General features: G+C 44.9%; 2 protein-coding genes across 4 annotated transcripts; one reads left to right on the top strand and one right to left on the bottom strand.

Annotated features, from left to right (window-relative positions):
- Positions 1 to 11,141: 11,141 nt before the first annotated feature.
- On the bottom strand, positions 11,142 to 14,908 carry TMEM185B (transmembrane protein 185B). Of its 2 annotated transcripts, XM_036023602.1 has the most exons (2): positions 14,078 to 14,908; positions 11,142 to 13,987 (listed from the first exon to the last, which is right to left on the bottom strand). In XM_036023602.1, the coding sequence occupies exons 1-2, from the start codon at positions 14,578 to 14,580 to the stop codon at positions 13,528 to 13,530; spliced, it is 963 nt and encodes a 320-aa protein (XP_035879495.1). In that variant the 5' UTR covers positions 14,581 to 14,908; the 3' UTR covers positions 11,142 to 13,527. The 2 variants fall into 2 exon arrangements, with proteins under 2 accessions (XP_035879495.1, XP_028389292.1); XM_028533491.2 differs by having other exon boundaries at positions 11,142 to 14,908.
- A 31,408-nt stretch (positions 14,909 to 46,316) lies between these two features.
- Positions 46,317 to 102,825, top strand: RALB (RAS like proto-oncogene B). 2 transcript variants are annotated; one of them, XM_028533513.2, is made up of 5 exons: positions 46,317 to 46,548; positions 82,433 to 82,598; positions 90,585 to 90,793; positions 96,102 to 96,279; positions 101,292 to 102,825. In XM_028533513.2, the coding sequence occupies exons 2-5, from the start codon at positions 82,485 to 82,487 to the stop codon at positions 101,409 to 101,411; spliced, it is 621 nt and encodes a 206-aa protein (XP_028389314.1). In that variant the 5' UTR covers positions 46,317 to 46,548; positions 82,433 to 82,484; the 3' UTR covers positions 101,412 to 102,825. The 2 variants fall into 2 exon arrangements, with proteins under 2 accessions (XP_028389314.1, XP_035879494.1); XM_036023601.1 differs by lacking the exon at positions 46,317 to 46,548 and adding an exon at positions 46,763 to 46,904.
- The last annotated feature ends 40,646 nt before the right edge of the window (positions 102,826 to 143,471 follow it).

Raw genomic sequence — 143,471 nt, 5'->3', positions numbered from 1 at the left:
TGGATGGGATCTGCAAAAAGACCTCCTGACCCAACATAGTTCCACCAGAGGGCAACTCGGGAGCCTGAGGCTCCCAATTAGAATGTCCCTCAGGTGAAGGTGTCCTACCTGCAGGGCCCTCAGGTGAAATGTAAACTGTCTGTGAAGGGGATGGGCATTGTTTAGGGCCAGCAGTGAGCCCTCTGACAGGCAGGTGCTCCCCACTCAGCGTGCTGTGAGCAGGTGCTGTTTGGGGACTTGAGGGAGCTGAAGGTAGCAGAGAAGCCCAGCTTGCTCACCCTATTGCTGCCCCGGCAGCAGGAGAAAGGTGGCTCTTCCAGTAGAGATGGTCTCCCCAAACTGACAGAAATCCTGCTGCTTACTCATCCCTGAAGATGGGGCCACTTACTGTGACCCTTCCTGTTGGGGTTGAATTGTGTCCTCCAAACAGATCTGTTCAAGTCCCAAACCTCAGGCCTGGGATTACAGTGTTATTTGGAGTGGGGTCCTTGCAGGTGTAACCCAGTTAAGGTGAAGTCCTGATGGATTCAGGGTCTTTGTAAGAGAAGGGAGATGGAGGTTTGGACATGGAGATACAGACACACAGAGAAACCCATGTGATGATGGAGGCAGAGACTGGAGAAATGCATCTCTAAGCCAAAGAATGCCAACAATTGCCGGAAGCCACCTGAAGTTAGGAGAGAGGTGAGGAAAATTCTTCTCTAGAGCCTTCAGAGGAAGCACGGCTGACACCTTGACTTTGGACTTCTAGCCTCCAGAACTGTGTCTGAAAGAATAAGTGTCTGTTTTTAGTCACCTAGTTTGGGTACTTTGTTATGGCCACCACAAAAAAATAATACACATCTAAAGTGAGCTGCCTTTGGCTGTGCTTCTGTCCCTTGTCCTGGTAGCCAGCTTTGGGGGTCTGTCTGTCAGTGAGTCACCTGGCTCCCCAGGGTGGGACTCACACCAAAAGTTCCCTTCTCCCACTCAAGAATTTTTTGTTGCCCAACTACTGGACTCTAGGCACAGTGGGGTGCAGACATGAACAGAGGCAGGGCCAGGCAACACTCTGAGAGGGGGCGGAGGGGGGAGGGGGGCAGTGAGGGAAACCCTGGGAGGTCATGACCGAGGCCAGAGCCAGGCACATGGGTGCTGTAAGCAAGTGCAGGAGTGCTCCACCTGGGGAGGGGCCCTGGACTGGCAGGCGGAGGTTCAGCCCACTGGAGGTGATGCCCAGGGCCTGCTGGTGGGAGTGCCTGGTGGGGAGCTCACCGGGCTTCCCCACACCCCTACCCACCCCACCCCCACACAGAGCCACCTGGCTCACTGCTCATGGAGGTGACCACTGGGGTGATCTTACAAAGTTGATCCCTGAATGAGAAAAGGGCTATGTAACAGAGCTGGTGAGCTCAGGGCGGGCACATGGCAGGCCTGACACGCTCCGTGACTGGAAGAAACCATATGGGATGGGCTGATCTCAAATTCCTAACTGGGCAGGTCATGGTGGGTAGTCAGGTCCCAGACCTACAGCTTCCTTAGCAAAGGTCAGTTTTTCCCTTAAGTGAGCCCAGCACATTGTTTTTGCACTTCTGGGATAACATACTTTTGAAAGGTCAGAGTAGTTTCCTTTGTTAGACCCCTGGCAGGCACAAGCACTGGCGTCAGAGCACAGGAACAGCAGAGCATTAGACCACAGAACCCCTCGTTTTTATCTTGTTAGCCTGTGCGCTATAAATGTTCATTATAAACTGTCCTGTACCCACCCATCTCCATTTTGCTTTTTCTCCCATCTCACAGATCGCTCTGCTTTGTTTCTCCCAATTCCTCAATCTATCACCAATGGATAGATTAATCCATTAAATAATTTATGAAATGTGTAAAATAAACTACAAAAATGCCATTCCCTGGCACATTTCTTCAGTCCACTGAGCTCTTACAACCAGTCATGTTCTCAAAATTTTGGCTCAAATTAATTCTCATAAAACTTTTCCATAGGTGGGTGCTCTTTTATCTACTCCCCAAGGCTCAGGAAAGTCAGTGGCCGGTCCTGGGTCAGCAGATCTCAGGGGGGATCCAAACCCTGTCCTCCTGCCTCTGACCAGAGCTCTTTCTGTCTTGAAAGACTTTTGTGTGGCCCTGCAGTGGTGGAGGTGAGTTCTGACGGCTGCACCTGTGTGGCCTCTGAATACCTAAGTTAACGGTGGGGGGGGCGGGGCACAAGTCAGTGCGCGCTGGACTCCACTCCCTGACTCTCACAAGTGCGGATAACCGTGTGGGCCACACTCTCCAGAGCCAAAACAAACTGCTTCAAGGACTCGGAAGCAGTGTTTTGGTGTGGGGCCACGTCAGCAGGACTTGTGAGGATCTGGAGCTTTCAGGCTGGGCTCGGGGTCCTAGACGTGAGGGGGTGAAGAGGAGACCCTCTCTGAGGTACTGAATGCAGGCTGCACCAGAGGCTGGCCGTTTCAGGTGACTCGGTGGCTTTTTTTTTTTTTAAACCAGAGGAAGGAAGGCCAGTAGGGGAGCAGAAGGGGAAGCCTGAGACAGGGACCCAGAGTTGGGGGTCCCTGTGGGGGCTGCTGCTGCCCTCAGCCCTCCACACGGTGGTCCCTGACTGTAAACACCTTCACTTTCCCCGCCAGAAAGTATTCCTGAATTGTCTGTCCCCCACCTCACGCCTTGGGTCACATCTCAAACTCAGCCTGCCCTAAATTCCTTACTTTTTCTTCCACCTCCCAAGATCTTTTCAGATCTCCACATAAATGTCTTTCATACCTTTCCCTGTCTCCTTTACTCACCATCCCCAGGAAAATCGGACTTTGTCAAGACTCTAAATTACTCACTTTTCTGAATAATCAAGTTAGATGCACTCACTGTACAGAAAAGTAGGACAATAAAGCGCCTGGACCAGAGCTTTATTTCCTTCCAGCATTTTTCCTGTGAATATTTTAAACATTGTTTGTATGCGGCATTTCCTTCCCTGCCTACCTCCAATTTAGTATCATATTGAATTTTCTTAAACACTGACAATTCTTTGTAAAACATCTTTTTAAGAAATAGCATAATATTCCAGCCTCTGTATGTATAATGTACTTATAACTAATCCTCAATTCTTGGGCATTTAGGTTCTTTCCAATTTTTTTGCTATGACAGGATGATCTTTTAAAACATAAATCTGCTTAAATTCTTTGGCAGTTTCCACAGCCTTTTGGGTATTCAACATTCCACTCCCGAGGCCGGTCTTGACTTGCCCACCTGCTTCCTTCCCTCTGCTTGCTCCCTGTGCCAGCCTTGGGTCCCTCCCAAGGGCCGTGGAAGGACCTTGAGCGCCCCTCTGCCTGCCTGCTGGCCCAGTCCTCTCCTGTCCCCAACTTCACCTCAAGGCTCAGGGGCCTGGCAGACTGGTCCGTGCCCTCACCAGGGCAGTGCACCCTTGCCAGGGCTTCAGTCTGTGTCCCATGCCCGGCCTAGCAGAATGACAGAGGAGCCCCTAGGAAAGCTTTTCTTGGTAAAAAGAGACACACAGAGGAACTACTGCTCCCCTCCATGGGCCACCACCTGGTCTGTCTGTGATACCTGCAGCTGTGTCTGGGGACCCTGGGGGCAGATCTCACCACAGCTGAGGGTGAGGACATCACAGCAGAACCACCAAAGGCTGCCTTCCTTGGTGAATTGTTGATCAGGGAACGCTGTTCAATGATCATTCTACCTCTGGATTTCTGAGGACATAACTCACTGTTTAACACTACTAATTATTGCCAAGACTTTCTGACAGATCTTTCCTCTCTCTTCATGGCCCTGGACCACCCATGCTGAGACACCTCTGTGTCTTCACCAGGCTGGCCCGCTCACACTTGAGCACTGCCCCACTCCTGCCTCCTGGGGCTGCCCTCCAAGGCCTGCTGGGTTTCAGGTCATCCCTTTCTGCTCCCCTAGTAGCTGCGTCACTATATCTGTGTCAGCTCTCCAACCTGGGTGCCCTGTGGGTGGCTGGGAATCTCTCCAGGGCAGCGGCCATATCTCATCTGTGGCGAGCCCACCACTCGTAACAGAAAAACTCACCTCAGTCTGCCCTTGTCTTTCTGTGAGTCTCCTTTACTACTCACACAGAACACTTTGCTCTGATACTTCTGGTCACAAAACAGAAGGTTTTTCCCCACATTAAGCAATTTTCTGCATCACCAGCTGGATGTCCTACAATTCAACTCAATTCTGACACCATCTACACAGAGACAGCACCTGATCCCACTGGGTAAGGACTCAGTCTCGCCTCAGATGCCACTTGCAATTCTATGTTATCACCTGTGCTTCTGGTGAATCAGCTATAGATAGCAGGTTCTAGTGACCCTCTCCTTGGGTTCAATTAATTTACTAGAGCGGCTTACAGAACTCAGGGAAACACACTTACCAGTCATTAAAGAATGTGATGAAGGATGCACATGAAGATCCAGATGAAGAGATGCAGTGGGGGGCCTGGGAGGGCCCTGATTGCTGGAACTTCTGTCCCTGTGGAGCTGGGGTGCACCACTGTCCTGTGGTAGGTGTGCTAACTAGCCTGGCAGCTCTCTGAACCCCATGCTACTGGGTTTTCACAGAGCCTTCTTCAGGTAGGCATGATCAATAATAAACTCCATTTCTAGCCTCTCTTCTCTCTTGAGAGGGTGGGAGCAGGGGCTGAAAATTCTAAGCTTTTAACCATAGTTTGGTCTTTCTGGTGATGAGCCCCCATCCCGTGTCCCACTCAGGGCCACTTCATTGAACAAGAAATGTACTCTTATCACTTAGGAATCTATAAGAGATTTAGCCCTGTGCCAGGAGCTTGAAGCAGAGACCAATCTTTTCTGTTATATCACATCTGAGTACCACCACTGCCCTTGGTACACAGTCGGTGGTCAGGACATGTGAGCTGAATGAATGTGAGGCTTGGTTCCCTTTCTTTGGGCCTTCCGTGCTTCATGCGTGCAGTGGATTGAATTGTGTCCCCATTCCCCAAAGTAATAATTGAAGCCCTGCCTCCCAATGTGATCGAGGTTGGAAAGGGGTCTTTGGAAGGTAGGGAATCAGTTTTAGTGAGGCTGTGAAGGTGGGGCCCTGTGGTGGAGTTAGTGCTCTTATAAGAAGAGACACAATGCCATAGGACATCTGGCCAAGATGGAGGCATAGGTAGACACATTGTGCCTCCTCACACCACCAAAATAAGGACAACAACAGTTTAGAAACAAAAAAAACAACCAGAACTGACAGAAAATTTAACTGTATGGAAGTCTGACAACCAAGGAGTTAAAATAGACACATTCATCCAGACTGGTAGGAGGGGCGGAGTCGGGTGGCCTGGCAGAGAGGGGTCGTGGCAAAAAAAAAAAGAAAAAAGTGGTGGCTTGCGGACCCTGGGCATGCAAGATGATGGCAGTGGGCAGACCCTGGGCACCAGGTAACAATGGGCAGACCCAGTGAGGCGTGCTAGGCAGCTGGCTGGCTGAGTGGTCACACATTTGCGCACAGATAAAACAGGTGAAACTGGGGAGCAAGACAGACCTTGCCACCCAGGGCTCCAGCGTGAGGAAATAAATCCTCAAACCTCTGATTGAAAACACCTGTGGGGGTTGAGGTGCCAGGAGAAACTCCCAGCCTCACAGGAGAGTTTGTTGGAGAGACCCACAGGGTCCCAGGACATACACAAACCCACCCACAAGGAATTAGCACCAGAAGGGCCCAGTTTGGTTGGGGAAAGCAGTGAAAGGGACTGAAATCTGACACAGAGCAGAGCAAGAACCACTGTTCTCTGTCTGACCCCTGCCCCACATACAGTGCCACAACCCAGGGACTGGGTTGAACCACTCTGGTGAACACCTAGGGCTCCGCCCCTCACTAAATAACAGGTGCATCAAGACAAAAAAAAATAGCCCAAATGGAAGAACAGATCAAAGCTCCAGAAAAAATACAACTAAGCAACGAAGAGATAGCCGACCTATCAGATGCACAGTTCAAAGCACTGGTGATCAGGATCCTCACAGAATTGGTTGAATTTGGTTGCAAATTAGATGAAAAAATGAAGGCTATGTTAAGTGAAATAAAGGATAATGTACAGGGAACCGATAGTGATAGGAAGGAAACTGGGACTCAGATCAATGGAGTAGACCAGAAGGAAGAAAGAAACAACCAAACAGAAAAGAATGAAGAAACAAGAATTCAAAAAAAATAATGAGGAGAGGCTTGGGAACCTCCAGAACATCTTGAAATGTTCCAATATCCAAATTATAGGGGTACCAGAAGGAGAAGAGGAAGAGCAACAAGTGGAAAAGTTACTTGAACAAATAATAAAGGAGAATGTCCCCAATCTGGCAAAAGGAAATAGGAAGTCCAGGAAGCTCAGAAAGTCCCAAAGAAGTTGGACCCAAGGAAGAGCACACCAAGGCACATCATAATTACATTAGCCAAGATTAAAAAGAAGGAGAGAATCCTACAAGCAGCAAGAGATAAGGAGACAGTCACCTACAAAGGAGTTCCCATCAGACTGTCAGCTGATTTCTCAAAAGAGATCTTGCAGGCAAGAAGGGGCTGGAAATAAGTACACCAAGTCATGAAAGGCAAGGACCTACTTCCCAGATTGCTCTATCCAGCAAAGCTTTCATTTAGAATGGAAGGGCAGATAAAGTGCTTCTCAGATAAGGTCAAGTTAAAGGAGTTCATCATCACCAAGCCCTTATGATTTGAAATGTTAAAGGGACTTATCTAAGAAAAAGAAGATAAAAATCATGTACAGTAAAATGACAGCAAATTCACAATTATTAACAACCACACCTAAAACAAAAACAAAAACAAAGCAAATAACTAGAAGAGGAACAGAACCACAGAAATGGAGATCACATGGAGGGTTAGCAACAGGGGAGTGGGAGGAGGAGAGAGGGGGAAAAGGTACAGAGAATAAGTAGCATAGAAGGTAGGTAGAAAATAGACAGGGGGAGGGTAAGAGGAGTATGGGAAATGTAGAAGCTAAAGAACTTATGACACATGGACATGAACTGAAGGGGGGGAATATAGGTGGGAGAGGGTGTGCAGGCTGGAGGGGAGAGAAGGGGGGAAAATGGGACCACTGTAATAGCATAATCAATAAAATATATTTTTTAAAAAATAAGATACACTAGAGAGCTTGCTTCATCTCTCTTTGCCTGTGAGGACAGAGTGAGAGGTGGCCTTCTGCAAGACTGAAGAAAGATCTCGCCAGAATCTAACTATGCTGTCACCCTCGTCTCATCCTTCCAACCCCCTGAACTGTGAGAAATAAATTTGTATGGTAACAAAAATACCACACCCAGTTTATGGTATTTTGTTATGGCAGCCAAAGCTGACAGTGTGTTTTTGCCACATGGCTGACTGTCACTTGACCTTGTGGTGCAGGGGCATGCTGTCCTCCTGAGGAAGGGGCCGACATCCTCTCTTCTGGGCCTGTTCTCCAGATCCCCAGGGCTGGCCCAGGCCAGCAGTAGAGCACTGGGCAGCTGGTTTTGAAATGCCCTCTTCTTACCTGCTAAGGCTCCTTAAGCACAGTCTGGCTCGGTGGGGCCTCAGGGACATGCCAGGCAAGGCCCTGCCTCCCACTCATGACTTCTGCCCAAAGCTTCTTGGGAGGATGGTAGCCATTGGAGATGATCCCAGACTGGATATTCCAACCCTGTTGGGCCTCCTAAGGCTGGGGCTTGGGCCAAGGCAGCCATGGCCTTGATCTGCCAGCTCTTGGGAGGGCACCTGACTTATATAGAGCCCTCATGAGTCACAGTGTGCACCCCTGGGTAGGGCAGAGTCCAGCATGATCTGCAGGGTAATCAGGAGACCAGGATCAGGTGTGCTGCTCCAGGGGACAAGAGCTGGTCTAGGACCAAGGATGAAGTGGGAGACTAAGCAGAGTTGGAATGGAGAGAAGGGCAAGCCAGGCCTTGAGTAGAGAAAGGACCTTATATGATGTTCAAAATATTTAACAATCAGAAGAGCACCACCCTGCAACCAGACAGTCCTGTCATTAAACTTGCTGGAAAAGTGGAAGTCAGGTTTTGGGGTGACAGGTCAGGGCAGCCCTGTCTGGGAATCAGCCCTGGACTGGGGCTATTGCCACAAACAGGAGGGAGGAACCAGGCCTTGTTCTCACTGGTGGCTGGTTATCCAGCATGTGTGGGGGGGGCGGCGGGGGCGGGGGGGGGGGGAGGGTTTGGGAGGAGTGGGGCAGGGATGGGGAACTGGCTTCCTGGAAAGGTTTCCCTTGAGTCTTTGAACTTCCCACACTACTCACTACCTTTAGTTAAAGCCTATTAAGACCTGGTCGAAATGCCAGAGTGGCCAAGAGGAGAGGGACTTTGGCCATGTATGACCCCTAGAGAGCTGCTCAGGCTGAGGGGAGGCCTGAGGAGGTGGGCTGGTGACACTGGGGGGTATGGGCTGGCCCTCGACCAGGAGGGCAGGCTCCTAAGACAGGGCTTTAAGGGGACCAGCAAGCTTGGGGTGGGACAAGGGACATGAGGGCCCACGTGACCTCAGATTCTGCATGAGTGTTGCTGATGTCCCAAGGAGGAAGTGTCTGGCTGTGGGTGAGGCCTGGGTGCAGAGTGAGAGGACAGTGACACATGCTGAGGAGCAGAGCAGAGGGCCTGGGGGTGGGCCAACAGAGAACTCTGAGCTGCTGTTATGGAAAGGTTTCAAAACCACTTCCCTTCCCCTGCTCTGCCCTGCCCTTTTGTGAAACTATTTAGCAAACAGGACATCCTGAAAATACAGTGAGGGTGGCCTGTGAGCCCTGGCAGGGAGTGATTGTCTATCCCTATTTCTTCTTGGTAGTCAGGGTCAATCACCCAACCAGCACCAGCACCCCTTTCAAAGGGCTGTCTAGGGAAAATAGTGTTGCTGCCACAAAATGGAGGGAGGCTTGTGGCCAGAATCCAGAAGGCCCTAGGGCTCCTCTTAGTTCTAGGTGAAATTAAGTGACAGACACCACAAGACCAGCGAAGGGCTTCTGGCACCAGGAAAGAAGGTATGACTTACTCCACTGGGTTAAATAACCCACCCAACAAAGGTGCTGGTGGGGGGCCATGGAGTGTCACCTTCTCTGAGGACAAAACCATTCTCTGATCTCTTGCAGAAAGGATGGTGGCCTCTTATTTTCTCCTTCCCTGGTATGTCATATGGATTTTAATATATTTCACCCCATTTTAATTTCCTTTCCTCTATCTTTCCCCCACTTTAATACAGGGCAGCAGGAGCCCTTCAACTCTCTTAAAAATTGCTGAGGACCTCAATGAGCTTCTATATACATGAGTTACAGCAACATTTACCATGGTAGAAATGAAAGCCAATAGCTTTAAAAATGTATTAATTCACTAAAAAACCCCCATAAATCCATTACATATTCACTTTGTATACAATTAAAAATATCCATGTTTTCCAAAAATAAATTGGTGAGTAGAAGAGTGGCATCTGTTTTGCATCTGTGCAAAGCTTTAATGTTGCTTAATAGACAGCAGTTGCATTCTCTTATCTGCTTGTGCATTCAATCTGCTGCAGTCTGTGGTCTTGGTTAAAGAAGATGAAGAGAGCTGGCTCTGCCACAAGTGTAGCTGGGAGAGGACTTCAAGGACTCCAGGGGTTTGTGGCCCACATTGTGGAGAGATGCTGTAGTAGTCAGCTTTAAGCACACATTCTAGAATATATGGAGAGGACCATGACAAAAACAAAAGAGGAAGAGACAACTCCAAATGTCCTAGATTGAGTTGGATGAAGTAGTTGATGAAACAGCTCAGGACTATTTCCCTTCTCCCTCATGGAAGGGGCAAGCCCCGGTTCAGTGGTGAGACCAGTCACTGCATGCTAGACGGGAGAGTATTTTGGATGTAGAATACGGGAAGGATGTGTGTCAGGCAGCCAAGGGACTCAGTGTAACACACCTCTGTCATTTTCTTTGGTTTCCCAACATCTGGACACCCTTGCTTTTTGTGTAAATCTCCCGCTGAGTGTGTTCTGGCAGAGTCTGCCTCCTCCTTGAGCTAAAGCAGCCAGACAATCTCTCTTCCTGTTCCGGGAGCTGTAGAATGAATGCATTCCTGAGGTGTCCTAATCATATCCTCCTTCCTGGTAATATTTTAATCTTGGGCTCACATGGCAGAGACAATTGAGGAATAACTGTGACAGTGGGGGTGACACTGGTGGCACTGTTTAGGTGGCAGTGTCACATGGCCAATGGTGGGGCACCAGCTGCAGCATCCCCACCAGTGGTCCCCGAGGTTCAACCTTACTGGGGTTTCTGGCTGCATAACTCTCAATTCCTGTGTGCTTGCTGAGCTAGAGCCCAGCCTTCCTGTGAGGCTGTAAGCCACCTCTATCTTCCTGACAGTTTACTAAATTGGGCATGTCATGTGCCATGCAGGCTGCTGAGGAGGACTGGCTGGGAAAGCCTGCCTCCTCCCTCATCTAGTGTGCTGCCCAGGCCTGTCTAGACTGCTTCTTCCTTAAGTCCCAGGGCCTCCTGCCCAGCTGGTCTGCCTGTGCCCAGGCTTGACCTTTCCAAGGCATCCTGCAGCCCTGGAGATGGTACTATCAGAAAACTCTCCTGTACAGTACCTATGCCTTTCCGATCTACAAGGGGTCTGAATGCAGAGTCTTCCTCATCTTGCCTCCAATTTCCTAACCCCCACCCCTCTCTGATTCCCTTCTAACAATTACAGTAATAAACAATTAACTTCCAACAATTACAGTATGTTTGTAAACCAGAAAAGAAAATCATTCATGACCTACCACAAATTTTGTGATTCCTTTCCTGTCTTTAAAATGATCTTGCAATGCCTGTGCAGACTGTACTACTGTTTCTTAGGTGGATACTGGCCCACCCCACAGAGATTACTTGGCCTTGTGCTTTGGCCAGCAGAACGAGTACACTTGACACACATCACATGTAAGCAGGGGCTATATTTGTGCTTAGAGGGTGTGGCTTGGCCTCTTGTGCTTCTGCTATGAGAAAGAACATGCCGCAGGGAGTGCTACTCCTTCACCAGGAACTCAGAATAGAATAGGGATGATGTAGTTTACACTACAGACCTACTGCTTGAAGTGTAACCACTGTAGCCAACTTGTAGACCCAAGAGTGAGAGTTTGTAATTGTGGACCACTGAGATTTCTGAGGTTATCTTGCAGCAAAATCTGACTAATACAGCATCATATAGGAAAAACTAGTTACAGAATTGACACATGCTAAATACTGTGAATACTCAGAGGTGCATGGCAATCAGGTAGATCCCCAGGCACAGCTGAAACTGCACTAATTTGCAGACTGAATAATTTTCTTGAGACAGGAAAGGGGTCTGACAGGGGATGACCTACCTGGGTGAGAAAGCTTGTAATTACACTCAACCATGGGCTCTCCAACAGTAGGCTGCTTTGGGGCAGAGCAGGTCAGGTTAGGAGACTGTTCCAGGCCCAGTGAACCCCTAGCATGACACTGGTAATCCCATGCTGCCCCCAAATCTGCCCATCGATTCTTCCAGCAACCTCCTCTTCTACTCCTAAACCTCACTGAAGAGTAAGTACATGTTTGATATGATTTGTGGATGGAGGGGTGATCAGGGACCCTGGGCTCCTGAAAACAAAGATGGGTCTGAAGGTCACCCTGAGGCCAGTAGCATCCTTCCATGCATTTTGCATATCCTGCTCTTGGCTCACCTTCCACAGGTAGACTGCTGTGATTGGCCCAATCTTCTTGCCACTTTTAATTGTACACTTTGTGCACGTGGGCAGCCACATGTGGATTGCTCTCCAACGTATCTGGACTTCCTAGCACTATGTCTGGCTCTCTGTGTCTGTTGAGAGTGGGTAGGTTCTCAACAAATATTTGAGAAAATGAATGAATGAATCTCTGCTTACAAAATGTTATATCCACTGCAGTTCAGGCCTGCTTCCCACATTCTGGTGTAAACTGACAGTGTGTGCAGGTATGTAACCTTGGCTCAGTCCTAGCTGACTACACTGAGCTGCAGCACCCTCAGGCTTTCAGGTACCCAGGTTCCCATGGTTGGCTGTTATTGCTAGCATTTGTTGCTAGCATGCCCTCTCACCTGTAACTTATTTACATAATTCATATGGAGCTCAATTTAGATCACTTTTACTAGGTTGCTAATAAAAATGAATTCTCTTCAGGCTTCTCCCCCATAACAATATCAATATTCCTTTTTATTTTAATCACCTTTTGAAAGTATTTATTTGTTCTCAGTCAGAAGAACATTACTCTCGCAGGATCTGGTTTTTGACTTTCTGATTCCCTGGGTATCACCAGTACTTACAGAAACATTAAACTTACTAAACACACACACACACACACACAGCCCCCAGAAAACAAAAACCTCAAACTTATTTTCCTGTTGCTGACAGTTCAAAAAGTTTGGACCTTAAAATAATACCTGACCCTGTTGGCCATGTCTGGTTAAGGCCATTATCTTGAGTTGTCCGATAACAAGTAACACTTTATGTTACGGCCAATTAATACTGTAATATCCTTAGAAATGCACAAACCACTTGTTGCTTACTTCAGTTGTCTCTGAACAGATGTTACCACCTGTGTGGGAAAATTCAAGGTGCTGATTTCAGTGTCCCTTTAGGGTCTGGCACCACACTGGAGTATGTCATCTGTTCCCAAAAGATGGTGGTCTCTCTTCTTCTAAGAGGGAACTTAAAACTGTGCAGACTGAGTCATCTCACACCTGACTATTAAGATCCTGGGGATTTTCAATCTCTGTATTCATGCCTAATACTCTAATAGACCCTACATGGGATACACATGAGTGGTTTAAACGACCTTTAAGAACATCTGCAATAGACATATATTTTCACATATAAACTTAAAAAAATACTTCAACATAATATAGTGTGCTGCATAGAACTATAATTCGACATATATATTACATTACTAAAATATTCATATAAATATCATATGTATGGATTCACTGCATTAGAAAAATTCTCCTACTAGGCTATCAAAGACCAGTATCAGTAAAGCCCAAAGAAAAATTATTTTAACAGTAGGAACACTAAAAATAACAACTATGAGGTTTATACACAAGAAAGGAAGAGAGAATTCTTTACATTTGCTATCAATTATGTCACAACAGGCACAATCTGAAATACAATTTTAGGCTAGCAGTGTACAAAAATACTTTTTATAACAACTTTCGATAGTTGTAATACAACTTAAAAAAAAAACCCCAAAAAACAAAATCCTAGCTGTTACTCAAACAATTCAATTTACTGCTCCCAGCCAGCTCTTTAAGCACCCACCCAGACAGTGAATTCTCTCACATGTCACACACACTGCTGTATCTTCATATAACCCCCTACATCTATGGCGAATACTGATGAGTCACCGTGAGGCATCAAACTCCAACAAGGCATGAGATGACGGTGTTTGGAGCCTGGTTTCAGTTCTAGGTTTGGGATGGATTAAAAGGCAAAAGTAAGGTGGATTTTGGGCACGTGTGTCTGATTTCTAAATACTTAAGGGCACTCTCGAAGTCGAGTTTAATCTGGCATATCAATATTTAACTTGGGTGGTGGGGGAACATATTTTCCTGGGCTCTGGGTTATAACTACCCTGGCCTTCTTTCCAAACATTGGAGCGATTTTAGGAGCATCTGGAATGGATGTTTCTTCAGCATCTTCACTATCTTCATGATGTAGATCATATGAAATGTTCCCGTATTCTCTTAAAAATGGGAAAATTTCAAGCAGAAACTGACAGAAATCTCTGCGAATACCAAACCACCAATGGTTGCCCCCTTTTCGTCTAAATGTAGTGGCCATTAAAGTTATTAATGAAAGCCAAAGAGGGACAAATATGGAGATGTAAGAAAATGTATTGTGGCCATCCAATCTGTGAACCAGCAGAACCTCAAAAGTGAGCAGGGGCACGACAATAGTGATCCAGCTGATGGCCATGGTCACGTGTGTTCTCCGCTGTTCTGCCACGACATCCAGAGACCTAAGGAACAGGAGGGACCAGACAATGTAATAGAGGACGACCAGGCAGAGGAATGACATGAGGATCCAGAGGGGCACGAACACCACCAACCACGGCCAGTGGATAATCCTGTCCAGCCTGAGGGCAATGAAGATGAACTGCAGGATGTTGACAGAGCACAGTATCTCCAGCTCGAGTGACCTATCATGTCGAAACCCCCACACGCAGGCAGCCACCGACACGGGAGATACGAAGAAGAGTGGCATGAAGACCAGCAACCAGAAGTGGGTCCCTCTCTCTACCCTATCGCAGACCAGGACTTCGAACATAAGCAGCAGCAAATGGATGCCCACAGCGATCAACATGGCTTTGAACTCCACGCAAGTCTCCCCCTCGGTGCGGTAGCGAGGGTTTCGGGCCCAAACGCCCGCACCCACCGAGGCGCCTGCGATGACAAGAAGCTTCCACAGCCATATGGGAGCGAAGACGGCCCAGTAGCTCCACTGGATGATGCCATCCAGGCGGAGGGGCAGCAGCACGGAGAAGAGCAGGAGGCAGGCGTAGATGAGGAACTTACTCGGGTTGAAGTCTTGGAACAGGCCCCTGGGGTTCATGGCAAAGCCGCCGCTTGCCCACCCTTGCGTGCTGCTTAGTCCTGATTGGCGGGCGCTGAGTCTCCAACGCTTCCCAGGCCTGCTGCCTTCCCCGCCGGGCCTGCGACGCCTCTAGGTGGGCAGCAGCAGGGGGTAGCCAGGCCGAATTTCCTACCCGCGGGGCCGAGCAACTGGAGCACGTGCGCACGCGGTCACGTGGACCGGCTGGAAGCGCGGTGGGGCGTGGCATGCACGCCCTCACCCTTCCAGCTACCCACCGGCCCCTGACGGCGCGGTGTCTAAGAGTGGGTTCCCGCTTCTGCCCGGCTGCTGTCCGCCTTCACTCCACACCTACTTTGAAGGCCGTTACTGCGTGCGGTGCTGGCAGGAACCGGGCGGGCGCTTCGGCTCGGGGCGTGGCGCGCTGCTGACTCCCCCGGCTGGCCAGTAGGCAGCGAGTGGGCCGCGATTCCCGTGGACGCTTCCTGGCGGTGCCGCGAGCACCCGGGCGGGAGTGAGCTCACATCCTCCCAGCCGTCCGAGGGGTGGCGCCCAGGCGGGGGCGGGGCCCAGGAGGACCGGAAGCCGGTGGGGGCGCGGCCCGCCTCCGGAGCCCTGCCCTATGCGGCTGCAGACCCGGGGGCTCTGTGTCCCGCGGTGAGGCTCCAACGCCGGTTTTGCGGAGGGGAACGGCGTGGGCACGAGTCTTCACTCGTTGGTGGGAGGCGTGTGGGAGTTTGTGAGCGAGGCAGTGGGTACGGGTAACCAGGAATGCATAGGGCGGTGTACCTGTGTGAAGGTGTGTGCAAGTCAGGCGGTGGGTTTGCCCCTGAGCCTAGGAGAGAGGCCAGAGTGGGGAATCAATGCACGGGGGAAGGTGAGGGGCTTTGCCTGCAATAGATGGCTCCCAGGGCTGGACTGAGTTTGGTGGGTCAGCAGACTTCTCATGCTGCCTACGAAATGGCTTAGGCAGAGCGTCTAGGCTGCAGCTCTGCTTATTACCAGCCCCTTTCACCTCAGAGGTGGAAGCGGGTGTTGCAGGGGCGGGGCGGGGAGGCAGCGTTAGACCCCGAAGAGCCCCTAGGCAAGGTTTGGGGAAGCAGTTGAGAAAACTACCGAAAGAGGAGGTCCTTCCTGCCCCAGGTGACCTAGCAGATTAGGACTCAAATTCAGGGCTTTTGACTTTATGCCCCTAATACTCCTTTTGGTTTATTTGGCCCTGCCCCAGTCTGATTCTAGCAGAACAAGGTTGGGAAAAGGGCACTGGACCAGAGGTTAAGAAATTTGGGTTCTAGTCCAGGTCTCGTCATTCAACCAACTAAGAAACCTGAGCAAATTCCCCCCCTTCTGTCTTGGCCTCAGATTCCTGGGTGGTTAAGTTAGGGGCTGGCCTGAGTGGCTTCCAAGGGCCAGCAGTGCTGCTGCAGGTTTGTGATGTGGAGCACCACCCTACTGGCCAGCAGGGCAGGCCCTAGAGAACTCCTCCCTCTCTTCTCCACTCTTCCCCTGCTCAGGGGAGCCCTGGTTGTTCTCCTTCCTGCCTTTCAGCCCTGACCTGTCCCATGTAGTCCCATTCCCTGCAGTGGGTGTGGAATGCCAACAATAGTGGGCTCGGATTGGGGAGGCCATCAGAGGAACACATCTGGTGTCAGGGGCTCTTTGGGGTAACGAGGAAGGGCTTCCTGAGATAGAAATGGGGGCCTTGGTCCAGATCCAGGAGCTGGCTTTCCCTTGACCAGTGTCAGCAAGATGTTCAGGTAGTGTGGTGTGGGGTGGACAGTCCCAGCCCTCATGGATCTCCCCACAACTTCTCCATCTTCCACCTTAGCTTGGGGCAGTTGGATAGTCCTGGGGAAGGGACTTCCAGCTCAGTGAGCCCTGCTGGTTCTCAGGGTTCAGATCTTGTGGATGTGTCTTAAGGGCCCCTGATTCCAAAGAACCCCTTGGGAGTCATTGGGGGGAGACTGTCAGCCAAGTGAGGCGCTAACTTTCCTCCCTCTGCCCCTCCAGAGTTGCTGTAGTCTGTTTCCTGTATGGATTTTTCTTTTAGTATTTCAAGTAGGGATTTGTCTGCTAAAAATAATTTAAAATTAAAAACTCCTGTTCCAGCCCAACTATGAAAATGGTTAATAAAAGGACATAGGATTGTTCTGAGGCTGAGATGAATCAATACACAGAAAGTACTTTGTATTTCCAGAAGTCGGAGCTGTGAATATGACCACACTGGGCAAAGTAGAGCCTGAGGAGGGTGGGGGCCTGCTGAGGCTCCACAGGAAGGCTGCTGCAGAGCCAGGCCCTCTGTTGGAACAGTCAGAAATCCTGTCTCCTTTCTGCAGTCAGACAACCTCAGGGCCTCTGCTGCCAGCTTCGTGCCAGACGGGTTTAGGGTGTGTTTTCTTATCCCACAATCTCCACTTAAAACAAATGTCTGGTTCTCCTCATCCAGGAAGGGGGGTTGTAAGGTGGCCCATCAAATGTGATGTACCTCTGCTGCCCTACTCCTGTGGGAGGTCAGAGCCTGCTTCTGGATTTGTGCCAAAGCCATAGGTAGAGAGGGGCTTCTGTCTGTCATTCCCTCAGCTGGCTTTCCTGTGCCCACAGGCTGGACCCAGTTTTCTACACTGGATACTCTTCTTTGCTGTTGTCCCTGGTGTGGTCAGTTTCTCAGGGACCTGCCTTTGTCTTTATATTTACTTTTAAAGCTCACATGGACTGTTTGCTATGTACCAGGTGCTGACACAGCTGCCCACGAGGCTGTACACAAACCACAATGCTGATTCCTTCATTTACAGAGGGGTTGTAGGGGTGTTGGTGCTTCAGTCCACCAGCACAGGTCTGCCTGTATCCAGAGTCAGGGTGCATGGGCTCCTGGGATGTCTCCCCAGTGCTTAGCATCCTCAGTCCGAACTTCCCTTTCTAACCTGGGAGGTTCTCCTGAGCTGGCCCTTGTCCACCTGCTGCCTAAGTCCCTTTCCTGCCAGTCTGCTAACCTTCCTCGGAATGTTTCAGGCATGGCTCTGCTGTTTGCTCAGAAGTGGCCTGTCCACCTAGCCTCTCTCCTTTCTGGACCACCAAGACCCAAGACAGGGCCTCAGGCTCTGGGAAACCTGCTGGACATCTGGTGGACTGGTGACCCTTCACTGACCTCCCACGAGACTACTTTTAGTGGGCTGAGTCTGTTTGGCCATCTTTCTCCCCCTGAGACTTGAGTTCTAGACATCCAACCAGAGTTCACCATAGCAAGTGCTTGAGAAATGTTGCTGGAGGGAATGTGTGAGTTAATTTGACCCTAATACCTGTGGTACTCCTGTTCCAGACCCCAGATCCAGTGGTTCTCTTCCTTCCTCACTCTGAACAGTGCGGGACCAACAACCAGATCCAGTCTGTTCACTGCCAGCATCCCAGGCCCTGTATCATCCACACCATGACCAGGGTGATCTGTCTGCTCACGAATTAGTTACCAGTTTCCGATCACTGCTGTGACAAATTGCCACAAAAACAATGCCCACTTATTACCTTGCAGTCTGTGTAAGTCTGAGAGTCTGAGCACAGGGTGGTTCAGCTGGTTCTCAGCTTGAGTCTCAGTTCCTTGGAGTCATAGGTCCGAGCTTCCCATTTCCCTCCTATCAGCTGAGGGTCAGTCTCAGCCACCCACATTTCCTGGCCCTCTTGAAAGCCACAATGGGGGATTGTGCTCGCCACTGTGACCTCATGCTTTTGAACCACTCCAGCTGACCCTTCTGCTGCATCTTCTGCATTTTCTGTTTTTAAGGGCTCATGTGAGTACTTGGGCCCAGACAGATAATCCAGGCTAATCTATTTTCAGATCAGTTTATTGGTAACCACAATCCCATCTGCAAAGTCCTGTCACAGCAGTACCTCTATTAGTGTTGGACTGACTAACCTGGGGAGGTGGGTGGAATTGCTGGGGCAGTATTGGCATTCTGCTCAGCAGCCACTGTTAGGCCCCACACAGCTCTTCCTACCCTGAGCTTGGAGACAGCCTGCTTCAGGAGGGGTCACTTCTCTGGGAGAACCTGGCTTTCCAGAAGGAGCTCTTGCCAAGTGCCCTCCATACAGACCAAGGTGATAGCACTGGGTTCCCTGGTTGCCCTTGGTGACATCTGGGCACGCTTCTGGTCAGACCAGGCCCACTGCCCTGAGCAGCTGGAACCTGGGCTGGAGTCAGGATTCAGTCATGATCCCCTGGCCCTGGAGACCGGATTGGTTTGCTGGATGTCCTCCAGGTGCATGGCATGGGCAGGGGGATGACCTATATAGAAAGCCCAGGGAGCCCTGGCTGGGCAACTCTGAGCATTGTCCCATGCACCAAAAGGTAGGTTTGATCCCCAGCTGGGGCACATTCGGGAGGCAACCCATCAATGTTTTTCTCCCCTTCCTCTCTAAAATCAATAAAAACATACTTGGGTGAGGATTAAAAAAAAAAAGAAAAAGAAAGCCCAGAAACATCTTCCCTTCCAGACCTTGTTGCAAGCTTGTTTCCATGAGCTTCTTTACAAGGAAGCCACAGCTTGCTTGGCCCTTTGTGTCAGCCTTAGCCCCCACTGTCACCCTTGGTTTCTAGTCCATAAATGCAGCAGGCTTTTGCCTCTGCCTGCAAGAGCCTCCTTCCCACTCTTACCTCTGTCCCCCACCTCCCCGCCCACTCCTCAGTATGGTACTGTGCCAGGGTCAAGGTCTTCAAGTCCTCAAGGCCAAGGTGCAAGTGTGGGTGCTATCTCCAAGCTCTGTGACCTTGGCAAGCACAGAGCCTCAAGTCCCCTCAGTGAGAAGGAGATAACCTCACAGAACTGTGAGGGTGAAATGAAACAATATATAAAAACCCAGAATACGCACAATTATCCCACTGGCAGTGGCTGTTGTTACTGTCTTGGCAGTAGATTAGGCGTCCTTCTTTTGGAAAGCCTGTCCTCTCTCAGGGTGTCGTGATCTTCTGTCTGCTACTCTGGCTGTCCCAGGCACATGGTGGCTCTGGCAAGGACAGGGCCTCATCTTTCATTTCTGCATCTGCGGGTTCTGGCACACGCTCATTAGTAGTAAACTTATCTGGGAAAGCACAGGCGGGCAGGAAGGTTGGAGCTGATGTGGAATCTCCCTCGTGGTGAGCAGTGGAGCAAGGTCAACTTCTGGAGACAGAATAGTCTGCCTAAAGGCAGTAGAGCTTGGGTTTGCAGGGAGGTGTTGCTAGGCTTGAAAGGAGACCTCCTAGAGCACACCAGCCATTCCTACTGCACTGGGCTCCATGTTTCACAGCACTGAATTCTGAAGCTAACTTTGAGGGAGTGTGGTGACAAAGGCATTAACCTCACCAATAAGGAAAACAGATGAAATGAGACCTAATACTATGATCATGCTCTCTGCTAAACTCACAGCCGTATACATGTTCAGCTGAGCCCTACTTTTGGTTTATCTGGTCCCTGGGCCCTGTTCCCCAGCTCACTGCAGTGAGAATGGCCCCCTTGAAGAGCCAGACTCTGGTTGGGGCCCCTTGAGATTTAGCAGCTTTTTCTTAACTCACGTATTCATTTAGCAAATGTGTTTCAATTATCTGCCCTGTGACCTAGGCCCATTGTTAGCAGTGAACAGTTCCTATAGCTTCTCCCATGCTGGTCCCTTCTGAGGTCCAGTGTCATCTCCTCCAAGATGCCTTCCTAGATCACCTCACCTAAAGTCCCTGTCCCTACTTATATCACCCTGTTTTATTTCTCCTGTTTCTTATATGGTCATTAAATACATGCTCACTATAGGAAAATCTGGTAAATGCAGAGTCATTTAAGGAAAAATTAAATCTTTAGTCTTACCACCTACAGAAAATCACTGTTAACAGTTTAATATAGTTTCTTCCAGTTGATCACCTCTGTAAAGACATGTCATTGCCTGCATATTTTATTCCATTTTTTGCTTAACATTAATCTTAAGATTTGCTTATTTTCATATTTAGATCTTGCACTGCATGACTAGTGTTTCACAGGTGCTGCCAGCCTGTTTTGAAACTCAGCTCTTTCAAAGAAGATTCCTGTCTGCTTCTGATGGTCACGTGGGGTATTGCTACCTTGAGAAGACTTTACATTAAATTTAAATTAAATTCAGCCCTGGCTGGATGGCTCACTAAGTTGGAGCATCATCCAATACACCAGAATGTTATGGGTTCCATTCCTGGTCAGGGCACATACCTAAATTACAGGTTAGATCCCCAGTCAGAGTGCATGCAGGAGGCAATCGATGGATGTTTCTCTCTCTCTCTACTTCTCTCTCCCTTCCTTCCTTCCTTTCTCTCTCTACAAATCAATAAACATATCCTTGGGTGAGGATTAAAATAATAATGATAAATTCAGTTATAGCACTTACTTGAGGTATTTTCAGACCATGTCTGTAATGCAAATTCAGACTCTAGCCTCTGTGAGTACAGATTTGTGCACATTCTCGGGTGATTTTGTTTCTGCCCTGCACGAGGGCCAAGGATGGGACATGATTATTGCTTGATGGCTGCTTGTCATTCACCGTACATGGAGGGATTGGCCCTTTGGGGTCCCAGCTTTACTTAGATGCCTTGTGTTAGATAACCCACCCTGGGCCCATGACATAGTGGCATGTCTAGTAGGTGTCTGAAATGTGATAAAGTACCATAACTAGAAACATTTAATGGCCACACGGTATTACATCACAGAGTTGCCCAGTACTTTGCTTACCCATTCCCTCGCTGTGTATGGCGGTTCTTTCTGGGTTTTTCTGAGAGAAGGAGCACTGTGGGCTTTCTCCCTACACATGGCTTCTTTATCATTTAGATGAGTCCTTCAGCGTAATTCCCAGAGATTGAATTACCAGGTTGAAGTAATGAATATTCTAAAGACTCTTGATATATAAAAGCCTACTGTTTTTAGAGGTTGATTTTTTTCCCCTTTCTTGTGTGTTGTTTTTGCAGAAATGGAGTTTGTGCCACAAATTGTGGGTGTGAATCTGCCTCTACTGACAGCACCTGGTGGTGCTTTTTGGTCTGGAAACCTCCACAAAGGTGAACAATTAACATGACCCAGGGTAAAAAGGCTGCATGAGATTCAACATCAGCTAAAACCTAGGGCTTGTTTTGATGCGTGTGGGTGCACCTGTGGAGTTGGTGGCTGGTTTGTTGTCGATCACGATAACCTCCAAATATTATGGACCCATAAAGAGAGCAGTGGGAAAACTTAATTTAGGCATTCAAATACAGTTAAGTATTAGTAATTTAAACTGACTTTTTGTGGGTATGGGTGGGAAGCTTCTTGAATTGTGGAATATTGTTAAACAAATGGTAGGCATTCAGGTATCAATTGTTTGTGTTCAAATTGGCACTACTAAAATATTTTGAGCAGTTTGCATGTGGAATTTAAGTTTTCTCCCCATTCTTGCTTGTACTGTTAGTTAATTCAGCAAAAGGCTTTTTATTGTACAAAGATAATCCTCAGTCCGGCTTTCTCTGGATTTGCTGTGAATTTCGAGATAGTGTGCTATAGATGAATGATGAGTTTACTGGGGCAGAAAGAAACACTTGTAAAATTTTAATCCTAATTTCACTCTGAGTTGCCTTTTATGCTTTTATTGACTGTACAAAGTGGCATACAGAAATAAATAAATAAACATAAATTAAACACCTCTGCACATCATTCTGAGCCAAGCCCTGGAGTTTCCCAATGAACAGCATGGGACTTTTGCCTTTAAGGGGCTGTCAGGCTAGCAGTGCATGACACAGCACAACATGTCAGCGACACTCCCTGTGTGAAATATTCAGTGGCTTCTCATTTCTTACAACAAAATCCAGATACCTTCCCTTGCCCTCCAACGCCCTGCTTGACTGGCCTCAGCCCACCTTTTTGGCCTTATCTCACCATCTACTGGGCTTCTAGGGCCACACCAGCTGCTTTCTTTTCTTCACACCCTCAGACCCATTGCTGCTCCTGATCTGTGAGCCTGGGCAGATGCTTTTATTGGAGAGATATTAACTTAGAGAGCCTCAGGGCCCCAGCCGTGCTTCAGGACATTCATTCATCGCTTACCTGCTGTAGTCAGACTGTCTACTAGGACACAGCATGTGCGAGGCCCTTGGCCCCGATTCCCGAGGACTGGTTACACCAGTACACAGCATACAGCCAAAGGGCACAAACATGAAACACTGAACAACTGTGAAAGAGCAAGAGAACACACCAGAGGTCACTGGGCTGAAACCAATGAAAAGTCAACTAAAAACTAGAAAAAAGCAGTATTGGAAATGAGCTCTAGAGTGAAGGTTGGGCCATGTGGGTGATTGGGGAGAAGGCTGTGCTATTGGCTGTAACAGACTCTAGGCTAGACCAGTGTTGAGAAGTCCCTTGGTGTGTTTAAGCACGATCCAAAGAAGGGACCACCTGGATTTAAATCCTAGCACTGTCATTTCATCAGCTTTGTGTCCTGGGCCAAATGACTCAGCCTCTCTGAGCTAGGTTTTCTCATCAGTAAAATGGGATTAATAATACTCTTCACAGGGTAGAGATGAGGTAATAGAGATGTAGGGCCTGGCATATTTCTTCTTGCTCTCACTCCCTCACCCTGCTCGGCTTCGGAAGAGAAGAGTGCCTGGCAGGGAAGGAAGTGGAGTCACCCTCAGGTCTGCATCAGTATCTGATGGGTTGTGACTAAAGGACAACTTAAATTACATAACTAAAATAAATGCCCCAGGTGAAGGGCACTTTTTTGCCCTGGGCCCAGTTCTGCTTTATAAATTAAGGAGGCTGGTGGGTCAGGGGTCTCCAAGTGCAGGTCCAAATGCAGCACTGCTGGCAAAATCCCGGGCCTCAACCCAGACTTCGAAATCACAGTCCCTGAGGTTGGGACCTGGAATCCAAACATTTTTAAAGCTCCTTGGGTAATTCCAGTGTGTAGCCAGGCTTCAGAACCCTCAGTCTGATGGCCCCTGAAAAGCCTGTAGCCCTCTTCTGTCTGCTGTGGCTCAGTGGATTGAGCGCTGGCCTGTGAGCCAAAGGGTCGCCAGTTCAATTCCCAGTCAGGGCACATGCCTAGGTTGCAGGCCTGGTCCCCGGTTGGGGGCTGCAAGAGGCAACCACACACTGATGTTTCTCTCTCTCTCTTTAAATAAAAAGAAGAGGGGAAAAAAGTCTGTAGCCCTGACAGTCTGTGTTTCTCTCCCCATCAAACACCTCATGCCTCCATAGGGTGTCTTACTGAGCGCATCTGGTCTGGAGCTCACCTCCTGCTTTCATCACAGCTAGGAGGTTCCCCTGGTGCTGACTCATGATGAAACCAGAAACCACAAGCTGGGACTTGGGCTGGGACTTGGTCTAGAATAAACCTTGAGCACCTGTTCAGTGCCCTGCTCTGGAGGAAACTTGAGACCTGGGATGCACATCAACTAAACGCACATCATTTGCTCTCAATGCATATCAGCTAAATGTAAACTGAAAAGAAATCTTTGAGACCAAAGATACAGTATAGAATTAAAACCTAAACCAAGAAATCCTTTCCTTCTTATGTAGCAGCTTCTTACCCAAGAAAGAAAGTGAAATTCTGTGGGGTTCCTGCTAGGCTTAGATTTTTCTCTCATAAGAACATGAGAGTTATTTACTATTGCTGAGGTTCTTTCCTAATTGCCTGAAACAGTAATAACTTCACAGCCTGTCTAGGGAGCCTTTAGAGTGGTGAGTTACTGTTCACATACTGAATTCCTGTTGCAAACCCAGCATTCCCAGATTTCCCTGTGAAGATGGGTAATTTCTTAACTCCAAGTGCTTTTACAGAGCAGAGGGATTGAAGAAAGAGATTTGACTTTGCATTTTCTAAGTGGGTGATTAAAAAACTCATTAAAAGTTGTTTGCGACCATTAGTACCAAAACAACAGATGAATCAGCAAAAGACAGCATCATAAATTATATGCTGAGGGTAGGGGGTTTGGTGAGGATGTATGGGGCAGAGGTACAAAGAATACCTAGGATTTAAAAAAATTAACAGCAACAACAACAAAAATAGGGCCACATTTAGAAATAAATATAAGCCACAATTTTCCACCTTTGGGCTGAAAGGGACTTCGCAAGTGGGAGGCAAGAAAACAGTTTTCAGTGTGCACTAGAGCAATGATGGCAATGGTGTGATACAGGAAGAAGAGCACCGCGTATTCAGCATGGTGTGTGCGGTGGGAGGTTTGGCCATGTTACAGGGAGGACACGGAGGCTCAGAGAGGCCAAGTGCCTGACCAAGGTCACAGAGCCGGGATTGGAGCCCAGGTGTCCCTGCACTGCGCCGCTGTGTCCCCACAGTAGTGCAGGGATGAGAGGGGATAACATCTACTTGGACGTACATTTAGGAAGAACTCTGGAGGGTTTCTGCCAGACAGCCAGTTAGAAGTTGTTTTTAAAGAATTATTTCTGAAGTCACCCATTCCTAGCCATTACAGAAATGTGTGTGTGGACCTTGGGTGAATAGAGAAGTGGATGGATAAGAACCCCCTTTATGATTTAATAATTTAGGCAGTTCCTGGGAGTAGGGTTTTGGAAAGGTGGCTGGAGGGGACTTTGCCCTATCCCTCAGCATGTGGCCCCTAAACATGAGGCTGCTCAGTGGCCTTGCTCACTCATCACAGCCACCAGGAGTGGCAAGTTGGGTGGGGCCATTGGCTAGGCGACAGGGCAGTGAGGGGGTGACGCACTCCTGGGCAGCTGGTTTTTCTCCTTTTCTTGTGATCTTGGTCAGAGCATTGAAATCATGGATAGCACAAATCTAACAAGCAGATTTTGCATACTTTCTGTGAGCTAGGCTTTGTAGTAGCTCCTGTGTTGTCCTAATCTTTCAGTGTAGAAATCTGGACGTAATCCCCCGGTCATTTCTTCCCTCCATCCCCCCCACCTGAACATGCGGACCAAACAAGACATGCTGGAGAAAGGAGGACATTCATCTGGGGTCACGTCTGCTCCCTGAGTGTACACAGTAGGCGCTGGCACCAGGCTTTGAGTTCTTCTCTGTAAAAGTGAGACAGGATGGTGAGAAGCTAGGAAAATTTCTTGGCAAGTGGAATAGGGACACTGAGACAGATAGCTGAACACAGTGGCTGAGCAATTTACAGCCAGGTGCAGATGGTCACCAGGGCAGAAGGCCCCAGTGCCTGGCAGGGGGCAACACTGGGGAAATAAGAACCTCACCCCCAGGGTAACCTTTTCTTCCCTGGCCTTTCCTCCCTGGAGATAACATCTAGGCCTCAGTTGTATTTCAGCTCCAGGGCCAGAAAATCTGCAAAACCAGGTAGGTGATGCCAGGGCCAATTGCACTGACCAAAGGCCGCCCCCCTCCCCGCCCCCGCCCTGTCACTGACCAATCAGCAAGTCCATGACACTTAAAGGGCACAACTGGAAGACTGGTGAATATTCTGCTGAAACTCTCCCCTGAGGCCTCCCCTAAGCCTCCTGCCTGCAAGGCAAGAGAGATAAAGGCCTCAAGACACTCGGGAGGCACGGTCTCCTAAACTCTAAGGCAAGGGGCAGCTGGCAGCTTGTACCAGGCTAATCCCCTGAACCTGTCCTCAAGGGCCCCTTTTGTCTGACTTCCCAGTGAGCTAAGGCAGCTCAGCCTGGGCTCTCCTGTTGCTTCTTCTATGTGAAGCCTGTCCTTGTCTTACTGGCCCCAGCTTTAATAAGTGTAGCCTCATAGTCACCTTGACTCATGTTGTGATATCTTTCCTACACAAGGTCAAGAACCCACATGCTATAGCTAGCTTGAGGCAGACCTGCTCAGGGCCAAGCCCCAACCGGTAACAAAAGCAGATGCCCTCAGCAGAGCTGGCAGGGCATAGTTTTAGGTCATGTGGTTGTATCCCCAGTTTTCTTGTCCTGCCCTCTGTCTGCTGGCAAGGCTGCTTCCTGGCCTAGTGTCCTTGGGAGTGGCTTCTTGCCTGTGTTTGCAACTCACAATGTAGAGCTGTGAGTTAAAGCCTCGGTGTTCTGCAGGGCAGCCCTGGTCTGATCCCACCCCTGCTGCTTACCGGATGTGAGTGCTGAGGCAAACAGCTTGGTCTATGCACCTCTGTTTTCTTTTACTGTAAAATGGGTGATGCTGGAACCCACCCTGATGGGCTGAGTGCAGGCTTGGGAAGTGCAGACCAGTGCTGGCAGGTGGAAAGCCTTCCCTGACTGTTAGCTACCCTCCTATTTAGAAAGGGTTTATTTATTTATTTTTTAAAGATTTTACTTATTCATTTCTAGAGAGAGGGAAAGGGAGAGAGAAAAACAAGAGAGGGCAAGAAATATCAATGTTTGAGAGATCATTGTTCATGTGCCCTGACTGGAAATTGAACTGGCAACCTTTCAATTTGCAGACTGGTGCTCAAACCAGTAAGCCACACCAGCCAGGGCTAGCAAGGGGGTTTTTATTATATCAGTCTCTCTGTCCTTATCCAGTGATTTTCTTTGACAGAGTCGGGCATGCTGACTGCCAGCTGCAATGCTTCCTCGTCAACCTGATCCCTTTTTTTCTTAGATTAGGAAGAGGTCTTCCAAAGCTGCATTCTAACCTCTGTCAAGATCAGCATTTTGTATTCAGCTTTGGAGAAGGGAGTATGCTTTTATTGCCTCTTTGATGGAAAAGTTACTTACTGTTTGGATCTGTGCTGGAAACTGCCCACCACTGTGTGACAGAGGCATGCTTCCTGCTGCATTCCACTGGGGAGGTGGGGTTGGTGCCAACACCTGGGACTGCTTCTCAGAGCCAGGAGCCCTGTCTCTAGTTGGCATATAAGAAGGGAGAGGCAGTGGTCAGGGAGGAGGCCTAGAGGGTCCATGTCCCCACCCCCTAAAATTGGATTCAAGCTTTTATTTTGTCTTAAGTCTCATTTGGACACAGCTGGATTCCTCTCTTAAGATAAATAATATTGAACACCTATTTGTCATATACTATGAACCAGGCACTGTTATAGGCTGTGAGGTACCGTATTTTGCCATGTATAATGCACACTTTCCCCCCAAATTATTGAAAGAAAAATAAGGATGCACGTTATACATGGGTAGTACTAATTCTGTATCTATGTAAATGTTTTTAATTTTTTTATTTATGCTTGTGCATTAAAAGTGTAACTCTAGAATAATGGTATTTGTATGCAAAATAATACCCTGGAATATGATAATTGGTTTTGTTTCTAAATATAAATAAATACATAATTGAATTTAAATGAATTAAAAATTAGAACAAAGGATTTTTTTTCCTGAAAGTTTGAGTCAAACATGTGGGTGCGCATTATACATGGAGCAGTACAGTAGGTACAATCATTGTCTAAACATTTGCATAAGCAGACCCTGAGGCTCAGAGCAGTTAGTGACTCCTCAAGCTCAGGCAGCTACAAAACAGCATAGCTGGGTGCACAGGCAGTCTGCCTTGAGTCCAGCTTTGAACATCAGTATGCAGCCCCCCACCACCAACCGAGGAGAAAGAAGCATTTATTGAGCACCTAGTATGTTCCGAGTATGATGTAGGAATATATAACTAAGTCCTGGATAAACTCCTTCTTCCCAAGGAAGACTGAAGAGGGAGAAATGGAGAAGGGGCCAGCAGGTGGTTCTGCCCTCCTCTGCCTGACTCTGCTGGGCCGGACCTATAGGACAAGGAGCTGTAGTGGCCAGGCCTGGCAGAGCCATACCAGGGAGAGGGCAGAAGCTGCAGAGCCCCGGGTGACCTCAGGTCTCCCAGCCCAGGTGCAGCTATCCCCCTGGGCAGAGAACCGGGAACACATCTGCTCATTAGCAGCCATCGGGATGGCTGGCTGACAGCTCCTCCTGCAGGGTCTTCCTGAGCTCAGAAGCCTGCCAGCCTGGGCACCTCCAGCACAGGCCCCAGAGCTGCTTTTCCCAGCTGCTTGCACAAGCAGGCTCGGCACAGTTGTCTGACAGCATGGGCTTCAGGGTCCTGGCTTACACATCCGAGGCCTTGTGGGATGTTCCAACTTGGCAGGTTGAGATGTTGAGTCCCAAAACCAATTAATGTGGGGATTGGGGGGAAATCTCCCTGACTCGTCATTTGACCAAATCTTCAATCACTTGTGAGGATAGAAGAGCCAGGTAGTGTGCTGTCTGCCCCTCAGCACTGGCTGTGGCCAAGTAGGATAGGCTGCTGGGGGTGCTTCCTTCTCTCTTAGTCTGTCCTCCTTCCCAAATGCAGTGGGGGTGCATCTGGGGCAAGGAGCCCTCGAGACAGCGGCATCTCCTCTGTAGGTTCCCGCAGACCCACTTTTCTTGCACATCAAGTAACAGTCCCCATTCAGCCCACTGGCAGTTCCAAGTGCCGCATTACATGGTCAATTCAAGAGCTGAGGGGTCAACCAGGGTGAGAGCCATGTGCCTGGAAGAGCCTTGGTTGGCAGAGGCAGTGGTCAGTTTTTGGCCTGGCCTCCTCAAAGAATCAGCCTCTGGGGTACACAGGAACCCTGGGGCTAACCTGGAGCCAGGGAGCCAGAGCTGGACCACAAATCCCCTCTTATCATTCTGGAAAAAGTGTTATAATCAGGAGTTGGGGGGTGCCCTCAAATTGTAACTGCCTGGGGCTTCCTCTGTCCATTAGGGTTGTTCTTCCTTTGGGTGGTTTGACAGCCAGTGCAAGACAGGTGAGCCTTATCAGTCATGGGGCTGCTAGTCCTCATTTCCCTGAGGACTTCCATATAGTTCTCCAGACTCAGGGCCTGTGCTATCCCGCTGATTGGGGAGCTCCGGGGGCTTTTGCTGCAGCCAGTTAGGGAAGCCAGCTTCTGAGGAGCCAGAACTGTGTGCAGACCTTGGGTGGACCTCAGAGAAAGAGGCTAACAGACCCACATTTGGTTTACACAGGTGGGTGCATGTGCACACACTCCCCTAAGCCGGGGTCAGGGACTGAGGGAGCCTGGTTAAAGAGTGCTTGGCTTGTGGGGAGGAGAGGTGAGGTGAGGCATGAAGGGTGGTGGCAGTGGGTTTGCTTTCCAGAGCCACTTCTGGAGTCTGAGATTCCAGGGTGTCTCGTGCTGGCCCCTCCACCTCCTGGGAAGGGCTTTCCACGAGGAGGCTGACAAGGGTTTCCGCTCTCAAACACCACCTACCCCTGCTCAGAAACTTCCCTGTTTCCATGGCATGCCAGGTGTTCATGTTCATCCTGTTGTTGTTTTCTTCTCCTGATGGATTTTTCTAAATACACCCCCAATTCCTTTATTAAGCTGTGGTATTCAGCCTTGCCAATCACTTCTTGGGCTTCCTCACTCTGGGCTTTTGTTTCTCTCCATACCCCCTGCCTTAAATGCCCTCCTTCTCCTTCCCTTTCTCCCTCCTTGTGTTTGCCAGAATCCCCTTCAGTTTTCAAGCCCAGTTCAAGCTACACCTCTCTCCAGACACATCTGGCTGTTTGCTTCACTCTGCTATGATGACTCTTGGCTCTGAAGTCCTCTGAAGTTCTCTCTTCCGAGGCCTCTTTCTTAGCTATAAAATGGGACAGACCATATTATGAATTTGTTGTGAACATTATTTGAGATGACCTTTATGAAAGTGGCCAACACACAGTAGGTACTCAATAAATGCTTCACTTCTTTTCCTGTTCTATTCCAGGCACAGGTGGGGACATAAGATGCAGTCTCTGGCCTCTCAGGTCTAAGGAAGCTGGGAGAAGGGGCACCTTACTTCTGGGGAGGGAGTGGGGCAGCAGGGAAGTCTCTGGTTGAGTTTGAAGGACAAGTGGAGACAACTGAGAGAACTAGGGTGGCAGGAGTGAGGGAAGGCAGTAGGGCACAAGGAGGAGGGAGTGCAAAATGCCTGGGGAAAGGGGCTGGAGTGCTGGGTGCTGTCTGAGAGCAGCTGGGGTGGAGGCTGGTGGCCTGGGCCTTGCAGTGGCTGAGAGCCTGGACTCTACCTGGGAGGTGGGGAAGTCACTAAAGGTGTTGAGGTGAAACACCTGCTCTTAATTATGTGTGGAGTGGGTTGGGAGAGGCAGACCCCGGAGGGTGGAAGGTGGAGGGAGGGTGCCAAGCCCAGGGGAGGCTGCCTGCAGGTGGTCCTGACTCAGACTTTGTTAGAGACCCTGGCCCAGGACTCCCTGACCCCTACAGCCTCACATTACTTTTCCTGGAGTAAAAGGTGGAAAGTTTGGATTTTCTATTTGGAGTTATCTTGAACTTGACCTGGATAAGGGAGGTGGGCAGGACCTTCCCTAGGGCCCCTGGTTTCATTTCCCTGTGTGTTCCTACCTCCCTGCACTGGTGGCTGTAATCAAATTCTACACTGAGCACCATGTTTATTTTACTGGGTGGGTTCTCCTTCATGGACTTTGGTCTTCACTTTCTTTCCCCACTGTTTTCACTGCTCCCTCAGTTGAGGCAGTTTAAAGCAGAGAGTGGAGAGCTTTGAAGACCAGCAACATGGGGGTGGGGAAAGGCAGGGTGGGAGGCTGGGCAAAGGTGGCCTTGCCCTCCTCTGGGTTCCCATCCCAGCATCCCACAATGGTCTGTTTTGCCCACTCTTGTGACCTAATACCCAGCCCAGTTCCCAGGAGCTGGTTTGTGGTCAGTAATAATCATTATGTGAATGAGTGTGGAATGCCAGAATCTCTATGTCTCCGAGTTCCCGGTATATAGTGGGTGCCCAATGCATGCCCTTCCCCCACCTGTGACAAGCAGCGGAGGCGAGGACCATCTCAGTCCTCCTCGAAGTTTATCTGGCCCATATCTCCCTCCTTGGTGCATCCCAGGTCCGGTGCTAATGGGAGTGTGGTCCAGGTGGCCTGCATCTGTGTACAGAGGCGAGGAGCAGGACACAGGAGAGGCGTTGCCTCTATTCCACATCTCTGAAAGGTGCTGACCTATTTCTGGAAATTGCTTACTTTTCTTATCACTGAGCTTGGCAGCTGTTGGGGAATTTCTGGGTGGGTGGGGGATCCTGGAAGGAAACCACCATCAGCCTGTTGTTTCCCTAGAAGCCCAAACACAAAGAAAGGATGGCGTGGAGGTGGTGTTGTAGAGCAGGGTGTTTTTTCCCTGATGAATAAGCCAACTCCTGTCGGAAAAAGGAATGCCGTTAACCTTTAATCTCATGTTTTGTTCCTCCAACCCGGTGGTCTAAATGTGTGTGGGGTAGGAGGGACTGGGCATAGGGATAGAAGAAGGTGGGTTTCCACATTAAATAATGGTGGTCAAGCGAGTGCACTGAGGGGGGCCCAGACTGTCCCACAAAGCTGCATGGTGACCCTGTGATTCAGGTGTTATCATCCTCATGTGATAGAAGAAGCTCAGAGAGGTGAAGGGGCTTGCTCAAGGTCACACAGCATGTATTGATGGAGCTGGCATTTCACACAGGTCTCTTGGCTCCAAAGCCATGTTGAAGCATCCCCCTTGATGAGCGGAACAGCAGAACATACACACTCTTGTTCTAGGTCGTTCCACTCCTTCCCTCCCTCAGAACTCACCATTTCCTTGTCCTGACCTCCTTGGTCATGCCTGCTACTGTATGTGTGGCTGAGCCAGGGAGAGGTTGACTTCTAGACACCAAGGGGAGTGGTGGGGACTCCAGGGAGCACTGCCCTCAGGGTGGGATTTCAGGCTGCCACCATCTCTGCCTTTGGGTGGGGCAATGAGAGCCAGGCCCCAGGGGAAGAGGGAAGCCTCTCTCCTGGGAACCAGGAAGAGGAACAAGTCAGTGCTGATAGCTGGAAAGGAGCAACAGCCACAGGAACCCTGACTCCTCTCAGTCACAGGGCTGAGTTTGTCCTTGGCTCTGTCAGAGCTGACAGGGTTCATCAGGCGTGCTCACCATTAGAGAAAGCCTCAGGGGCCGAGATTAGCTGATGGTGAGAACCCTATGCTCTGTGGCTGCTGTCTGTTAGGGTGGATGGAGGTGGCCTGGGTTGTAAATGGTCATCGGGAATTACAAGGCTTGAGGTCCTCCACAGGGAGAGAAAGAACCCATTTGCCTCCCAGGGAGCCTGAGGACCAGAGGAGAAAGTTCAGGACAAAATCCAGTTTGCAGGTCAAACACTACGGATTGTTTGGTGTGAGCAGGGTCTAGAAAGAGAGGAGATGGCTGCCTCACACCATTATGATGGCTACTATTGGAAAATGGAAAATAAGTGTGGGCAGGGATGTGGAGAAGTTGGAATTCTTGTGTACAGTTAACAGGAATATAAACTAGTATAGTCACAGTGGGACACAGTATGGAGGTTCTTCAGAAAACAGAGCTGCCATGTGACCCAGCAACCCCACATCTGGGTAAACACCCACATATTTGAAAATAGGATCTCAAAGAGATATTTGCACAGCTGTGTCCAGAGCAGCATTACTCATAGTAGCTAAGGTGTAGAAGCCACCCAAGTGTTCACTGATGGATACATGGGTAAAAAAAATGTGGTCTGTACATACAGTGGAATAGCATTCAGCCTTAAAAAGGAAGGAAATTCTGATACATGCAACAACGAGGATGTACCTTGAGGACATTAGGCTAAGTTAAAGAAGCCAGTCACAAAAGGACAATTACTACGTGATTCCACTGACACGAGGTACCTGGGACAGTCACATTCACAGAGACAGGAAAGTGGAATGGTGACTGCCAGGGGCAGGGAGCAGGGGCTGGGGAGTTAGTGTATGATCTGATCGGGGTGGAGTTTCTGTTGGGAAAAGGAAGAGTTCTGGAGGTGGGTGGTGGTGGTGGCACAACAATGTGAATGTACTTAGTGTCAGCGAACTGTCCACTTAAAAATAGTTGAGATGGTGAATTTTATGAAAACTAATAATAATAGGGAGAACCCTTCCAGTTGCTAGACAGATGTCCCTGATTCATGAATTTCTTAATAAAACCAATTAGATCTTTTAAAAAAATATTAGAACAGAACAAAACTAAGGAAACAAATGTGGGCCAAGAGTCCCCTATAGGCCAGACTCACACCAAGCCCTTTGCATTGTTTTAATTGTCCATCAACCTCTGCGAACTAGCTCTCCTTGCAGACAAGGAAACTGAGGCTCAGAGATGTGCCATGTGTCATCCAAGGGCTACTCAGTTAGGATGTGGCAAACCAACATTTAAATCATTTCCATCTTCTGGGTGAGAGCTGCTTCCTGTGTGTCAGGCTGTAGCATCAGGCACCCGGCCTGTAGGGATCTTAGCATTTTAGCAGGGAGCCCTCATACCCACAAGAAGAGGAGCCAGTGAAAGCTGGTAAGGAAAATGTAAGGACAGATCAGAGTCATCGAGAAAGCTTCTCAGAAAAGGAGGTAGATTGGAGAGGCTGGAGGCCATGGCTGGTCCCCTCTGGTCACCCAGCCCCTAAGGGGGGACCACTGAGGTAATGAATGGGTCCAGGCTGGGGGGAATTCCTTAGAAAAAGGGCTTCAGGGAGTGGAGGGGAAGGAGAAGGGCTGTGAGGCCCTGAGGACCTGGGGCTAGAGGGGTGCCTTCCTCCATCCTCTTCCCTGAGGGGTAGCATAGCCACACACAATTTCATTTGAGTCCCCAGCTGTCCCTGCTGGCGGAGATGCTTGCATGTCTTGGGGAAAAGTCTCTCTGGCCTGAGACAGTTCTGCAGCCTGTTGTTCTGGTGTCCCTCCCCAGCAAGCTGGACCTGTGGCTGTGACAGTTTTGGTGGCTGTGGGCCACTGAGATTTGTCCACCCAGAGATCCCTGAGCTTGGGTAGAACTGTCACACTTTGCCAGTAAAAGTACACGGTGCCAGTTAAATTTGAATTTCAGAACAATAATGAATACTTCATAGTGTAAGTATGTCACCAATATTGCATCTAACCATAGTAGTCTTGGGGCTTTGTCCTCTGAGAGAGGGGCAGGTGGATGGATGTTCTGGGTGTTCCAGGTTGTCTAAGGCCAGGCCTACCCAGCCTGTCACAGACTACCCACTGTGAACAGCAGGGAACTTAATTACCAGGATTCAGTAAGGACCGTCAAGGGCCTGATGCCACTCTGTGCGCCTTGCAGAGCCTGGAGTGAGAGACTGGCACTCTCAACACATTGGGGTCTGTGCTCCAGGCCTGACATGCTGTTCTCTGCATGCGCCTTCCCTGACTCCTGCCTGAGACTCCCACCAAGACAGCACTCTGGCTAAGAACTCTCTTCTATGTCTAGCACCTCACACCTACCTCAGCAGGGCACCTCCAGTTTGTGAATAGCACTTCCTCATCCCTGAGCTTCCTAATCACCCTTCCTCCAACCATTTCCTCATCCATCCACAAATATTGCTAGGGGCAGAACACAATAGCAGGCACTTTGATGCATAGGAGGGATTATAGGAATTCATACTTAAATATGAGCTGCTGACAACAGCCATCAGATACAACTTCTGGTTAACCAAAGGACCCCATCTCTTGTGCTTTAGCATCAGGCAACCTGGGAGAGATTCTCTAGCCACGCCCTTTTAGATACCAGCTGCTCCTCCAAGGAGATGGCTTCAGGCTGTGACTGGTGGGATTGGGAACTCTGGGGACCAGGAGCCCTGAGAGGTCTTAACAGTCAGGGAGTGGAGTGGGCTGTGTCAAAGCTGTGGCCTCCCTCTTGAAGGGTTAGAGCTAGGACCTTAGAAGGAGGACTCTTCCCTGACAGCTGGTGCCTGGCAAAGCTCCTGCCCATAGCAGGTGCTCTGTATAGACTTAAGACTATCACGGTACAGAGAAAACTGAAGTCCAAGAGGGTAGGTGACTTGTCCGAGGTCACATAGCCTTGCAGCTGTGGATAGGAAGGCAGTAGAGACTGGGATAAACAGCATGGATTTTGTCAGGCACACCTGTTCTGAGGCCTGCTCTGCTTCTCACCCTGACTGTCCTATCTAGAAATAACAAACCTCACTTCCCTCTTAGACTATGTAACAATGAAGGAGTCTGAGATGACATTGTAAGATGTCCTGCACAGGACCTGGCATGGTGCCAGCCTGAATTGCTGAGGGGAGGGTGTAGACCCTGCCTGGTTTCAGTTGAGAGGCTCCCCATGGTCTCACCCACCCCAAACACATCCCTGGGGCCTTCTGAGCTCTGGGTCTCTCCTGAGCTGAGGAGAGGGCAGGTACTGGGGCAGAGAGCAGGGTCTGACCTCTGGGAAGTCGGCCCTTCACCATGCTGCTGGGTCAGGGTTTGCACAACTGCCTGGACAGGAAATTGCTTCCTGGGATTTACAACCCTTTGTGACAAGGCTGGATGTGTCACCTGCACAGGTTGTGCAAGGAGGCCTCGTGTGCACCCCTCCCCCATGCAGGAATGTGACCCCAGCCACCACATCCTTCTGGAACTTTCCCTGCGGGGGCCTGGCCTCTGTGGGGACATGTACAGGATGCAGCTTTCCTACCCCTGGGGCTACACTAACCTCAGTGCTGCTTTATTTTTGTTCCTGTTTGCCAAATTTCTTCTTGGCTGTTGTAAAGAACAAACGCTACAGAAAAATCTATCCCAGGAAAGAGAATTATCCTGGACAATTGACCCACCCCAGAGATGTACATTTTTTTCATAATGTTTGTTTATTTATTTATTATTATGTTCTATTACAGTTGTGCCAATTTCCCACCCCCGCCCCCCACCAATTGCTTTCCCCTGACCTGCCCACTCCCTCCACTCCCAGTCCCACAGTCAATCCCCACCCTGTGGTCCATGTTCATGGGTCAGGTACACTTACTTGTTCTTTAATGAGGCCCTTCCCATTCTTTCCTCCCTTCTGGTCCCTGTCAGTCTGTTCCTTGTTTTCGTGCTTCTGGTTTTATTTTGTTTGTTTGTTTGTTTTGTTCAATAGGTTTCACTTATAGGTGAGATCATATGGTATTTGTCTTTCGCTGCCTGGCTTATTTCACTTTGCATAATACTCTCCAGTTCCATCCATGCTGTCTCTAAGGGTAGGAGTTCCTTTTTTCTGCTGCATAGAATTCCATTGTGTAAATGTACCACAGCTTTTTTGATCCAATCATTTACTGATGGGCACTTAATTTGCTTCCAGCACTTGGCTATTGTAACTCGAGCTGCTAAGAACATTGAGGTGCATAGGTTCTTTTGAATTGGTGATTTGGGATTCTTAGGGTATAATCCCAGCAGTGGAATTGCTGAGGAAAGGCAGTTCCACTTTTAGTTTTTTGAGGAAATTCCACAGTGGCAGTACCAGTCTGCATTCTCACCAACAGTGCACTAGGGTTTCCTTTTCTCCGCATCCTCTCCAACACTTGTTGTTTGTTGATTTGTTTATGATGGCCATTCTGACCCGTGTGAGGTGGTATCTCATTGTGGTTTTAATTTGCATCTCTCTGATGGCTAGTGATGCTGAACATCCTTTCATAGGTCTCTGGGCCCTCTGTGTGTCCTCCTTGGAGAAGTGTCTGTTCAGGTCCTTTGCCCATTTTTTAAATTGGATTATCTGTCTTCCTGGAGTGGAGTCATATGAGTTCTTTAGATAATTTGGAGATCAACCCCTTGTCTGAGGTATCATTGGCAAATATGTTTTCCTGTGTGGTTGATTCTCTTTTTATTTTTCTGTTTTCTTCAGCTGTGCAGAAGATTTTTAATTTGATGTAGTTCCATTTGTTTATTTTTTTCCTTTATTTCCCTTGCCCTAGAGGTTGTATCAGCAAAAATAGTGCTGCGTGGGATATCTGAAATTTTACTGCCTATGTTTTCCTCTAGGACTTTTGTGGTGTTTCACCTTATGTTTAAGTCTTTTATCCATTTTGAGTTTGTGCTGGTGTATGGTGTACATTGGTCTAGTTACATTTTTTTGCATGTAGCTGTCCAGATCTCCCAGCACCATTTGTTTAATAGGCTCTTTTTTACTCCATTTTATGCTTCTGCCCTTTTTGTTGAATATTAATTGACCATAAAGACATGGGTTTATTTCTGGGCTCTCTATTCTGTTCCAATAGTCCATGTGCCTGATTTTATGCTAGTACCAGACTGTTGTGATTAAAGTGGCCTTGTAATACAGTTTGATGTCAGGTATCGTGATCCCTTCTACTTTGTTCTTCTTTCTCCAGATTGCTGTGGCTGTTTAGGGTCGTTTTTGCTTCCAGATAAATTTTTTAAATATTTGTTCTAAATCTGTGAAATATATCATTGGTATTTTAATAGGGATTGCATTTGAATCTGAAAATTGCTTTGGGTAGTATGGACATTTTAATTATGTTGATTCTTCCAATCCATGGACATAGTACATGCTTCCATTTGTTGGTGTCTTCCTTAATTTCTTTCTTCAGTGTTGTGTAGTTTTCTGAATACAGGTCTTTTACCTCCTTGGTTAGGTTTATTCTTACGTACTTTATTTTTTTTGTTGCTATAGTAAGTGGGATTTTTTTCCTAGTTCCTGATGTTTCATCATTGGTGCATAAAAATGCCATTGATTTCTGAATATTGACTTTCTATCCTGCTATTTTGCCAAATTTACTTATTAGGTTGAACAGTTTTTTGGTGTAGTCTATAGGATTTTCTATGTACACTATCATGTTATCTGCAAATGATGACAGTTTTGTTTCCTCTTTTCCAATTTGTATGCCTTTTATTTCTTTTTCTTGTCTGATTGCTGGGGCTAGAACTTCTAATACTGTGTTGAATAAAAGTGGTAAAAGCAGACATCCTTGTCTTGTTCCTGATCTTAAGGGGAAAGCCTCTAGCTTTTGCCCATTGAGTATGACATTGGCTGTAGGTTTCTTGTATGTGGCCTTTATTATGTTGAGGAATGCTCCCTCTATTCCCATTTTGCTGAGTGTTTTTATCATAAATGGGTGCTGTACCTTATCAAATGCTTTTTCAGTATCTGTTGACATCATCATGTGACTTTTGTCTTTTATTATGTTTATGTCTACCCCAGATCTTATTGTTTTGGTGGTCTTGCTTCAGGGGGGAATATCTAGGGACTGGGAGTGTGACTTTACAGATCTTTCTTTTCAAAGCAGGGGTCTCCTGGCTTAGTGGTTCCTTTCTAGTCCTGAGCCATCCCACATTCTTCAGACCCCTGACCTTTTGACCTGGCCCCATTCTTGGGAGCAGATGCAAGGGAAGAGATAATGCTGTTCGTTAAAAAAGGAAACCACATTTTAAAACGTGTTGCTAACAAAAAATCACTGCAGAGTAGTATGACATTTGTGGATGGGAGGAGCAGAGAGGCAGAGGCTGCATGGGGATCAGCTGGAGGCCAGGCCCAGTCCCAGCAGGTCACTGACCCTCCCCAGGTGTTGGGGCAGGATGGGGGTGAGTGGGGCAAGGGCTTAGGTGATGGGGAGAGAAAGGGGCCAGATAAAGGCAGAAATGCAGTCCTACTCCTCTCCCTGGAGAGCTGGAGTCAGCCTCAAGCCCAGGAGGTAAAGATGAATAAAGGGCCTGGAGAGCCCAGGACCGCACAACAAGGTCACAGGAATGTGTGTACAAAGCCAAACTCCAGAGTGAGTCAGGCCTGGGCTTGACCTTGGGCTCTACCCCTCTGTCCTCTGTGATCTGTTGGCCCCTGAGGCTCAGGGTCCCCATCAATCAGGTGAGGAATAGCAGCTCACAGAGGGACTGCTGTGAGGGGTCATGAGAGAGGAAACGGCAACTAACAGTGCCAGGCACATGGGAGGGATTCAGCCAACATTGCTTTCCTCCTCTCTCTTCCTAACTCAAGTTTTGTGTCCTTTTTTTCTGTCAGTCTAGCTGCCCAGAGCTGGATGACTCCATGGGTCATATTCTTTTGCAGACCAGGGGAACACTTGGGCTGGGGACCTGGATCTGGTGAGGTGTCATCATCATGTACTAAACAGTTGAAATGCAAAGGAAGAGGTGGTTCCCCAGGGAAGGCAGGTGGCAGAGACAGGACCATCAAGAGCTCCTATGTCTGAGGAGCCACATAGTTCATGAGGAAGGCTGAGTAGGCATTCTGTGGCTGAGTCCAGACCTCCAGTACATTTGTGGTTGAGACAGCATTCACAAAGACCTTGTGACATGGTCAGGAGAATGTACTAGCTGGGCCAGCGGGAGGGCTTACAGGGTCTTTTCATGCTGCTTGATAGGGCAGCTTCTTGGGAGACTGTGGGTAATACTTCACATTGGAGAGAGCTCAGCACAGAATCCAGACACCTGAATCTCATTTTATCTCACAATCAGTGCTTTGCAGCTGTCACCCTGCAAAAGCAGGGCCTTTTATCTGGTTACCTGGCGGTGAGTACCAGACCCATGGTGGCTATTTATGGTGATTTTTGGAAACAGGGTGCATGTGTCTCCATGCAGATAGAAGGAAGCAGAGAACGTGAGCCAGCAGGTAGTGGGGATTAGCAACAATGAAGTCTTATTACTCAATGACAAAACAGGGCTGCCTTCATTTCTGGGAGATAATTATTTGTAAACTATGATGTCAGAAAGATAAGTCCAGCTAGTTTAATAATTTAAAATAGAAATAAACCAATTTGTTTCTAATTTGTTTCCCAAGGAGATTAAGTTATTTTCTTAAGGAGAAAGCTCATGCCCTAGCTAATTATTTGGGCCTCCGTCTGTAACCAAACGCAGGTCCAGCTACCTGCCACTACGAAAGTCAATACTCAAGAGGCAGGTGCTGATATAAAGGAGAGTGGTTTATTTTCAGGGGCCAGCAACCTGGAAGATGGGGGACTCATGTCTTTAAACCCATCTCCACTTCTCAGGGGAGGCAGGGGATTTTATAAGGAAGGAGAGGGGAACAGAACAAAGAGATCAAGAGGCGGGGGTGGAGAGGGGGCTCAAACAGTTCTCTACCTGCAGACTAGCACAGTCCATTCCAGTAAGGCAAGTGATGGTTTGGTGTGCTTCATCCTGGTTTAGTCATCCTGACTTCATATCATCCTGGATCTGTGGTTGAAGGTCAGCAAATCTCTTGGAGCTAAGATGCTTGAAGGTCAGGGTCTGTATCTTTTGAAGTTAGTTCCAAGGATTCTTATATAAACATGCTGTTTTTATCTACAAGCTACAGACTACTCAGAGTCAGCACTTACAGAAACAATGTCAAAAGAATGGTGGGTGGGTTACAATTTCTTACCATTACAATTTTCCTCAGTTACATGCTTTTCCAGCAGAGCGATTCCCAGGAATATCTGGCTAGTTCCTGCTGGCCGGCTGGGGCTATAGAGACAACATAGAAAGAAGACAGCGAGGAAAGAGAAGCTCTCAATACCTTTTCACAAGGAGGGGTAAGTCACTCCATCACTCCAGCATTCCCCCTGGTCTAGGACTTTTGGTTTTCATCAGCTGGATGATAAAAATGGCCAGTAAGGAGTGGGTACCCACTGAGCTGCCGTTACTCCTTTATTCCCATGTGTGAATGAGCCTATGAGACCCACTACTGAAAATACAATAAGATAGCAGGAAGTAGAGAGAGAACATTGGACACTGAGGGCTGGGGAAACAATAGAAAGATGACCACAATGCAGAAGATGAACTCCACCTAGTTTTGCTGTCTATAGATCTTTTTTGTAAACTTCAGGAGTCAAGAAAATCACCTCCCCGCTGCTGCCCAACCTATAGATTGGCAGTTGCCTTTATTTTCTAATCCAGGTGGGCACCAAGTATCAAATGCCCGGATGGGATGCCAGACCTTGTCAGATTCTTTCTAACACCATCTATTTATATAATACTGCCAGCTCATGGGAGGAAGTCCCTAATGCTGGCTGCTGTTCTAGGAATTGGTCAGCAGTCTTCTCCATACCCTCCCCCATTCCTGCCTGGCTTTTGAGCCCTTGTCTCCTTGGAGTCAGAGTACCTCTGGGTGGGGGGCCACTTCCACCCTGGCTTTTGCTTCCTTTAGGATTGGGAAGGAGGACCCCTGGGTTAGGTTGTCAGGTCTCTTGCTCCCCTCCCCCTGCAAACTCCCCAAATGTCCTGTTATCTTCCTGTGCCTTTGGAAGGCTATATCACCCTTACAGCAGGGGTGTCAAACTCATTTTCATGGGGTGGGGTGGGCACATCAGCCTCGAGGTTGCCTTCAAAGGGCTGAATGTAATTTTAGGGCTATATAAATGTAACTGCTCCTTAACAGTTAAGTCAGAGCTTGGTGCTGCCGCTGGGTAGAAACAAGGTGCTGAGGTGGATAAAACAAGGTGGAGGGCCTAATTCAGCCCGCAGTCCTTGTGTTTGCCACCTGTGCCTTATAGCCTATGGCCCTGTAACCCTACTTTGCTGGAACCCTGGAATAGCCTCCTAATCTCCATCCCACATCAGTCCATTTTCCATAAAGTAGCCAGAGTGATCTTTTTTGTTTTGTTTTTTAAAAATATATTTTATTGATTATGCTATTAGTTGTCCCATTACCCCGCCATCATTCCCCTCCACCCTGCACACCCTCCCCCACCCACATTCTCCCCCTTTAGTTCACGTCCATGTGTCATAAATTCTTTAGCTTCTACATTTCCCATGTTATTCTTGCTCTCCCCCTGTCTCTTTTCTACCTATCTTCTATGCTACTTATTCTCTGTACATTTTCCCCCTCTCTCCTCCTCCCACTCCCCTGTTGCTAACCCTCCATGTGATCTCCATTTCTGTGGTTCTGTCCCTCTTCTAGTTGTTTGCTTAGTTTGTTTTATTTTAGGTGTGGTTGTTAATAATTGTGATTTTGCTGTCATTGTACTATACAAGCTTTTTAATCTTTTTTTTTTCTTAGATAAGTCCCTTTAACATTTCATAAAATAAGGGCTTGGTGATGATGAACTCCTTTAATTTGACCTTATCTGAGAAGCACTTTATCTGCCTTTCCATTCTAAATGAAAACTTTGCTGGATAGAGCAATCTTGGATGTAGGTCCTTGCCTTTCCTGACTTGGAATACTTCTTTCCAGCCCCTTACTGCCTGCAAGGTCTCTTTTGAGAAATCAGCTGACAGTCTGATGGGAACTCCTTTGTAGGTTACTGTCTCCTCATCTCTTGCTGCTTCTAGGATTCTGTCCTTCATTTTTACCTTGGCTAATGTAATTATGATGTGCCTTGGTGTGTTCCTTCTTGGGTCCAACTTCTTTGGGATTCTCTGAGCTTCCTGGACTTCCTGGAAGTCTATTTCCTTTGCCAGACTGGGGAAGTTCTTCTTTATTATTTGTTCAAATAACTTTTTCACTTGTTGCTCTTCCTCTTCTCCTTCTGGTACCCCTATTAATCTCATATTGGACTGTTTCAAGATGCCCTGGATGTTCCTAAGCCTCATTTTTTTTGAATTCTTATTTCTTCATTCTTTTCTGATTGCATGTTTTTTTCTTCCATCTAGTCCACTCCATTGATGTGAGACCCAGCTTTCTTTCCATCACTATTGGTTCTCTGCATATTTCTTTATTTCACTTATTGTAGCTTTCATTTTTTCATCTAATTTGAGAGCAAAGTCAACCAATTCTGTGAGTATCCTGATCACCAGTGTTTTGAACTGTTCATCTGATAGGTTGGCTCTCTCTCGGTAGCTTAAAAGTACTGCTAGTGGGGCTTTCATTTGTTCTTCTGTTTGAGCCATCTTTTTTTTTTTGTCACACCTGTTATTTAGTGAGGGGCGGAGCCTTAGGTGTTCACCAGGGCGGGGCACCCCAGTTGCTGTGCTGTGACACTGTATGTGGGGGCAAGGTCCAAGAGGGAACAATGGTGCTTGCTTCGCTCTCCATTGGACTTCAGTCCCTTCTGCCATTTCCCCCAAACAAACTGGGCCTTTCAGGTGTTAATTCCCATGTGGGTGGGCTTGTATACCCCATGGGTCTTTCCAATGACCTTTCTTGTGAGGCTGGGAGTCTCTCCCTGTGCCTCAGTCCCCACAGATGTTTTCAACAGTGCCCCAAGGGTCTGTTTCCTGGCGCTGGGACCCTAGGACCGCCTGGTCACACAGCCACCTTGCAAGCAGTGCCTTGCTTCACAATCACCGCCTTGTTGGGTCTGCTCATTGCCACCCCTCCCTCCACCAGGGTCTGCCAGCCACTGCTTGTGCACCCAGGGTCCGCCTGCTGCGGTCTTGGGTGCCCGGGATGCCTTGCGCTGGTCCCAGTGCTCTTTGTTCCTTGACCCCTCTCCACCCGCTGCCTGACTCTGCTCCTCCTACCTGGAGCGTGCCTATTTTAGATGAACACTGACTCTGGATGAACATGTCTATTTTAACTCCTTGGTTGTCTGACTTCCATACAGTTCAATTTTTTGTCAGTTCTGGTTGTTATTCTGTTTCTAAATTGTTGTTGTCCCTATCTTGGTTGTGCGAGGAGGTACAGTGTATCTACCTATGCCTCCATCTTGGCTGGAAGTCCAGAGTGATCTTTTAAAAACCTAAATCAAAGCATGCCACCCTCCTGGCTCAAATCTCCTCAATAATTTCACACTTGGAATAAATGCCAATCTCCTTATCATAACCTGGAGGCCCTCACCTGCATAATCTGTCTCCCACCTTCGTTTCCCTTTTGTGTGGCCCCTTTCCCCTGACCCAGCACTCCATCCAGGTGCCCTGTTTGTCCTCAAGGGTACCTAGCTGTTTTCTGCCTCAGGAATTTGTGCAAGACTGTTACTCTGCTGGGAATATTCTCCTCTCCTTTCCCTCATGTCTGACTTTTTCTAAGACTGATTCATTTTCATCTGTCAAGTCCCAGCTTAAATGTCATTTCCGAAGAGAAGTGTTTGACCACTCATGTCTCAAATACTTTTCATTGACACAATTTTTAACTATAGAATTGCTTGTTCATTTACTGGCTTATTTGTTAATCTGTTCTTTTGTCTGAGTTGTTCACAACTGTGTCCCCAACTTGGCACACTTCAGGGCGTTGTATCAGCCAGAGCAGGCTGAGCTCTGTGGCCATTACAAACAACTTCCAAATCTTAGTCCTTTCAAACCACAAAGGTTTGTGTCTCAGTCATGCTAAAAGTCCATCACAGGCTGGGGGTGTTGATGAGTCCTCACTGAGTACTGATGGAGCGGCCACACGCCCAAACATTCCCAGGGGCCACACCACAGAGAGGAGCTCTGGAGAGTCTTACATTGGCAAATAACTTCCCCAGTCCAAAAGTGATTTGTGTGTTACTTCCACTCACAAGTCATTGGTTAGACCTAGTCACATGGCCTCACCCAATAATAGGGAGCTAGGAAGTTCAATCCTTCTCAGTGCCCATGACCCTGTTCTCAATCCTATTCCCTGAACTACTCATTTTACTTGGACGGGCTGCTACAGATTCTCCCATCTAAACTTGGATTTGATCAAATGGTACAGCCACAAGTATTTTCCACAAAGCTGTACAGTGTTGGCTGCACTATGATAGTGTTGCACACTCCCAGTTACAATGGGCCTTGGAAGGAAATGATGGCCCTAGGTTGGTTATAACACCCTAGAGTATGCATCATGGTTTCTAGTGGCAATCACAATTTAAGCTAACATTTCTCGAGTACTCAACAAGTTCCTAGCCCTGCACTGAGAGCTTTACATGTAATATCACTTAAATCTTCATACCTACAGTGTGGTGATACTTTTCCTATTGGGTAGCTGAGGAAACTGAGCCACAGAAATTAAGTAACTTCCTAATTAAGTAATTGCTAGTTATACTGTAGGACCCTTCTTTGAATCTACCTTTCCCCATTCTAAACCTGTGCACTTAATTGTTACTCCATAGGAAAAGGTTTGGGTCTGATTTCTTTTCTAGGTTATAATACCAGAGAGCTTATTTCTTGAGGTCTCCTACCCTTTCTCCCTTATAGTACCTAGCAGAGTTTCTGTCATATAATTAGCATGCGATAGTCTTTAAAGTATACAAGAAGGGTAAAAATAGAATCCTTAAGATAGTAGACTAACACTAGGATATTCTTCTGGTTACATGCTTTTTGTTCAGCCTGTTACTTAAGACTAAGGTAAAGCTTGCGTGCTTTTTGACAGCTGTTGGTGGAGGGCCTGGATCCGTTAGTTGCTTCTTCCTAACAATCTAACCAAGGCATCAGGCCTCTCATATAATACACGTGTACCCTCATGTATTATTATCAACAACGAAGGAATTACATAGTGCTAGCTGCAGTGGATATCGAATTGAACAAGAACTATTTTCCTTCCTCAGAGATTAGAGACAGATACTTAAACAATTAATTGCAATACAGTATGTTGTGCCATGGGGTTTGTGTAAGGGTTAGTGGGGCCACAGATCCTGCGGAGGCTGTGGGGTAGGATGCAGCTCTAGGAAGTGGAGGTTAGTTGGGAAAATCAACCCGAGGTGAAGCCCTATTTGGAGAGAAAATTACAATTCGGGGCTTTGGAGGGCGATGATAGGGGTAGGCTGTGGGAGAGAAAGCTGTGGGCCTGGAGCTTTTCCACACTGCACTTCCTGCCTCAAGGCTATGGCTGAAGCTAGGACTCTTGACCTTGTGACCTGGCTAAAGTATTTCCAGGATCTCGCCGGAACGTCATTAGCCAAAAGAGTCTTGGCGACAGGAGAAGTTCCTTCCTCAGGTAACCCCGACGTCCCGACGTCCAGTCGCCTGGACCCTTCCACACTTGCGCGCCGCATCATTAATTTTCCTTGATTTTCTGCCTCAGGTCTGCCCTTCCCTTTTGTTTTCCACTACTTTGGCCTCGCCCTTACCTAAAACCACTACGGGAGCACCCTTCGTCTGTCCACACTCACGATCCCCAAACTACCTCCAGACTCCACCACTGCAGCATCGGTCACGTGCTACGTGGCCCGCGGCCGAGAAGAGGAAACGGAGGGGGGCGGGGCAGGCGTGCCGAGCCCGCCTCCACCCCCCACCCCCACGCTGGAGACCGCTTGTCATTGGCGAAGAGTACCCCCAGCCTCCTGGGCTGGGAAGCTCTGCTTCAGATTGGCTACTAGGTGCTTAGTGGGCATGGCCTCCAGGGAGTGGGAGCGGAAGGGAGGGCGCGCTCCCGAGAGGCGGGGTTGCCTAGGCGACACCGGGGGCGCGCTCAGGGGTGGGGAAGCGATCTCCTGCTGCTCAATGACAAATTGCCTGGGGACTGCTGGGGTCCGGCCCCTGGAGAAGGCGCAGGGGACGGCGGGGTGGGCTTAAGAGCGGCTCACCGGTTGCGGACGGCTGAGGCAGCGCCGGACGGGTCCCAGGTGAGACAGTCCGGGTCTGGCAGGACCCCTTAGGGGCGGCCTGGGGAAGTGGGGTTGGCCGCCCGGCGCTGGGTGTCCTCCTGTCCGGGCGCTCTCCATATGCAGGGTTGGGGCCGGCCGTCCGACACGTCGCGCCCCCAGCGGCTCCGGAGGTCCCCTGGAGAAAGCCTCCGGGCCTCCTAGATCGGTCTAGAGCTGAGGAAATGGGGGCGGCTCCCCAGCCTCTCCCTTTTCTCCACTCCTTCCCTTTTCCCACAAATGGCCTCTGCTTCCACTTCCTGCCCTTTCGGGCCTCCAGCCCGAGGAAGGTCCACTTCCTCAGTGCCTTAGTTGCCGCTAAAGTGTTGTAAGAACTTGTAAGTACCTTAAGATCTTGTGCTTGGACTGAACAGGGCCACGTTCTAAAAGTTGTTCCGTCTGTTTTTGGTCTTGCCTTGCAAATGAGCATAAAGTTGCCCCTGCTCCCTCATTTTCTTTGTGATAGGGGCTGGCACGGGGTGTGGCTTCTAATAGGAAGCAGCACAATGGACTTGAACTGTTTGCCTGGACTAGGCTTCAGCACCTCTCTTCTTGCCCTCTTATAGGTAAATAACTGTATTCGTGGGTGGTTCAGAACTGGTGGTAGTGGCAGAGATAGCTGCGCCCAGGCAGCTTGTTTGAAGTGTCCTGTCTGTGCCCATTTTCAGGTGAATGTTGGGAACGTGGTAACTTTGATGCGGTTACCAGGTGAGTCTTCTGGGGAGAAGTTCTTGTGTATGATGGACTGATTTAGAATTGCCAGTGAAAGAGACTTGGCTGATTATTCATTTGAGTTATCTGTGCCTTGATTTCAACCGTTCTAAGAACAGTGAACTTTCTGCTTTGTCCTACTTTCCTAACCTCATTTCTTTTTGTTAAGTTTTGGGGATGGATAGTGGGCACTGATTATCAGAAGGGACAGCCTATCTTTTAGATATGTAAATGAACCATGTTTTAAGCAAAACAACAAGATTCTTGGATGGCAAAGCTTGAAGGTTAAGGCAATGTTTCTTAGACCTGCAGCAAAATAATTAGAATATCCAGAAATGGGATGACTAAATGGTAGCACTGAATATTGGGAAAACTGGAGGGCAGAGTGTGAACACCTAGATTTGCTGATGGTTCCGAAACTTTATTAGTGGTGTGATTTTGAGTATGGCTTTCACTTCTCTGTGGTAGTGGGGGTGGGATGGAGATAGGGATGGGAATAAGGCTAGGGATATACATCTCCTGTGTGTGGTTTTAATGGAGTCAGCTAGTGTACTTTTCTCTGACCACAACTGGTCTTTCCTTCCTTTTCCATTTACTTTATTTCTGATTGGAAAAGTGGGTTCTCTTATTTGAGATCTCAGCAAGATTTCCCTGTGCCTGAGGAGTAGAAGCTTTTCCAGGATTTTGTGTGGAAAAAAGTGGAGATATAAGTTATTAGATCTCTTTTGGGAATATGGGACCTAGACACATGGATATTGGAAAACAAAAGTTAGAGGCTCAGATGGGATCTAAACAGGTCTAGGTAGAAGGTGGAAGAAGTGGAAAAGTTTTAAATTCATGCCGAAGCTGAGGATGGTTTGAGACTGGAAATTTTTAATCCAGAGTTGAGATAATCCTTTGTGCCATTATCACCCAATCCCACAATACCTCTTTGCATTCAGTTACTAAATTTGTATCCAGTCATCAGATTTGGAAACATCACTGGAAACCTTTCCTGAAAGCTAAATTTGGAATCAATATAGCAACCTGGAACTATAGTGTCAGAAGAGATCTTGGTGAACTCTTCTAACATTTCCAGTGTATTTGTCCCAAGATGTGCAAGAGTTCTATTTTTCATTGGCTACAAGTACTTCTAAACAGATAGCCCCTGTGCATACATATGCAAGACACCTGGATTTTTTTTTTTTTTTAAGTGAATTCATGTGGCTGAGGATAAATCTGAATCAGAGAGCCAAAGTACCAGAGAAAATGGAGCTCACAGGGAGGATGGTGGGGTGGGTAAGGAGGGGGAGGGCAACTAATGTTTACTGTGTATCAGCTATCTGCTTGTTACAGACTCACTGATCTAACCAACACCAGATAAATATCTGGCCTTGGAGATAATATTTGACCTTTAGCTCCTCAGTTCTTTTGGTACCTAGGAACACAAGTATGGGTGTATATGTGTACATATTCTTAGATATTTCAACAGTAGAGCAGCCAGTAGGTCAAAGGATGTATGAGCTTTTGGATGAGTGAGAATGGAAAGAAAGATGAAGAGAGTATGGAAGCTGAGTATTAAACCCCCAAAGTATGTAGTTACTGTGGCCAACTACAAAATGCCAGCGAGGTCTCAATTTCAACTGTATGTTACTTTTAAAGAAAGTAACTGCTTACAGAAAACTGAATGTTCTCTGTTATGGTTGTAGAGGAAACTTTAGGGATTTTTTTTTTTTTTTTGCTTTTTAAAAATTGAAGTATAAATGCAGAAGAAGGTGCTATTAATTGATAAGTATAAAATATTATTGTCATCATTGCTTTTGTCATTGGTTTGTGGGCAACTTATGTATAGCATCTTTTAGGTCCACTACATTGGGAATTGACATAGAAAGTACTAAATTAGGTCAGACCCAAATTAAAATAGCCCAAGTTACATACTTTTACTTAGCATATGGCATGAGTTAAAATAAATATAGTAGTTTTACATTTGTTTGTCTTTTGGATGAATTTTCTACCTCTGTGTAATAAATCATGCCAAACCTGGCCACCTGAGACAACAGACATTTATTATCTCAGTTCTCAGTTATATGTACAGTTTCTGAAGTTCAGGAATCTGAGAGAAGCTTGGCTGGATATCTGACTCAGGGTTTCTCCTGAGGTTGGAGCCATCTGAAGGTGTGACTGGGGCTGGAGAATCTGCTTCAAAGATGCTCACTCACAGGGCTCGTGGCCAGAGGCCTGAATTCGTCACCATGTGGGCTTCTCCATAGGACTCTGCAACATGGCAGCTTTTCCCCAGAGCATGTGATCTGAGAGAGACAGAGAGAAACAGAAAGGGAAACAGAAAGAGAGAAAGACAGAGGATGATCAAGATAAAAATTGCAGCATCTTCATACCTGATCTTGGAAGTGACATACCATCACTTTTACCAGCACATAGACCAGACCTGGTGCAATGTGGGAGGGAGGGACTGACCACACAAAGGGAGCCTGAGGATCACTGGCATTATGGATGCCAGCTCCCACAATTATTTTTTTCAGGTTTAGACTTTATATTATTGTGAAAAATCTTTGTTTCATATCCTTACTAAAGTATGTACTGTAGGAGGTTAGATATAGCTAGAGTTTTTACTCTTCTAGAAACTTTTTATTTTCTTCTGGTTCTTCATGGTCAGATGCTAGAATTAATTAGCCAAATATGGAAATTAGAAATTTAAATCTTGCTGGCCCCTAAACCAAATGGAATAGCTGAGTATTTTTAATCCTAAAACAAATTGATAAAAAATTATTGCCAAAATGATCTCCTTGATGAATAGCTTAAAATTAGTCATTAATCATTTGTATATTTTTAAAAATAAAACTCACTGGCAAAGTAACTGAAAAAATCTTGGTGGACCTAAATGAAAGCCCCTGCCCTCATTTATTTTAAGCATTTGGACAATATTTCTTTGCTCAGCAATTCCTCATTTCTCTTTTGAAACCCAGATACATTTTAATTGTATCTGGCTTGAAGGGCATTTTTCTTTTAGCTTCTCAGTGAAACCTGTCTGAGGTGTCTGTAGGTAGAGAGGAGGGTTAAGGAGTCCTGAGCCTGAAGCCTGATTAAATGACTTCTGATTTTCCTTTCATCTTTAAACATTCTGATATTTTCATGTAACAAAATCCTTTGAATCTAGCATATTTATAATAAGAGAGTTCACAAATCATGTTAAATTATAACTTCAGATAACGAAGTCTTCTGAGAATCATTTTTGTTCATCCCGACCCAGTTGAAGACACTTAGAATCACCATTAGGCAGGCCTGGAAAGTCAGTACAATTTGATTTCCTTACTTCTGAGATTTTGGCCCTTTCCCTATTCGTTGCCCTAATTTGTGAGCTAGAAAAGAAAGAACTTATCTTTCTTTTCTTTCACCCTACCTCTCTCATCCTCCTTCTCCTTCCTCCACCCACTTCCTCCTAATAAAAACAGGAAAGGATTGGTGGCCAGTCATTTATTATGGGTTATCTGATCCTAGTATTAGGAGAGGATTTTAGCCAATGTGGTTAAATGGTTCTCACATATTAAGCCTTAAAAAAAAGTCTCCAATTCTATCTGTTCAGTAAGTTCTGCCATTTTAAAAAAAATTTCTGACTTCCAGCAAGATGGAGGCATAGGTGGACGCACCGTACTTCCACGCACAACCAAGATTGGAACAACAGTAATTTAGAGGCAGAATAACACCCAGAACTGACAGAAAATTTATCTGAATAGAAGTCGGACAGCCAAGAAGTTGAAAGAGACCCGTTTGTTCAGACCGGTAGGAGGGGCGGAGACTAGCAGTCGGGTGCACGGGGTCGGGGTGCGGAGAACAGGGAGAACTGGATGCATAGGCAACCGGGAGCGTGTAAGGCATCTGGGGCGCACAAGATCACAGTGGATGGATGCTGAGTACGCAAGTGGCAGCTGGCAGACCCAGTGAGGTGGCGATTGTGGAGCAGGGCAGAGCGCGCAACCCAGGATCCCAGAGAAGGAACTGAGAGCCCACAGAGAACGGACCAACCGCCATTGTTCCCTCTTGACCCCGCCCTCAACATACAATGTCACAGTCTAGCAACTGGGGTGCCCAGCCCTGGTGAACACCTAAGGCTCCGCCCCTCACTGTAACAGGAGCAACCAGTCCAAAAAAAAAGGGGGCGGGAGGAGAGACATGTCTCAAACAGAAGCACAAATCAGTGCCCCAGAACTCATCCTTTTGAGCGATGAAGAGATAGCTAACCTATCAGATGCACAGTTCAAAACACTGATGATCAGGAAGCTCACAGAATTGGTCGATTTTGGGCGCAAATTACATGAAAAAATGCAGGTTACCATAAAAGAAGAAAAATGCACAGGGAGCCTACAGTGATGGGAAGGAAACTGGGACTCAGAATAATAGAGTGGACTAGAAGGAAGAAAGAAAAACCAAACAAGAAAGAATAGAGAAATAAGAATTCAAAAAAATGAGGAGAAGCTTAGGAACCTCCAGGACATCTTTAAACGTTCCAACATCCGAATTATAGGGATACCGGAAGGGGAAGAGGAAAAGCAACAGACTGAACATGTATTTGAACAAATAATAAAGGAGAACTTCCCCAGTCTGGCAAAGGAAATAGACTTCCAGGAAGTCCAGGAAGCTCAGAGAATCCAAAGAAGTTGGACCCAAGAAGAAACACACCAAGGTACATCATAATTACATTATCCAAGATAAAAATGAAGGACAGAATCCTAGAAGCAGCAAGAGATAAGGGGACAGTAACCTACAAAGGAGTTCCCATCAGACTGTCAGCTGATTTCTCAAAAGAGACCTTGCAGGCAGGAAGGGGCTGGAAAGAAATATTCCAAGTCATGAAAGACAAGGACCTATATCCCAGATTACTCTATCCAGCAAAGCTTTTATTTAGAATGGAAGGGCAGATAAAGTGCTTCTCAGATAAGGTCAAGTTAAAGGAGTTCATCATTACCAAGCCCTTATTTTATGAAATGTTAAAGGGACTTATCTAAGAAAAGAAGATAAAGAAAAAACATGTATAGTAAAAGGACAGCAAACTCACAATTATTAACAACCACACCTAAAGCAAAACCAAAAGAAACTAAGCAAACAACTAGAACAGGAACAGAACCACAGAAATGGAGATCACATGGAGGGTTAGCAACAGGGGAGTGGGAGGAGGAGAGAGGGGGAAAAGGTACAGAGAATAAATAGCATAGATTGTAGGTAGGAAATAGACAGGGGGAGGGTAAGAATAGTATGAGAAATGTAGAAGCTAAAGAACTTACAAATATGACACATGGACATGAACTAAAAGAGGGGGAAGTGGGTGGGAGAGGGTGTACAGGGTGGAGGGGAGTGAAGGGGGGAAATGGGACGACTGTAATAGCATAATCAACAAAATATATTTTAAAAAAATTTCTAAAAAGGTTTTACACCCAATACTAGTGTGGTGTGGGGGTGAGGTGGGGAGGGGTTCCCCGCACCACCAAGCAATTCTCAATCACCAGCCCGGCATCCTGCAGTTCACAGCATCAAATTTCACAGGTTGAGGGCGCAGTCTCATAAGACTGCCCTCCACTTCAGACACCAGTAGTAAGTCCAGGTTGTTACCTGTGCTTCTGACCAAGCAGCTACAGATTGAAGGTTCCCATGACCCCCTCCTTGGATTTCAGATGTCAGTCTTCCATTCAGGTTGTTATCTGTACTTTTATGACCCACTGCTGACTGTAAATCAGAGGTTCCCACAACTCCCTCCTTGGGTTTGATTAATTTTCTAGAACTGCTCACAGAACTGAGGAAACTGGTTTACTTACTAGGTTACCGATATATAGCAAAGGATATGAAAGGACATAGATCAACATAGTAGGGTGAGTCCTGAACAAAGGAGCTTCTGTCCTTGAGGAGTTTGGGACCCAGCATGGTGCCACCTGGAAGCATTCTGATTCCCCAACCTGGAAACTCTTTGACATCCTCCTTTTAGATTTCGTAGTTATGACTGATTAAATCATTGGCTATTGGTGATTGATTCAACCTCCAGCCCCTCTCTGCTCCTCGGAAATTAGAGGGTGGGACCAAAAGTTCCAACCCTCTGTTCAAGGTTGGTTCCCCTGGCACCCAGCTCCCCATTACTTAGGTGCTTTCCAAAAATCACCTCATTAGTGTAAACCAAAATGTATTTTTTTTTAAAGATTTTATTTATTTATTTTTACGGAGGGAAGGGAGGGAGATAGAGAGAGAGAGAGGGAGAGAAACATCAGTGTGCGGTTGCTGGGGGTTATGGCCTGCAACCCAGGAATATACCCTGGCTGGGAATCGAACCTGGGACACTTTGGTTCCCAGCCCGTGCTCAATCCACTGAGCTACGCCAGCCAGGGTTCAAAATGTATTTCTTAAAAGTCATAGTAGTGCAGCCTCCTAAGTAGTTGTAGAATCTAGCTGTGATCCCCATGTCTACTGTCATCCCCTTAGGCTGTCACTGTCTCTGGTCCGGCCTGCTGCATCTCCCATATCTGCTTGGGACCTCTCTGTTTCTCCATACTATAGTTAAAACGATCTTTTCAACATGCAAGTCTAATTACATTACTTATCTGCTTGAAACACTTCAATGGCTTTCCAGTGCTTTCAGTAAAAAATATAAAATCTCTAAACCACTGGGCTTACTGGGCCATAATTGACCTGGCTCTTACTTTCCTCTAGTTTCCTCTCATACTAGACTCTGTCTTTTTCTTTTTGCTGTAGGCAGCCACAAGGATCTTTCTTCAGTTTCTTGATTGTATCTTGCTTCAGTCTTCCTAAAGGCAATACTACAGGAAAGTAGAGCTGGTGAAAGGGATTGGAGCACTTGGCCTGCTTGTGAACTGGAAGAAGACAAAAGTGGCTAGGGACTGGTTGATGTGTGGTCTTGTAGGCCATGGAGAGCAGAGGGTTCGGATTTTACTCATGGTGAGCCATTAAAAGAGCTTTAAGCACACTTTTATTTGCAGTTTTAGAAAATTCATCGTATGTGCTCTGTGGAGACAGATTGAAGAGATACAAAAATAGCACTGAGAAATCACGTAGGAAGCTGTGGCTGTTAAGTGGTTGGTGGCTAGGACTGGGGTGTGGCTGAGGAGATGGAAGAAGCGGAGGATTCAAACTTTATTTTGGAGATGGAATCAGTAGAACTGTCACTGGAGAGGGACTAGGACCAAGGCGGGTCTGCCCTGGCACTGTCTGGAATGAGTGGGTTCTTGACTTTGTGTAGGAAGGATTTCACGACATGAGTCCAGGTGATTTTGAGAGTAACTTTATTAAAGCTGGGGACAGTGAGACAAAGGAAGGGCTTAAGATAGAAGAGGCAAGGTCACAGCAACAGGAGTGAGCCTAGGTGGGGCTGCCTTGGCCTTTTGGAAATGTGAGAAAGAGTCGTGCCAAGGTGAGGTTGTCTTGGCCCTTTAGAAAGGAAGTTACAGAGGAAAAAGTGAGTGAGAAGTATGTGGACTCAGGAAACAAGTTACAGAGGCAAAAGGAGGATCCTTGGAAATGAGTTCAGGTGGTTAGCCCAGGACAACCTGCCATTGCCAGCTGCTGTCCTGGTTGCAAGTCTTGTGGGGACCTTGAGAGCTTAGGAGAAAGAGAGCAAGGACCAACACCTGAGGAAAGAAGGTGGGGAGAAGGTGTGGGCATGCTCTGGATTCTTTGTCTTAAGGGTTTTTATCTGTTTTCTAAAGGTGGGAATTTTAGGGGGGTCCTCAAGGGAGGATCTCCATAGTATATTCATTAGCTTTCCAGTTGTGTCTCTTATATGCTGATACATGAAAATGAGCATATCAAGGGTCATTCTCTGGTCATTTTCACCTTCAAGGAATGTCACCAAAGAGGGACAGAGAGGGATTGGGACTGAGGTGGGTCTGCTCCCTGCTGGTCTAGATGTGTAAACCATTTGTTCCTAAGTGTCCTTGGTTAGGGAAGATAAGACCTTGGGATTTATTTTCTGACTGTAAATTGCTCGGTCATTTAACTATGTCTCAGTTTCCCTATTCCACTTGCCAAGGAATTTTTCTAGCTTGTTACTATCCTGCCTCATAAGTAGTCATGTTGGTAATGAATTGAGTTGGGGGAGAGGCAATGGGAATCAAAGATGACTCTCCGGTTTTTGGTTTTTAGTAATGCCTTGTATATGACTAGTTACTCCAGTAACTACTAAATGGGATTAGTGGAGCTGTGGATTTTAAGGGGCGAGGGAGGGGGTTAAGAATCAGGAATTGTTTTGGGAATAGTGTGGGATTCTTGCTGGGTACCCTTGTGGGGAGAAGTGGCAGTTAGAAGGATACACGTCTGGAGGTCAGGAGAGAGATCTGTGCTATACTGGAAAAATTTGGGAGCTGCACCTAAAGTTGTTGGTATGGATAAGATCACGGAGCAAGAGAACGTAGAAATGAGAAGGGTATACAACTGAACTCTGAGGAGCGCTGACATTTAGAAGCCAGGTAAAGGAAGAAGACCTAGCAAACCACACAGAGAATGAGGTGCTAGAGAAACCACAGGCACTGTGGGAGGATGTGGTGCTATGGAGGCTGGAGCGACAGACTGGAGGGAGATAGCCAGAGGGATCTTTGAATTGGCCTGCTAAGGGCCTTCCCCTTTACAGGCAAAGTTTTGTCACCTTTGCTACATGCTCATTTTTCAAAGGAGGAGGGGAAGAGGATGGGAGAAGAGAAAGAAATGTTTATATAGGCGTTTGCAACATGGAGTTTTTGATGTTTTTAACAAAACCAGTTTCCATGAAGTTGTGCTGGGCAAGGAAGCCAGAGTAGAAGGCACTTCATCAATGAAGTAGTAAGGAAGTACAGCCTTACCACTCGAGTGGGGTCTGTGGGCCAGCAGCATCATCTTGGAGCAGGTTGGCAGTGCAAAGCCTTGAGCTCCACCCCAGGCCTACTGAATTAGAATATACATTTTAACAAGATTCCCAGGAAATTTGTATCTACATTAAAGTTTGAGGAGAGTTGTTATAGATGACTAGGGCTATAGGAAAATAGTGTCACTTGCCAAAGGGATATGTAGGAATAAAAAATGTGAGTGTTTAAGATGAAGATTAAATAAAGGAGGCTGTAGGCTGTTGGGAGATGATCCTGCAGAGAGATCAAGACTGACTGATGATGCACAAAAAGAGGATGATGGCTGGGATGACACTGTAGGATTGGGGTGGTGGGTGTATGCAGTCCAATGCCTGTGTGGAGGGCATGGCTTTTGCTGAGAGCAGGAGTGTCCTCTCCATGTAACCAGAGACAAGGAGGAGATGGGCATGGATGCTGATAGGTTTGTAGATTTGGTGGAAGAATGATGAGGGAGTTTGTGCTTAAAGGCTTCTGTAGGGGAAAATGGGGTAAGGTCATCTTATAGTTGGGCAGTATGGGGTCCAGGCACTTGCTGCCATGTATATGTATAATATGAAGATTTTGGGGGAAAGGAAATAGGTTCTTATTAATAGGGTTCCCAATTTGAGGGGGCTGGGAACATTTTTGTTTCAAGCTGATTGAGTCCGTCTTTTCTCTAAAGCCCAGAAAACCAGTCATCCCCAGGAAGATTAAAGTCCAAATCCATGCCCAGAAGTTTTTCATTATTGTTTATCTGCAGTTTAAGGTTGTTATTTAAATGGGTCTTTGTCTCTAGAGCTTTATGCCTGTGTGTGTGTGTGTGTGTGTGTGTGTGTGTGTGAGTGAGAGAGAGAGAGAGAGAGAGAGAGAGAGAGAGAGAGAGTTGTCATTGCCTTCTAGCAGTTCCTGTCTTTTTAGGGTCTGGGCTGTGTTGTCAGATTGTTCCGGACAGTTGTTCAGGGGAAGCTTCATTTGTGAGGAATGTCTCAGCTCATGTCTTCGTGTGTTGTTCTTAGAGTGAGAAAGTGGAAGTAGTCCAGGACCCATGTGCCATGTTATATTGGGTGGTAGTGTCCCAAGGGCTGGAGCCCAGCGAGAAATGTATCTGTGTGGGACCTTGTCTTCAGGAACTGGCTTCCAGCTGTGCAGGGCCTAAGGCCTAAGCCATCCCAGCAGATGCTGCTCCTGTCTGTGCAGGGCAAGGCAAGAGTCAAAGAAGCTAAATGGCCAAGAGACCTGAGAGTGAGTTTCTGTCTCTCTTTTGTTTAAAAGTTTCACCCAGAATCCCATGTGTTCTGGAAGTCAGTGGGAGTGTTGAGTTTTTTAAATTAATGAAGGCCAGTGTCAGTCATATTTGTCTTTTTCCCTTTTTTGGTTGACATGTTTAGGAAGGGGGCAAAGTCTCTAGTGACACATGTTCTGTACAAGCTCCCTTATGCTGAGTCAGGAACTGCCTGGGTGCCTGGGCAGTCTCCTTCCTCCAGTGGCCAGTCCATTCAAAGAGAGGGGTTTTCTCCCCCTGCCTTCTCCAGCAGTTTGGTCTGACCTCTCTGTTACAGTTTCTGGAGAGTGAGTGTAGGGGAGAATCATGGTAAGACTCCTAGGAAGTGTTGAGTGGATGTCCATTTCTGGTTTGTGATCATAAATGCTTTTAATGTGAATGTTCATATGGCTGGTTGCATGGTTTTCTTTCCCTCTAGACAGCAGCAGTTGCCTGCCAGGTGCAGGTGTGAAGAGCCTGGTAGAAGGAGTGCGGGAGGTGACTATTTGCAGGAGGGCTTTTATAATGTCATCAGTCATGTGGAGGCTGGGGAAAGAGGGAATTTGAGCCCAGAGGGAGCTGGTGCACAGGAAGGACTGGAGGTCAGGGCTTGCAAGTGTCAAGGAGTCAAGAGATGGGTGGGTGTTTGAGCAAGTGAACTAGAAGGTATTGGCTGAGAGTGGATGGTTAGGGGAGAAAACTTCCTGATAGTGATGAAGTTTGGCGTATACCGCTAGCAGAGTGAGGTAGCATGAAGGAAAAAGTTTCTGGAGAAGAGAAGGTCAAGGACGTGAGAGATGCCAAACTTTTAGATAGGCCATCCATATGAACATAGAGGTCACTGAGGAAGATGCCAGGAGTTGGGTTGAAAGGAAATCAAGCAAATACCATCAATGAATAAGGAGATGAGGAGGTCTATAAGATGACAGCAGCCAGGTGGGAAAAGGGCATTAACCGCTTCCTAAGGAAGGAGGAGATTATTGGACCTAGGGAACTACTGAATTGGAAGTGACAGTGGAGAAAGAGGAAGGGCACTTATCACCTCTTGGCCGTGAGGCATATGGCATCTGCTTAAGATTTTGTGTCCCCAGGGCACACCCAAGTCTCAGGGAAAGCCAGCGGGTAGAGGAACATTCTTAGAAGAGGTGGAGGGTCTTGAAGAGTTTGCTGATGTTTCCAAGGGCTTGGGATGGTGTGGTGGGATTAGTCATTTCAGGGGATGGATGCCCTTCTGATGGTATGAGAATCTCTCTCTGTAAGAGGGAAGAGTGGGAATGCTTGCACTTCGGTGGTGACTCAGTAGAAGGATATTCAGCAGTATGTGGCCCTCTTAGAGAATGGTGAACCCTGTTCTAACACTGTGGTTGCCAAATCTTGGCTGGGTAGGTGGCAGTTTCCAGGTTTTGGTTCCCTAAGTCTTTGTACACCAACACAGCAGGGAAGAATTGAAAGACTGTTTCTGTTAGATAAATTTCAGAACCTGCTTGAGGAGACTTAGGGCAGGTCATGAAATGCCCATCAATAATGCCTCTGAAGGCCTGTGACTGTCTTTTGGGGTGATAGAGAAGGAAGGTCTGAAGGAGCTCTGTTGATGATAATACTCCTACTCTTATTTCTGTATTGAAAATGCTCTCAAAGTCTGTAGTGCTATTAAAAAGAAACAGCAGCTCCAAAATGGAATCACTTTTGCTCAGCCCCTCCAAGACTTAATACCTAAACTAATTGCAGTTTTAGCCTCTTCCAGGAATGGAATTTTAGACCAATCAATCTGGAATTCCCTGGTCAGCACTAGTGAGATCATCTGCCTGATAAGACTCCTCCCTTTCCCTAAGGGAAGGTGACCTTGGCCTGAAATAATTCAGTTGTTTAACTTTCTTGCCCACCCTCTTTATGCCTATAGGAACCTTCCATTTTGTATATCTTCCATGTGACCTTATAGTTGTTAGATGGGTTGCTTAATAAAGCCAATTAGATTTTCAAATTTACTCATTTGTGTTGGTTCTTCAGCAGTACATACTTCTCTTATTCATTCCTTTCCAGTTACTCTGTGAGACAGGCAGGGCAAATACTGTCCTTGTTCCTTGGGTGGAGAACTGAGGAGAAGTGGGGTGAGGTGACTTGCCTAGTCAGTAGTGAGTGACTAAGTGAGGTCCACAAGCCAGAATTCTTCCTTTCTAGTGTGGTGATCTAGATGGGTGTCACCTTAGCTGTCAGGACAAAGGAGTCTCCCTTGCCTTATCTCTCCGTGGCTCCAAGTTCTTTCTCAAGACTTTTTAAAATATCAGAGTGTTATTCAGAAAACAGTTAAGTGATTATTCAGAGCCAGGCATTATTGTAGGTGTTTTCTTATTTAATCTTCATAGTAACCCTGAGGATGCAGATATTTATATTTTATAGATTAGACTGAAGCTAAGAAACAGCTTAGCCTAGGTTAATAGTTTCCTAATGGTAGACCCCAGACTTCAAGTTGTTAGGATGGTCAGTGATGCAGTCTATGAAAGAATTCACAAAGAGAAGAAAATGTAGAGAGTAAAGATTTTATTCACTGTCCAAGAAAGGAGAGGGGCATGGTGTGGAGAGATACAATACCCAGCATTGAGGGGTGAGGGTTTTGGGCTTTTACTGAATTATAATTGGGTTGATAAAAGGGTGGGGGTGCTGTTGGGAGGCCCTTGGGCTGTTGTAACATGGGGCTACAGTCCCAGTGTTACCTTCTGTCTGTGTCTGTAGGGAGCCCTTAGTCACATTCCATTCTTGCTTTCCAGTCATTTCCAGTCCTGGGGGCAAGCATAGAAGAGTAAAATGGCAGCCATGTTTAAACAAGGTCATAGGCCTGCTTGACGAGTGGTGCTGCAATAGCAAATGGCACCAGCTTTGTCCCTTCAAGTATGTCCTTGGGACGGGGAAAAAAAATGTGTTATACTATACATAATATAAAATTTACCATTTTAACCATTTATAAGTGTACAGTTAGTCATTCACATTGTTATACAATCACTGTCCCTCTCCCAAACATTTTTTATCATAGCACCCTACAGCCCTGTGCCCACTAAACATGACTCCCATCCTCCCCTCTGCCCTAGCCATTGGCAACCACTATTCTACCTTCCATCTCTATGAATTTGACTGTTCCAGGTATTTCATACAGGTGGAATCATATGCTATCTGTCCTTTATGTCTGGTTTATTTCACTTAGCATGATGTTCTCAAGAGTCATTCATGTTGTAGCATGTGTCAAAACTTCATTCCTTTTTAGACTGAATAATATCTATTGTATGGCTGTATCACATTTTGTTTACCATTCATCCATCAATGGACACTTAGGCTGCTTCCACATTTTGACTGCTGTGAATAATGCCACTGTGAACATGGTTGTACAAAGATGTATTCAAGTCCTGCTTTCAGTTTTTTGGGATGTACAGTAACTGCTTTTTATTGCACTTTCCTCCCAGGTCTTTGTTTTAGAACTTGTGCTCTAGTTGCCTGTGCATTTCTCTCTGTTTAATGAGCTTTCTGATCCATAGTTTTGTGCCATCAATATTAATTCCAGTATTTCACACCAAGTTTGAAGGTCTTCCCCACCCCACCACAATCCACTAATGGAGCAGCCCAGTATTGTGGCTCAGAGTGTGGACTCTGAAGCTAGACTGCTGGGGTTCTAATGCTAGCCCTGCCATTATTTAGCTAAGTGACTGTGCAAATTATACAAATTCTGTTTGAATGTATGCAGTATACTAGTAGAAGTGGAAATAATAGCAAATCTTTAAACAGGATTTTATTTAGGTAAATAATTCTGAACAGGGACATGTATATGAGTTCCAAATCTCATTGAGAGATAAATTAGATCTACTGTCCCTGAGGCTTCTCTTGCAGGAAGAAGGAGTTGGAGTTTGTTTTATATAAATTGGTAGAACTCTTTATTTAAGGCCAGTGAAATCCCCAGATCCATTGAGGGTGAGGGCATGGTGGGAGAGGACTTCATTTCAGAAAAACTATACAGTTAAAGTCAGAGCTTGGATGTGGACAACAGAGTAATGATTGTGGGGGGCAGGGGAAGGAGGGTATATGGAAGTGGAGGAGGATATGGGGGAGATACATGGAAATGGAAAAATACAATATAATGAAATTTAAAAAATCAGAGCTTGCAAATTAATTCCCACCATTTCTTGGTGCTTTGTACTTCAGGAAAGTCATCAGATAAGTTGACTTTTCAAAGTTTACCTGCAATTACTTGTCCTCTTGAGGCCTCACAACCCCCAGATGGAGAACTCATTTTTTTATTCACCACGTATTGAGCATCTCTGAAGTACCAGGCACACTGGGCACTCAAAAATGAATGGGTAGACCTCATCCAGGAGATTATTGGTTTACCTCCATGGAAGAGTAAGCTGCATTGATAGGTGTGGGGTCTACTTAGACTGGGAACAGCTATGAGTCAGCTATGTTGGGGGAGGAAGTTAGGAAGGTGGTGGGGGAAACATTTAGGTTCAGTGTGAAATTACAGGTAATCCTTCATCAGGAGGAAGGGCAGTCCTTGCAGAAGGAATAACATACGCATAAAGTTAAGAACCAGAGGCAGGGTGCTTTAGATACAGGTGCTTTAGCTTCAGAGCTTTCTGGGATTTGTTTTAGTGAATTTAGTTTGTTAATTTGGTTTTTACTTTCCTTTTGGTGGGAGAACAGATGCAGAAAAGTTCCTTAGGGAACAGAAATACGTAAAACAAATTTCCTTAGGCACACGGTCACTAAGTTGTTTTGAAGATTTAATTTCAGAAAAGATTAAAACAAAAAATTGGAAAGGAACCTAGATCATTTCATTCAACTTCCTTATTTTTACAAGCATGGGAGTGGAGTCATACATTCATGAGAATACAAAAATATTCTATTCCCTGATGCTAATGACAATAGCAGCTGTTCAGGGGGAGGGAAAATTTGAGTTTCCTTTTTTAAGTAAGTGTGTGTAGGAAAGGCCAAGTGTGCAGAAGGAGAACTGAGAACTGTGTTACCTTGCCAGGACTCTCACTACTGGAATGCCCCAATTAATGAAAAGCAGTAAAAATACACAGATTTATCAAATAGAGTAGTCAAGGCCGAGTTAATAGAAAGATTTCATTTAATAGAAAGATTTAACAGAGGTGCAGGACTGTACTGAGGGTACAGTCAGCTGTACTCAGCTGTACTGAGTTTATATCTGTTAAAGATTGTTAGCCAACTGATAAGAAATTTTTCTTTGGGTGACCAGCAGGCCCTGGAGCTGAGGGATTCTGAGACACTTGCATGGAGTCCTGTCACTTAGCCATTCAGGTTCTGCTCTCCACCACAAGGGTCAGTCCGTCAGAAATCACAGTCCATTGAATAACAACCAAGTGACCAGAAGTCATTATTTAAATCAGAGGGTAAAATGATAGATCTTATAAAAACTAGGTTGCTCTAGGGTCTTTGCATATGGTATTGAAATACCAAATCACTAAGGCTACAGTTTTTTGTTTACTCTGAGACTTGTTTAATAAATAAACTTACTTTACTTAATAATCTGGTAATCTCTGTTTCAAGGGCCTGTGTCATAACTAATAACAATAACTTCATAATAAATTCAATCTTAAAATAGTCAAATTCTTCAGGGACAATTTTTTAAAATATGTTTTATTGATTATGCTATTACAGTTGTCCCATTTTCCCGCCTTTACTCCCCTCCACCCTGTACACCCTCTCCCATCCATATCCCCACTTTAGTCATGTCCATATGTCATACTTATAAGTTCTTTAGCTTCTAGATTTCCCATACTATTCTTACCCTCCCCCTATCTATTTTCTACCTACCATCTATGCTACTTATTCTCTGTACCTTTTCCCCCTCTCTCCTCCTCCCACTCCCCTGTTGCTAACCCTCCATGTGATCTCCATTTCTGTGGTTCTGTTCCTGTTCTAGTTGTTTGCTTAGTTTCTTTTGGTTTTGCTTTAGGTGTGGTTGTTAATAATTGTGAGTTTGCTGTCCTTTTACTGTACATGTTTTTTCTTTATCTTCTTTTCTTAGATAAGTCCCTTTAACATTTCATAAAATAAGGGCTTGGTGATGATGAACTCCTTATCTTGACCTTATCTGAGAAGCACTTTATCTGCCTTTCCATTCTAAATGAAAGCTTTGCTGGATAGAGTAATCTGGGATATAGGTCCTTGTCTTTCATGACTTGGAATATTTCTTTCCAGCCCCTTCTTGCCTGCAAGGTCTCTTTTGAGAAATCAGCTGACAGTCTGATGGGAACTCCTTTGTAGGTTACTGTCCCCTTATCTCTTGCTGCTTCTAGGATTCTCTCCTTCATTTTTACCTTGGCTAATGTAATTATGATGTGCCTTGGTATGTTTCTTCTTGGATCCAACTTCTTTCGGGCTCTCTGAGCTTCCTGGACTTCCTGGAAATCTATTTCCTTTGCCAGACTGGGAAGTTCTCCTTTATTATTTGTTCAAATACGTGCTCAATCTGTTGCTTTTCCTCTTCCCCTTCCAGTATCCCTATAATTCGGATGTTGGAACAGTTACAGATGTCCTGGAGGTTCCTAAGCTTCTCCTCATTTTTTTGAATTCTTATTTCCTCATTCTTTCCTGTTTGGTTTTTTTTTTTTTTCTTCCTTCTGGTCCACTCTATTGTTTTGAGTCCCAGTTTCCTTCCCTTCACTATTGGTTCTCCGTGCATCTTCCTTCATCTCTTTTATGGTAACCTGCATTTTTTCATGTAGTTTGCACCCAAAATCAACCAATTCTGTGAGCTTTCTGATCACCAGTGTTTTGAACTGTGCATCTGATAGATTGGCAATCTCTTGGTCGCTCAAAAGGATGAGCCCTAGGGCAATGATCTGCCTTTCTGTTTGAGACATATCTCTCTCTCTCTCTTTTTTTTTTTTTGTTGGTCTGGTAGCTCCTGTTACGGTGAGGGGCACCCCAGTCGCTAGATTGTGACGTTGTATGTGAGGGTGGTGGTGGGGCGGGACAATGGTGGTAGCTTCGTTCTTCTGGGATCTAAGTCCCTTCCCTGGGATCCTGGGTTGCGCGCTCTGCCCTGGTTCACAATTGCCACCTCACTGGGTCTGCCGGCTGCTGCTTGCGTACTCAGGGTCCTGCTGCAATCTTGCATGCCCCGGATGCCTCTCTTGCTCCCGGTTGCCTTGTGCACCCAGTTCTCTCTGCTCTCCGTGTGCCGAGACCTGCGCCCGGCTGCTTGTCTCCACCCCTCCTACTGGTCTGGATGAACGGGTCTACTTCAATTTCTTGGCTGTCCGATTTCCATTCAGATAAATTTTCTGTAAGTTTTGGGTGTTATTCTGCCTCTAAATTGTTGTTGTTCTAATCTTGGTTGTGCCTGGAGGTACGGTGCGCCCACCTATGCCTCCATCTTGTCGGAAGTCGACAAATTTTCAAAGCTTTAAATATTAATGTTACCCACATGTCACACTTTGCTTTTGAAATAAGAACATAATCACTTAAATTTTTTTATGCTTTTCACTGTAAGTAATGGAAATAAGATATGGATGAGTCCAAGTGTTAAGTCAACACTGTATACTAGATTTTATGGTGACCAGAGTTTGGGTAAAATTCATGATATTTAGGTTGCAGCATGATTTGTGTGATTGTAAAAGGAAATATTCCTACAGGAGGAAAAATGTGGACCTGGTGCCTACCCTCATGGAAGTTAATTATAGTAGAAGAAATAGGTGAAAAGCAGAAAAAGAAATGAATTGTGAGTGATGTTCACTGAAAAAAGCAAAGGGGCTGAAGTGGAGGAAAGGGGATGGGGGGCCTTATTGAGGTGTGGAGATCTCGGAAGGCCTCTTGGAAAAAGTGACATTTAAGATGAAACCTATAAGAGAAGGCATTAAATTTGTGGATGATAATTGGGAAAAGGGTTGGGTTGGGATGGGGCACTGGATGGGGGAAGAGTAGTAGGCCATGAGGGTGGAGATGTGGAGACTGTGATAGGGGAAGAAAAAAGGGTCCTGGAGACATCATTTGAGCCCCTGAAATAAGCATTATTCCTAGACATGTGGTTATTTGAGCCAATAAATAACACTTTTTTTCTTTTGCTTAAGCAACTTTAAAATTGTGGTTTCTTTCATTTTAGACAAGACTTCTAATGAATGATACAAGGGGGCAGAATATTTGAATTCCCTGAAAACACCTTTAGCTGGACTTGGCTATAAGTAGAGTTCAAGTTTTATTCATTCTGAAGGAAGTATTTTTGTGTCAAGTTTTTCCTTTAGCCCTACCGGGGTCTGATTCCCTGGACTGAATTGTACATCCACTTCTAAAGCTGTAAGTACAGTCAGTTGGGACTCCTTTGTTTGGAGTGATGGAAACACAAGGTAAATGAGCTCACACCACAAAGGAGAATTTATTGGGAGGATACCAGTGTACATCAGTGACTCACAAGAGAACAAAAAACTAAGCCAAGTAAGGGGTCAAGGATGTGGCTGGGACTCAGGAGCAGCTGGAACCAGCACCCCGAATGCCGCCAAGACTGTTGCATTGTCTGTCTTCATGTGCTGATTCTGTCTCTCTTTCTTGCTGTAGATCAGCCCTTCCTTCTTGGGAAAAAACATAGCTGCTAACTTGTAAAAGTGGCCTGTAGACATGCTTTTTTTTTTTTTTTTTGCTCACAGTGCTTTTAAAAATTGATTTAGTTACTAACTTTTAAAAGGGGAGATTTCACATAAAAATCTAAATTCCTAGCATCTCTTAAGAAATCAGAAACCTGACATTCCTAAATCCCAGCAAACAGCTGGCGCTGAGGAACTGCCCTTCCTTTTGGAAGGGGCAGTGTGCATTGTCTAAAGGGCTGTGGTACCCCTACTGCTCTCTTCCTTCTGCCTGGGGCTTCCTTTCCCAGTGGAACCATCATGGAACCAGCCCTCTCAGCCTGGTGCCCATACCCTGGTTCAGGTCCAGTGCCCTCCTTGGGACCAGTTTCTCCCATATCAACATGGCACATCTTATCTCCCTCACACCCTCCTCTATCCTGTAATAACCATGAAGGTGGCAGAAGGGAGCAGTTTCTAGAAAAGGGATGCTAGGCAGATAGTATCTTAAGTTGCATATTTGGAAAAAATTGTGCGTTATTTAGTGGTCTGTTTTTAAGCTCATTTTTACCAGATGTACTTTTGCCCAAATGGCCTGTCATTGTTCTTAATGTGCCATTACTTTAGTAGTCCTCTGCTTTTTTATTTTGGAGGAGAGTTGGGAAGACTTTAGAGAAGCTTTAGTGATTTATGGCAAAACATAAAAATAGTATGTGAAAGTATATACCTATTCTTTTACAGGGTTAATAGAAGTATGATTTAACAACACTTAGTCTGAAGATATGGAATTTTGCCATAGATACTTTCTTCTGCCACATAAAATGGAAGATTTGGAGTGTTTAAGCAAATCTTTAAAAAATTATCCTGAATTAAATTTCTAGGTTTTGTTCAGAGAAGATGGAGCAATTTGTACTTTTTTCCTCAGTTATAAAGGTTAGTGACCATCCTCAGGAGAAATTAAATAGTAAGTTCTGTAAGTGTATACATCAGAAATAATAAACATTTCAGTTGGAACTTATGATGTAACATGGTTTATTCATATGTTTTTATGGATGGTATAAACTGGGACTATAAAAAGTTGCTATAAATGTACTAACAATCTCCTAAAACTGATTTACTAAAAATTAAAATTTAAGTATTAATAGAATTTTTAAAAAGATTTTATTCATTTTTTAGACAGAGGGGAAGGGAGAGAGAAAAAGAGTGAGAGAAACATCAATGTGTGGTTGCCTCTCATGTGCTCCCTCCTGGGGACCTGGCCTGCAACCCAGGCATGTGCCCTGACTGGGAATTGAACTGGTGACCCTTTTGTTCTCCGGCTGGTGCTCAGTCCACTGAGCCACACCAGCCAGGGCTATGTATTAACAGAATTTAATAAAATATTTTCAAAACTTGTTTCCTGGTTTCTAGAGTTTCTATTCTGTTCTAAATTGTGAAAATCCAAGAATGCATTTTTAAGTCAGAATCATTCCTTTTTCTTTAAATTTATTTCATTATTTGACGTGAGCATACCATTTTAAATCCTTATTATTTTGCCCTATTTTTGGTAAAATTATATGCTTTTCCAGGCAAAGTATATTTTAAAAAAACTTTTTTTCTCATTTATTTAGGGCTCCCTGTTTCTGAAGACCTTATTTATTTATTTTTAAAGATTTTATTTATTTTTAGAGAGTGGGGAAGAGAGGGAGAATGGAAGGGAGAGAAATATTGATATTAAAGAGAAATATCCATCAATCAGTTGCCTCTTGAATGCCTGGGGATCAAACCTGCAGCCTGGGCTTGTGCCCTGATGGGGAATTGAACTGGAAAACTTTTGATTTGCTGGATGATGCCCAACCAACTGAACTACACTGGTCAGGGCCTATTTCTGAAGGCTTTAAAACTGTAGAGTGAATATGTGAAAATGATTGTACTTGAACTTGAAGAACAGAAGATAAATAGAAGACTGTGTGAAGAGCAAGGTTCTCTCGTTAGTAGGTAAACATGAAGAGGAAAGAATTCACTTGATGGGATGAATGAAAAATGAAGAGACTGTCTCTAGGATGACATCAGAGAGTTGAGTGATGATACTTTGTCATCTTCATTTAGATACTAGAAAACTCACAAAAATTGAATCAGATTGTGAACTTTGAATTGAGTTTTGTTTTTTTTTTAAATATAGCAACATACCCATGTATAAACAAAGTTTGGTAGCATAGTGTTAACTGTGAGACTGCCAACTGATTTTATTAGAAAATAAAAATTCTTTTTGAAGTTAGATTCATCATTCTGTATAGATGTGTATGCTACTTCTTATAGAATTAAGTTGAGAAAAATGGTATGTCCTCTGTGATAGGTAATGGGTGAGACAGCAGTTAACAAAATACAGAATGTGTTCTCAGAGAGCTTAAAATTAATGGAATGGTGTTCAATCCAGATGTGTATTGGAATCACCTGGACTGCCTGAGAACACAGGTGCCAGGTCTCCATGTCCCTGAATTGGAATCTCCAGGAGAGTGGGACCTTGGCACCTGTATTTTTGTCTTCATTATTTTTTATAACTTTTTTAGTATAGAAATTTTTAAACATATACAGAAGTGAAGAGAGTAGTATCATGAACTATCTTGTATCCATCAGTTAGCTTCAGCAATTCTTCAACAATTACCAATTTATGGTCACTCTTATTTCACCTATATCCCTAGTCTCTACCCCCTTGATAACTTTGAAGCAAACCCCATTTGTCATTTAACTTCATTTGTAATGAGGTTAAACGAAGTCATTTGAAGTTTTCTTAAACAATAAATTCCTTAATATTATGCAATCCAGTCATGTTTAGATTTTCCCAATTTTCTTATGTGTTTATTCATTCAAATTAGCATCCGAATAAGATCCATATGCTTCGGTCAGTTTATATGTCTCTTAGATCTCATAATTTATAGTCTCCCTCTATGTCTCTCTTTTTTCTTGAAATGTATTTGCTGAAGAAACTGAGTGGCTTATTCATAGAACTTCCTACAGTTTATATATTGCTGATGTGGGGCTCTGTGATCATGTTCAACATATTCCTGTCTCCCGTACTTCTGGAATTAGACTTAAAAGCTTTGGGTGAGGGGTGGTCAAGACCACAACACTGATGGTTGTGTCTTTTTTCATGATGCTCCTCATAATGGCCCTAACTGGTGTGGTTCAGTGTGTTGGGCATTGTCCCACAAATGGAAAGGTCGCTGGTTCAGTGCCTGGGTTGCAGGCCAGGTCCCCTGCTGAGGGCCTACCACAGGCATCTGATCGGTATTTCTCTCGCACATAGGTGCTTCTCTCTTTTTCTCTCCCTTCCCCTCTCTCTAAAAATAAATAAATAAAATCTTTAAAAAAATAGATGTTCATAATGCCAGATATTCCTGGCTCCCTCCCTGCCCCCTGGTAATGTTAGCAGTGGCTCTTGAAGCTTAGTGCCTAGGTTTCTTAATTCATGAGGAGTTGCAAAGTGGCGATACCCGAATTTCTGTCATTCCTTGATTCATTAGAATATTTTGTAAAGGGAAATTTGCTTCATCTATTATTGGGTCACTACATGGTACAGTTTGTATAAGAGAATCAAGATACAGTTTGAATTCTCCCTTTATTTACCAATTTTTAAAATAATGAATTGTTCTACTAGACCTCCAAAAGTGACCAATAATGTTCTTTTTTAGTATCATTGTGAATAAATTTGATGCATTTCAAGGCATTGCATTTATTATCTTTATATATCTTGAATTGTCCATCTTTGACTGATCTCTTCAAATTGGTTCTCGAGTGTGCGTGCACATGTATATGTGTGTTTTTTAATTATTATTTTTGTAGTTAACAAGCATTTATTGTTAAACTACAAACAGGACCTTTGGGGAGGGCTTCTGCTTTAATGGCTTACCTTCTAGGATCATTGTTCACAATAGAATACTCATTTTCTTAATGGAACTTTGATGAGAAATGTGGTGTAGTATATGTGATGGGATATTATTTAATATATGTCCTTATTTTTACTTCTTAAAACTCTTCCCTCATTATTCATTCATTCCTTTATTTATTCTCTGGGCATTTCTAGGTCTCTAATATACTGTAGGCTAGAATTGTAGGCCCTGGGGACACATATGAGTAAGATACTACATCCCTGAGCAAGGAGTGCCTGTGAGACAGATAACCGCAAGTATGTGTTGTGTCGTTAAAATGACAGTGCTGTTGGGATTCAGTGCAGGAAGTGAGGGGCTGCCAACTCATATTCTTACACACAGTGGCACACTCATTTACATAGTCCCTTGGTTTGTTTTGTTACAACTGTGTAATAATTTGGTGTTACATGCTAAGAAATAAGACTTTTTTAAAATGACTTATTAAAAAAGATTTTATTTACTTAGTTTTAGAGAGAGAGGAAGGGAGAGAAAAAGAGGGGGAGAGAAACATCTATTGGTTGCTTCTAGCAACCCAGGCAGGTGCCCTGACTGGAAGTAGAACTGGCAACCTTTTAGTTTGCAGGATGATGCCCAACCAACTGAGCCACACCAGTCAGGGCCCATGTTGATTTTCAATATGAATGAAAATGATGTCTACAGAATAGACAGTTTTACCTTTTTAATTTTTCAGCATTCACAATCTCAGTGATGCATCTGTTTCCTGTGTTACTTTATACTGGGAGTACTGTTTTTTAGAGGAGTTTCCTGCATGACCCTGATTTGGATCAGATTGTTCCTAATTTGGATTGTATCAGGCAGTTGCATGAATAATTGGGATTTGCCTTTACACTTATACTAGTGTCAGTAAACTTCGCTGCTTGTTCATCTGAAGACTTTGATTCTTAAGGAGGCTGTGGAAACACTTTAAGACTATGCAGATAAGGGGGGGGGAAGGCAGAAAACTGTACTTGAAAAACAATGAAAAAAATTGTAAAAAAAAAAAAGACTAAGACTATGCAGATAGTTTGTTACTCATCCAATCTTCCCTTTAGATGTAGCATCTATTAATGATTCTTGCCTGAACCAATCCTTAATATAATAGTTGCAAAGTGTTGATTTTTCAACTCAGATGCACCCTTTACATTTATCAATCTGCCTTTGGTGTTCTACTGTAAGGAAGAGCCCTCCCTTCTCCCTTGTGTATAATATTTATTATAGATATGGATTCATGAATTCCTAAGTTTTCAGTGTTTTTATTACTTTCCTTAATTATTTTGGTGCTTCAGTTGTCTCAGATTAGGATTGTCTTCCTTTTTTACTGTTATTTAAAGGATTAGAAATGTGGATACCATTTCGGGAGACTCCAAGTTATGATTAGACCCCCTAATAATGTCCAGATCACCTTCAAATCGCACTCTCTGGAGAAAAAGTGTTGAACTCCACCCTTTGCGTATGCAGTATTGGCTCGTTCCCACGCACCTTTGTGCACCGTGTTGTGCAGGACACGGGTTGTATGGGGTGCTGAAGGAGGACGTTTTTCTCTTCATTTTCAACTTTTTATTTGATTTTCATGACAACCCTATGATAGACAAGGTGGTATTTGGACTCTACCTACCAGCTCATCTTCTCCTAGCTTAAGTTTAGCAAAAGGCTAATGACTATATTAGCCTGTGAGACTAAGGTTCAATAGGCACCACCCCATTCCTCCTAATACTCCTCTGCATGGTTTATACACTGTGCTTTGCTTTCAGAGTTTTACTTCTTAAGTGAATATGTGTTCTGGTATTTGAATTAATGCTAAATGGTAGAGAGCCTTATCCAATGTTACTGTGTCATAGAACATTACATAAAAAGCATTTCCCATCTTTCTTGCCTCCCTGCCAAGCCATCTAAATGTGTTTGTTTATTCTTACCAATCCAATGCCATACAAGTGAAGTTGGGCCAGAGTGCCGACCTTCCAATGGCCCCTGTTTTTCTCTAGGATGCATTTCTTAAGACAACACTTTAAGCTCAGTTGTAGATGAACACGTCATGTCTTTTGAGACTCAACACTCAGTCACTTCCCCACCACACCTTATGTTTTAATATTCTGTGGTACCTCGACCCACTATGATGTTTTATGCCTTTTTGCTTTGCAGGTGCTCTGTGTGATGCATGGGGAGGCGCCCCCTCCCACATGCTGAGTGAACTCTTAGTCAGTGTTGAAGCCTTTTCTGATTCTCTTTTTCCAGAGTTCATTACGCTTTACAGTGTGCCACGTACCATCTTTATCATTGCCTGTGAGACATTATATTAAAATATCTTTCCTTAGGAGATTGAGTTTTCTAAGGGCACAGACCCACAGATTGGCACAAAGTAGTATTTAAGTGTTTTTTTGGACATAAATGAATCAAATTAGAGAGGTTCTCTGTTGGTAAGTAGGTACATATTAAAGGGTGTCTGTTGGTGTGTTTCTGAGGTCCCCTGTAAAAGATTTCTCTGACTCTCTGAGAGCCATGCCAGGACGTGGTCTTATGGGCCCAGGGCTGTGTTGTGCCTTTCAAGTGTTGGCTAAGGTGCAAATAGTTCATTGAAGAGATCAGGTTTGCAAGCCCCTTACAAAGAGTTCTGATGTTGTTAGTGAAGGCAATGGGTGAATTATAATTGATTTGCAAAAAAAAAAAAAAAAGATGTATATGCTGAAAATGCTGAAATCAGGGATGAATTGCACTGATATCTATAACTCACATGAAATATGTCAGAAAATAAGATGACCGATGGGTGAGTAGAGGGACCTGATGACTGTGTGTATGATGAAGCAAGTGGAGCAAAATGTGACTTGTAGCGTCCAGGTGCTGGGTGCATGGATTCACTGTGCAGCTGTCTCCATTTTTCTTAAAACTCGAAACTTTTCATAATAAAATGTTGAGGAACAGGATTCTGGTATTATTTTTAATAATGTATATATTGGCTATGCATATCTATAATAAACACAGATCAACATGAACCTTCTTAATTATTTTTTCCTTGTATTATTCCTCCTTTCTTTATCTAGTCAAATACCAGTTCTTATGTTGCTCCCTTAAAATTTCCCTGACCATCCAGTCTGATTTAGATGTTTCTCCTGTGTTCCTGGAGCACCCCTTGCATATTTCTGCCATAGGATTTATCATCCTGTACTACATTCATTTACTAATCTGCCTGAACCACTAGACTTTGAGTTTCTGGAGCGCAAACACTGTTTTTGGAATGCTTTTGTTACAAGTAAAACAAAAACAACAATAAATAGTCTAACAATAGTTTAAACAAATAGCAGATTATTTTCTCCTATAATAGGAGTCTGGAGGAAGCATTTCCAATTTCCAGGGTAGGTTCAGTGATGGGCACTTAGCATCCTTTCTCCTGTCTTACCCCTTGTCACGTCAGGTTCACTGATGCAGTTCTATGGATCAGAAGTAGCTACCATGGTTATTTCAGTTTTTGAGCTTTCAGCACATTTTGACAAATGTCTGTGAATTTGGTGAACAGCCGTCAGTTTGTGATTTCTTTTAAGAAAATTGATTCTGTGCTTTTGAAAATAACAGCTCAGAATTACATGTATTTATAAAAGCCCCCCTCTTCAACCTAGAAAATTATTTCTGCCCATTTGTTAAAATAGCTACAATAATTCTTAGCAGCAAGGTTGCTTCAGAGAAATTATGTGACAGCTTACTGGTTGCGGGGAGCGGGGTTCTAACCTCATTCCCCACCCTCTCAGTTCTATGGGAAACAGTTGCAGACCAGAAAAACTAGGCCAGAAGCAGTTTCACTTTCTAAACTAAAGTCTTTTTGGGGTCCTACTCCTTTACCCCACTTACTCTGTTTTAGTCACAACTCAAATGCACATAACTATCTAGGTAATGGCTTAGTGATGCAGACACCGGCCACAGTGTCTGAGTCATTGTGGATGAAATGAGACATTCACATGGGCTACTGAGTCTGGTGGAGGAAAAGGGACAGCATGGCTTTTCTATCAAGGGGAGCAAAAGCCATGGCCTCTGCCATGACAGGCCTTTATTTCTCCCCTCTGCCCATTACGTGATGGTCCTCATTTACTATGCACAGGTTCGCTTTGGGTGGTTACCTTTTACAGAAAACAAAGGACCCAATGCTGCTAATCACATCACAGAAGAGGGGTATTTACAAATGAAAAGGCAAAAGTGGTTGAACCTTTACACTCATCCTTGGAAGGTTTAGCATGGATTTTAGGAAGTTACTTTGCAGTAAATGTCCTTAATTCAGGGTGAGAGGGTTTTTAAGCAAGAGCAAGACTCAAAGGGGCCTAGGCACATTGCAGGCCTGATTCCCCACAGGAGAACCTATCTGTGGGCGTGGGTCCTGTGCATCTCTGAGTGGGAGCTGGGACCACGCCACGCAGAACGGTTTCCTACAGCTTAGAACACTTATTAAAAAGCACATAATTAGAGAAGGGAGAGTGGAAAGAATACCCAGTGTAGGTGAATAAATGATGGGCCAGTGATGGGGAAGGAAGCAGACCGTCTCCACAGGCAGCAGCAGTGACAACAGCCCTTAGAAAGGAAAGTGAATTGCCTGTGGTCCTGCCACCCATGGGTATTCACTATCAGCAGTGTATTCTTGCTAGTATTTCTATCTATGTATTCCTATATTTAAAACCAATTTCAGATCATATTTATGTAGTTTTGTATGTTTTTTTCATGTGTTTTATCTATCCTTACTAAATGGAGCAGGCTGAGCATAAGTAAACCTTTTCTTGAAGATTTAACCCTTAAAGATAGTTTTGTGTATTTTGTAAACTTTCTACTGATGATTGACAGAATTTAGAGTATGCCACCCTAAAATCTGCCACTTTGGCATAAGGATTGTTTTGAGCTAAAGGCAATTGAGAAAGATATCAACAGGAAGAGAAGCTAGCTGCCTTCCCCTTTCTGTGGGAAGGGAAGGGCAGTTTCTACTCATCTGAGACAACTCTAGATGCCGATGAACCCAGAGAAGCACCAGAGGAATCTGCGTAACAAACCTTGCTCCCCCTCAGCATTTATTAGTTTCCCCATGCATTTACCTTCCCACAGTTTGCCACCCCTAAAGTGCAAAGCCTCTCTCCTTTGTTTTGTCACTTCTCTAGAAAATGTATTATTCTTTTGTTAAGATACTTTGTAAGCCCAGGTTCTAATCAGTCCCTTTGATTGCTCATCACTGCATTCTGTGTGTGTGTGTGTGTGTGTGTGCAAGACGCACACATTAATAAGCTTCTGTTTGTTTTTCTTTTCACTTCTCTTTGTTTTCTCATTAATCTGCCTTTTGTCAGTCTAATTTTGGAGCCTCTGCCAGTGACCTAAGATGGGTTTCCTACCCTACAGTGTTTATTACTTTTCATTTTAAATATTAAAAAAATATTTTAGACATTCAGAGTGCTTCTTGTTCAACTCCTGGTCTTTTGAAAATGTAATTTTTCTTATATTTTGATTTTGTTAAAAAATGATGAGCTAATGCTTCTTTTAATAGCTGTCTGAGAAGTCCTACTTGTTTCATATGCTGACTCCTCTGTGGGGTGATTTTCTTATGTGTCTTAGGTTTGGTGGGTTCCTGTTTGTGGGCTTTAGCTATGAATTTTGAGCCATCTTCACTGCATGTTGTCCCCACAGAGAGGTTGTGTTTTGCACTCTGCCTCGGTTTCCAACACTGCGACCAGCCTGGGATTACTTTTTGTGTGAATTTCTTGGCTTTGGAGGAGTGCTGTGGTTATAGATTTTCAGAATATACTTCTCTGCAGTCAGAGCTCAAGCTTGCTTGCCATCTTTCCCTGTTGGTGAAATATGTTTTTCTGGTTCATTCTTTACCTGAAGGTGTGCTCCTTCAAGGATCTTATCTTTCCACGTCTCAAATTGTAACGGGAAAAGACACTGGCGTTCAGGCTGCCTGTCACTACCACCAAACCCAATAAGCAATGACAGTGATTGAATCTTTATGGGCGCTTTATTCAGATGGCCAGTGATCCAAGAAGATGGCGGGTTCATACCTTAACAAACCATATTCCCTTCTTTTTCCTGGCCAGATCTTTTATAAGGGGATGGGGGAGGACAAACAAGGTGTGGTGAGGGCTTTGAGATTCAGAAGCTGCAACATTCCTGTCCTGGGCAGTTAGCTGTTCCCAAGGGGGAGGGGTGGTCATCTGCTCTCCCTGGAACAAAGGTTCGGATGTCTCCAGGCAGTAATCTTCTATCAGTACCCCAGGAGGTCGGCTGTTTTTCCCAGGAGATAAGGATGGGCCTTATCTGTAGTTCCTGAAACAAAAGCTTAACATATATATTACTTGCTAGACTTATAACTTTTTACTTTAAGCTAAAATTTTCCACGTCTTGAGTCCCCTATCAAAATCAGAAAAGCTCTCTCAGTTCTAAGTCCTACCTGGCACAGGACTTGTCTGCTAGCCCTGCATGTTTATTAAATCCTAAGTTACCAAGAATAGCAGCCGTCTAGGGCTGCAGAAATGCCAGCTCTTACTGCTGTTTTTTTCCTGCCAAGCATGGGGCTTTCTTACTTTCTTGTAAGCTTGACTGTACAAGATGTTCCCCACCTTGGAGGTCTACTATAATACAATAGAGTCACCTGGGAAGCTTTCAGATGTTCTCAGCCCAAGCTGTATCTCAGACCAACTCCATCAGAATCTTTGGCATTAGATGTTTTGAGAGCTCTCCAAGTGATTCCATTGTGCACCCAGAGATGGAAACCACTGTTTTATAAATGATGTTGTTTTATGTAACCCAATGATTTGTGTTTGTATGTGTGTTGTATATATTTATTTTTCTAGTAGGGTATTTTCCGTTACTTTGTCAGAAGAAAACCAACCTTTAGTATGTTTTTAGTGTGTATTAGGCTTTTTGCTTAGGTCTTTCACATGTTATCTCATTTTATTTATTTATTATTATTTAAAAAATATTTTATTTATTTATTTTTAGAGAGTGGGGAAGGGAGGAAGAGAAACATCAATGTGTGGTTGCTCCTGGTGCGCCTCCTACTGGGGACCCAGGCATGTGCTCTGATGGGGAATCGAACCATTGACTCTTTGCTTTGCACTCAATCCACTGAGCCATAGCAGCCAGGGCATGTTATTTCATTTTAATACTCAGAAAAATCCTGTAAGGTAGGTTGGTGGTTTACTAGTTTTCAGAGATAAAAAAAGATTGGCTTGGAGAAATTAAATGACTAGTTCTAGGTCACATGGCTTACAAACAGCAGAGCCAGACTAGGGCCCATGTCCTTTTCCCTTACTTTGTTTACACGTGAGGTAGAGAGATTTTTGCACACAAATTATTAAAATAAAAATTGCCAGTTGGGCCCTGGCTGGTGTGGCTCAGTGAATTGAGCATGGGCCTGTGAATCAGAGGGTTGCTGGTTCAATTCTCAGTCAGGGCACATGCCTGGGTTGCTGGCCAGGTCCCCAGTAGGGGGCGCATGAGAGACGACCACACATTGATGTTTCTCTCCCTCTAATTCTCCTTCCCTTCCCTTCTCTCTAAGAGTAAATAAATGTAATATTTTTTCTTTTTTTAAATTTTGATCATTGTTCAAGTAGTTTTCTGCCTTTTACTCCCATTGCAGCCCACCCACCCATCCCTCCCCACCCCCCTCCCACTCCCCCCCCCACCCAGTTTTTGTTCATGTGTCCTTCATATTTGTTCCTGTAAACCCTTCCCATTCTCTCCTGAAATTCCCTCTTCTCTCCCCTCTGGTCACCGTCAGCCTGTCCTCCATTTCAATGTCATTGACTATATTTTGCTTCTTTCTTTGTTTTGTTGTTTAGGTTCCTGTTAAAGGTGAGATCATATGGTATTTGTCTTTCATTTCCTGGCTTATTTCACTTAGCATAATGCTTTCCAGTTTCATCCATGAGGTCCAAAAGGGTAGGAGCTCCTTCTTTCTTTCTGCTGCATAGAATTCCATTGTGTAAATGTACCATAGTTTTTTGATCCATTCATTTACAATGGGCATTTAGGTTGCTTCCAGCAGTTAGCTATTATAAATTGTGCTGCTATGAACATTGGGGTGCAAAGGTTCTTTTGGATGGTGTTTGAGGGTTCTTAGGATATAGTCCCAGCAGTGGAATTGCTGGGTCAAAAGGCAGATCCACTTTCAGTTTTCTGAGGAAGTTCCATACTGTTTTCCATAGTGGTTATACCAGTCTGCAGTCCCACCAACAGTGCACTAGGGTCCCCTTTTCTCCACAACATCTCCAACACTTGTTTGTTGCTTTGTTTATGATGGCCATTCTGACTGGTGTGAAGTGGTATCTCATTGTGGTTTTAATTTGCATCTCTCCAACAGCTAGCGATATTGAGCATCTTTTCATGTGTCTCTGGATCCTCTCTATGTCCTCCTTGGAGAAGTGTCTGTTCAAGTCCTTTGCCCATTTTTTAATTGGGTTGCTTGTCTTCTTCGAGTGGAGTTGTGTAAGTTCTTTATATATTTTGGAGATTAAACCCTTGTCTGAGGTGTCATTGGCAAATATGTTTTCCCATACAGTTGGTTCTCTTTTCTTTAGGCGTGCAGAAGCTTTTTATTTTGATGAGGTCCCATTTGTTCATTCTTTCCTTTATGTCCCTTGCTCTAGGGGACATGTCAGTAAAAATGTTTCTGTGTGAAATATTTGAGATGTTCCTACTGATATTCTCCTCTAGGACTTTAATGGTGTCATGGTTTATATTTAAGTCTTTTATCCATCTTGAATTTATTTTTGTGTAAGGTGTAAGTTGGTACTCGAGTTTCATTTTTTTTCACGTAGCTGTCCAGTTCTCCCAACACCATTTGTTGAAGAGGCTATTTTTACCCCATTTTATGTTGCTGCCCCCTTTGTCAAATATTAATTGACCATAGAGACTTGGGTTTATTTCTGGGCTCTCTGTTCTGTTCCATTGGTCAATGTACCTGTTTTTATGCCAGTACCAGGCTGTTTTGATTACAGTGGCCTTGTAATATAGTTTAGTATCAGGTATTGTGATCCCTCCTACTTTACTCTTCTTTCTCAAAATTGCAGCAGCCATTCAGGGTTGTTTATGGTTCCATATAAATTGTTGAAGTGTTTGTTCTATGTCTGTGAAATAAGCCATTGGTACTTTAATAGGTATTGCATTGAATGTGTAAATTTCTTTGGGTAGTATGGACATTTTGATGATGTTAATTCTTCCAATCCATGAACACGGTATATGTTTTCATTTGTTTGTGTCTTCCTTGATTTATTTCCTCAGTGTTATGTCATTTTCTGAATACAGGTCTTTTACCTCTTTGGTTAGGTTTATTCCTAGGTATTTTGTTTTTCTTTTTGCTATTTCAAATGGGATTTTTTTCTTGATTTCTGCTTCTGCTGTTTCATTGATGCTGTACAGAAATACCTTTGATTTGTGGATATTGACTTTATATCCCACTGTTTTGCCAAATTCATTTATCAGGTCAAGCAGTTTTTTGGCCAAGTCTGTAGGATTTTCTATGTACCCTATCATGTCATCTGCAAACAGTGACAGTTTTGTTTCCTCCTTTCTGATTTGGATGCCTTTTATTTCTTTTTCTTGTCCGATCACTGTGGCTAAAACTTCCAGTACTATATTGAATAGAAGTGGTGAAAGTGGACAGCCTTGCCTTGTTCCTGATCTTGGTGGAAAAGATTTTAATTTTTGCCCATTGCGTATGATGTTGGCTGTAGGTGTCTCATATATGGCCTTTATTATGTTGAGGAATGCTCTCTCTATTCCCACTTCGCTGAGTGTTTTTATCATAAATGGGTGCTGTACCTTATTAAATGCTTTTTCTGCATCAATTGATATGATCATGTGGTTTTTGTCTTTGCTTTTGTTTATGTGATATATTACATTTACTGATTTGCGAATATTGTACCATCCTTGCATTCCTGGAATGAATCCCACTTGGTCATGGTGTATGATCTTTTTAATGTATTGTTGGATGTGGTTTGCCAGTATTTTGTTGAGGATTTTAGCATCAATGTGCATCAGTGACATTGGCCTGAAGTTTTCTTTCTTTTTTGTGTCTTTGTATGGTTTTGGGATTAGGACGATGTTGGCCTCATAAAAAGAGTTTGGGAGTCTTCCATCTTTTTGGATTTTTTGGATAGTCTGTGAAGGATAGGGGTTAGCTCTTCCTTAAATGCTTTGTAGAATTCTCCTGTGAAACCATCTGGTCCAGGGCTTTTGTGTGTCAGGAATATTTTGATTACTTCTTCAATTTCTTTTGCTGTTATTGGCCTGTCCAGGTTTTCTGCTTCTTTGTCATTGAGTTTTGGAAGATTATATTTTTCTAGAAATTTGTCCATTTCACCTACGTTTTCAAATTTCTTCACATACAGTTCTTCATAGTAATTTCTTACAATCCTTTGTATTTCTGTGGAATTAGTTGTAATCTTTCCTCTTTCATTTCTGATTGTGTTTATTTGGGTTTTCTCTCTTTTTTCTTGATAAGTATGCTTAAAAGCTTGTCGATTTTGTTTATCTTTTCAAAGAACCAGCACTTGGATTCATTGATCCTTAGAATTGTGCTTTTAGTCTCTGTGTCATTTAATTCTGCTCTGATCTTGGTTATTTCCTTCCTTCTATTTGCTCTGGGCTGTCTTTGTTGTTTTTCCTCGAGTTCTTGTAGACGTAGGGTTAGGTTGTTTGTTTGAAATGTTTCTGTCTTTTTTAGGTAGGCCAGTATCTCTATGAACTTCCCTCTCAGGACTGTCTTAGCTGTGTCCCATATGTTTTGGGTTGTTGTGAGTTGATTTTCATTTGTTTCCAGAAACCTTTTGATTTCTTCCCTAATTTCATTCTTGACCCATTCATTGTTTAATAGCATGCTATTTAATCTCCGTGATTTTGAGTGTTTTTTTGGTTTTTCCCCTTGGGGTTGGTTTCTAGTTTCAGTCTCTTGTGATCCAAGAAAATGCTTCATATGATTTCAGTTTTCTTGAAATTCTTGAGGCTTGTTTTGTATCCTATCATGTGGTCTGTTTTTGAAAATGTTCCGTGTACATTTGAAGAGAATGTGAGCTTCTTTGGGATGAAGGGCTATGTATATATCAGTTAAGTCCATTTCATCTAGGGCATTGTTCAATGCCATGATATCTTTGTTGACATTTTGTTTGGAAGATCTGTCCATTTTTGATAGTGGGGTGTTAAAATCCTCCACTATAATTGTGTTGCTGTCAATATCTTTCTTGAAGTCCTCTAAGATTTTCTTTATGTATTTGGATGCTCGTATGTTGGGTGCATATATTTTTACAATATTTATGTCTTCTTGGTGAATTCTTCCCTTGAGTATTATGAAGTGAGCTTCTGGGTCTCTTTTTATGGCCCTTTTTTGGAAGTCTATTTTGTCTAATATGAGTATTGCTACCCTGCCTTTTTTTCCTGTCCGTTTGCTTGGAAAATTTGTTTCCATCCCTTCATTTTCAGCCTGTGCAGGTCTTTTATCCTTAGGTCGGTCTCTTGTAGGCATCATATGTGTGGGTCGTGTTTTCTTATCCATTCATCTATTCTATGTCTTTTGATTGGAGCATTTAATCCATTTACATTTAAGGTTATTATTGATAGGTACTTACTCATTGCCATTTACGTACCTGTGTTCCTCTCTCTCCCTCTCTTTTCCTTCCTTTCCTTAAAGCAGTCCCTTTAGCATCTCTTGCAGAGCTGGTATGGTGGAGGTGTATTCTGTTAGACTTCTTTGGTCTGGGAAGCTTCTTATTTGGCCTTCTATTTTGATTGAGAGCCTTGCTGGGTGAAGTAGCTGTGTAGTTTCACAGCCCAGGACCCAGCCAATAAATATAGTATTTTTTTAAAAATCACCACTTGGGTTGGAATAAGTTCTAGGTACTATCTGTTCAATTCACTTGTTCAGAATACCTTATCTTCCCATAATTCAAGGGGAATCTACTCATTTCGTCTCACTCTATGAGGTTAACAGATTTTGACTAATGAGATTGTTATTTTTAGGAACATTTAACTCAGTTCATCACTTTAAGTACACATAAAGTAAATAATTTAGTTCTCTTTCTTTTAACTCTCTCATGTGTCATGAAGGGGTGCTTATTATAAAGTAATACATGTACTTACTGTTTTCAGGTGACCTCTGAGTCTCTGGTCTCTGAGGGCCATGTGGGGGTGTGTGATGGGAGGGAGAGGTACGGGGTGGGGGTAGAGTGAGGATACAGAGAGTGAGGCCCCCAAGTCCTGGTGTTCCCCATAGCTCCAGATGACTTGGGGGTAGGCTAGGGCACTGGGGCTCGGAGTAACTGCACCTCCCTTCGGTGAAGCAGTGCTGAGGACACATCGACCTTCAGTGGCAGGTCATCTCCCTGCCCTCCCCTGTGACACAGGCCTATGTCCATTTCTTCTCTCTTGACTTGCTGTTGGTCTGGCCCTGCTGTGGTAAGTGACTTCCAGAGTTGCTGGTGGGCTTTACCTCTGCCTGGAGCTGAGAAGAATTACTCTCTGTTGGAGTATCTGGATTAGGCTTTTCTGGAGTATATGTACTTCACTTGGGTTGACACCAAACCAACTCTAAGTTTCTGTGTTTCTCATCGGCAGTTCTTCAACTCGGTCTTCTGTCTGTGTGTCATAACCTCAGAAAACCAGCAGGATGGCTGCAAATAAGAGCAAGAGCCAGAGCTCCTTGGCCCTGCACAAGGTGATCATGGTTGGCAGTGGAGGGGTTGGCAAGTCGGCCCTGACGCTTCAGTTCATGTATGATGAGGTAAGTGATGCCAGGCAGAGTCCACCTTTGTCCTCCTGTCTGCTGTGGCAGTGTTCCCTCTCCAGCAGTGTTCATGTGCCTGTTCCCCCATGTGCATGGAGGATCACGGGGCAAACTCATGTGAGGTGCTTTCTTAATAGTTTTATAAGGGGCATCACCTGCATAAAATCTGGATTGCTGATTTTTTGGTTAATTTCAACTCTGGCAGGGATTAGAGAGGCCCCTACTTGCATTATTTCCACTGTTATTATTTGAGCTGTCTTTCTGGCAGGAGCAAGCAAGGAGAGGGGGACCTTTGTACAGCAATTTCTATAGAACAGGCCAGTACTTAGCTTTATAATAGTCAATTTTGGGACCTATTGGAAGGGGGAGCTAAGTTGTCATAAGACTTAATTTTTTCTCAAGTGATAGACATCAGGTTTTCCCTGCAGCAAGGTGAAGCATGTACTACCCTTGCCCCAAACTTCCATCACTTGATGTGGGTAATGTAACTTGCGCTGAGTCCAGTGTGACAAGACAGGCTTGATTCCTGTGGTGATGAGTGCCCCTGCTTGGTGACAGTTTGGATCAGAGCTTAACTGTCGGGACCTCTCTCATTTGCATCATATTTCACATGGCACATGCTTTACAAAATTTGTGGAAGGAAGCCGTCAGAACCACAGTCAGTTAAGATCATTATCCCTTTTCACTAGATTTTCCATCTGCCCAGCTCCTCTTACGTTGGGTGGTGCTGGAGTGGTCATGGGCATTTTGGGGATTTAGCTGAGGGAAGCTGATTAAGGATATGTTTAGTTGGGGATTAGTGGTGTATATTGATGTGGTTCAGAGTCACTTTGGTGGTTATTACCATCTGTCCCAGTGGAGGAATGGCTTCCAGGAAAATTCTTACCGCCCACTGTGCCGACTCACCAGGCACCATGAGAGGAGCTGAGCCCGAGGGGGTGTGTGTGTCCTCTGACACCTGGCACGGAATGGGTGGGCTGTGAGAGAGGAACAGAGATTGAAACAATGATAAAACTTAAAAGTATTTAAAAAAAAAAAAAGAAACATAAGGAGTTAGAAACTGGTCTGGAAAGCTCTTCCCTATCTTACAGGAAAGCTTGATAGAGGTATCCTAATTTTGATAGTAGTTCTAAATGTTTCATTGCTAGCAATGTTAAGTAGTTGTGAAGCTGAAGAAACCTTTCTAAACTATCAATAAAAAGAAATTTGGATCAACTAGACTACTGGAAAGCCTAAATTATTTTTTTAATTCTCTTTAGGAAATATTTCAAAATCATTGGCATAGGACAAGCTAATCAAAAAATATACAGCAACCCCCAAAACAGTAGGAAGGTATCCTAGAGGTATGCCAGGCATTTAATTAATAAAAATGTTATTTTGCTGGATCTTGTAACGTGTTATTTGTATTAGTTTTCTAATGCTATATAACAAATTACCACAAATTCAGCAGCTTAAAATGATGCATATTTGTTACCTACAGTTTCCAGGGGTCAGGAATCTGGCACAGCTTACCTGGGTGCCTTGCTGAGGGACTCACAAGGCTGCATGCAGCACAGTGCCAGCTGTGGCTGTGAGCTCAGCTGGCATGGGTCCTTGTCTAACCTCCTTGGTAGCTGGACAACGTAGGCTGGAGGTCCACAGCTTTGAGAGGTCTCTGCTTATAGACCTTCTCCATAGGTGTTCCTATCCTGGCCACTTATTTCTTCAAGGCCAGGAGGAATGTCTGTCTGGTTAGCTAAGACAGATTCTTACACAAGGAAATATTCATGTTCATGCCCTTTTCGACCTTCTTTTGGTGAGAAGTCAGTCACAGTTTCCCCCGAATTCAAGAGGAGGGCATCATACAGAGGCACGTTTACCAAGGGTCACCTGAGGGGGTGTATTTGCCCATTAAAAAATTTTTATAACGAGTTTTGATTTCTCCTTCTGGCTATTCACTTCTCTATCCAATATTATCTGTGTAATGTTGTATTTTCTTAAAGAGGGACCCCCAAATGAATAAACTTCAGACCAAAATCATAATCTCTCCTAGGTTATAACTCTGCTTTTTCTTATAGTGAGAAACTTGTTTTTTGATGCTTGCTTTTCTTCATCTTGTTGTAGGAGCCAAAATAGGGAAATCTGGCAGAATCTGCTTAATTTATCCACACATTTTTGCATAAAAGAAGAGATGCAAAATTTGAAGTCCAAGTCTTTGTTTTTGCTTATTAACTTGATTTGCTTAGGAAAAATTCCTTACTTTTCTTTTATAATGGAGACTAGGGAAGAATAGAGGGTGAGGAGAGGAATTAAGATGAAGGAGGTAGGATTAGAGGTGGTTTGTTAATGAGATGAGGGAAGGGGATTTTGTGCCCCTAAAGAATGAATAATTGTCGATGTCATGTATTTTTGGTTGTCACAACTGGAGGGCAGGTACTACTCGCACCTAGTGTGTAGAGAGGCCAGGGATGCTCTTAACATCCTACAGCACACAGGAGAGAACTATCCCGTCCACAGTATAAAAAGTGCTGCCGTGGATTAGAGGTAGAGCTCTGAGAATAGGATCCTTCTGTTCAGCACGGCTGCACGCTGTGGGAGGCTGGGAGTCTCATTGGGATTTTTCATTGTGTGTTTGTATGTGTGTGTGACACGAGAGAGGGAAAGGGGGCATGCAGAGCTGTTTTCTTTAGCTTCTTCAGAGAAATGAAGGAAAGTTATGCTTTTAACATATTTGAGGATTGGAAGGCAGCAGTTATTAAGAAATAATGAAGTTAAATCAGAACAAGGGAAGAATAGAGATGAAGTCATGTGTGTTTGGGGAACTCTTTTAATTGATTTCTAAAACTGTGTTGTCTAGTGGAGCCTTCTGCAGTGATGAAAATGTTCTGTAGCTACACTGTTCAGTACATGTGGTTACTGAGCACTTGCCACATGGCTGGTGGCTGCTGTATTGGACAGTATAGTTTCAGAAGCATAATTTTGGCACTTGAAGAAACCTTAGCAGTGATTCCCAGACCTAGCTAGTCATAGAACTCCTGGGGATCTTTTTAAAAAATATCTTCTGAATAACATTTCTGGAGTTGAGAACTAGGAATCTTTCTTTTTATAAAGCCCTCTAGCAATTCTGACGTATGGCTAGGTATGATAACTCCTGCCTGAGGGATGATCCAGTCAAACCTGATTTCATAGAAAAGGAAACTTAATCCTATAGTTGGGAATGCCCGTGGTCTAAACCATTCAAACTCTTTGTTCCTGGTCCAGTGCTTTACCCTTAGTTTAAAAGAACTTTTAATTTATATGGTGGGATTGCCATGAAAATTAGATTGTGGACAGAGCCACAGTCCCAGAATTCTTTTCTTCCTAAGTTCTGACTTTGAGGAAAATTAGGCAGAGATCTTGACCTTTTTATCCTTGGCCTAACATACTTGGAGACTTTTTAAAAAATATTTTATTGGTTATGCTATTACAGTTGAACCATTTTTTCCCTCTACTTTATTTCCCTTTGCCCTGCACTCCCCCTCTGACCAACATTCTCACCCCCTCACCCTTTCATATCCCCCCACCCCCGCCTTAGTTCACGTCCATGGGTGAACTAAGGGTCATACGTATAAGTTCTTTGGCTTCTCCATTTCCCATACTATTCTTAACCTCCCCGTGTCTATTTTGTACCCTGTGTCTATTTTGTCTATCATTTATGCTTCTTATTCCCTGTACCTTTTCCCCCATTCTCCCCCTCACTACTGATAACCCTCCATGTGATTTCCATTTTTGTGATTCTGTTCCTGTTTTAGTTGTTTGTTTAGTTGTTTTTTTTTTTAGGTTCGGTTATTGTTAGTTGTGAATTTGTTGTCATTTTACTATTCACAGTTTTGATCTTTTTCTTAGATAAGCCCCTTTAACATTTCATATCATAAGGGCTTGGTGATGATGAACTCCTTTAACTTGATCTTATTTGGGAAGCACTTTATCTGTCCTCCCATCTAAATGAAAGCTTTGCTGGGTAGAGTCATCTTGGATGTAGGTCCTTGCCTTTCCTGACTTTGAATCCTTCTTGCCAGCCCCTTGTTGGCTGCAAGATTTCTTTTGAGAAATCAGCTGCTAGTCTTATGGGAACTCCTTTGTTGGTAACTATCTCTTTTTCTCTTGCTGTTTTTAAGATTCTCTCCTTCTCTTTAATCTTGAGTAATGAAATTGTGTTGTATCTTGGTGTGTGCTTCCTCATGTCCAACTTCTTTGGGACTCTCTGAGCTTCCTGAACTTCCTGGAAGTCTGTTTCCTTTGTCAGATTGGAGAAGTTCTCCTTTGTTATTTTTTCAAATAAATTTTCAGTTTCTTGCTCTGCCTTTTCTGCTTCCGGCACCCCTATGATTCAGAGGTGGGAATGTTTAAAGTCCCAGATGTTCCTAAGCCTCTCCTCATTTTTTTGAATTCTTCTTTCCTCATTCAGTTCTGGCTGAATGTTTATTTCTTCCTTCTGCCCCAAATCATTGACTTGAGTCCTGGTTTCCTTCCCTTCAACTGTTGGTTCCCTGTGCATTTTCCTTTATTTTACTTTTCATAGCCTTCACTTGTTCGTCTGTTTTGGGACCATACTCAATTATTTCTGTGAGCATCCTGAGTACCAGCGTTTTGAACTCTGCATCTGATTGGTTGGCTCTCTCTTCATTACTTAGTTCTATTTTTGAAGCTTTGATCTGTTTCTTCATTGGGCCATATTTCTTTGTCTTGGTGCTCCTGTTACATTAAGAGGTGGAGCCTTAGGTATTCATCAGGGCGGGGCAACTCACGTCACTGCTATTGTGCCATTACATGTCCAGGAGGGGTCCGAGAGGGAACAAAGCTGCTTTCTCAGTTCTGGGCCTGCTTTCAGTCACTTCCCCAGCTGCCCAGAAGCCAATTTGACCCTTCTGGTGCTGATTCCCCGTGGGTGGTTTTGTGTACGTTCTAGGACCCTATGGATCTTTCCACTGAACTCTCCTGGGAGGCTGGGAGTTTCTCCTGCCTCCTCAGCCCCCACAGGTTTTTTCAGTCAGAGGTTTTGAGGCTTTATTTCCCCTTGCTGGAACTCTGGGTTTCTTGGCCTGTCTGGCTCCCCAGCTATTCCTCCTGGTTTATCTTCATGCAAATGGGGGACCGCCAGGTCCTCCAGCCAGTGCCCTGCTGCGAGTCTTCTCCACCCCATCTCTGCCCCACTTACTGGTCTGGATAATGTTTCTTCTTTAACTCTTTGGTTGTCCGACTTACATACAATTCGATTTTTTAGTAGTTTGAGTTTTTTTTTAATTCAAATTTGTTGTCCTTTTGGTTGTGCAAGGAGGCAAAGTATATCTACCTATGCCTCCATTGTCTACTTGAAGACTTTTTAAGCTATTTGCTATTTCTAGTAAGGTGAGGTTGGTGCCAGGGAGACTTTGGCAGCAAATACTTCAGACTTATAATGGCTAGCAGAGTCAGCTGAGATGTGGCTTAGTACGCAGGGGTATATATGAAGTTTGACTTAGATTTGTGTGTCTTGGGCATGTGGACATGAATTGCACATCACCCTACAAGGCCAGAGGTATGGTTCATCTTAACAGATACCATGACTTTGGGGATTTCCTATTTCTAGTGGAAAAATGGAAACATCAAGGTTGTAATCTAATGTTGTATTAGTAAGCACAGTTTTTCTTATCACAGAGTTATGCAGTCATATCAGGACATTCCAACTTCTAGTGTCAAAGGAGTCAATGGAACTCTCGTTGGTATTAACCTTGAAAGCTCAGAAATATGCAACTGTGATGCTTTATGGAGGTTTTCAGAGATTTGCACTGTAGGGGGAGGGGAGCTGGGCATGTGTTCGTTTTTTGGAAAGGAGTTAGAAGAAGGACACTGTTGTGCAGCAGAAGCAAATTTTCACATTATTATTATATAATATTTATAATATATATATTTATATTATACATTTGTATATTATAATACCATTATATTTATAACTATTAGGATGAATATAAGAGAACCTAATGCTAACCATATTTCAGTTTTTTATTTTTAGGTTTACAATCATCAGAACTAGTAGCTCCTAATTGGCATTACAAGGCTCTTTTTCAAGAGTTTTCTTCAAAGGACCCATAAGTTCATGTTGATATTTTCATTTCAATTTTTAAATCTTTAAAAATTGTAGTTAGACCTGGCAGTTATAGCTCAGTGGATTGAGCATGGGCTGTGAACCAAAGGGTCACTGGTTCAATTCCCAGTCAGGGCACACACCTTGGTTGCAGGTCAGGTCCCCAGTGAGGGGCACATGAGAGGCAACCACACACTGATGTTTCTCTCCCTTTCTTTCTTCCTCCCTTCCCCTCTCTCTAAAAATAAATAAATAAAATCTTTAAAAAATATTTAAAAGATTTTAGTTAGAGTTTTATTAAGACATTATTCACACACCATGAAATTTACCCTTTTAAAGTGTACAGTTCAGTGATTCTTAGTATATCCACACAGGTGCACAAGCATCACCACTGTAAGGTTAGAAGATTTCATCACTTCTTCCGCCCAAACACCCTGTGTATTAGTCATTCCCCATTCCTGCTTTCTCTCCCACCTTGGTCCCTGACAACCACTTTCTGGTTTTATGGATTTGCCTGTCCCAGACATTTTATATGAATGGAATCATACAGTATGTGACCTTTATATCGGGCTTCTTTCACTTAACATAATGCTTTGAAAGTTCATCCATGTTGTAGCGTGAATCATTGCTTTTTACTTTTGATGTCAGAGTAATCTTCCATTATCTGCATATGCCATGTTTTGTCTATCCATCCATCAATTGGCAGTCTACATTTTGGCTGTTAGGATACGTAATAACCTGGAACTGCAAAACGGTTTTCCACAACAGCCACACCTTTTTATCATTCTCCTAGCACTGTGTGAGAGTTCTAGTTTCTCCATATTCTTGTCAACGCTTTTTGTCATCCAGCTTTTTTTGATTGTAGCATCCTAGTAGTTGTGAAATGGTATCTTATTGTGGTTTTGGTTTGCATTTCCCTAATGATTAATGATGTTGAGCATCTTTTCATGTGCTTCTTGGCCATTTGTATATCTTCTTTAGAGAAATGTCTATTGAGATCTTTTGCCTATTTTTTCATTGGGCAATTTGTCTTTTCATTATTGAGTTTGGGACAGAGGATAAATGCTTCTTGAGTTCTATCAGGTGTTGCCATGTTCATCTCCATAAGGATGTACTGTTCTCTACTTCTGCTAGCAATGTACAAGAGTTCCTTTTCCAGAGTATGTTGTCAGACTGGGAATTTTGCCATTCTAGTAACTCCATATAGTTACAATTTTTGTTTTTGTTATTACTCAGTATGAACATTTCTTCATGGGCTTAATGTCATATGTATCAATATTTATTTTTCTGTGAATTGTTTATGTTTGTTGCCACTTTTTCCCATTGGATTGTTGATCTTTTTTCCCCTTCCCTTTTTGTGAGAGGGGAAAAAATCTTTGCGATATGGCTTCAAATACATTTTCCTTGTTTGTCATTGGTCCTTGTTTATAGGGTGTTGTGCCAAATAGAAGTATTTTTATTTTTTTACTTAGTCTAATTTATCAAATATTTTTTAACCTGGCTTCTGGATTTTGATTCATTGTTATTAAAAAGACTTTCATTACTTAAAGGTATTAAAGGGATTTCACCCACGTTTTCTTCTGGTACTTGAGGGTTTTATTTTTTACATTTAATCTTTGATACACTTGGAATCTATAGTGTCATATAATTAGTTAAGCCTCTTGGTACCTCTTATCAAATTACTTTTCAGGTGAGTTAAGTTTCGTGGATTATGAATAGGAGCTCCTGTTTCTCACCCTTGCCAGTGTTTGTATTATAATTTTATACTGACAGTAATGTTGCCCAGTATTCTTCTGTGTGCTTGGTTTCTTCATCTATAAAATTGGATTGACATTTATTTTTTTGGCAGATTTTATTTCCCTTAAAACTGTGTTGATTACTGATAATGTATATTTCCTCAGTTTGTCGAAGACTATGAACCTACCAAAGCTGACAGTTACAGAAAGAAAGTCGTGCTTGATGGAGAGGAAGTCCAGATAGACATTCTGGACACTGCTGGACAAGAGGACTATGCAGCCATTCGAGACAACTACTTTCGGAGTGGGGAAGGCTTTCTACTGGTGTTCTCAATTACTGAGCATGAATCATTCACAGCAACGGCGGAGTTCAGGTGTGCTGGGGATGGCCTCCAGCCTCCAGGAGGCTTTTTCTCTTCCTTTCACATGTCTGGACTTAGAAGGAATTGGGGTTCAGAATAGTAGTGGAGGGTTGAGCCTATAATTAGGAAGAATCCTTCTAAAGAATTTTCTGGAGTTTTTGAATCTTGGCACATTATAGTTCATTATTGTTACAATCTGTTTGGACTTCCCTGTTTTATAATGATTTTTAAGTATAAATTATTTCAATCTGTTGTTCGTAAGGGGAACAAAACTGTTTCATACATTCAAGAGCCCATGGTTTTGTTTTCCTATAAATCCTGAGAGATGGTGATTGATAAGAGTTAACTCTATCTTTTTGATAATTTCGCTAGAAAAGCAACAAGTTTGATCTGTTTTGAAGGTTATGAAACATTGTCAGCAGAGTGAAAGATGTGCATCATAGTGACCATTTGCTGCTATCATAAGGACTTAGCATAGTTGAGTAGAAAGAACCCAGCTTTAGAATCAGACAGAGCTGGGTTTAAATCCTTGCCACTTACCAGTTTAATAACCCTGGGCAAGCTTACTTAGCATCGGAGATTCTGTTTCCTTATGTGAAGATATGCTTGTTAGTTGAGGAAATGAAATGAAATGATGCTTTAGATTGCAAATTCCACCCTTTATTGTGCTGTGTCCTCAGGCCCTCTCACAGTGTGCTCACGTGGTCCTTACATGGTGGGTGGAATAGTCACTGCTCTAAATCATTTGAAAATATGGTAAAGACACCTTAAGTTTATTTTGTTGTAAGGGAATAGTGAGCCGTTAGGCATAATTCTTATGGGAATTCTAATGGGAAGTGTCTTTTTCTCTTTCCACCATACCCTTCCCATTTTTTCTTACACAATTTTTTTTTCATTTATCTTCCTCATAAATCTATCTGTCCCGATGACTTTCCTTTAATATCCAGATCTAGAGTCTAACAGGGAACTAAAAAAGGGAAAAAAACCCACTGTAACTTTTTTCATTTTTTTAGTAAGTTTGGTTAGGAGTTAAGGTGAAAATGAGGAAGCTAAATATCCCCTCAAGATTGGGAAGGAAGCACCCGTGAGTCATGGAGGGAACCCTCAGGAGGTGAACTCGAGGAGACCAGCTGAGAAAGTGTCAAGTAATAAGGGAGTGACTCCGAGTTGCAGGACCTCACAGGTTGGGTATCTATGCTGTATTGATCAGTCAAATGACTAGGACTCCTGATGAGAAGTCCTTTAATTTTTTAGACGTCTCTGACATATCTTGAGGTTTCTGTATGTGGATATAGCCCATGGACTCATAATTGTGTTTGCAGCTACACAATCCTGTTTTTATGCCTCCTTGTGGTAAAACAGAACAGATGCATGCTACCTTACTTTCTTCCCTTTCTTGAGCCCTTTGATTTTCATTGCTTTGTGACTCGCCATGAAAGACAATGTTGGGCAGTAGAAGAGTCATCTCCAGAGAATAGGTGATGCCACCCTGGCTACCCTTGTCTTGTCTCCCTTAGATTAACACGCACACACACAAACTCTTGTACTATTTGTGTGTTCTCGTAGAGTTGGAGCAGTCTCATCTCATCTTGGAAGAAGGGTTTTGGTTACTTAGAGAAGAGGGATTTTTAGAAGAGAAAGGACAGTACTACCTAAAGGAAAAAGGAAGGGAAGTTAGTTCTTCTGACTTGAACTCTGACATTTAGATACAAATCTCAGAGCTGCCCAGGTTTCTTTATCATTGGAATCATGTGGGTTATCTGAGCCTTTGGATTAAAATCAGCCACTTGATGCCTTTTGGCACATTACAAATGTACCGTTTCTGTATTTATCTTCCAAATGGAAAGACCAACATAAAACAAAATGTTAATATACTCTATTTTGAAACTTTGACATATTCTATAAACTAAAGAAATAGGCTTTGCTATAAGACACCAGAAATTGGTACTTCCATTTTTGGATCATTATGTTTATTAATCAGGTAATTTTATATTCCTGTGTAAGACTAATGAGCCAGACTTCTGGCCAAGATGGAGGTGTAGGTGGACACACTGTGCCTCCTTGCACAACCAAAATTAAGGACAACAAAAATTTAAGAACAAAAAAACAACCAGAACAGACAGAAAATTGAACTGTATGGAAGTCCTGACAACCATTCATCCAGACTGGTAAAAGGAGCAGAATTGGCGGCCCACAGAGAGGGGTCAAGGCAGGAAAAAGCGGTGGCTGGTGGACCCATGCGTGCAGGGTGCAGGTGGCAGCTAGCAGACACCAGTGGCAGACCCCGGGCACGGGCCAGGGGAGGCAACAAGCAGGCCCAGTAAGGCAGCTGGCTGTCTGCAGTCATACATTGGTACATAGATAAACCAGGTGAAAATGGGCAGCGAGACAGACCTCGCAACCCAGGGCCCCAGTGCAGGGAAGTAAAGCCTAAAAGCACTGATTGAAAATACTTGTGGAAGTTGAGGTGCCGGGAGAGACTCCCAGCCTCACAGGAGAGTTCACTGGAGAGACCCACAGGGTCCTAGAATGTATAAGCCCACCTACCTGGGAACCAGCACCAGAAGAGCCCAATTTGCTTGTGGGAAGTGGCAGAGGGGACTAAAATCCAATAGAGAGCAGAGTGAGCACCATTGTTCCCTCTCTGACCCCTCCCCCACATATAGTGTCACAACCCAGGGACTGGGTTGCCCTGCCCTGGTGAACACCTAAGGCTCCGCCCCTCATATATAACAGGCGAGACCAGACCAAAGGGGTGTGTGTGTGTGGGGGGGAGATTTAGCAGATCAAAGCCACAGAGCCAATACTTTTAAGTGACCAAAAGATAGCCAACCTATCAGATGCACAGTTCAAAGCACTGGTGATTAGGATGCTCACAGAATTGGTTGATTTTGGTCGCAAATTAGGTGAAAAAATGAAGGCTACACTAAGTGAAATGAAGAAAAATGCACAGGGAATCAATAGCGATAGAAAGAAAACTGGGTCTCACATCAATGGAATGGACCAGAGGGGAAAAAAAAGACATCCACAAAGAATGAAGAAATAAGAATTCAAAAAAATGAGGAGAGGCTTAGGAACCTTCAGGACATCTTGAAACATTCCAATATCTGAATTACAGGGGTACCAGAAGGAGAAGAGGAAGAGCAACAAAGTAGAAAAGTTATTTGAACAAATAATAGAGGAGAACTTCCCCATTCTGGCAAAGGAAATAGACTTCCAGGAAGTCCAGGAAGCTCGGAGAGTCCCAAGGAAGTTGGACCCAAGGAAGAGCACACCAAGGCACATCATCATTACATTACCCAAGATAAAATGACGGAGAGAATCCTAGAAGTAGCAAGAGATAAGGGGACAGTAACCTACAAAGCAGTTTCCATCAGACTGTCAGCTGATTTCTCAAAAGAGACCTTACAGGCAAGAAGGGGCTGGAAAGAAGTATTCCAAATCAGGAAAGGCAAGGACCTACATCCAAGATTGCTCTATCCAGCTAAGCTCTCATTTAGAATGGAAGGGCAGATAAAGTGCTTCTCAGATAAGGTCCAGTTAAAGGAGTTCATCATCACCAAGCCCTTATTTTATGAAATGTTAAAGGGACTTATCTAAGAAAAAGATAAAAAAATATATACAGTAAAAAGACAGCAAACTCACAGTTATTAACAACCACACCTAAAGCAAAAGCAAACTAAGCAAACAACTAGAGCAGGAACAGAACCACAGAAATGAAGATCACATGGAGGGATAGCAACAGGGGAGTGGGAGGAGGAGAGAGGGGGAAAAGGTATGGAGAATAAGTAGCAAAGATGGTAGGTAGAAAATAAACAGGGAGAGGGCAAGAATAGTATGGGACATGTAGAAGCTAAAGAACTTATGACCCATGGACATGAACTAAAGGAGGGGAATGTGTATGGGAGAGGGTGTGCAGGGGGGAGAGGAGTGAAGGGGGGAAAATAGCATAATCAATAAGATATATTTTTAAAAAATTTAAAAAATATATAAAGAAAGAAAGAAAGAAAAGACTAATGAGCCAGAAAGCTATCAGTTTTTGTTGTTTATAATTTATATTGATCACATAAGTACTAAATGTTGAAATGTAGGGGATACCAGTTTTCAAGCATCTAATGTCTGTTCATTTTTCTTAAAATATTTAATATCTGGCACTTCAGTTGACTGAAAGAAATTTGAAATATTTTTATTATAAAATATTATCCTAAATCATATACAAATCAATGCAGATATCCACAAAATACATTTTTGAAGGGTTCCCACTGGATTAGAATAGTGCAAGAGGAGTAATTTTTGTAATATTTGGTTTTGATTAGTAACTTTAGATAGCTGATTATTTTTAGTAGAGGTAAATTTTAATGTGCTATAGGTAACAGTTCTTTTAGAGAAGATGTTTTTGAAATACTTTTTCATAGACCTTGGAGTATTTCCTTTCTTTTCACTTTGTGTGGAAAAATAATGTATGTTAAATACAATTACTGCCTAACATAGCTGTCCTGTGGCCTGTGACATTGACTATGTCTAAGTGGAGTGGGGGTGCGGAGGGGTGGGGAAGGTCACATACATATATCACAACAGAAGTTTCACAGAACCATTCTTTCTTACTCGGCTGGTCTCCTGGAGCTCACCTAGTGAGGGCTCCTCTATGGCTCACAGGTGCTTCCTCCCAGTTTGAGGGGATATTTAGCTTCCTCATTTTCACTTTAATTCCTAACCAAACTTGCTAAAATAAAATGAAAAAAGTTCTTACTTAGAGACTCCCTTTGATATTTCTTTTCTATTCTTTTTCAATGAGGGAAAAAATTATTGGTTGTGACCCACTAAATTGATTTCACGATCTACTAAATTGACTGTTAACCTTTCATGTGAAAAACACTGGATTTCATAGCTTTTATTCTCACAAAGAAATCATACAATTTATTTTTTCAGGGGACTTATTAAGCATTTTATGTATGAAGATACTCTTTTCAGCTTGTTTTTATCTTTACAGTTCTTGTGTGTGTGTGTGTGTGTGTGTGTGTGTGTGTTTGTCTTCTTTTTTTACCTGGGCATAAATTGGGGACCCTATTGATATGCAGAATCCCGGGCTCCTGTTCGAGCATTTACTCCCACAGGGCAAGTGTGGGGCCTAGAAATCTGCATGTAATGAGCACACCAGGTCATTCCGAGCACCAGACTTGGAAAACCCTTTTCTGGCTTATGCAGGATCTAGGTTGGAAATGTGTCCTAGGGATATGCTGCAAGTATAGCAATTTCTTCTTTTGCCTTTGGAAAGCATTTCATTTTAGATGATTTTATATTTGATGTACTCCTGCTTTAGGGAACAGATCCTCCGTGTTAAGGCTGAAGAAGATAAAATTCCATTGCTGGTGGTGGGAAACAAGTCAGACTTGGAGGAGCGGAGGCAGGTGCCAGTGGAGGAGGCGCGGAGCAAAGCCGAGGAGTGGGGCGTGCAGTATGTAGAGACCTCGGCGAAGACTCGGGCTAATGTGGACAAGGTGGGTGTGCTCTCCACCAGTTTCTTGGAAACAGACTTGAGAAACAGCAGAACTAGGCATCTCATAGGTTTGGTTTTAAGGGAACCATTTATGGGAACTAGGGATTTTTCCAGGTGTCTATGTAATTATAATGAGAAGCACTGGGAGGGTTTCACCCTTGTTTTAAAACAACCCAGAGTCCTTTCACTTTGTTGCGAGCCTTGTTGGAGGTGCCTGATGTCGGCACAGCCCTGGAAGGATGGTGAGGTGAGGCCATTTGTTTGTGCAGACTCTGCTGGAAGGGTGGACATAAGTACAGCAAGTCCTCAAGTGACGTCATTCCATTATAGTGATGCTGAGATGCATAGGAACTTGTTTATATCCATTAGCCTGTGGTAAAATTGGTATCTTCAGTTTGCTTCAAGCATACCACACATTTACAACATTTAGTGAGGACTTTTCTGTAACTTCTCCATGCTCTCTCATCTTTCATAGCTTGTTCTTCAGGCACAGGGCTGGCTGTGTCCCATTTAGGGGGTTCCCCGAAGAAACTCAGTGTGTCTTGATTTTGTTCTCATTTAAGTTATTGGTTAGATTTATTCTTTTCACCTTTTCATCCACAGGCAGAGCCAAGGAGTTGTGTCTTTATAACCGAACCTCTAAATAATATTTTCCCTCCGGAATCAAATTTGCAGGGATTTCTTTTCTCTTCCATACTGAACTTCAGCATATTTTCTCTTTCAAATCTCTGAAGCTAATGAAAAGATGGTCTTGTTAATGATGAACAGTGACAAATTGAAAATCCATCTACCAGTGATTGCTATTGTTAGGACTTTAAAAGTAAATCTAGGTCCAAAGTGGTTGTTATCTGGCTACAACAGACAACCTCAAAAATGAGGCCTTCCCTGTGCCTTCACCTTGCTCATTGGCTCTTACTGCACGGCTCATAGTCTGGTAAAATCTAAACCCATTTCACTTCGGCACCAAGCAGTGGGTATGTCTGTCCTGTCTTATGCAGCCTCAGCAGCTGAATCCTCTAGATCACTGCTTATGTTTCTCTTTCTCTTTTTTTTTTAAGATTTTATTTATTTATTTTTAGAGAGGGAAGGGATGGAGATAGAGAGAGAGAAAGAAACATCAATGTGCGGTTGCTGGGGGTCATGGCCTGCAACCCAGGTATGTACCCTGCTGGGAATGCGAACTTGGTTCACAGCCCGTGCTCAGTCCACTGAGCTATGCCAGCCAGGGCTTCTCTTTCTCTTATTTTTAATGAAGATTTTATTCATTTTTAAAGAGAGGGGAAGGAGGGAGAAAGAGGGAGAGGAACATCAGTGTGTGGCTGCCTCTCGCGTACCTCTAACTGGGGACCTGGTCTGCAACCCAGGCATTTGCCCTGACAATGACCCTTTAGTTCACAAGCCGGCATTGAATCCACTGTGTCACACCAGCCTGGGCTTATGTTTCTCTTTCTTACAGAGATAAGCTTGAAGGATGCTAGAGGAACACTGGTACCCTTAGAATGTCATAATAGCAGCAGTTCACTTCAGAAGCACTTGAGCAGCACCTACAACATAAATCTGTTTAGTTGTAGTCTGCAATATGATGTTCACTTGTTAGCCACATTCCTCTTTGTATTGTTATCCCAACTCTTACGTTGATTCTTGTACTATTCCAACTCTCTTTCTCTCTATAAAATTGTTCCCAGCTTTAGAAAACCCATAGGAAATCCAGACATGTACTTATTTTGAAAAAGTCAGGAAGGCTTTCTCAGCATGGAGCTGTTGATGTGTGTTTTTGGGTGGGATGGGGTAGGGAGGAGCTGTTGCACCGAGGCCTGTCTTTTCCCCTTCCTCCACCCGACCAGCTTGACCTGCCAAACAAGAACCAGCAGAAACTTCTGACTGGTAGTATTGTATTCATTTGTAAACAGTTTACACAAAGGGCTGATAAGATCAGCCAGGGAACAACTTTGTCATCATTTTAAGTTGGACATACTCCATTCCCCTCCTCCCGTCTTTTGTTAGAACAAAAAGAAAAACTTGTAACTTTTGAAGCTCTTCACTGTTCCTATTATGGGTGGGGTGCTTTCCTGAATGCTGGAGAAAGGGGTGCCTGCTCCAATGTGAGGGGTTTTGGGGGAGCCCTTTTCTGTGCCCCAAGCTGGTGGTAAATGCTGGTGACATCCCACACTCAGTGAGCGTGGTCCTGCTTCCTCTGAGAAGGTCCACCTATGAAGATAAAAGGAGCTTGTGGTTTATGTGAACGTCCAATGATAAAACCGTCCACACTGTCTCCCACTTTGTCTGGTCCTTCTCTAGGAGAAATCTCAAATGTTTGTTTTAGGGGGCATATTTTGTCTACTGGGTATAGTCAGTACTTTTTCTGGTACAATTGCTGGTAGCAGAGGGCAAAACCCCAAACTATGTGATAGATGGTAATCTATCTAAATGTACCACAGTGGGATTCAAAGGACAAGTCTCTCAGTTCTTTTTTTTTTAAATATATTTTATTGATTATGCTATTACAGTTGTCCCATTTTCCTGGTTTCACTCCCCTCCACCCTGTACACCCTCTCCCACCTACATTCCCCCCTTTAGTTCATGTCCATGGGTCATAAATTCTTTAGCTTCTACATTTCTCATACTATTCTTACCCTCCCCCTATCTATTTTCTGCCTACCATCTATGCTACTTATTCTCAGTACCTTTTCCCCCTCTCTCCTCCTCCCACTCCCCTGTTGCTAACCCTCCATGTGATCTCCATTTCTGTGGTTCTGTTCCTGTTCTAGTTGTTTGCTTAGTTTCTTTTGGTTTTGCTTTAGGTGTGGTTGTTAATAATTGTGAGTTTGCTGTCCTTTTACTGTACATGTTTTTTCTTTATCTTCTTTTCTTAGATAAGTCCCTTTAACATTTCATAAAATAAGGGCTTGGTGATGATGAACTCCTTTAACTGGACCTTATCTGAGAAGCACTTTATCTGCCCTTCCATTCTAAATGAGAGCTTTGCTGGATAGAGCAATCTGGGATGTAGGTCCTTGTCTTTCATGACTTGGAATATTTCTTTCCAGCCCCTTCTTGCCTGCAAGGTCTCTTTTGAGAAATCAGCTGACAGTCTGATGGGAACTCCTTTGTAGGCTACTGTCCCCTTATCTCTTGCTGCTTCTAGGATTCTCTCCTTCGTTTTTACCTTGGCTAATGTAATTATGATGTGCCTTGGTATGTTTCTTCTTGGGTCCAACTTCTTTGGGGCTCTCTGAGCTTCCTGGATTTCCTGGAAGTCTATTTCCTTTGCCAGGCTGGGGAAGTTCTCCTTTATTATTTGTTCAAATACATGCTCAATCTGTTGCTCTACCTCTTCCCCTTCCGGTACCCCTATAATTCGGATGTTGGAACATTTAAAGATGTCCTGGAGGTTCCTAAGTTTCTCCTTGTTGTTTTGAATTCTTGTTTCTTCATTCTTTCCTGTTTGGTGCTTTTTTTTTTTTCCTTCTGGTCCACTCTATTGTTTTGAGTCCCAGTTTCCTTCCCTTCACTATTGGTTCTCCGTGCATCTTCCTTCATCTCTTTTATGGTAACCTGCATGTTTTCATGTAATTTGTGCCCAAAATCAACCAATTTTGTGAGCTTCCTGATCACCAGTGTTTTGAACTGTGCATCTGATAGATTGGCTGTCTCTTGGTAGCTCAAAAGGATGAGTCCTGGGGGATTGAGCTGTTTCTGTTGGAGACACATGTCTCTCTCTCTCTCCTTTTTTTTTTTTTTTTTTTTTCGGTCTAGTTGCTCTTGTTACGGTGAGGGGCGGAGCCTTAGGTGTTCACCAGGGCTGGGCACCCCAGTCGCTAGATTGTGACGTTGTATGTGGGGGTGGAGTTGGGGGCAAACCTTGGCGGTAGCTCCGCTCTCCTGGGGCCTCAGTAACCCCCCTGGGATCCTGGGTTGCGCGCTCTGCCCTGGTCCACAATGCCACCTCACTGGGTCTGCCAGCCACCACTTGTGTACTCAGGGTCCACCGCTGTGCTGCAATCTTGCGCATCCTGGAAGGCTTATAGGCTCCTGGTTGCCTTATGCGCCCAGTTCGCCCTGATCTCTGGGCGCTGCGACCCGTACCTGCTCCTCCTCTCCGCCCCTCCTACTGGTCTGGATGAACGGGTCTACTTCAACTTCTTGGCTGTCCAACTCCCATTCAGATAAATTCTCTGTCAGTTCTGGGTGTTATTCTGCCTCTAAATTGTTGTTGTTCTAATCTTGGTTGTGCGTGGAGGTACGGTGTATCCACCTATGCCTCCATCTTGCCGGAAGTCCCCAAGTCTCTCAGTTCTTGATAGAATTCCTTTCAGCTGACATTGTGAGGAATGAGGAACAGAGGAGGGGTTGTTGCTCAGCAATAGGGCAGGGTATACCGGCAGGGGGTAAGGAAGCCTGCCAGACCTCTCCCTCCCTCCCTTTCCCTAGTTTCTAGAGCCTTTGTTAGTTTACAACTCACCCCTCCCTGGCTCCTGCCCATCTCTCCCTCGCACAACTGCTTTCTCAAGTCTGCTGTTGAGTTATGCTGGGAACACTATCCTGTAAAATGATGTTCTTAACCTTTATATGGTCCTTATAAGGATTAAATAAGGTCCAGATACTTATATCATTTTCCTTTTCTGGTGGTTGGGAATGCTAGAAAGTCTGATTACTATTGTCACTCTCAGTATTTGGGATGTCACTAAGTGTAATAGATCTGTTTGTTCAGCGCTGTTTTATCCTTCATCGTACTTATCAGAAGAAAAGGTTTTACAATTTTTTTGAAAGAAGCCGTTGAATAATAGTAACAGTATGATGCGTCTGTACTTAGGTTGACCAGTTGTATGATATCAGTTGAGCTGTGTCTTTGGTGAGTTGGAATATGTGTTTGATGTAAGTTATTCTTACTTGCTCTAGGCTTTTTGTTTTTGATAGTATATGGTTTATAGGAATAAGTATGGCTTTGTGCTTAGTCTAATTGCTTTATTAAGTCATTAAATGACTTCTTCCTCCCTGTTCTTCTCAACCCAGGTGTTCTTTGATCTAATGAGAGAAATCAGAGCAAAGAAGATGTCAGAAAACAAGGACAAGAATGGCAAGAAAAGCAGCAAGAACAAGAAAAGTTTTAAAGAAAGGTGTTGCTTACTGTGAATGCTGCAATGACAGATGAAGTCAGTTGCCGCTAAGGACATAGGGTGGGGTTGTTCAGAGAAGGCTGCAGTCTCCTTCTTGGTGTGTTCCCTGCTCGCCCCAACTTCATTCACATGGACTTCTTTAAATGGGGAAAAATATTTGTGAGCCAGTGGCTGGCAGAAATAAGCCCTTGACCTTGTGATGGATTGGCTACTTTGTCAGGAGGTTTTAGAGTTCCCTTTTCCTTCATTTCTTCTTCCCTCCTCTCCAGAAGTTTCACCACATATGTAGTGCTAGAGGTTGGAAATAGTCCAGTGTTAATTCAAATGAAAGAAGACTATCATAGAGTCTTATTCCACCACCCCCGCCCCCAATTTCATAACATTAGCACCTTTTGTTTTGCAATAAAAATGCCTTATTAGGTTTTGTAGAAAGGGTGGTGTAAGACTCCCCCAACCCTTGTCAGCTTAACAGTAGTTCTCAGAAAGACCCATTAAACTCTATGGATGCTGAAAAACTCAGATTTTTTGTGGGGGAGGGATTTTTCTTGGCAATATCCAGTGGATCTGAAGCATAGCTAAAAACATAAATTTGAGTTGGGCCAAAGAGGTCAATACCATGCTCATAAATCCTTCTCATATATGAAAAATAGGAGTTGTATTTAAGTATTAGACCATGATAGTCTATGTTGGCTCTCTCCCTCCTGAAGCATCCTTGTTTTGGGAACTTCTTTTTGATGGACTAAGCGAAGACTCAAGAGTGGTATGCTTTATAAATGATGCACTTTTGTAATCAGATTTTAAAAAATCCTCTCCTAATTGCCAGTCCCGTGGCTAGGCTCCTCTTCTCCACCAGGAATCAACACACTTGTCCTCCTGGTGGCTTCTCTGCACTCGGAGATGAGAGCGCCTCTTCTTCAAGTATAACAGGGGTTCTGAAGAATGTCAGGAGTTAGAACTGCATTCTAAAGTCCTGAAGCCAGAGCTCCTGCCAGACATTCTGCTACCTCTTGTAGAATTGCCGAGTAATTCTAAATTTAAAATTGGAAGTTGGGAAGGATAAGCCATTGCTCCTTTACCTCTGAGAACTGGCTGCTGTTTCTAATTTTTTTTTTCCTGAGACAGCTATATAAGTTAGTTAGAAAAAGATTTTTATTGATGAGATACTGTTACTCTTTCTTGAATCAATATTCCAAAATCAGCAATCAGGAAAAGGAATACTGTGATAAAAACCCAGTATTCACATTTTCCCCCATTTTTCAGAAGTGACATTTCACGCATAGGTGCCAAAAGTGAGTTGGGGTGAGGAGAGCAGAAACCTTTCACATTTGTGGTTGCTATAGAAATTGTAGAAATTATGATCTTACTGGAAAACAATTGTGTATAATCTCCCAAAGAATCATGGACTTTTGAATAAAAAAAAACAGTACACTTTTTCAGGATTTCAGCCTTTTTATTTTATCCTTTGTTATACATGTGAAGTGCAAATATTAAAGAAATTGATAGTAAGTTACTCATTATGTTCTTGTTTGATGTTCTGCAATATCAGACAAACTTTAGTGGAATTAATTCTTTGAATTGGACTGTGGGAAAATTTAAGTGCAAACAGTAATTTTAACTTTGTCTTTCCCTTGATAGAGATGACTACTCTTCTTAAAATTTAAAAAGTTCAAGATAATCACACTCTTGAAACTGCCTAGTTCTTTTCATCCTACTTTGTTACATGTTTGATATCATTTCTGGTCATGAGTAGGTAGATTTGAACATGTACAGATAAGTTAAGGATGGAATGAATTGTTTCATGCTGGAAACTATTCAATAATCAATACAGGCATATGTCTATCAGTATGTCTAAAATTACATTTAACTGAGTTGCAATCAGAAATAGATCTTCCTAACAAAATAATTTTTACATGTGAGATTGTTTTTCATAGAAAAATAAAGAGGCAACATTATTTACAAGTTTGAAACATAGTTGCTTGCTAAATGATTAGCTCTTGTGTCCATGGTCTGGTGTTATTTCTCTAAAGCATTCTAGAAATATGTGAGCACCTCTTGGAGCCAGGCTGTATTCCAGGTGCTGGAATATGGTGTTCAATAACACAGGCAAGATCTGCTCTCGGGGACCTTATGTGTTAGTGAGGAAGGAGACAAATCAGTGAAAATATCAGGAAGTGCTTCGATGAAAATAAAACTGGGTAATATGACAGGGTCTTTTCTAGGCAGTAGAGCTGCTTTCAATTTGGTGGTCAACAAGGTACGCCAAGGAGGTGACATTTTAACTGAGACTTCATGATCTGAAGGAACCAGCCATGGGAGGGGACAGCTGGGGGTGTGGGAGCTTTCCAGGTGAGACAGCAGCTGGTCCAGGGGTCCCAAGGTGTTCAGGAAAAGACGCCAAGGCCAGCGCATTGGTGGAGTAGAATGTGGGAAAGGCAGAATAATGGGATGATGAAACAGTCTATGATTTTGTTAACAAAACAACAAGGCGGGGCCTGGGACAATATACTATTACTGAAAGGAACCCCCAGGTTCGTTATGTCCACCGCCAGAGGAAAGACATCTCTCAATGCCAGAGATTCGTGAAAAGGAAAGGAAATGTTTATTTAATGCTATACAGACTTAAAGTAGTGACCTAATGTCTTTATCAAAATCCCAAAGTCCCTTAAAACACCCACAAACACACACAGTCCTTCCTTCCCCACTTTGCCTAGTCTAGGGTACCGTATCTCAGGAAAAGAAATAGAAGTCCGTGGCTCAGGCAGCCCTCCAGTTCTTCCCAGTAATCCGTCTTGGCTGGCAGGCCTCCCTTGGTTCCCGGCACCATCAGCTTTGTCGCTGGGATCTCTGCTAAAGCCAGGTGGTGGTTCCCCCTTCTAAAGCTGCAGGGGTCCCCACTGTGGCAAAGCTGTGTGGTTCTCTCACAGGGCTGTGGGAGTCTCCACTCAGCCAAAACCACATGGTTCTCCCTTCAATGGCTGCCACACCACTTCTCCTCTGCAGCCCCATTTCTGATTCCCCCACAATTGACCACACTTGCCAGCACTCCCGTATCATTCCAGCTTCACTGGGCTGCCATTGTGGGTCTGGGCAGGCATGGCCCCATGTCATGGAGCCAATCTTCTCTAAGCTCCCACGCAGGCACTGTAACTTGGGGGACCTGCCCCCCAGTTATGTCTTGGTGGGGAAAGTCCTTCCATCCCCCTGGCTCAGAGCATGGCCACAGCTATTTAACATATCTATGCAACCAGTTAAAGGTTATCGATATGTTAAATGACCACACCAGAGGTTAGCTGCAAAGCTGTTGCTATGCAAAGCAGCTCTCAAAGGCCCTGCTCCATGTGTCCCTTCCCCCAACTCACACCTGTGCAGGTGAGGACATCCTAATATTCCTAGACACCTTGAGTTCTGGACCCCATTCCAAATCCCTATTTAGGGCACTCCTCTTGGCTGATCCTATTACAATTTCATAAAGCGATGTAGGGGGAAAATAACCAGTTGTATGATGTCATACAAGTATCCTAAATAGCAAATATAAGACACTGCTGGTTGTGAGATGTCGTCATAATGTGTGTGCCACAAAGAAAGAAAAACCTGCCAATGAAGTGAATCCATCCTGATTTCAATGCCATAAAAATGAGGAAAATGTATGTTTTAGATTAGATGAATTATAATATATACATTTAAATTAAATGACAACTAAAATTCACCTCTGTTGGTCTAGAAACTGCATTATAATAACACCATTGAAGCTTAACAGTGGATAAATACTAACAGTGGACAGGGACTAATTTATATGGTTAATGTTATAGTAGTAAACTTGACTTTGATATTTTTATTTATTTTTTATTTTAGTTTTTAAAAATATTTTATTTATTTTAGAGAGAGGAGAAGGGAGGGAGAAAGAGAGGGAGAGAAACATCAATGTTTGGTTGACTCTTGCATGCCCCCTACTGGGGACCTGGCCTGCAACTCAGGCATGTGCCCTGACTGGGAATTGAACTGGCGACCCTGTTCACAGGCCGGCACTCAATCCATTGAGCCACACCAGACAGGGCTGGTATTTTTACTTTAAAAATTCATTAAATTGTTTAATCAAAATTGTAAGTGCATGTACTTTAAAATTCTAACGGACTAGAAGTGCTTGTAATGGAAGCTCTTGTTCTTGCTCTTCCCCGCCCCTGCCCTGCTCCTCAAAAGGCCTACTGAACCATCTCTGTTCTCAGATCATGAGTTGGGTGCTCCCGTGTTTCTAAATACTGTCCTTGGACTGTTCTTTCTTGATTTTCCATCTCAGACATTCCTGGTGATGGCTTGCTGCAGTAGATGAGGATTTAGCTCACTGTTCCCCTCACTCCCATCCCTATTTTTGACAGTAATATCAGTGTGTTTAATTCCTCCTCCATATACACCTTTTTCAACTGTACATTTAAACTTATGTTTTTTTATTCTGTCAGCTCCTGACACCGTCTCCTGGCTCCCCACTCTGAGAGGTGAGGCCATGACTAACACTACTGCCCATCACCACGAGATCTCACCTCCCAGCTGTGCTCAGCTCTTCCTTCTCTGTTCTACCTTCTACTTTTACACCATCGAGGTAGATGACATGAGTATTCCATTTTGTTGCTATAACTCAAGATTTTCTTCTTTATAGATTAATTCTGAAAGTTGAGTAACAGTCAACAACAATTTGATTATTATGGCGCATGCAGTATGACTCGTGACTAAGTTGGCCCCGTAGGTCTGAGGTTACAGCACACAAGTGGCCAAGTGGGCTTTTCCATCAGTTGCCTGACTTGCACCACATTTTAGTTTGCTTCATCTTTAGACTGTTTCCTATGCAGTGTGTCCCCTTTCTCGCAAGTTTGATTGCTTTTTTCTTGGTGAGAGGATAAGTATGTACAGTCTGTTCCCTGACGCCACTTTTCCCTTCCGTTGCTTAGGATCTGCATCCATTTTCCTGAAGGCTTCCTACTTAGAGCTCATTGATTGCCTGATCAAATTCAGACTGATTGCGTTCTGGATCCTCTGCACAATTGCTGTACTGAGATTTGTTTTCATTGGATACTTGGGTTAAACCCAGTTTCCTGAATCTCATATCTTCCTTTTTTGGTTTTTACCCTCATTTTGCCGGAGTACTTTCAGAAAGGGTGCACTAGTGGTAAGCTTGCAGAGTCTGTTAGTGTGTGTGACAGTATTGTTACTTTTGCCCATTATTTAATTGCTGGTTTGGCTTAGAATAGAATTTTAAGTTCGAATAATTTTCTCTTTGATCTTGGGAAGCTTTGCTTCATTGTCTTCGTGCATCTATTGTTGCTTTTAAAATTAGTGTTATTCTGATTGACATCTCTTTAAAATAGGTGCTCTGCCCTCCCTCCGCTGGATTGGTAGGTGATATTCTCTTTATCCATCGTGTCAAATAACATAGTGCTGTAATTTCTGTGATTAATTCTTCCCTTCTGTTTGCTGTTCTTTCTTTTCAGAAGTCCTGTTAACAGCTTTTGCACCCCTAGATTCATATCTGCCTCATCTTTTCCTATATTTTCCATCATTATTTTCTTTCAGATTTCTCCTTCCTCTCTCCTTTCTGTCTGTTTCTCCCTCTCCTTAGCATTACTGGGGATTTATCAAGTACTGCTCTAAGTTCTCAAGTTATAGCAATGACCAAAACATGAAATTCTTTGTTCTCCTGAAGCTTGCACTAGTGGAACAAACTTTATTTTCTAACTCATTGCTTATGTGTTTGTGTGTGTGGGGGGGGGGAGAGTGAACAAAAAAGCTTGCTTTGTTGCTAATTGTTCCTTTTCATAGCAACTGTTTTTGGCCTTATGGATTTAATATATTGACTTTCTGAGGATTTTAGAGCTTTGTAAAGTTCAATTCCCAGAGTTACCTTTGTTTAATTTGTATTCAGTTTTTCTCTTTATTCTGTTCTTTATTTTTTTCAAGGTTCAATTTTCCTCAAGCTGCCGGGTCCAACCATATATGGGGTGGGCAAAAAAGTTCATTTGTTTTTTTCCATAAGATGGCTCTAATAGTGTTTAGTTGCCTTTAACTTCATTTAAAATTATTTTGTTATATTGTATTGTGATAGCTGTCATATCAACATGCACTTAAAAAAATCAAAATTGGTGAATTTTTTGTAGCCATTTCAATATGGAAGATGGAAGAAAATAAGGCACATTTCCGGCATATTATGCTCCATTATTTCAAGAAAGGTTAAAATGCAACTGAAACACAAAAAAAGATTTGTGCAGTGTATGCAGAAGGTGCTGTGACTGACTGAATGTGTCAAAGGTGGTTTGCAAAGTTTTGTGCTGGAGATTTCTCACTGGAAGATGCTCCAGTGTCGGGTAGACCAGTTGAAGTTCATAGCAATCAAATCGAGACATGAGTAGAGAACAGTCAATGTTATACCATGCGAGAGATAGATGACATACTCAAAATAGCCAAAACAATACTGTTATTGGTGAAAATGAAAAATGTATTTTTTTGTTTTATGGAAAAACCTAAACTTTTTGGCCAACCCAATGCTTATGAGGGAACAGAAAGATCACCAGGACCTCCAGGTACACAAGCGGGGCGTGTGCAATGTCAGGCTTGACCTTGGGGTGAATGTGAAAAACGGGCATGGTGCTGCCAACCCCTACGGCCTAAACCGGGGAAGATGCACTCTGTGGCGCCAGCTGCCAGGCTGGCCTCCTCGGTACTCCCGGATACTATTTCTTTACAGAGAAGAGCTCTGGTGACAGACTCAGTCTTTCCTGTAGGAGTAGGGACTGTTTCCCAGGCAGACCTCTAATTGCTCTCACTGTTTTCCACCATGCTCCATACTGCTGCTGCTCAGGCTGCCAAATCGAGGACCACTCTAGGCAAATCAACGCCCCTGTCTCTACAGCCCCTTTGTTTCTTCTTTTCATTTGTCAATTCCCTTCTGGACCTCAGCTTTCCTAAATTTGCCACACTCATGCATTGACTAGTGGCCATTGCCCATTCTCTGCGTCCTCTGGAGTTTTTCTTTTCTACGATTTGGACGGAGGCTTCAGGAGGCAGGATGGACTAACATTTGCATGTGGACTTCCATTGTGACCTGGTTTCATTCTCACAAATATTTAATTTTTTTTTCAGATCAATGTTGAATAAAGGGTAGAATAAAACCAGTGATTTGACCTTATGCATGGGACATCTTGAACTTGGGAGCCCATGGCAATCTCTGTTCTGTAGGAGTATAGATCTCACTGATGGGGTCAGACCTGTGTCTGGCCAGTTGTCTACCATCAACTTTGAAGTGAGGGTTTCAAGCCCTGGCCGTTGTGGCTCAGTGGATTGAACGCCAGCCTGCGAACCAAAGGGTCACCGGTTCAACTCCTAGTCAGGGCTCAAGTGTGGGTTGCTGGCCAGGTTCCCAGTAGGGGGCGTGTGAGAGACGAACACACATTGATGTTTCCTTCTTTCTTCCTCCCTTCTCCTCTCTCTAAAAATAAATAAAATAAAAAAATAGTGAGGGTTTCATGAATTTTCCCTGAGCCTGGTTTGATTCCATTAAATCTTTTTTGTCTTTTATCTCTTGGGTGATGAGCTTATTACTTGCTTTGTGAAGTGGTGATTTCTTGTTTATCCTATCTTTTTTGAAATGTGGTTGCCTTTGGATGTTCTTCTTTTAGTATGGTGAAGCAATCTGAGTTAACTTACATGTGCTGTTAGTGATTTTATAGGATTTTTTGCCATCAGGCTCAGGGGAAAATGATGTTTGCCAGTTGTTGTCAGTCATTGAAATGTCTTGCTCCCAGGCAGTGCTGTTTTTTAAAATACATATTGCTAGTGTGGACCACCTGACTTCTTTTTATATGTTAGCTACATGCACTTCACTTTCTGAGGACTTTTGGAAAGGATGTAGTAAACATTTTAAAACTAAATTTGGCTCTGGGTTTTTTTTTTTAAGATTTTTATTTATTTATTTTTAGAGAGAGGGGAAGGGAGGGAGAAAGAGAGAGAGAAACATCAAAGTGTGGTTGCTTCTCTCATGCCCCCTACTGGGGACCTGACCCATAACCCAGGCACGTGCCCTGACTGGGAATTGAACCAGTGACCCTTTGGTTTGCAGCCTGCGCTCAATCCACTGAGCTATACCAGCCAGGGCAGGCGCTGGGGTTTATGACTAGTCTTTTCTATGAAGAAAGCTCCTTCCTCCAGGAATACCCCCGATTCTTGTCTCTGTCTAGTTTAAGTGCTGGGGCACATTCTGACGTAGTGTAGCTATTAATTTCTAGGCATTCAGTCTTGGGCTGCTAAGTTAAATAATCTCAGTTACACTGGCAGTGTTGTCAGAAGTATTGCTATAATGATTTACTGCCACACATGTGACTCATAAAGGGAGAATGCTATCATTGGTTGTGTCTGAGGAGCTCAGACACAGGGCAGAGTTGAGGTCCCCTCCCACCCAGTGGCTGTGGCTGTGGAGTGGCTGCCTGCCCATGGCTCAGCTGGAGCAGGAATGAAGCCCCAGCTGCCCTGAGGGCAGAGCTGCTCTCTGTAATGCATCCCTTCTCTCATCCTCTGACTGGAAGATCAGGAGGCAAAGGTGTCTGAGGTGTCTGACACCTCAGGTGTCAGTAGAGCCAGGTGTCTGAATGATTTTCAAGTTCCAAAATCCTTAGGAAAGCTAGCTTCTATTAACTTTATATTTGAAATCAAGCTTAATTATTTCTAGTAATTAAACCAAATACTTCTCAAGGTGAGAATAGTACAGGAACCAAAAGGATAGATTGGTTAATGTCTTAAAGACCAAGTCACCAAATAATCCTTGTATATTTTCAGTAACAACTGGAAAAGCTTTCCTAAAGTCTGATTTACCCAGTGAAAACAAACGTATGTCATTACTTTAAATCTATGGCAAAAATAGGCAGACACAGAGTGTGACTTAAATTCATTGACCACAAGTGGGTTTTAATGAGAATGTCGACACCAAGCTTCTTTATTTCTGCACAACTAAACTCCAGGCCACTGTTTCTCAGCTTCTTGGGAGGGGTTATGGGTGTCCCTCAGGGTCTGGCAGCTAGTTAAGTGTGGGACATGCAGGGGACTATATGCTGGTCATGGAGACTCAACAGACGAGTGTAGCTTCCTTATGGGCTCTGACAGCGTTCCCCAAATGCAATTGGCCACCTCATCAACCCGTACTGTGCAAACTGTTCTTTATTAGGGATAAATAGCTTTTGGAGGGGTGTGTGTGTGTGTGTGTGTGTGTGTGTGTGTGTGTGTGTATTTTTTTTTTTCTGCAGAGATGCCTGAATTTGTGTAGATGTAGGAAAATATTATCCCCCCCCCCTTTTTTTTCCTTTTGTCTTTAATGGTTAAAACATGCTATTTACCTCAGGCCCAAGGGAGGGAACCTCACCTGTTTCCATTTCACCTGGCTGTTGGGGGCAGGCACCAGTGCACGGGTGACTTCCTGCTGCAGAGCCAAAGGGCCTTTTCGGTCCTTATAGCATTTGCTAATGTGTCCCTGACTTAGCTTTCTCCTGGTTCTCCTTTTACCTCTGTTCTGGGTCTTATCTGTTACTGGCTTCACTCTTATCCACTCTTTTAAAATAAAAAATTCAGGCATATTGAAGAATAATATACACACAATAAAATACCTTTCTAAAGCCCAGACCTGGTCGTCTCTTCACTCTAAATGTCTGTTAGCTACAGAACAGCACCCAGCCCCAGCATAGGAGCGCCCTCAGCCTTCCTTCAGTCTGCGCCCCCAGAACCCCTCCCTGCCCTCCAGCCTCCCTACTCCATGCCCTGTCACATCTGCTCCTCTGTGGCTTGCCATGACATTCTGCACCAGCCACTTGCACACTTAGCCGCTGCTTCTGTGTGCTCCTCACCCCCTGTGTGGGCAGCCATGAGCCCTGAGAGCACAGAGCATGTGCTCTTCCCCTCTGTCTCAGGGCCTTACATCAGTTTTGGCTTATTGTAGGATCTTAAGTTTTGCTACATTGAAATACATAGTTCCAATGTAAAATTATATAGCCTTGATGAAGCACTTAATTAAAGTTTCTTTACCAAGTGGTGTCTGTCTTTTAAGGACCAGTACCAAGAGGCAAAGTGAAATAAGAGCTAGAGCTCTCATCTTAAATCTGCCCTGTTCTTTTTAGTAATGCTTGCTGGCTCTCCTTCCTCTCCAGTATCTGCCAAATGTACATTTTCTATTTTTACCATTAACTCTTCTCTTCTCCTTCCCTCCAATTTTTTTCCTGACCTCACATACTTTGGGGATAACCAGTCATTGGGGGTCTGGTGGTGGCCGTGGTGGTCCTCCCATTGGGGCCTCTCCCTTTTTCAGTCCAATGTAGGCACCCCCACCCTAGCAGCTGTCTTCAGGTGCTAGGCACCCCTAGCCTGTGCCCCTGCCTGCTGTCAGCACAAGTAAGTACAAATGGTGGCTGTAGAGATCAGTGCCCTCTATGTCTCCATCACTCTATGCCTTTCCTCATGAAATTCATCTAGCCTGTGATCTTTTTCTCTTTCCATTCCTAACAGAGTTGTATCTTCCAGGGCCACCACCCAAGAAAGATGCTCCTCCTGCTGAGCAGGCACGGGCCCCCAGGAGCATGGCAGCCCTGAGCCCTTCGCGGCCTTCCCGGGCACAGTTTTCCTCACAGAGCTGTTTCTGGCCCCCTGCTCCTTAGAGGCCCCATCAGACCCTTCTTCAGACCCTCCTTGCTCCCCACATGCACATTTCTTCTCCCCACCCACCACCCTTGGGCTGGGTTAGGATCGCCCCATGCCTCCTTGTGGCATGTGGCTCGGTGCCTTCCACAGGGAAGCTTCCTTAGGCCTTTGTCATTGGAAAGGGGATACTAATGCCACACATGATTATTTTTCTAATCTACATCAGAGTATATGTTTATTGATTTTAGAGAGAGAGCAAAGGGGAGAGAGAGAGAAACATTGATTGGTTGCCTCCTATATGTGCCCTAACTAGGGATCAAAACTGCCACCTAGTTATGTGCTTTCACAGGGGATAGAAGCAGCACACTTCCATGTGTAGGACTGTGCTCCAGCCAACTGAGCCATGCAGCCAGGGCCCACAGATTTTTTTCTATAGGAAATTGACTGTAAGTTGTGACAGAGAACCTTGGATATCATGTCCTGGCTGTCTTGTCAAATTTTCTAGCAATCTTTTCATCTTATGAGATGAAGGAAGTTAATACACCAAAGAGGTAAGAGACCACTCAGCTGTGTCTGGAAAGCAGTTTTAAAAACTGAAATTGCTTTCTAAGTCCTTTCTCTTTTTTTAAAAAAATATTTTATTGATTAAGCTATTACAGTTGTCCCATTTTCCCCCCTTAACTTCCCTCCACCCTACGAACCCTTTTCCACCCACATCCCCCCACTTTACTTCATGTTCATGTGTCATACTTATAAGTTCTTGGCTTCTACATTTCCCATACTATTCTTACCTCCCACCCTGTGTATTTTCTCCCTACCATCTATGCTACTTGTTCTCTGTACCTTTCCCCCCTTTCTCCCCTTACCACTCCCTTGTTGCTAACCCTCCATGTGATCTCCATTTCTGTGGTTCTGTTCCTGTTCTAGTTGTTTGCTTAGCTGGTTTTTGTTTTTTTGTTTTAGGTGTGGTTGTTAATAATTGTGAGTTTACTGTTGTTTTACTGTATGTTTTTTATCTTCTTTTTCCTAGATAAGTCCCTTTAACATTTCATATAATAAGGGCTTGGTGATGATGAACTCCTTTAACTTGATCTTATCTGAGAAGCACTTGCTCTGCCGTTCCATTCTAAATGAAAGCTAAGCTGGAAAGAGCAATCTTGGATGTAGGTCCTTGCCTTTCATGACTTGAAATACTTCTTTCCAGCCCCTTCTTGCCTGTAAGGTCTCTCTCGAGAAATCAGCTGACAGTCTTATGGGTACTCCCTTGTAGGTAACCCTCTCCTTTTGTCTTGCTGCTTTTAAGATTCTCTCCTTATCTTTCATCTTGGGTAATGTAATGATGATGTGCCTTGGTGTGTTCCTCCTTGGGTTCAACTTCTTTGGGACTCTCTGAGCTTCCTGGACTTTCTGGAAGTCTATTTCCTTTGCCAGACTGGGGAAGTTCTCCTTTAGTATTTGTTCAAATAACTTTTCCACTGGTTGCTCTTCCTCTTCTCCTTCTGGTACCCCTATAATTTGGATGTTGGAACATTTAATGATGTCCTGGAGCTTGCTAAGCATCTCCTCATTTTTTTGAATTCTTGTTTCTTCATTCTTTTCTTCCTTCTGGTCCTCTCCATTGATTTGAGTCCCACTTTCCTTCTCATCACTATTGGTTCCCTATGCATTTTCCTTTATTTCACTTAGTGTAGCCTTCATTTTTTCATCTAATTTGCAATCAAATTCAACCAATTCTGTGAGCTTCCTGATTACCAGTGGTTTGAACTGTGCATCTGATAGGTTGGCTATCTCTTCATTACTTACTTGTATTTTTTCTGGAGCTTTGATCTGTTCTTTCATTTGGACCATTTTTTTGTCTTGACATACCTGTTATGTAGTGAGGGGTGGAGCCTTAGGTGTTCACCAAAGTGGGATAACCCACGTCACTGGGTTGTGACGCTGTATGTGGGGCTGGGGTCTGAGAGGGAACAATGGTGCTTTCTCTGCTCTCTGTCAGATTTCAGTCACTTCCCCCACTTTCTGCAAGCAAATTGGGCCCTTCTGGTGCTGATTCCCGGGTGGGTGGGTTTGTATACGTTCTAGGACCCTGTGGGTCTCTCCAATGAACTCTCCTGTGAGGCTGGGAGTCTCTCCCAGCACCTCAACCTCCACAGGTGTTTTCAATAAGTCTTTTGAGGCTTTATTTCCCCGCTGGGACCCTGGGTGGCATGGTGGGTCTCGCTCCCCAATTTTGCCTGGTTTATCTGCATACAAATGTGGGACCAGGTGCGCCTCACCCCTCTACAATCCACTGCCTTGCTGGGTCTTCCAGTTGCCACTTTGCATGCCTGGGGTCCACCAGCTGCCCTGCCACAAGTCCTTTCCACCTGGCTCCCCATCTCTGCCCCTCCTACCGGTCTGGATGAATGTGTCTTCTTTAACTCCTTGGTTGTTAGACTTTCGTACAGTTCAATTTTCTGTCAGTACTGGTTGTTTTTTTGTTTTTAAATTGTTCTTATTTTGGTTGTGCGAGGAGGCACAGTGTGTCTACCTACGCGTCCATTTTGGCTGGAACTCTTCTAAGTCCTTTCTTGAACTGTTCGTATAATGTCTGCATCTAACCATGAGAGGCAGCCAGCAGAGGGCCTGCAGGTACAAGGGGTGCAAGAAAGATTTGTTGAATATGTGAAACTCACATTTTGTGTAAACATGAAACTCACAATGGTTATTCTTGGGTATGGCATGCTTTATTGCTTTTCATGCTGATTATGTGGACTTTGTAGGGATCTAATCCAGAGGGAAGCAGGATTTGCTCTGCTGTTCCTCGATTGCAGCCCGAGGCTCAGAGCACCTTTCCGAAGGTTTCACACATGGTGAGTCTAGGATTTAATATCAGGCTGAGCATGGAGCAGAGCAGCTTGGTCCAGGTCACACCAAATCTGGTAGTTACCTGAAAGTGAGTCTCCAGGGAGTGGTGAATATTTCAGAGGCCCTGGATTTATAACACACAGTTCAGAAAACACCCAAAGGAGACTGACTTATATTTCTATGTTATCATGCAAGATTGTTATTAACTTTGTTTCTGAGTTAAATCTGGGAGGAAAGAATTCTGGTAGAGCTTCTCTTTAACAAAGGGAAGTAAACATTTTCTACTGTACCTGTTCATCTGAAAAAAGAAGTGCCATCCTCCTTACTACACCTCCCCCAACTCTGCCCAAAACAAAACAAAGCACAAAATAAAAATAAACAAAAACAAAAGACAAATCAGAAAATGAGCATAAGACTGACTTAGTCAATTGTGAATTTCCAGTACAACAAATTGCCATGGGAAAATGGCATGATGTGATGTTAAAAGTTTTATTTGGAGAGAGTATGTGCTGATGAGTACAATTCGTGTGGGCGGTTTCTAAGGAGCCACAGTCCTGTGTGGTGGTTGTCATCGGTGTCTCCTTCTCCAGCTCCTGTGAGCCTCACTCCTGACACGGAGGTCTGCCTGTGCTCTAGGACTCACTGAAGATTGCTACCTGATGCTTCTCCCCTAGCCCTGGATTTTGTAGACACTTCTTTCAAATTCTGTTGTGGCAAAATAATAGTGATTTTTGGGGGGGAGGTATCATTTAGAGATGAATTATTTTAAAATATACCTTTAAAAATATATACACTGTGATGTACCTGTTGTCTGTATTTATATTACCTGGAATGTCCATTAGAGCTTCTTAGAGAATTTTTTTAATTGAAAATTTCATAGACTTTAAAACCATTTATAAATGAGTTTAACAAGTATTTTATTTGCTGTTATACTAGATGGATATTTTTACCAATAATAAAGAGGTAGATTTAATATTTACTATGTAGTTCCATGACCATTTATTCTGTTGCAGTTGCCAGAATCTTCATATATTAGTAAGTGCTTTTCCTAGCAGTAGAATCCTTTTCTTTTTAAATTATATCTTATTAATTATGCTATTACAGTTGTCCTGATTTTCCCCCTTTGTCCCGCTTCACCCAGCAGCCCCCACTCCCTCAGGCAATCCCCCACCATTGTTCATGTCCATGGGTCACGCGTATGAGTCCTGTGGCTACTCCTTTTCCTAGACTGTACTTTACATCCCCATGGCTATTCTGTAACTACCTATTTGTAGTTCTTAATCCTCTCACCTTTTCACCCATTCTCCCCTTCTCCCCTCCCATCTGGCAACCATCTGGTAACTAACTTTTTTTCTCTTGCTGCTTTTAAGAGTTTCTCTTTATCTGTAACCTTTGGCCTTTTAATTGTGATGTGTCTTGTAGTGGGATTCTTTCCATCCATCATAATTGGGACTCTCTCTGCTTCCTGAATTTGCATGTCTATTTCCTTCACCAAATTAACGAAGCTTTCTTTCACTATTTTTTCAGATAGATTCCAATTTCTTGCTCTTTCTCTTCTCCTTCTGGCACCCCTTTGATGTGAATATTGGGTCTCTTGAAGTTGTCCCAGAGGCCGTTTATACTATCCTCATTTTTTGGGTTCTTTCTTCTTCTTCTTCTTCTGATTGGTTGTTCTTTGCTTCCTTATGTTCCAAATCATTGATTTGATTTTTGGCTTTATTCTCTCTACTGTTGTTTCCCTGTAAATTGTTGTTTATTTCAATTAGTGTGTCCTTTGTTTCTGACTGGGTCTTTTTTATGCTGATGAAGTCCTCACTAAGTTCCTTGATCATCCTTATAACCAGTGTTTTGACCTCTGCATCTGGTAGATTGTTTATCTCCATTTTGTTTAGTTTTTTTTTTCTGGAGTTTTGATCTGTTTTTTTTTTTTTGTTTGTTTGGGCCATGTTTCTTTGTCTCCCTGTTTTTGTAGCCTTCCCATGTTTGTGTCTATGTATTAGGTAGAGCTCCTTTGACTCCATGTCTTGGTAGTGTGGCCTAATGCAGTAGGTGTCCGGTAGGGTTCAGTGGCACAGCCTCCCCTATCGCTCAAGCTGGATACTTGGGGTGTTCCCTTTGTGTGGGCTGAGTACACCCTGCTTTTGTAGTTGAGCCTTGATTGCTGTTGACATGTTAATGGGAGGGATTTACCCAGGCCAGTCAGCTGCAAGGATTGGGTATGACCACTGACCACAAACCTCTGCCTTCTGTGGAGGATTAGCTGTGCAGGGGCAGGGTGCTGGTGCTCCTATGTGGTCTATAGCTGTCCACTGGGTGCACAGACCCTAGGGTTTCCCAGGTGGTGCAGGCCAAGATCAGCCCTCACCTGTGTTTTGCCTGAAACACCCTGCCTGAGCTGTAAAGCAGTCTGAGGTGGCTGCTACTTGTGCTGGGCTTGGAGATTCCTAGGTGAAGCCAAGCTGTGACTCTAATCTGCTGTGGTGGGAGCTCACTGAAGCCAGCTATTGATTGTTGAATAGGATTTAGGAGCCAAGATCAGCCATTATTATGGAAAAGTAGCTTGGGTGAGCAGAGCCCCTGGGGATCTCCAAGGTGGGTCACACAGTGTCAGCCAGGTTGATGGAGTCTCACACATTGCAGCAGCTTACCAGCTCTGTTGGGACAGGGTTTAGCAAAGAGACAATGGCCTCTGTTTGCCTTGATGCCAGACACTTTAGTGTCTCCCTGTATGCCACTGGTGCCTTTCAAGCTGCCACCTCAGTGCTGTAGCTCAGAGGGAGTGAGTATGAGTAGGTGAGTCCATGTGTGGGTTCTTTAAAAGGAACTGCTTGGGGCTCCAGGCAGTTCCTTCAATTCACTCAGTCCCCACTGGTTTTTGCAGGCAGAAGTTGTGGGGACTTATCTTCTGGGCACTGGAACCCTGGGCTGGGGTGCTTGGTGTGGGTCTGGGACTCCTCACTCCTTAGAGATCCCTCCTAAAATTTTATCCACCACATGTGGGTGTGGGACCAGCCTGTTCCATATCTGTGCCCCTCCTACCAGTCTGGATGGATGTGGTTTCTTTAATTCTGTAGTTGTCAGACTTCCATTCAGCTCAATTTCTGATGTTCCTGAGTGATGGTTGTTCTATATTTTAGTTGTAATTTTGATGTGATTATGTGAAGAGGTGAGCCATGTCTGCCTACCCTGCCGTCTTGACCAGAAGTCTAGTAGAATCTTTGAATTTAATTGCATCTTTTCCCACTGAAAATGCTCTTCCATGGACCAACAAAGCCAGCAAGGGCCACTAGAGGTCAGTCTTCTGTCTCCAACTGCTCCTAGACATGCTCCTTGTATCCAGAGGCTTGTAAATGTCCACTAGGCGGTGTAGCCCAACAGTGAATGTGTATGGAGTAACCAGGGCTGTCAGGGGTGACTGGGGACTCTCTTCCCTGGAAGGACCCCAGCAAACTCCTGGGTAGGCTAAGGACAGTCAATTATGTGACAAATATATGAGGTCTGTCCAGAAGGTATCCAGCCATGTAATAGAAAAATAGAGACGTTCATTGAGGAAGATACAAGATAAAAGAAACACTGTACATAGGACAATGATGCCTCAGTCCCCTTCAAAGTAGGCACCTTGGGACCCCACAGAGTTCTTGCAGTCACCATCAGCTGCCCTGTTGTATTTTCCTGAATCTCACTGATGGTCTGAAATCTCTTCCCTTTCAAAGATGATTATAGTTTTGGGAAAAGCCAGAAGTCACAGGGTGCCAAAGCTTGGCTGTAAGGGGGCTGAGTCACCTGGGTGATTTGATGTTTGACCAAAAAACTCTGCACAAGACATGATGCATGAGTGGACATGTTGTCGTGATGAACCTGCCAATCAACAGTTGCCCATAACTGTGGCTGTTTTCATCATATTGCATCCTTCAACTGATGAAGAACACTCCTTATTAATTGTTTGGCCTAGAGGGGCATACTCATGATGGACAACACCTTCCCAATCAAAAAAGACAGTTGAAACGGGCTTGATCCTGCTGTGACTTTGCCATGAGTTCTTCAGGCATGGAGACCCAGTTGACTTCCATTGGGTCGACTGGCCTTCATTTCCAGATCATAGCCATAGACCCACCATTTATCTCCAGTTATGACCTTCTTAAGGAAATCTGGTTCATTGATAGCAGTTTGAATCAAGGCATTAGCAACTGCAGGACAATGTTCCTTCTGCTCTGGTAGCAGGAGCTATGGAATGAATTTTTCCACAACACATTTCATGCCAATATCCTGTGTCAAAATCTCAGACACAGTAGTTTTTGGAACCCTTAGATCCGCTTCTAGTTCTTGCACTGTCAGTTGCAGATCTTTGTTGACTGAAGCCTGTACACATTCAACATTCTCAGGTGTTCTCTTTGTTGCAGGCCTTCCAGAATGAGGATCACTTTCAAGATTGTCAACTGTCTTAGGAGCATTTGTGCCACACTTTTATTTGCACTGCACTCATTGCATCATCCCTAAAAGACTTCTGAATCAGCTGAATAGTTTTTGCAGAGGAATGTTCAAGCTTAATGCAAAATTTGATGCAGATTCATTGCTCTACTCACTCATTTGTTTTTGAAGATTTTATTTATTTATCTTTAAAGGGGAAGGGAAGGAGAGAAGGAGAGAAGAATCAATGTATGGTTGCCTCTCATTTGCCCCCTGCTGGGAACTGGCCTGCAACCCAGGCATTTGCCCTGACTGGGAATCGAACCTCGACCCTCTGGTTTGCAGGCCCACGCTCAATCCACTGAGCTATACCAGCCCGGGCTCTACTCGCTCATTTTGAATGTGACGTCCATACAGTATACATGCTCACTCAATGGCTTCTACCACTCCCACTGAGTAGTACAGTGAAGTTGTCATTGTTCACGCTTGTGCATTCCAGTCCACTCTCCTTGACTGCCAGTTACACTGATGCCATGCAAAAACAATGGCTGGACTTTTTCCAGACAGACCTTGTATATCCAGCAGCTATTTGTGCCAGGTGAGTGCTAAAATGGGTGATGGAAGGGCTTTGATGATAAATAAAATGAGCCTTGCCTTTAATCAGACTACTGATGCTGAGGTGGTGAGTGCTGCCGCCACCCCGGTGGTCACTTCATGGGCAGAGACACCACTTCCACCAACATCTTACTGTGTCCCAAGCCCTGGACTAAGCACCGGTAATACAAAATAGAAAAGAGCATGACCCTGACCTCCTCAGGGAGCTCTTGGGGTGTTGGGGAAGACAAACATGTCCAACAATGAGAGTCATGTCATAATATGCTGTGCTAGCCTACGTATGCCCTACCATGCAATAATGCCGTGCTGGTAGTATGCACTTGGTGTTATGCAGAATGATGGGGGAATAAATAAATCAGTCTGGAAAAAGAAGGAAGGCTTCTTGGAGGAGGTGATCATACAATGAGTCTTGAAGGAAGAAAAAGAAGAGAACGAGGCAAAGAAAAGATGAGGTTTGTTTAAAACAAAGGGAGAATATGAGCAAAATTAAGAGGAACGGTGATGCAGTCATCTCTGGATAGGGAACTAGAAACGGTTCCATCTCCCTTATGGGGTGCCAGTTGGTAGTGAGTTGCTGGAAGTCACACTGTGGGGTGGGGACACAGTTCAGTGTTTGAAGTGCCTTTGTGGAATGGCCTGGCAGATCAGGTTTAGACTGGACTGCACCAGGGCCATTGTGGTGCCTGGAACAGATCAAGGATGTCCAAGGAAACTCTGGTCCAAGCCCCCTTCACCTCCTGCTGCCTGCAGGACCTCTTCCTAGGGGTGGGAACACAGAACCTGCCAGGTCAATTGTACAGATTGTTTGTATTGAGGGGCAGCTTGTGGAAAGAACATGGGGCCTGAGTATAACAGCTTCAGCTTGACTTAGCAACAAAGCTCTGTGCCTTTTGATGAGTTACTAAATCTCTCTGAGCATTATTTTTCATCTCTAACATGGGGATGATGACACTTTTCTTTTTAGGGACTTAAGACAGGTTTAATGAGTGTGTATAAATACATGAACAGTACTTAATACTGAGTAAAATGGTGTGTGATGGGACTCATTTCCAACAGTAATATTTGAAAAGGAGCATGAGATTGGAGAGAGTGTGATCAGTGAGCCTCTTATAGTTGACTAGTTGGGATATTTGAAAATGAGAGTCTGAAGGAGGGCAAGGGCTGAGGAGAAACAGAGAAGGGTTTGGAGCTGAGATATTTTTGAGAGGTAAGATCAGAAAGACTTTGTCATGGGTAGGGGTGAAGGAGGAGGAGTCCACAATGACTTCTAGATTTCTGCTGTGGGTAACCATATGGTCACCATCTGAGTCAAATCAAACCACAGGGAGATGAGCAGGTTTCAGGAGAAAGAATGAAGTGAGTTGAGGGGAGAGGTGCACATGGAAGCCAGCTTGTGGAGATCTGGAATCTTGTCCATGAGGCCTCACTATAGTGAACAGGCCATCATGAGTTTCTCAGGCCAGATCCCTGGCGCTCCCCTCCTTGCCAGCAGCTCCCCTCTCTGGCCAGCGTGCCTGTGGTTACCAAATGTGCTCTGCTGCTGTCAGCACGGCTGGTTCTTTGGGGCAGCTCAGGTTTGGTCTCTAACACTGCACACCCTTGATTGGCTGGTGTATTAGTTATCTATTGCCGCATAAATGCAGTGACTTAAAAATACATTATTATCTCACAAATCTTGTGGGTCAGGGTCCTGGCACAGCTGAGTTGGCCTCCCAGGCTTCAACCAAGGTGCTGTCTGGGCTGTGTTCCCACCTCAGGGTCTGACAGTGGAAGCATGCACTGCCCAGCTCCTGCAGGCTGTTGGCAGAACTCGTCTCCTTAAAGCTGGAGAAGTGAGAGCTTCAGTTTTTGGCGGGCTGTGACTGAAGGCCTCCCTCAGGTTCCAGGGCCTCACCACAGCCCCCCTCTCACGTGGCCCTCTCTGTGGGCAGTTCACGACAGGACGGCTAGCAAGTGTAAGGCAATGTAACTTACAACGTAACGTCTTTAAAAGAGTGCCATCCCATCACATTGGCCACATGCTGTTGGCCAGAAACAAGTCACAGCTTGTCTGCACTCAAGGGAGGGCCCTACACAAAGGCAGGTGTGGGCACCCAGTGACGAGGATCATGGCGTCCCCTTAGCTCTGTCCCCACAGCAGGCTAGTCACCCTGTAGTACAGGGTAGACCTCAGGGGCCAGGATGGCTTCCTTTGGGTAGTTTGGTCTGAGTTCTCAGCCAGACTGCTGTGGCTACAAGTGGGCAAGGTCACCCTGCTTAGAGCATGGTGACTTCTACTTGCTAGCTGCCTCTGGGCTCAAGGCATGCTGACCTGTAATCTGAGACTTGAGAAAGGGCAGGGTTCGCTGGAGCTCTGCAGAGGTGCAGCTTGGAAGCTACCCTATGATTCACACCCTCTAGTTAAGTAAGTCCTTTGGATAATTTGTTTAATGGCTTAAATTGACTTTTTTGGATGTTCTTTAAGTTTTTAAAGAACATCATGTTCCATCTCCTCAAAATTGGAAACAGCATACTTTTCTATACTAGTGTTAATAAAAATTCAATGGAATAAATATAAAGATCTTATTGGTTCTATTGAACATTCATGAATAGGGTGGCGTCCTATCTAGTAAGTAGAGAGGTTCTCCGAGGAACTGCAGAAAATGGAAGGTTTTTACAGGTAGAATCTGGGCAAGACAAGAAAGTTATTAGCAAAAGAAAAGGAAGGATTGTTTCAGGCAGGGTACCCTGATGTTGATCAGGGAATTCCAAAATGATTTGTTTAAAGTTCTTCTGGGAGATGCTGAAACTATAATTAGTTAGCTATAATATCTAACCTAAGCCTTGGTTGTGCCTAACAAAAGTGACTCCATTTTGGGTCTGTTCTTTTTAACACTGGCTTTAGCACTTATATTAAATCTAATTTTCAGCCTGGAGCTATAACACGTTTTGAAATATATAATTAACAATAGTTTGACAAAAATAATGAACACATTACATATGAGAACTTTGCCTACTTTAAAGAGAAAATTCCCTTTATTTTTTGTGCTTCAATTTCCTGATCTGGAAAATCAGGGAGGCAGGAAGCCTATTTCGAAGGCTCTGAACTGTGGGTTGCCTGTCTCCCAGGCTTGTGGTGAGGATCAAAGACACAGTGCCTGTGACGGTGCTGGCTGCCCAGACAGGAGCCAGGGCTGCAAAAACTCCACACAGACTCCCGTGGTGAGGCTGCAGCTCCTACACGGTTTCTCCTCTAGTGTTCCAGACTTCTTTGTTTTAGTGCATGACTGGAAATTCATACATGACTTTTCAGAAACTTATTTGATAAAGAGAGATTCAAACATAACTTAGTAAACCCTAGAACAGAAGTCTAGCTAGATCATTGAAAATGTTTTATAACAAATTTTGGGTCTCTACATTTCTGCCTGTCCACTTTGGATTAAACATTTGCATAGTTGCCTCTTTTCCTTCATGCCTTTGACTTGTTGCTACTGTACCAAACTCTATTGGGTACTTTTATTCAAGTACCAGTCTCTACTGGCCTGAATGTACCATTCAACTGAGGTAGTATTCCTCAAAAAATATTACATGAAATATTTTCCTCTTGACTGCCCACAGACAGAAACCCTGGGGCACTTTGCCATCACCCGTGGCCACCTCCCTGGCTCATGGTTCACTCACCCTGCCTCTATCTGGGCATGGGGTTTTCTAAGCACTGGACTTGATTACCACATGCTTACATCCCTTGCCATGATTTATATCTTAAATAATTTATTTTTGATCCTCACTTGAGGATATGTTTATTGATTTTTAGAGAGAGATGAAGGGAGAGAGAGAGAAACATCGATAGGTTACCTCCCACACTCACCCCAGCCAGAGGTCAAACCTGTAACCCAGGCATGTGCCCTGACTGGAAATATAACCTGCATCCTTTTGGTGCATGGGGGGATGCTCCAACCAGTTGAGTCACCAGGCCAGGGTGCCATAATTTATGTATGTATGTATGTATGTATGTATTTATTATTAAAAAAAGATTTTATTTATTTTTAGGCAGAAGAGAAGGGAGGGAAAAAGAGAGAGAGAGAGAAACACCAATGTGTGGTTGCCTGTTGCACACCCACATTGCACACCCAGTAAGGACTGGGCACCTGGCCTGCAGCCCAGGCATGTGCCTTGACTGGGAATCAAACCAGCGACCCTTTGGTTCTCAGGCCAGTGCTCAATCCACTGAGCCACACCAGCAAGGGCCACAATTTATTTTTTTAAAGTTACCTGAGAAATAAATTTGATCAAAGAGAATCTATGTTAAAAGGCGTCAGATAGCATAAGTTTGAGAAACAACATATCTTGCACTGCCAATGCCTTATGTCCCTGTTTTTAGTTTACCAGTTGGTTTTCTAATAGTAAATAACAAACTAATACTATATGTTCGAAGAACATTTTATTTTTTCAGAATACTTTCCATTTGTTGGCTTCTGGGATCCCCCTCGCAGCCCTGAGTGACAAGCAGGGCTGTTGTCTGCCACGTTGATTGGCATGTGGGTACATGGCACAGTGCCCTGCAAAGCCAGACATGAAGTGAGTGGTGGAGCCAGCACTTCACAGGCCTCCAGATTCCCAGAAATGCTCAGGTCAGGGGAAGGCTAAAGGCAAACTAGAATCAACAGGCAGGTCTGAAAGGGCTTCTCTACCTCCCCCTCCTCCTGTCTCTTCAGATGAAGTGAGCAATGGATTCCTTTCTGACCACATCTGGGGGCTTCCTCCAGTATAGTCCTCCCCCTCCCACTGTTTATTCATGTGCACAGAAGGCTTAGACTTTAAGTCCTGTGTGGCTTCAAGGTCCACATTGCCCCTTTCTGTAAATAGTTACCTCCACCTAGTGGCCACAGGAAAGTCCACTTCACCAAGAAAACTGAGGGACTGGCCTTCCCATTTCCAGTGGAGGGTAGCATCTGATAACACATTGTAAACTGATTCCGTGAGGATAGTGCTCGCCTGAATCACTCGCTTGAAAAAGGTCCAAATGCAGTTGTTTAGTTTAATGACCTGCATTATTATAGGCTTGGGACTTTGTGTGTGTGCCAAGGAAAAGGGTGAACAATACACAAACTCTTCAGGGAAATGTTCCTTTAGAGAGTGCAGCAGACAACATAAGCCCCACTGTTTGTAAGGGCCGGTGGTTTCAGTCACATTTTTAAGGCATTAATCAATTTGTATTGTAGTTTATAGGAATACTATTCCCACACTGAGTTTTGTTTACTGAGAAAAGATTTGGAGAGTAATGGGGAGCCGAAGCCCTTCACCAGAATCTCAGCACACGCCTCCTTCACACGACAGGTAAGCAGAACGGTCACATGGCCAGAGGAGAGGGTGTGCTTGCCTCGGGAAAGCATCCCACTCTGTGGCCTTTCCCCAGACAGTGCCCAGACCTTGAGTTCAGGAAACATGCTGCAGTGTCCACAGGAGCCCTGCTCAGTAGCTGCTGTGGAGGGCCCCTTTGGCTATGGCCAAGTGCGATGGCCTTTACTTCAAGGACTGCTTCTCTTAGACCAAACAAGCTGACCTCCAAGGTCTGAGGCAGCGGGTGGGTGGATGCATTCCTGCCGTGTGCTGGTAGTCAGAGGAGGTTCTGCCCATGACCTAGGAGTCTGACCCATTGGTACTTTTTGTATATTCTGCTTGGGTGGCGGGGAGGTCACAGGAAACCACCTTTCATTATGTGCCTTTTGTTCTTGTACAATGTTAGAGCAATGTGGGTGTGACTTACAGCAAGAAGCAGGACCCCATCCCCAAAAGCTGCAGGAGGTTTGCCCTCCAGACCCTGCTGTTCAGCCTTGTCTTGGTCGTTCAGGACTTAGTAGGCTGAAGCAATCTCCTTGCACATAAGGAAGTTGTGACCATATGCTGCTTTAAATTTCAAAGCAGACTTTTAATAGCAGTCTCTTATTACCTAGCTAAAAGTAGCTGTGTGCTTCTTGCCATCCTTTCACACCTCTTCTCCCTTGCTTCCGGACCACTCCTTCTGCACGTCCTGAATGACGGGTCCTCACTAGGTGTGCGTATTGAAAGACATCTTCGGGCTAATCCTGTTCATTAGGTGCTTATGTCAGCCAGTCGCCTGCTCTGCCCTGTTCCCTGCCCTGTCTTCCCCAGCCTTCTCCTTCCCCACCTGTGTGCAATGGTTCCCTGGACAGGCTCCAAAGTACTTTCTTTCATCCCTTGATTGGGGTTTTATTTTTAAGAAGAAAGCCAAGCATATTTTTAAGAGCCACAACCAGATGTAGTGAGATCTTTTGAGGCAACACAAAGGCAATAAAACAGAGCAGGCTGATGTGGCTAACCTCATGAAGGCTTCTGGGGCTTGCTGCCAGCTCTTGCTAACCTGGGAGAATACCTTTGTTGTGCAGGCGGCAAATAACCCAGGGCAGTGTTTTCCTAACTTTTTCTGTCCTGAAACAATTGACCCAAGTCTGCACCTTTCCTTATCCCCAAGCCTTTGTCTATCTGTCCAGAATATTCTTCATGCCTCATCCTTCTCAGTGATTCTCTCTTCCTGGTATTCTTCGTTGTCAGTATCTACTTCCTGCCCCCATAATGTGCACGCATGTGCGTGTTACAGCATTGCTCATTTCTCCATCATTATGTCATTTCCTTCGAACCATAATCCTTTCCTTCCTGTTCTCCAGCCTGGCTTCGGGAATGGACTCTCATTGGACTCTGCAGAATGGGCTCTGCATTGTCACCATTTTAGCGACTCACTTTCCTGCTAGCTTACAGCAGGCCCTGGGCAGGAACAGGGCTGGCCCTCCAGGACAGACCTGCAGGCATCCTCACCGTTCCCTTGGCCTGGTCCTGGAGACCAACCCTGAACTGTGCTGTCTTTTCTCATATCTCCAGTGTGCTACTGCCTGATGACCTCCACTGTCTGTGGTCCCGGCTCATATGGTGTCACCCTCCATCACTGGCTCGCTGGTGTGTTCTTTTACACTAATGCTGCATGAAGCTCTTTTAAGCACAGGTCTGGTCATGTCGCTCTGCTAGCTGATAACCTTCAAAGGCAGGAGACCAATTGCAACTGCACAGCCCATCAACCCCCTGCCCAGTTGCCAGCCCCTTCTGCAGCAGGAGGTGCCTCCTCTGTTTCCCTGGGGGCCATCCATGTAGCATCGTTCTCAGACCAAGACAGGAAAAATGTGGGGAAGTGCTTTCTCATGGCTGACGTTGTTGGCCCTTCACAGTGCTGCCTGTTTCCCTCTGAGGGGGATCTGTTAGGCAAGCAGTTCCCCTCTGTGGGCTTGCCAGGCGCTGTGTTTTGTTGGAGTGCTTCCTTCATGGAACTGCGCTCCTGCTGCCCTCACACTTCACCTGACGGCCCCTTTTCTCTTCCCGGGGTAGAACCAGACGGCCTCCTCTGCTGGCACGGAGCTGGGAAATGCCCCCACCATGGCCCTATTCCCGCATCACTTGATTGCTGGCTCATGTTCATTCCCCACCCCCCCACGCTCCTACATAGGGTGGCCTTTGTGCTCTGTGAATATTAGATCACTGCAACAGAATGAGCACAGTGACATGAACAGAGAAGGATACAGTAATTATGGAGGTGTTTGTGTGTTGAGGGTGTTATAAACAGTGTTTCCATCAATCTTTGAAGCAACCTTGGACATGGCTCTGCACTGGCACCATTTTAGAGATGAGTAAACTGAGGCCCTGGGAGGTTGGATTTGCCTGAATTCACACAGCCACTGTGTGGCAGAACCAGGCCTTGACCCTAAAACCTCTGCACTGAATATTCTTCAGAAAGTGAGGTAGATGGATGAGGTGGGGAGACTGTGGCCCTAAATGCCAAGGCTGAGAGGCTGAGGTGCTGAGTTTGGTGAGAGAAGCATTGAGGAGCTGCTGCTGGTTTAACAGAGGCACCCAGCAGCTGCTAGTCATGTCTGGAGGGGGACTCCTCTGGATGGAGTTGGGGCTCGTCTAGATGAAGCTGGGGGAAGTCCAGAAATATCTCAGCAGTGGGCCTGGAGGGCCTTGGAGAATGACTGGAACCTGAGGTGGGGGAGGGAGAAAGAGGCATCAGGATGCCAGTGTTTCTGGCATGTGGGATGGGATAGATGAGGTCCATCACTGGAGAGGAGAAATTGGAGACAAGCGCTGCCTGGGGTAGAGGTGTGGGCAGGCTGTAGGTTTGCTGGGTTTGAGGGACCACGGCCATCCTGATATGGAGCTGCAATTGGCATCCGGGTCATGGGTGGTCCATGGGAGATGGGGAGAAGCGAGCCCGGGCACTGGCCAGGCCACTGCAGCAGCAAGGAACCCATTCATGGGCTGAGGATGAGCTGGCTCCCCTGCTGCTCTTTCCATTCACCCTCTCTGATAGAAACTCTGTCCTTCTACCTTTTTAAAATACCTGAACTCATAGTCTTCCTCCTTATGGAGGCCTTCCTGTGTCAGCTGACCTGCCAAGGGCCCCTCTGAGATGGGGCAGCCACAAAGTCCTTGTGCTGGCTGTCGTCTCCCTGTTTCTGCTCCTCAGCCCTTTCTGGGGCAGGGGCATGCCCATAGTGCCCAGTGTCACCCTCACTGACTTGATTTTGCGCTGCCTGGACCCCACTTTCAGAAACAGGGCTTGACCAACCACTCTTCTCTATTTACTAAGGGACGACACAGTAGAAAGCACCTACCTTTCCCTTTCTCTAAATGAGGAGCTAGCAAACTTCTTCTGTAAGGGGCCTGATAGTAAATGATGTTTGTTTGTTTGTTTGTTTTGCAGGCCACACAATCTCTGTCACAACTTCTCAAAGCACAAAAGGAGCACTAGCCAATATGGAAAGGAATTAGTATGACTGTGTTTCAATAAAACTTTATTTAGAAAACAGGTGGTGGGCTAGGCATGGCCCATGGGTTGTAGTTTGCTGACCTTGCTCTAAACCATGCCTCATCCTTCTACTAGATAAGCAAATACTCCAGGACCACCAAGGCTGGTGGTTGGGAGTGGGGGAGGCTGTTGTGAGAAGGATACAGGAGGGGGTCCTCTCTCACTCTCTTCTCTTAGTGAACAGGCACAGCGCCCTCCTCCCATCACTGTGCTGCTCCTAATCCAGACCTCTGTTAGTCCCACATCAGTTGTTGGCTTACCCTTGAACTGAAATCAGTCTCTCTGGCTCCATGATCCCTACCCCTCTCCCTTCATATTAATTCATCATTTGTTTCCAGTGCCTGCCTTAAACAAACATGATTTAGGTGTCCTCTCTCATTGTCCTTTACCAAGAAAATACTCTTAAGCTACAACAGGAGTAGTGGCTAGGAAAGATGTGACTTAATCCCACTATTCTGTAGATATGTGGTGAGTACCCCCATGAGCTGGGCACCGTGCTGGTGCTGGCGGCACCAGGATGACTGTCACTCATTCCTGTCCTCCGGTCTTGAGTGGTGGTCAAGGCCTGTGGCCCTTCCCTTCCTGAACTTTGGGCTTTGAGGCCCAAATTGGGACTTCCATCAGCAGCTCTCATTTCTTTCACCTTCTATCTGTTTTAAATCAAATGTATGTAACTCCAGTTCCTTCTTCTCTAGTGCTAACATGCCTCCACCTACCCCATCATCCAGAGCTTTTGAGCCTCTAACAGGCCAGACTGCCTGGTGGGTGACCACTTCTACTGGGGGGAAGGGCTCCTCCCAGCCCCGTTACCAAGGTATCTTCCCTATTGACCCTGACAAGGGAGTCGAAATTTCTTCTCTTTCATCAGTGCAGTTAAAGATTATCTCCTGATGCCTCCTGGTAAATCTAATAGAAATAGTGACCATTTACTAAATACCTACTAAGTGTCCACCACCTGGAAAACATCAACCATTTACTTCTTGCACAATCTCTATGAAGTCAGGAGATAAGAAATTGAAGCTCATGGTGTTAAATGATTTGCCCAAGGAAAGGCATAGGCGTGGATTTGAATCCAGCCTTTTGAGTCTGAGTGCAGTCCTTTCTGATGTCCTGCCATTGTCCCCACCCATGAAGTGTGGCCTGCCTTCTGGGGTTCCATAGCTGTACCCCTTAGGAGCAGAAAATGGGACTACCAGTCAGGTGACTTCATTAGATGGGATGGTGCATGGTGGTGGTGGGGATGGGTGAATAAGAAATTCTAGTACAGAAGATGGAAACAGGTAGATACACTTTGCCTCCTTGCACAACCAAAAGGACAACAACAAATTTAAAAACAAAAAGTAACCAGAACTGCCAGAAAATTGAACTGTATGGAAGTCCAATAACCAAAGAGTTAAAAAAAGAAACATTCATCCAGGCTGGTAGGAGGGGTGGAGATGGGCAGCCGGAGTAGAAAGGACTCACAGCAAGGTGTTGGCTGGTGGACCGGGCAGTCCCACATTTGTGTGGGGATAAACTGAGAGGAACAACTGAAGAGTGTGGCAGACCATGCAACCCAGGGTTCCAGTGCAAGGAAATAAAGCCTCAAAACCTCTGACTGAAGAAACCTGTGTGGGTTTCAGCAGCAGGAGAAACTCCCAGCTTCACAAGAGTTCACTGGAGAGACCCACAGGATCCTAGAATGTACACAAAACCACTGCCCCGGGAATCAGCACCAGAAGGGTCCAATTTGCTTGTGGGTAGTGGGGGAAGTGACTGAAAGTGACCAAGAACCAACCAAGCAGCATTGTTCCCTCTCAGACCTCTCCTCCACATACAGTGCTACAACACAGCAATGCAGGTTGTCCCGCCCCGGTAAATACCTAAGATTCCATCCCTTACTACCTATCAGGTGCACCAAGATAAAAAATATGGCCCAAATGAAAGAACAGATCCAAGCTCCAGAAAAAATACAACTAAGTGATGAAGAAATAGCCAACCTATCCGATGCACAGTTCAAAACACTAGTAATCAGGATGCTCACAGAAATAATTGAGTATGGTCCCAAAACAGATGAACAAGTGAAGGCTATAAAAAGTGAAATAAAGGAAAATGCACAGGGAACCAACAGTTAAGAGAAGGAAACCATACTCAGACCAACAATTTGGAGCAGAAGGAAGAAACAAACATTCAACCAGAACAAAATGAAGAAACAAGCGTTCAGAAAAACGAGGAGAGGCTTAGGAACCTCCAGGACAACTTTAAACATTCCAACATCCAAATCATAGGGACGCCAGGAGAAGAAGAGGAAGAGCAAGAACTTGAACACTTTATGTGAAAACATAATGAAGGAGGAACTTCCCCCACTCTGGCAAAGGAAATAGACTCTCAGGAAGTCCAGGAAGCTCAGAGAATCCCAAAGAAGTTGGACCCAAGGAAGCACACACCAAGGTACATCATCTTCCATTACCTAAGATTAAAGATAAGGAGAGAATCTTAAAAGCAGCAAGAGAAAAGGAGACAGTTACCTACAAAGGAGTTTCCATAAGACTAGCAGCTAATTTCTCAGAAGAGACCTTGCAGGCAAGAAGAGGTTGGAAAGAAGTATTCCAAGTCATGAAAGGCAAGGACCTACATCCAAGATTATTCTATCCAGCAAAGCTATCATTTAGAATGGCAGGGCAGATAAACTTCTTCCCAGACAGGGTCAAATTAAATGAGTTCACCATCACCAAGCCCTTATTACATGAAATGTTAAAGAGACTTATCTAAGAAAAAGAAGAAGATTTAAAATACAAACAGTAAAATGACGACAAACTCACAACTATCAATAACTGAACTTAAAAAACAAAAACAAAAATGAACTAAGCAAACAACTAGAACAGGAACAGAATCACAGAAATAGAGATCACATGGAGGATTATCAGTGGGGAGGGGGATGGGGGAAGAATGGGGGAAAAGGAGCAGGGAATAAGAAGCATAAATGGTAGGTACAAAATAGGCAGGGGAAGGTTAAGAATAGTATGGGAAATGGGGAAGCCAAAGAACTTATATGTGTGATCCATGGACATGAACTAAGGTGGGGGAATGATAGTGAGAGGTGGGCTACAGGGTAGAGAAGAATAAAGGGGGGGAAAAATTGGGGAAACTGTAATAGCATAATGAATAAACTATATTTTGCAAAAAGAAACTCTAGTACAAGAGTCAGTTCTTAGGCAAGCCTGGGGGATCAGTCACAGGGGGCCTGTGAGCATCCACAGCTCATGTGGGGCTCCTGGGAGCTGGGCGCGAGGGTCATGACCACTAGAGAGCTGGGTGGGGAAGGCAGGGGAAGATGTGGGCTTCTTGGCCTCCCTCCTCTGCCATCTCTCTGACCTCTCGCCCAGTAATCAGGTCTGAAAGGCATGGGCTCTGCGCCAAGCCCCAATCTTGGCGCATACCCTCCACTCTGCCCTGGAGGAGCTTATTATTATTGTGCTTAAAAGTAGGCTGAGGAATCAACGCAAAGATGGGAAACTTTGTTTTCGAATATAATGGGAGGGGTGTGTGGAAACAGAACTGGCAAAACAAAGGCTGATTGATTTTCTGTTTCTCATGGAAGTGGGGATGGGATGGAAGCAGGTGTGGGGTATACAGGGGATGGGGCCCTGGCTTCTTAAAGGGGGCCAGTTCCAATGTGGATGTGGGTTGTGTCACCTCTCAGGTCTACCCCTCTGGGAGAGGTCTCCCCACCCTCTCATGGTTGTGGACATTGGCTCTCTGCTCCTTTTGAGCCTCTGGAGGCTGGAATCCTTCCACTATCGTCTGTATCCTTGTAATCAGGACATAGCAAGGAGAGGGAGCAGTTGAAGTGGACGGGAGGGGGGCAGATGGATAAGAACAATGGCTTGGCCTTGGTTTGTTTCTCCCAAGTTGCCATGAGTTTGGCCTGACTCAGATGATGACCAGTAGCCCTGCATTTTAGCTCCTTTACATACAACATAATCTCGTCGGTTCCTAGTTAGTTTCCAATTAGTGGATGATGAAACTGAGCCATAGAAAAGTTAAGTAAGTGACCTGGTCACAGAGACAGTGAGTGGCAGAGCCAGGCTGGGGGCTGGTGACCATGTGGCCCAGCTGGACCCACCTCCTCCATCTCTTTACCTCCTAGTGGCATGCTGTCTGACTTCTACTGGGTGTTAAATGAATGTTCACCAATTTTGGCAATGCCAGCAGAATCAGAATCATTTCCTACTGTCTTTATTGATTGTAATGAAATAAGGGCTTGTGTGCTTTAGGTCTATGTGACGGCTTCAAGCAGGTCCATGGAGATCAGAGCCATTAGGGTAGTTAGCAGTTTCCTGCACACCTCCGGCCCTGCCACTCGCCAGCCTCATTAGATCCCCTGCGCCTGCTGAAACTTGGGCTGCCTGATACTGCAACTTCGACATGACCCACCCTGATTTTCTCTCTGAGGGCCTTTGCTTTGGCTTGTAGAAATGGAAGTGTGGTGGTGGATGTTTTTTGGTTGGACTTTGCAGGACCATTATCAGGGAGGGCCTGAGATGTGGCAGGAGGGAGGGCTCTGGTGGGGGGACAGGATTCCATTCTTCTCTGTCCCAGGGCCAAGGGTGCCTACACCAAAAGGGGCCAATGCTAGAGCCCCCTGCTCCTTGCTCCTTGCCTTGTAGTAGTCATTAACTCCAGGGTAACTAAAGGAGAAGGGATGAGGCTTTGGGAAAAATCAGGTATGAATGAGCTTCTGTTCCCTAACCTGACCACATGTGTTGGAGGCAAATAGGACACCTCGCTTTCTCCTGTAAACACACCTTGTGCAGGTACATGCTTGTCTGCTCACCTCTCTCATATGGGAGAGATGCCCTTCTCATGCCCCGGCATACTTGTTTCTTTTGCTGCCCAAAGGACACTGCAACTTGAACAGCTCCCCGTATTCCTTCAGCAGGATTGAAATGAGCCATCAGCAGGGCCTGATCTTTACCAGAGCCTGGCAAGGCCCCTGGGAAGGTAGGTCACCATTGAGCAACACCCAGACACAGTCTAGCATTCATTTCAAGATGCCTCTGGGCCACAGTTGTTTTCTTCCTTTCTCCCCACCCCCCTCTCCCCACAGTTACAGATTTTGCAAGATCCATATAACACATATACATGGATCTATCTCTCCTAGGTCATTTAGATCCATCAGTCCAGTGCTTCTTTTGCTTTCTTTAATGCTAATGGTTTTCAACAGCTATGTATGGCAAAGCTGCTGGATTAAAGCAACAGGTTATTAACAGTGATTTCATGGCTGCCCTTGTGGGCAAACAAGCACCTATGTTTTCTAAGAGCGGGGTAAGATGGAGCTGCACAACCTTCCAGATCAGGCCTGGGAAGCTTCTTCTTTTTCTTTTTTTTTTTTAATGGAAGATAATATCTTTTTTTGTGGTAGAAGGAAGGCGTGGGGCACTTAGGATTACTATTGAAAAAGACAATTCCTAGAACAAGCATCAAAGGGAAAAGATTACAGTCTCCGTGAGATGTGTTGATCTTCAGAAGGCCTTTTTTAAAAAAAATTCTCATCTGAGGATGTATTTATTGTTTTAGAGAGGGAAGAAGGTGGGGTAGAGGGGGAGAGAGAGAGAGAGAGGAGGAGAGAGAGGAGAGAGAGAGAGAGAGAAACGATTGTGAAAGAGAAACATCAATTGGTTACCTCCCATATGCCACCCCAACCAGGGATCTCAACGCACCAAAGTACCCACCAGAGGTACTATGTTTAAATTGTACTCTCTTTGTAATGGGAACTCGCTCAACCACCTGAGCCACTTGGCCAACGGCTTCAGAAGGCCCTTCTTTACACACATATCTTTTGTAGCTGTTTTGGGTTGTAATGAAACTGGCGGGAGTCTTGTCAATATGCCCGGTGAGGTGGAAAATGGGGGGATGCTCAGTGATGGACTAGCACTCGAGACTTAGAGGGAACATCTGAAATGCCATTGTTAGGGCTTCATTCCTCTAAGTAATGAAAGACATTTTGCTGCAACTAGTGAACATTTTCAGCATTGATCAACAAACAGCTAGAGCTGGGCAGAGCTCAGTAGCAAAGATATATGGAAAAGGCTTTGCATCCACGTGTTAGAAGCATAGGATAGCCCAGGGAGAATGATATACTCAATATCTTCAGAGATTTTGCAAAATATTTGCTGAGAAAACTTAAGTGTGATGGTAATTCATTCCATCACTTATAGCTACTACTCATGAACCCAGGTCACTGGAATCTTCTCTTCTTCATTTGAAGCTCTTACCTGGTGGCAGAGAAGCTGTTTCCCTCAACGCCTGCTTTCCTTTTCCTCCTGGGCACCCAGCCAGACTACTTTTTCTAACCTCCATTGCATATGGCTCTGAGACTGGGCTTGCCTTGTGCGAAGTTGGGGGCAGTGTGCGCCTGGGGTGCAGGCCTGCCCACGAAGCTTCCCACACAATTCCCATGTGCTTGTTCTCTCCAGAGTGCAGAGCAGACACAGAGGGGAGGAGTGTGGGGCCCTGTACTGTGTAGAGCTAAGCAGGTGGTCTTGAACTCTGGAATGAGTGAGAAATCAACTGTCACTGTGTTAAGGCCCTGAGGTTCAGGGGTTTTGCCTGTTAGAGCAACACAGCAGCTACATTGCCTCACCCTAACTAATGGTCTGGCTGAACCTCCCACCCTCACCCCTGACCTTGCATTCTGCAGGTCCCGCAGCTTCTTGCTTTTGTCACTGCTCAGTGTCATCCATGTAAGTTTCAGTCCCTTCACCTTGGTATTTCTGCATTTTTAAGCTCCCCTTCTCTCCTGACTTCGAGTATAAAGTGTCCTTTCCTTTCAAACTTAACCTAATTTGCTGTGTCCTCCATTCTGACCCCATTAAGCCTTATTCTTCTTCAGTTTTGCCCTGTGGATACTTTCTCTTTTACCTTTCACTGGCTCCATTCCTTCTCATCTGTGAATATGTTTAAATAGTACCTCTCTTTTAAAAATTGAAGTGTCCCCTCTATCGTGTTACTCGTGTGTCTGTTTCTAGCCAGTGTCAGAACTGCTGAAAAGTCCACTCCATCTGTGCTCCCTCGCCTCCTCCTCCTCCTCACTCAGCTGTGGCCATCTGACTTCTGCTGCCATTGCCTTCTGTTAGTGACCAGCTCAGAGGCCCCTCTGTGGCTGCAGTTGTCAGTGCCTTCTCAGTTCCCATGCCTATCCATTCTGTGGCACTCAATACCTATCCCCAGGCCCTCCCTCTTGTCACGTGACTGCCCTGGTTCTCTGAGAGCGCCTACCTCTCCACCACTGCTGGTCTCCATGCTGGCACAGAAGGAAAACTACTTCTGTGGTTCAACCCTTGTGTCTTTGTTAACTTAGACTTCTATTATGGCCAGCCCACGCCTCCCCTGGTCTCACCTCCCTCCCACACACCCCGTCTCTCTTTCCTGCCATCCTGGCAGTTGGAGCCAACTGATCGGTGGTAAGCATGCAGACACGTGGGGTTCCTGGACAACAGCTCCCAGAGTGGGAAGAGCGTGGGCTGTGGGCTTGGGCAGACCTGGATTCCTCTCCTGGCCCTTGCCATCTAGGAGCTGTTGGACCTTGGCCATTACTAATCTTTCCGAGGCTCAGTTTCTACTCGTAAAATGGTGATACACACCTACCTTAACAGGCTTGTTAAGAAGATTAAATAAGGGAGGAACTTGAAGCCCCCAGGGCAACAGCAGGTGTCCAGTATCCCTCCCTTCTCCTTCAAGAGTTCCTGGGGACTGCAGAGAAGAAAGCCTGCCTGGGTGCGAGGGACTGTGCTAGGCCAAGGCTTGTGGAAGTGACTTAGTGCTTTCTCTGGCCTCAGATGAGTTCAGCTATGGCTTCTACTCCAGAGCCTTACTGACCTGATGAAAGCACCTCAAGGTGCTAAGTATTTTTTTTTCATCTCCCACTTTGAAGCTCTTTTATTTTTAGAACATTACAAATAGTATATTCTCCCTCCAAACCTTAAGTTGTACTCCCTGGGAGAAAATGAGGCCACTGGAAACTCATTTCATCTGCTATAGAGGTGGAGGTTGGTGACAGCTTTGGTGAGCAGACGTGCCTCCCCAGGAATGCTGTGGGGGATTGGGGCCACTGCCAAGGGTCATATGGGGAGCATGGTACCTCAGGATGAGTGACTGCCCAGAGTTGTGTCCAGACCCATGACATGAGAGAGGAAAATCCCACACAGCCCTCACATATTCTTCAAGTAAACCAAATTGTACCCAATAGCCTGCCATCTGAGAGGTGAGCCCTCAAGTGGCTCTTACAAGGGGAACTCAAGGGCTAAAGATTTTAGCTTCAGTGGTAGTTCATAGGCTTAAGTGATGAATGTGTGTGAAAAGCTATTGTTCCAGGGACTGAAGTGTGTGACTCCAGGAGGTCAACAAACAATCAACCTTTGTGCCCCAGGGGTCTGCAAGCCAGATGCGGGTATCTGAGCCAGTAGGTTCCTGGGACGATGTGGGGGGTGGGGAAGAGGAATGGCAGGTAAAGAATTATTGATGCACAGATAAAGATATACTAGGAAAATCACCCTTAGGCCACAACTCTTATCTAATTAACCTTTTTTCCAACCCCCTTACCTACCCTTTTTTTTTCTCCTTATAAAAGTGTTGGCTTGAGATGAGGTGTGAAGATGGTTTTTGAGGGTATGTAACATGCAGTCTTCTCAGATTGCCAGTATCTAGATAAAGTGCCATACGGAATCAACCCTTGCATCTACGTGTGGTTCCAGGAGTGACAAGAATGTGAGCGCTGACTTCTGCTGTTTCAGCTCCAGGAGGCCAGTGCTGGCCCAATTGTCATTCTGCTCCGGTGTAGATGGGGTAGGAGGACAGCGGGCCATGTGTTTCCAGCGCTTAGTGGAGGCCCTTAAACTCTGGATCCAAGTCCATTGAAAATATAAAATTAACTAAGGTAAGAAATCATTGAAGTGCCTCCTGAGGAGGAGAACAGCTTTTGCACAAAGTCCTACACCTGCTGAGGTCCCTCCCCTGTGATACCATGTGCCTGGCCTCCAGCTAAGAAGCACCTTCCTCTGCCCACTGGTCAAGGCCAGTCTGGCTGAGGGGTAATACACACTGAAGTGTTACTTTGCACACTGCCACTCAGCTGCTGGATCCCAGGTCACTGGGCCCCAGAGAGGCTCCAGCTTCTGTATGCATTATTGAAAGCTCATGCTGGTGGGGTGTGTGGTTGTTTTGCTGTCTTAGCCTTGTGCAGGCTGAAAGGCAAGTGTGATCCTTGACATGCTAATGGGCAAACTGAGGCCCGGAAGGGGCCCACAGGTGGCCTGTGCTGACTGGGGCAGGCCCTTGCTGCCGAACCCTCAGCTCCCCAGTCCTCCCCATTTTTCTGAGCCTGTGTTGAAGCTTTGTGATGGAATTGACATTAATCCTGGGGTTACCAGCTGCAGGGACACAGCCCTACCTGCCAGAAACACCCCTCATTCCTCCCAGCTTTGCATTTCTATGAAAAAACTTTTCTTAAACACCTCCAAAACTCCAAACCATGGACAGAAAGTTGAGTGGCCATTAGTCAGACAGTGTTTGCTCCTCATTTAGTTTTATTCTGCCTTTACACAGAGCCAAGTTCTTTTACACTATGGCTATAAAGATCTGTTTCCTCACAGGCTCTGCCCAGACTTGGAACCTGTCACACATAACAGATGCCTGAGCATCTTGATGGCTGAGGAAGGACAGGAAGGTTTCTCCAGAAATGAAGGCACGGGGGCTTTTGAACTCGTTATTTCAAAGGGAAAGGCTCCATAAAGGCAAAAATAGAAGTCACTTGGTGTGGACCAAGTGTCCAAGGCTGTCTACACCTAGTTTAATAACTGGCTTAAAAGAATCTAAGGTTGGTGTCACTCAGAGCTAAGTTCATGCTACTTCATTGTCAACCACCATTCTGTTGGGGCAAAGAGTCACTGCTGTGGGAACCAGCGGGTGCGTGTGGGGGAGGAGCCTTCCCCTGCTGCCCTCAGCTGTGGCTCTGGAGTGCTCAGCAGCAGCACGAAGGAGAAATCGTGCCGTAATATTTTTTTTATGTGAGCTTGTTTGAAAACCTTTTTACAAATAGAGATAGTAGAGTAGTGGGTGTGGTTAATGTTACATCAGAGACAAGTCTGAACACAGACTCCGGTCATGGTTTTGGTTCTTGCTGTTTTCATTTTTATGTCGGGACAAAGAGAAAGTAGGGAACTCGTGTTAAATACCTGGAAATGAGCTGGGTCAGGTCAGTGCAGTCATGGGGCACTGACAGCCATTTCCCCTTTGGATGTCTGGGGTGCAACCACAGGGGCTGTAGGTGGGATATGAGGGGTCCTGGGGACCTGTGAGTAATGGGGGGTGGAAACCCCTGAGGATCTCCTGAGGCTGAGGTGCACTCCGACACTCTGTCACTCTGCCATGGGGTACATTTGGGCTTTGGGTACTCGGCTGCCAGAAGAACTTTGTTTGCTTAGACGTAAAGATGGGTGGGAAGGGAAGGATGGGAGCCTGTGGGAGTGGTGGCCAGCAACTGCGAGCCCTGCACTTGTTCAGGCATGCAGGTCTGCACAGCGCCTGTGTGCCCAGCACTGGGCAGGGCTCCATGAAGGGGCTGCCAAACGACGGGTGGGGGAGTGCGAGCTCTGTAGACTGAAGGGGCTGCCTGAGCCCCTTCTGAGCTTCAGCACAAAGGCACGAAAGGGGGTGAATTTGGGTAGGATGCTGGCCCCCTCTTAGCCTGGTTCCCTTCTCAAATGGAGACTTCCAGTGCCTTCTTCCTCAGGTACTTGCAAGGACTCAGTGAACTGTGAGGGAAGCACAAAGTAATGAGCATTTGCTCTTGCTGTTTCTGATGGTAGCCTGGTCCTCCCCTCACCTGTGAGGGTGCTCCTAAATGGGTGGGGGGAGGGGAAGCTGGCGAGGCAGGGAAGTACAGAGGAACAGATGAGAGAGCAAAGAGGGCCTTTTCTTTCTGAGCACTTGGCATTGAGCTAAGCTTGACAAAACAAATAGAACTCTATCGAGAGCAGAAGGGCAAGCCGGGTAGGGAGCCAGCAAAAAGGGCCTGAAAGGCTGTGAGGGTTTGGAAACAGCAGCACTTTTGCTGTCACTGGAGGCCGGTGTGAGTTCGAGCAAATGTTGGCCACACAAGACAGACTTAAAAGCATTGGGGACTGGGGAGGCATTAAACATATAGACGAGATGAACTGTAAAATATGTTAATAGGCCTGGTTTTCTTGAATGAGTTTTTAATACTTAGCCAATATGGCAAAGTTCAGAAAATACCCTCCTTTGAGAATAAGAACTCCTACCTGGGTAGGAAGAGGGGTTTTGTTTTGTGGTTGTGCTGGCATCGTGAGGGAAAATTTCAAGCGTGTAGAAAAATAGCTGCCAACTTGGACATGAGTTTCCAGGTACGAGCAATATGGTTAGGTGTGCATTTAGGAAGCTGACTGCTGGCACCTAGAGGCCCCCATGCAAGGAGGTGGGCTGGAGGATGAGAAATGGCCACCACTTGTAGCCTTGTTTAGTAAGTGACAGTGAAGACCAAAAGCAAGGCAGAGGGGAGAGAAGAGAGCAGATAGTGGGAGAGATTTTGAAGTAGACCAATGGGATTTGATAGACAATAGAATATTCAGATGATTCTATCACCCATGGGTTAGTATAGAGGAAGGAAAGATTTGGAACAGGTCATAAGTCCAACCATGGTCCTTGAAGCCCTATGTGACCTCGTTTTGGGAACTTGATCACCATGCTCCAGCCCCCTTGGTTGTCTTCTGGTTCATGGCTGTACCAAGCAGTTTTTACCCCAGGGCCTTTGCACATGCTGCTCCTCACCTCTCAGTTCCTTCTGTCCTCACGTGTCACATCCACACCTCCTTCTCATCCTTTCAGTCTCAGCTCAGATGGCACCTCCACAGGGAGAGTAATTTATTCTGCTCTATCTCTCTTGTTTGTTTCCTTAAGTAACAGATCACAGCATGCAATGCTTTTGCTCATTTGATTACTTTCATGTTATTTTCTGTTTTTGTGACAGCATGTAGCACCAGCAGCCCCATAGCGAGATTCAGCAGGGATGAATAAATGACTCTGGATGGAGACACTGACAGAGGGGCTGGGCCAGGGGCTGCAGTGAGTAGGGAGCTACGAAGGTTTCTGAGCAATGATGGAAGGCATGCAGAGCAGGTCTGAGACCAGAGTCCAGTCACGGGAAACCAGATCAGCCTCAGTCTGCATTGCTCAAACTCCATGCATTGTGGGAAAGAAGGTATGAAAGAATCAGCTTGTTCAACAATTAATTGTGGATACAGAGACCCTCCAAGAGGCAAAGAGGCTTAGAAGCTTAGATTTTAAATACATGGTTTTAGCTAAAAGTCAATTAATACACTCTTGTTGTCTATCATTTAACATATGTATGTGAGACTGTGTGTGTTCTGAATGCAATCCCCAGGAGCTAAGTAACCTGAGAGGGGTGTGGTTCTGAAAGTCTCCCAGTACGGTCCTCGGTGCTGAGTCGAGTGGAAACACTGTGTGCAGATGTTGGCAGTTATCAGAGGGAACCCCACAAAGTTCACTACTGGCACCGTGAGAGGTAGGTCGCTGGCATGCACACCCAGTGGAAACCTCTCTGTGCTTGGGAAATACACATGTTGTCTCATCTGTGTGCCGCATTTTAACAACGCCGGTAGGAAGCTCCTCCTCTGGCAGAAACCTTCCACAGCTCCCAAGCTCACTGAGACATCTGGTCCCCAGCTCGTCTCCATGGTCTTGGAGGCAGCCCCTCTTCCCCAAGCCTGTGTCCCCAGTTGGGACACTCCACACTTGACTTGGTGACATCTCTCCTCCCATGGCTATGCTCTACCCTTGCTTGTAGTTCACTTGGCCTGGAATGTCATCTGTCTCCAACACTTCTAAATCTAAGCCTTCCTCAAGGTCTTGCACATGCCCCACCTCTTCCATGAAGCTGCCCTGGTTGCTGAACCCTCATAGACATCCAGTTCCTCTGAGCACCCAGGTTGCTTCTAGCACTTCATTGTGCACCGTCTCACCTCACCTATTATTGTTTGTCTTGAATCATCTTGTGTTCCCAACACTAGCTCTTTGAAGAAAGATATTGTTTCTTCCACATTGTCTGGGTGGTTATTAGCTTACATGTACACCCTCAAACAATACGTGGGGTTGATTTGTTGAATGACTGATAAATAAGGTTAGTAGGTGATCGATTAAAGTGCATTTTAAAAGCCATCTGATTTCAGAGGTGGCTACAACAAAAAAGTTGCTGGAAAGTCCTGGGGGACCATAGCTGTTGGTGCTAATCCACTGGATTTGGGGCAACTTCGATGTGATCTTGACCATGGTGGGTGTTACTGACATTGCTCCTTGGAGCTAACACGCAGCTCTTGGCTGGGAGCTGTGATTCCTACCAGGCTTGCTGTGACTGAGGGAAGAGACCCTCCCAAGCACCTTCCCGCCATCTTTGTCTGAGTACATTCTGTGCACGTGTGTCTGTGACACCTGTATGGACACATACCCACGCAGTGCTACTGTTTCCTCCCAGGCTGAACAGTTCCATCCACCTCTCACTCTGTCAAGTGTGTAATCCTGGCAGCTGCCAGACTTGTTGCTATTTGCAACTCTACCAGTTGGTCAGCTCCAGGTGGGTTGCCCAGACCGGGCTACCCTGTTACTGCTGGCTTCAGGCCATTGGGATCTCTCAGCTACTATCATTCCCCAGATGTTAAGGTCTGCCTGAAATCTCAAAGCAGGAAGGGATCCAAAGAGATCATCTGGTTTTTCCCTCCCAACTTCAAGTCAGACCATACCTAAATGGATCCAGATAGCTGAGGATTAGTCTTGGTCAAACCTACAGAGAGGTCTCCCTCAGGTAACTCATTCTGACATTTGACAAGCCCTTCTATCAGGAAGAACCTGACACTTCTTTCTTCCAGTCCTGCTACTGCTAGTCCCCAGAGGATTTTGGATGCCTACCTCACAAACATTGGCTGGTGTGCTTGAAATCCCACATCTGCTGTTCCAGTTGCAAGGCAGAGAGCCAGCAACTCAGAGTGTTGATGGGGTTTTGGTGGTTTTGCTGCCAAGCTCCCCGACACTCTCAAGCAGCCCAGCTCCATAGTGCCCTGTCCTTGCTGGTAGATGGTGGGTCTGGTCCAGAATTGTAGTCAAGTTTCAGCAGGAAAGAAATGAAGGCAGATCAGGAGGACTGAATCAGTCAGAACTTGCATTTGTTCATTCATTCATTCAGGAAATTCCTTGTTGGACACACACTAAATGCTCTGCAGTATGTGGGGGGAGGGGACTTAGAAGCAGAGAGCCCCAGGTTCCTTTGGCTGTTGAGAGTGGTGCCAGCCCAAGGTTGCAGAACAGTGGGAGGGCCTGGGAAGTCTGTGGAGAGCCTCCCTGCACGTTCTTGGCACTCTGGAATGGTTCTTTCCCACCATGTGCTGCTCACACAGCAGCATTCAGGGCCATCTCACACCTATTACACAGCCTGCGATGCAGCAGGCACTCAGCACAACCTTGAGGATGGTTCTCAGAGCTGGCCACCCCCACTATGACCCTGAGTGAGTCTGCCATGGGTCACTATCTGCTCCAGGCACTTTACTCTTGCCATCACCTCCGTTATGGGCTGAGTTGTGTCCTCCCCAAATTCACATTGAAGTTCTAATCCCAGCACCTCAAAATGAG

Source organism: Phyllostomus discolor, chromosome 4, assembly GCF_004126475.2.
Source record: "Phyllostomus discolor isolate MPI-MPIP mPhyDis1 chromosome 4, mPhyDis1.pri.v3, whole genome shotgun sequence".
NCBI lineage: Eukaryota > Metazoa > Chordata > Mammalia > Chiroptera > Phyllostomidae > Phyllostomus > Phyllostomus discolor.
The sequence above is the reverse complement of the archived record's forward strand: the minus strand, read 5'-3'. Positions and strand labels throughout refer to the sequence as shown.

Excerpts from the sequence above, each read along its gene's own strand:
- RALB (XM_028533513.2), top strand. The coding sequence starts at position 82,485 with ATGGCTGCAAATAAGAGCAAGAGCCAGAGCTCCTTGGCCCTGCACAAG. Across the intron at positions 82,599-90,584 it reads TTCAGTTCATGTATGATGAG|TTTGTCGAAGACTATGAACC; the intron begins GTAAGTGATGCC and ends ATATTTCCTCAG. Across the intron at positions 90,794-96,101 it reads ACAGCAACGGCGGAGTTCAG|GGAACAGATCCTCCGTGTTA; the intron begins GTGTGCTGGGGA and ends CTCCTGCTTTAG.
- TMEM185B (XM_028533491.2), bottom strand. The coding sequence starts at position 14,580 with ATGAACCCCAGGGGCCTGTTCCAAGACTTCAACCCGAGTAAGTTCCTC.